The sequence below is a fragment of the Ranitomeya variabilis genome, chromosome 7 (genome assembly GCF_051348905.1).
Source record: "Ranitomeya variabilis isolate aRanVar5 chromosome 7, aRanVar5.hap1, whole genome shotgun sequence".
Lineage (NCBI taxonomy): Eukaryota > Metazoa > Chordata > Amphibia > Anura > Dendrobatidae > Ranitomeya > Ranitomeya variabilis.
In genome coordinates, this window is record NC_135238.1 from 189431077 (window position 1) to 189560630 (window position 129554).

The window sequence follows — 129554 nt, forward strand, 5'->3', positions numbered from 1 at the left end:
ATTGGCGGGAAAAAAAACGGATTCGGCAAAAAAAAAACGGATCTGCGGAAAAAAAACGAATCCGGCGGAAAAAAAACGGATCCGGCGGAAAAACGGATCGGCGGAAAAATACGGATCCGGCGAAAAAAACCGGATCTGGTGTAAAAAAACGGATCTGGCGCAAAAACAAACCGACTGGTGAAAAAACGACGGATTCGGCAAAAAAAACCGGATCGGCGGAAAAAAACGGACCCGGCGGAAAAAACGGATCCGGCAGAAAGATAAAACCAATCCGGCGGAAAAAAAAAAGGATCCGGCCGACAAAAAATGGATCCTGCGTCTAGAGACTACAGCCGTCGGCCTTACCATTGCACCACAAGGTCAAGTGATCCCAGGTACTAATTTTTGCTAATTTTACTAATTTTACTAATTTCCTGTATCAGAGTCAAGTATCAGACTCCGGTATCAGACAGAGTATTTCTGAGGTTTGACTTTCATTTGTGACTTTGATATGTGAAAGTCAGGTATCAGAATCAAGTATCAGACTCCGGTGTCAGAGTATTTCTGAGGTTATTTCTGATGTTACTGTGATTTGTGACCATGTTGCAGCGGTATACTGACTTATGTTACTGACTTTATGGCAGGTTCATCCTGCAGACACTAGATGGCGCTGTGGCTCCCGATGACGTCACGGCTCCTTGCAGCCTCTAGTCAGTAATAGCAGCACTAGACAATCGCCGGGCGCGGTGGCGTGCGCCTGTAATCCTAGTTACCAGGGAGGCTGAGTGCTGGAGCGCTTGAGTCCAGGTGTTCTGGGCTGCCCTGTGCTATGCCGATTGGGGTGTCAACATCAGGTCGGTATTTGTGACCCTGGGGGACCTCAGAACTAACCAGTGGTCCTGAAGTGGGAGGAGGCCGGACGCGGCCTAGGAGACCCCATGCCGATCAGCGGTGCGGATCGCCCCGTCCATAGCCCTCGTTGTAGAGTCTACAATGGGGAGCAGGCTGGACAACACAGCGTGACAACCACTTTTTATACACACAGAAAATATTCATTTTAGATCGGGAAATCATTATTAATGTAGAAAAAGATCCAATTTCTTAAAATTGTGATGTTTATTAGAAAATTCAATGCAAACATTCAAGACTGTCTATGTAAATACTATGCATTGAACTTTGTACTTAGTTCTCTAATAAACATCGACATTTTAAGACGCTGAATTGTTTCTACATTTGATCCCTTGGCTTCCGTGCTACAATGCCCCTAGAGTCGGAGCTGTTTTTTCTTTTTTCACCAGATCATTATTAACCCTCAGTCACATCTGCAATAATTATTATTCGGTAAAAATAATGAACTATGCAAAATATGAAAATGTAAATATATATATATATATTCCTCCTGTACTTTCTCACTATCTCCCCAGATTCTGATATTACGTCTCCTTATCTCTCTGTGATGCGGTTACACTGAGCGCTACTGACACCTACTGGCGAAACCAATAAAATGCTTCCATCTGTTGTGCAGTACTAGGTGTTACCAGCAGAGGCCACTCCAGCTCTAAACCTTCAGGACGAAACATGAATCACCTGCAAATATCACATTATAATGAGGTTACGCTGAAGGCCTCATGAGAAAATGACCTATTGTTTATATCAGGTTTTTTTTCTTCAATGTATTTTTTTCCATATAACAATCTGTATTAAAAATATAGTAGTAATATAATATATCAAAAATTATTAACACAAATAAATATATTTTAAAAATTACCAATAATAAGTATAAAATAAACAGACCACAAATCAACCCCCTAAAAACACAAGAAGATCCTAAGGGTGCGTGTCCACGTTCAGGATGGCCGGCGCTTTGGACGGAGCGGAAAACTCGCTCTGCCCTAAGCCCCGCCCCCTTCTGGAGACACGATGATGCCGGATGTGTTCATTGCACACATCCGGCATCATCGCACCCCACACATAGGGCCCTGTGATTTACCTTCCAGCGGCGCAGCAAGGTAAACGGACATGCTGCGATCTAAAAAGACGCGCCGCATGTCCGGAATCGCAGGGCCGCCGGGTGCGTATTAGCTAGTCTCTGATGGGTGCAAATGGGTCTGGAAGAAACAAGGGAAAACGGGGCCAATGGCTGCAATCATTGAAGGAACTGTCAAGTTTTGGTAGAGGAAACCTGATCATATGGGGTTGTTTCAGGGTATGTACACACTTTCCGGATTTTTTGCGTTTTTTCGCTATAAAAACGCATACATATGCATCCCATCATTTAGAATGCATTCCGCAATTTTTGTGCATATGTCACTTTTTTTTCCCGCGAATAAAATGCATCGCGGTAAAAAACGCAGCATGTTCATTAATTTTGCTGATTTTTTGCAGATTTCCCACCATATTATTGCATTTGGAACCCCCGGAAAAATCTGCAAAAAAATCCACACAAAAAATGCGAGAAAAACATGAAAAAACGCACAGGATTTCTTGCAGAAAATGTCCGGTTTTGGTCAGGAAATTTCTGCAAGAAATCCTGACGTGTGCACATAGCCTCACAGCCAAAGATGTTGGATACTTGACCAGGATCGATGGTGGTCTCACGGCTGAGCTATATGTGTATTTTGATCTGACGTTTAGATCGGACTCGGACATCACTAAGATGACAGTTCTGTTCGATTTTTACACAGACCCATAGACTTGCATTGACAATTTTGTTCTGACGTTTGGATCAGTATGGAACATATCTCCATGATTTTGTATGGACTACAAACAATCCCGGACATGTGAACTGCCCCATTCACTATTTTAGGCACAAGTGTTATCTGTGAAAAGCACGGATAGCACATCCCACCCTATTTCCTTATAGATTGTAGCTTGCGAGCAGGACCCTCACTCCTCCTGTACCTGCTGATCTGTGTCACTTTGTGATATATTTATTGTCTGTTCATGTCCCTGCTTAATTGTAAAGTGGTCAGAAAATGTTGGCGCTATAGAAATAAAAATATCATCATCACTAGTATAAGAAAATATAACGTGTGAATGAGCCGTTGATAATTATCAATTGTATTAATTAATTTAGTTCCAAGTTTATTAAGCTAATTTATAGATTAATGGGAAAGTGTCTAATATTTCTAGGGAAGACCACAAATGTATTACATAGGGCAAAAATGTGACGGGTTTGGCAGAGGTTTTAGGACAGTTAGGCCGGCGTCACACTAGCGAGATTTACGGACGTATGAGCGCAAGAAAATACGTCCGTAAAATACGCATTACACACGGCCCAATGATTCTCTATGGCCCAGCTCCTATCAGCCGTATTTTACGGATCTGTATTATACGGCCGTAGAAAATCGCAGCATGCTGCGTTTGTCACCGTATTGCGCAAAAAAATCGCCAATGAAAGTCTATGGGGGCGAGAAAAATATGGATTACTCACGAACCAGCAGTGTGACTTGCAAGAAATACGCAGCGGTGTTATAGAGAAAAGCCGGCAATTCAATTGCCGGCTTTTGCTATCTCCTTCCCAAACCCGACAGGATATGAGACATGGTTTACATACAGTAAACCATCTCATATCCCTTTTTTTTTTGCATATTCCACACTAATAATGTTAGTAGTGTGTATGTGCAAAATTTGGGCCCCCTAGCTATTAAATTAAAGGGTTAAATCACGGAAAAAATTGGCGTGGGCTCCCGCACAATTTTCTCCACCAGAGTGGTAAAGCCAGTGACTGAGGGCAGGTATTAATAGCCTGGAGAGGGTCCATGGTTATTGGCCCCCCCTGGCTAAAAACATCTGCCCCCAGCCACCCCAGAAAAGGCACATCTGGAAGATGCGCCTATTCTGGCACTTGGCCACTCTCTTCCCACTCCCGTGTAGCGGTGGGATATGGGGTAATGAAGGGTTAATGTCACCTTGCTATTGTAAGGTGACATTAAGCCAGATTAATAACGGAGAGGCGTCAATTATGACACCTATCCATTATTAATCCAATAGTATGAAATGGTTAAGAAAACACACATTATTACAAAGTATTTTAATGAAATAAAGACAGATGTTGTTGTAATATTTTATTAGACTCTTAATCCACCTGAAGACCCTTGTCACCTGAAACAAAGTAAAAAAAAAACAAACAACAATATTCCATACCTTCTGTCGTTCTGTCCCACGTTGCAAATCCATCTGAAAGGGTTAACTAATTTTACAAGCAGAAGCCTGTTAATGCAGCCGCACCTGCCTGTAAAGACCAGGGGAATGAATGGAAAGCAGGGTGACCTGTAGTTACCTTGAGTTGCGGTGATGCGCCCTCTGCTGGATGTCCTCATGAACTGGAGCCTGTGAAAAGTTCCCACGCTCGAGTTCATATGAGGACATCCAGCAGAGGGCTAGGTAGTAGGTAGGGATGTGAACGCTGTGTTCTGGGATGGGTGGGCGCAGAGGAGTCTGCGGGATGTGCCGTGGTGCTGTGCCTGGATTTGCCATTGTGCCGCGTCGGGATGTGCCGTGATGCTTGGATGTGCCGTGATGCTTGGATGTGCTGTGGTGCCGGCATGTGCCGGTGCCTGCGCCGGGATGTGTTGGCGCCGAGATGTGCCGTGGTGCCGGCATCTGCCGGTGCCTGCGCCGGCATGTGTCGGCGCCGGGATGTGCTGTGGGGCTACGCCGGGCGGTGCGGTGGGTCCGCTGGCCGTGCTGGGGTCTGCTGCAGGCGTCATTGCTGTGTGTGTCTCTGTGTGCAGGCGTTGTCCGATGGGACTACAAGTCCTATCGGACGATGCCTGCTACAGTGACAGTGAGTGACACATTAGCCAATGATGGGACAGTAGTAGTCCCATCATCCAGCTAATGTGTTGAATGTAAAAAAAACCAACACACACACACACACACACGTACATACATACAGACATACAGTACATACAACATGCAGACACAGTACATACAGACATACAACATACACCATGTGACATGCAACATGTGGCGACATGAGAGGGAATGCGACATATGACATGCAAAATGTTACATGCAACATGCGACGACATGCAACATGCCACATGCAACATGCAACAACATGTGACGGCATGTGACATGCAACGACATGTGACATGCGTCAACATGCAACATGTGACAACATGCGACATGCGACATGTGACATGAGATGACATGCGAAATGCAACATGTGGCAGCATGCGACATATGACAACATGTGACATGCAACATGCGACGACATGCAGCATTCGACGACATGCAGCATTCAACGACATGCAACATGCGACGACATGCGACGACATGCGACATGTGACATGCGGCGACATGCAACATTCAACAACATACGACGACATGCAATGACATGCAACATGTGACATGCGACGACATGCGACGACATGCAACATGCGACAACATGCAACATGCGACGGCATGCAACAACATGCAACATGTGACATGCGACGAAATGCGACATACAACATGCGAGGGCATGCGACATGTGACAACATGTGACATGCGACAACATGCAACATGAGACATGTGATATGCGACATGCACCATGCGACAACATGCAACATGCGAGAACATGCAACATGTGACGACATGCAACATGTGACATGAAACATGCAACATGCGACGACATCCAACATACGACATGCAACATGCCACATACAGTACATACATACAGTACATACATACAACATACATACAGACGTACAGTACATAAAACATAGAGTACATACTCACTATCACTTGTCACTTTGTTCCTCGAAGCCAGTGTTACCTGTAAAAAATATTAAAATAATAAACAAACACTATACTCCCTGATCCGCAGAAATCCAATTAAAACGAGTGTCCCTCGCCGATCTCCCGTGGAGAGCAGGAGCATCAGCTGATGCGACCGCTCTCCAGGGGCTCCAGGAATACAATGATGGAAGGTATCCTTCCACAATGTTTTCCCCACAATGTATTCCTACGCCCCTGTGAGAAAATAGTCCCTAGTCTCACTTTTGGCATTGCTGTGTGAGAAAGTTCCCACGCAGCTTTTTGCCATAAAGTGAGACCAGTGAACTATAGTAACCTCTCAGTGATGCACTGCAGGAGCCATTGTCTCCTGTCAGTGTGTGTTGTGAATTTACCTTTTGGCTCCCTCTAGTGGCTTCTAGGGATTTGACTCTGGGTATGTCATTCATCCCTTGTATGCTCACCTGGGTCGTTAGGTCAGGGGTGTTGCTATATAAGCTCCCTGGACCTTCAGTTCAATGCCTGGCAACGTTGATATCAGAGCTAATCTGTAGTGCTCTGGTCTACTGATCCTGGTTCCTGCTTGATTAAGCTAAGTCTGTTTTCTTGCTTTTTGCTATTTGTTTTTGTTTGCATTTTTGTCCAGCTTGTATATAATCTGTATCCTGACCTTGCTGGAAGCTCTAGGGTGGCTGGTGTTCTCCCCCCGGGCCGTTAGACGGTTCGGGGGTTCTTGAATCTCCAGTGTGGATTTTTGATAGGGTTTTTGTTGACCATATAAGTTATCTTACTACATTCTGCTATTAGTAAGTGGGCCTCTCTTTGCTAAACCTAGTTCATCTCTGTGTTTGTCATTTCCTCTTACCTCACCGTTATTATTTGTGGGGGCCTTCTATCCTACTTTTGGGGTCTTTTCTCTGGAGGCAAGAGAGGTCTTTGTTTTCCTCTTCTAGGGGTAGTTAGCTCTCCGGCTGGCGCGAGACATCTAGCGACCAACGTAGGCATGTTCCCCGGCTACTTCTAGTGTTGGCGTTAGGAGTAGATATATGGTCAACCCAGTTACCACTGCCCTATGAGCTGGATTTTTGTACTTCGCAGACTTGCTGATATCTCTGAGACCCTCGCCATTGGGGTCATAACAGTTTGCCAGGCCAGTATTAAATGTTAAATGCATTGCAGAAGCGGGATTATAAGAAAGAAAGTTCTGAGGTTATTTTTTCCCTCTCTCATTTTTTTTTTTCTTTTTCCCTTTACCTCTGAGTGGCTTGTGATTGCTGCAGACATGAATGTCCAGACCTTGATTACAAGTGTGGACCAGCTTGCTGCTCGTGTGCAGGGCATACAAGATTATGTTACCAGAAATCCTATGTCAGAACCTAAGATACCGATTCCTGAACTGTTTTCCGGAGATCGATTTAAGTTTAGAAATTTCAGGAATAATTGTAAATTGTTTTTGTCCCTGAGACCCTGTTCCTCTGGAGACTCCGCTCAGCAAGTGAAAATTGTTATTTCTTTTTTACGGGGCGACCCTCAGGATTGGGCTTTCTCGCTAGCGCCAGGAGATCCGGCATTGGCTGATATTGATGCGTTTTTTCTGGCGCTCGGTTTGCTTTATGAGGAACCCAATCTTGAGATTCAGGCAGAAAAAGCCTTGCTGGCTATGTCTCAGGGTCTGGACGAGGCTGAAGTGTATTGCCAAAAATTTCGGAAATGGTCCGTGCTGACCCAGTGGAACGAATGTGCATTGGCTGCAAATTTTAGAAATGGCCTTTCTGAAGCCATTAAGAATGTGATGGTGGGTTTTCCCATTCCCACAGGTCTGAATGATTCCATGGCCCTGGCAATTCAAATTGACCGGCGGTTGCGGGAGCGCAAAACTGCAAATTCCCTCATGGTGTTATCTGAACAGGCACCTGATTTAATGCAATGTGATAGAATCCTGACTAGAAATGAGCGGAAAATTCATAGACGCCAGAATGGCTTGTGTTACTACTGTGGTGATTCTACACATGTTATCTCAGCATGCTCTAAGCGTCCTACTAAGGTTGTTAGTCCTGTCGCCATTGGTAATTTGCAACCTAAGTTTATTCTATCTGTAACTTTGATTTGCTCACTGTCATCGTATCCTGTCATGGCGTTTGTAGATTCAGGTGCTGCCCTGAGTCTTATGGATCTGTCGTTTGCCAGGTGCTGCGGTTTTGTTCTTGAGCCATTAGAAAATCCTATCTCTCTTAGGGGTATTGATGCTACACCATTGGCAGAAAATAAACCGCAGTTTTGGACACAGGTTACCATGTGCATGACTCCTGAACATCGGGAGGTGATACGTTTTCTTGTTCTGCATAAGATGCATGATTTGGTTGTTTTGGGTTTGCCATGGTTACAGACCCATAATCCAGTCTTGGACTGGAAGGCTATGTCAGTGTCAAGTTGGGGCTGTCATGGAATCCATGGAGATTCCCTGCCCGTGTCTATTGCTACTTCTACGCCTTCGGAAGTTCCGGCGTATTTGTCTGATTATCAGGATGTCTTCAGCGAGTCTAGGTCAAGTGCATTGCCTCCTCATCGGGAATGTGACTGTGCAATAGATTTGATTCCAGGCAGTAAGTTTCCTAAGGGAAGACTGTTTAATCTGTCGGTACCTGAACATACCGCAATGCGTTCATATATCAAGGAGTCTCTGGAGAAGGGGCATATCCGTCCTTCTTCTTCCCCTCTTGGTGCGGGATTCTTTTTTGTGGCCAAAAAGGACGGATCTTTGAGGCCTTGTATTGACTATCGGCTTTTAAATAAGATCACTGTCAAATTTCAGTATCCTTTGCCGCTGTTGTCAGACTTGTTTGCCCGGATTAAAGGTGCCAAGTGGTTCACCAAGATAGACCTTCGTGGTGCGTACAACCTTGTGCGCATTAAGCAAGGAGATGAATGGAAAACCGCATTCAATACGCCCGAAGGTCATTTTGAGTACTTGGTGATGCCATTTGGGCTCTCTAATGCACCTTCAGTTTTTCAGTCCTTTATGCATGACATTTTCCGGAAGTATCTGGATAAATTTTTGATCGTTTATCTGGATGATATTCTGGTTTTTTCTGATGATTGGGACTCGCATGTGGAGCAGGTCAGAATGGTTTTCAAGATTTTGCGTGAAAATTCTTTGTTTGTTAAAGGCTCAAAGTGTCTCTTTGGTGTACAGAAGGTTCCCTTTTTAGGGTTCATTTTTTCCCCTTCTGCTGTGGAGATGGACCCAGTCAAGGTCCGAGCTATTCATGATTGGACTCAACCCTCGTCAGTTAAGAGTCTTCAGAAGTTCTTGGGTTTTGCTAACTTCTACCGTCGTTTTATCGCTAATTTTTCTAGCGTTGTTAAACCGTTGACGGATATGACCAAGAAAGGCTCTGATGTGGCTAACTGGGCTCCTGCTGCCGTGGAGGCTTTCCAGGAGTTGAAACGCCGGTTTACTTCGGCGCCTGTTTTGTGCCAGCCTGACATCTCACTTCCCTTTCAAGTTGAGGTGGATGCTTCGGAGATTGGGGCAGGGGCCGTTTTGTCGCAGAGAGGCCCTGGTTGCTCTACTATGAGACCTTGTGCCTTTTTCTCTAGGAAGTTTTCGCCGGCAGAGCGAAATTATGATGTAGGCAATCGGGAGTTGTTGGCCATGAAGTGGGCATTTGAGGAGTGGCGTCATTGGCTCGAGGGTGCTAAGCATCGTGTGGTGGTCTTGACTGATCACAAAAATCTGATGTACCTCGAGTCTGCTAAACGCCTGAATCCTAGACAGGCCCGCTGGTCATTGTTTTTCTCCCGTTTTGACTTTGTGGTCTCGTATTTACCAGGGTCTAAGAATGTGAAGGCAGATGCTCTGTCTAGGAGCTTTGTGCCTGATGCTCCTGGAGTCGCTGAACCTGTGGGTATTCTTAAGGAAGGAGTTATCTTGTCAGCTATTTCTCCAGATCTGCGACGTGTGTTGCAGAGATTTCAGGCTGGTAGGCCTGACTCTTGTCCACCTGACAGATTGTTTGTGCCTGCTAAATGGACCAGCAGAGTCATTTCCGAGGTTCATTCCTCGGTGTTGGCAGGGCACCCGGGAATTTTTGGCACCAGGGATCTGGTGGCCAGGTCCTTTTGGTGGCCTTCCTTGTCAAGGGATGTGCGGTCATTTGTGCAGTCCTGTGGTACTTGTGCTCGAGCTAAGCCTTGCTGTTCTCGTGCCAGCGGGTTGCTCTTGCCCTTGCCTGTCCCGAAGAGACCTTGGACACACATCTCTATGGATTTCATTTCGGATCTTCCGGTGTCTCAGGGCATGTCTGTCATCTGGGTGATATGTGATCGTTTCTCCAAGATGGTCCATCTGGTTCCTTTGCCTAAGCTGCCTTCCTCTTCTGATCTGGTTCCTGTGTTCTTCCAGAACGTGGTTCGTTTGCACGGCATTCCTGAAAATATTGTGTCGGACAGAGGATCCCAGTTTGTTTCCAGGTTCTGGCGATCCTTTTGTGGTAGGATGGGCATTGATTTGTCGTTTTCGTCCGCTTTTCATCCACAGACTAACGGACAGACGGAACGAACTAATCAGACTCTGGAGGCGTATTTGAGGTGTTTTGTCTCTTCTGATCAGGATGATTGGGTGACCTTCTTGCCGTTGGCTGAATTTGCCCTTAATAATCGGGCTAGTTCTGCCACCTTGGTTTCGCCATTTTTCTGCAACTCTGGTTTCCATCCTCGTTTTTCCTCGGGGCAGGTGGAGCCTTCTGACTGTCCTGGGGTGGATTCTGTGGTGGATAGGTTGCAGCGGATCTGGAATCATGTGGTGGACAACTTGAAGTTGTCACAGGAGAAGGCTCAGCGTTTTGCCAACGGCCGCCGCGGTGTGGGTCCCCGACTTCGCGTTGGGGATTTGGTATGGCTGTCTTCTTGATTTGTTCCTATGAAGGTCTCCTCTCCCAAATTTAAGCCTCGCTTCATTGGTCCTTACAAGATATTGGAAATCATTAATCCTGTATCCTTTCGCCTGGATCTTCCGGTGTCGTTTGCCATTCACAACGTATTTCATAGGTCCTTGTTGCGGCGGTACGTTGTGCCTGTGCTTCCTTCTGCTGAGCCTCCTGCTCCGGTGTTGGTTGAGGGCGAGTTGGAGTACGTGGTGGAGAAGATCTTAGATTCTCGTCTCTCCAGGCGGAGGCTTCAGTACCTGGTCAAGTGGAAGGGCTATGGTCAGGAGGATAATTCCTGGGTGGTCGCCTCTGATGTGCATGCGGCCGATTTAGTTCGTGCCTTTCACGCCGCTCATCCTGATCGCCCTGGTGGTCTTGGTGAGGGTTCGGTGACCCCTCACTAAGGGGGGGGGTACTGTTGTGAATTTACCTTTTGGCTCCCTCTAGTGGCTTCTAGGGATTTGACTCTGGGTATGTCATTCATCCCTTGTATGCTCACCTGGGTCGTTAGGTCAGGGGTGTTGCTATATAAGCTCCCTGGACCTTCAGTTCAATGCCTGGCAACGTTGATATCAGAGCTAATCTGTAGTGCTCTGGTCTACTGATCCTGGTTCCTGCTTGATTAAGCTAAGTCTGTTTTCTTGCTTTTTGCTATTTGTTTTTGTTTGCATTTTTGTCCAGCTTGTATATAATCTGTATCCTGACCTTGCTGGAAGCTCTAGGGTGGCTGGTGTTCTCCCCCCGGGCCGTTAGACGGTTCGGGGGTTCTTGAATCTCCAGTGTGGATTTTTGATAGGGTTTTTGTGGACCATATAAGTTATCTTACTACATTCTGCTATTAGTAAGTGGGCCTCTCTTTGCTAAACCTAGTTCATCTCTGTGTTTGTCATTTCCTCTTACCTCACCGTTATTATTTGTGGGGGCCTTCTATCCTACTTTTGGGGTCTTTTCTCTGGAGGCAAGAGAGGTCTTTGTTTTCCTCTTCTAGGGGTAGTTAGCTCTCCGGCTGGCGCGAGACATCTAGCGACCAACGTAGGCATGTTCCCCGGCTACTTCTAGTGTTGGCGTTAGGAGTAGATATATGGTCAACCCAGTTACCACTGCCCTATGAGCTGGATTTTTGTACTTCGCAGACTTGCTGATATCTCTGAGACCCTCGCCATTGGGGTCATAACAGTGTGTCACATAGGGTCCTATAGAGCAGTGACATCACCCGATGTCACTGTTCTATAGGGGAGATCGTCATGGGACACTCGTTATTAATTGGACTACGGTGGACAGGTAGTATACGGTTTATTATTTTACATTTTTTGCAGGCGCCGAAGTATGGTAAGTATGCTTAAATGAAGAATATTAACCCCTTTCTGCCAGCTGACGGAATAGTACGTTAGCTGGCAGATCCCCTGCTTTAAGGTGGGCTCCGGCGGTGAGCCCACCTTAAAGCCGCAAAATGTCAGCTGTTTTGTACAGCTGACATGTGTGCGCAATGAGCGCGAGCGGAATCGCGATCCGCCCGCCCCCATTAACTAGTTAAATGCCGCCGTCAAGCGCTGACAGCGGCATTTAACTAGCGCTCCCGGCTGCACGGCCGGAAGTGCTCACACCGCTGACCCCGTCACATGATCAAGGGTCAGCGGTGCATTGCCATAACAACCAGAGGTCTCCTTGAGACCTCTATGGTTGTTGATGGCCGATTGCTTTGAGCGCCACCCTGTGGTCGGCGCTCAAAGTACACCACCATTTTTACTACATAGAGGTGATCTGTACTTCACCTCTATGTAGCAGAGCCGATCGTGTAGTGCATGCTTTTAGCCTCCTATGGAGGCTATTGAAGCATGCCAAAATAAAAAAAAAAAAGTGTTTAAAAATATAAAAAATATATAAAAGTTTAAATCACCCCCCTTTCGCCCCAATCAAAATAAAACAATTAAAAAAAAATCAAACCTACACATATTTGGTATCACCGCGTTCAGAATCGCCCGATCTATCAATAAAAACAAAGGATTAACCTGACCACTAAATGGCGTAGCGAGAAAAAAAATCAAAACGCCAAAATTACGGTTTTTTGGTCGCCGCGACATTGCATTAAAGTGCAATAACGGGCGATCAAAGAACGTATCTACACCAAAATGGTATCATTAAAAATGACAGCTTGGCATGCAAAAAAGAAGCGCTCACCTGACCCCAGATCACGAAAATTGGAGACGCTACGGGTATCGGAAAATCGCACACTTTCTTTTTTTTGCAAACTTTGGAATTTTTATCCACCACTTAGATAAAACATAAACTAGACATGTTAGGTGTCTATGAACTCGTAATGACCTGGAGAATCATAATGGCAGGTTAGTTTTAGCATTTAGTGAACCTAGCAAAAAAGCCAAACGAAAAACAAGTCTGAGATTGCACTTTTTTTTGCAATTTCATCACACTTGGAATTTTTTTCCCATTTTCTGTTACATGGCATGGTAAAACCAATGGTATCGTTCAAAAGTACATCTCGTCCCGCAAAAAATAAGCCCTCATATGGCCATATTGACTGAAAAATAAAAAAGTTATGGTTCTGGGAAGTAGGGGAGCGAAAAACAAAAACGAAAAAACGGAAAAAGCTCTGGGGGTGAAGGGGTTAAAATACTTTTTTCCTAATGTGTGTGTGTTTTATTAATCCTTTAATACTATTGGATTAATAACGGATAGGCGTCTTATTGACGCCTCTCCGTTATTAACCCGGCTTAATGTCACCTTACAATAGCAAGGTGACATTAACCCCTTATTACCCCATATCCCACCGCTACACCGGAGTGGGAAGATAGGGGCTAAGTGCCGGAATTGGCGCATCTTACAGATGCGCCATTTCTGGGGCGGCTGCGGACTGGTATTTGTAGCTGGTAGGAGGGCCAATATCCATGGCCCCTCTCTAGGCTATGAATATCAGCCCGCAGCTGTCTGCGTAGCCTTTCTGGCTATGAAATATAGGGGGACCCCACGTCATTTTTTTGGGGGGTCCCCCTATTTTAATAGCCAGTAAAGGCTACGCAGACAGCTGCGGGCTGATATTCATAGCAGGCTACAAATATTGGCCCTCGGCTGTCGGCTTTCCCCCTCTGGCGCAGAAAATTTCGCGGGAGCCCACGCCATATTTTTTTTTCTTCGTTTTTTTTTAACTGAAACATATTGTTCATTAACCCCTTTCTGCCAGCTGACGGAATAGTACATCAGCTGGCATTATCCCCACGCTTTGAGGTGGGCTTCGGCGGTGAGCAACATGTCAGTTGTTTTCATTACAACAAAAAAAATTATGTTTTTTTGGTCGCCGTGACATTGCATCAAAATGCAATAATGGGCAATCAAAAGAACGTATCTGCACAAAAGTGGTATCATTAAAAACGTCAGCTCGGCGAGCAAAAAATTAGCCCTCACCCGACCCAATATCTCAGAAAATATAGACGCTACGGGTATCGGAAAACGGCGCAATTATTTTATTTCTTTTTAGCAAAGTTTTGAATTTTTTTTTACCACTTAGATAAAAAATAATCTACACGTGTTTGGTGTCTATGAACTCGTAATGACCTGGAAAATCATAATGGCAGGTCAATTTTATGCTGTGTGCACACGTTGCAGATTTGGGTGCAGAATTTTCTGCACAAAATCTGCATCTCCTTGCTGAAAACGCAGCTGCGTTTTTTATGCATTTTTTTCACGTTTTTTTCATATTTTTTGCGTGGTTTTCATGCGGGTTTTTTGTGTGGTTTTGATGCAGTTCTTGGTGCGGTTTTTGCGTGGTTTTGATTCAGTTTTTGCTGCAGTATTTGGTGCGGTTTTTTGCGTGGTTTTGATTCAGGTTTTTGATGCTTTTTTATGCAGTTTTTGGTGAAGTTTTGATGCAGTTTTTGATTCAGTTTTGATGCAGTTTTTGGTGTGGTTATGATGCAGTTTTTGGTGCGGTTTTGATGCAGTTTTTGGTGCGGTTTTGATGCTGTTTTTGGTGCGGTTTTGATTCAGTTTTTGGTGCAGTTTTGATGCAGTATTTGGTGTGGTTTTGATGCAGTATTTGGTGCTGTTTTGATGCAGTTTTGGTGCGGTTATGATGCAGTATTTGGTGCGGTTTTGATGCTGTTGTTGGTGCGGTTTTGATGCTGTTTTTGGTGCCGTTTTGCTGCAGTTTTTGATACAGTTCTTGGTGAGGGTTTGATGCATTTTTGATGCAATATTTGGAGCAGTTTTGATGCCGTTTTTGGTGCGGTTTTTGCGCGGTTTTGATTCAGTTTTTGCTGCAGTATTTGGTGCTTTTTTGCGTGGTTTTGATTCAGGTTTTTGATGCTTTTTTATGCAGTTTTTGGCGAACTTTTGATGCAGTATTTGGTGCGGTTTTGATGCAGTATTTGGTGTGGTTTTGATGCAGTTTTTGGTGCGGTTTTGAAGCAGTTTTTTGTGCGTTTAGGCCATGTGCCCACGCTGCGGATTCCGCTGCGGAATTTTCTGCAGCGGATTTGATAAATCCGCAGTGCAAAACCGCTGTGGTTATTACTGCGGATTTATCGCGGTTTCTATAGCGGTTTCCGCTGCGGATTTACACCTGCAGTTTTCTATTGGAGCAGGTTTAAACCCGCAGCGCAATCCGCACAAAGAAATGACATGCTGCGGAATATAAACCGATGCGTTTCTGCTCATTTTTTTCCGCAGCATGTACACTGCGGAATTCATTTCCCATAGGTTTATATTGTACTGTAAACTCATGGGAAACCGCTGCGGACCCGCAGCTGCGGAAACGCTGCGGTTCCGCAGCAAAATCCGCAGCGTGTGCACATACCCTTATGATGCCGTTTTTGGTGCGGTTTTGATGCAGTTTTTGGTGCGGTTTTGATGCGGTTTTGATGCAGTTTTTGGTGCGGTTTTGATGCTGTTGTTGGTGGGGTTTTGATACAGTTTTTGGTGCAGTTTTGATGCTGTTGTTGGTGCGGTTTTGATGCAGTTTTTGCTGCAGTTTTGATGCAGTTTTTTGTGGAGTTTTTTCGCGCTTTTGATGCATTTTTTAATTTTTTTTGGTGCGGTTTTTGCGTGTTTTTTGTGCGTTTTTGTATGCATTTTTGAAAGCTAAATAAAGATGTATTATTGAACAAAAAAAAGATTTGTGATGTCATTATTGTCCAACCTCTTTTACATTTGTCCAACCCACACTCAATTACACACAGATAGATAGACATATAGATGATAGATGAAATGGATAGACAGAGCTACATATAGATAGATCTATAGATGCATACATCTATCTATTCCTATATCTATCTATAGATATATCTGGATAGATATATCTATTGATAGATGTATGGATAGTGTAGGGTGCGTGTCCACTGTCCAGATTACATCCAAATTAGCTGCAAATTGGATGCTGCGTACTTGTAGTCCCATCAGATGATGCCTGCACACACCCCAAAAGACCCCCCGCACAGCCCCGCACACACCCGAACAGTCCCGCACACACCCGAACAGTCCCGCAGACCCCGTCCGCACACACATACACGCACACCATCACCGCCCACACACTTCCCTCCTCCCGAACTGCAGCGTTTCTCGGACCCACATCCGCATCTAAACTGCAGCTCTTTTTTACATCTGCGGTTTTGCTGCAGATGTGCCCGACTCAATGAAAGTCTATGGGTACAGAAACGCTGCAGTTTGGCAAAAAAAGAAGTGATATGCTGCTGAAAAAAAAAAGCTGCGTTTCGGTGTGTCTTTTTCCGCAGCATGTGCACAACAAGTCTGCTGCTCCCATAGACTTACATTGGTTGAGCACTACACTGCGGATTTGATGCAACTCTGGGCAGCAAAAAACCCTGCGGATCTGCAATCAAATCCGCAACGTGTGCACAGCCTTAGCATTTAGTGAACCTAGCAAAAAAGCCAAGCAAAAAACAAGTGTGGGATTGCACTTTTTTTGCAATTTCATCGCACTTTGACTTTTTTTTCACATTTTCTGTTACACGACATGGTAAAACCAATGGTGTCGTTCAAAAGTAGAACTTGTCCCGCAAAAGATAAGCCCTCACATGGCCATATTGATGGAAACATTATGGCTCTGGAAAGAAGGGGAGAGATAAACGAAAAAAGCTCCAGGGGTGAAGGGGGTTTAGAAACATGGATATGGACATATCTATGGAAATAGACATAGATATATAGATATATCTGTATGTATCTATCTATCCATCCTATATCTCTGTATCTATCTATCTATCTATCTATCTATAATAATAATTTTTATTTATATAGCGCCAACATATTCCGCAGCGCTTTACAACTTATAGAGGGGACTTGTACAGACAATAGACATTACAGCATAACAGAAATCACAGTTCAAAACAGATACCAGGAGGAATGAGGGCCCTGCTCGCAAGCTTACAAACTATGAGGAAAAGGGGAGACACGAGAGGTGGATGGTAACAATTGCTTTAGTTGTTCGGACCAGCCATAGTGTAAGGCTCGGGTGTTCATGTAAAGCTGCATGAACCAGTTAACTGCCTAAGTATGTAGCAGTACAGACACAGAGGGCTATTAACTGCATAAAGTGTATGAGAACATGATGAGAGGAACCTGATAATGTTTATTTTTATTTATTTATTTTTTTTTTTATTTTTTTTAGGCCACACAGGAATAGTTAGGTTAATGCGTTGAGGCGGTAGGCCAGTCTGAACAAATGCGTTTTTAGGGCACGCTTAAAACTGTGGGGATTGGGGATTAATCGTATTAACCTGGGTAGTGCATTCCAAAGAATTGGCGCAGCACGTGTAAAGTCTTGGAGACGGGAATGGGAGGTTCTGATTATTGAGGATGCTAACCTGAGGTCATTAGCGGAGCGGAGGGCACGGGTAGGGTGGTAGACTGAGACCAGAGAGGAGATGTAGGGTGGTGCTGAGCCATGGAGTGCTTTGTGGATGAGGGTAGTAGTTTTGTACTGGATTCTGGAGTGGATGGGTAGCCAGTGTAATGACTGGCACAAGGTAGAGGCATCGGTGTAATGGTTGGTGAGGCATATGATCCTGGCAGCAGCATTCAGGACAGATTGGAGCGGGGAGAGTTTGGTAAGAGGGAGGCCGATTAGTAGAGATTTACAATAGTCCAGACGAGAATGAATAAGTGAGACAGTAAGAGTTTTTGCAGAGTCGAAAGTAAAAAAAGGGCGAATTCTAGAAATGTTTTTGAGATGCAGATAGGAAGAGCGAGCCAGTGATCGGATGTGGGGGATGAATGAAAGCTCGGAATCAAGGATGACCCCAAGGCAGCGGGCATGTTGCTTTGGAGTAATGGTGGAACCGCACACGGAGATGGCAATGTCAGGCAAAGGTAGGTTAGTAGAGGGAGAGAACACGAGGAGTTCAGTTTTTGACAGGTTCAGTTTCAGATAGAGGGAGGACATGATGTTAGAGAGAGACATCTGTGTGTAATGGAGTGTGCGTTGGACAAATGTAAAAGAGGAGGTTGGACAGAAATGACATCACAAATCTTTTTGAAGCTAGAGGAGGTTCCTGCTTAGTGGCAGTGCAATGCATCATGGAACTTGTAGTATTAGAGCACAATAACTCAGGAGAAAGGAAGTTGTCGATTAACCCCATGAGAGCTAGATCCAGCACTGAAGATGTGCTGTTACAGCATGATAAAAGGTAATATTGCTAAAATAAAGACAGTGGATGTTTTCAGTAGCACATAATTGCAAGATTTATGGAAAAAAAAAATTATTGTAGTGGACAACTTATTTAAGTCTGAAGTTCCAGCCTGGACTCACCGGACTCAAGTTAGTCTGCAGTTAGCTATTAGTTATTAGCTATTCGATTTTCATGTATGGCAGTTAGCTATTAGTTATTAGTTAGCTATTCGATTTTCATATATGGCAGTTAGCTATTTGTTATTAGTTAGCTATTCGATTTTCATGTATGGTTAATTATACATAGAGTGGATATTGTTTGGGTAAAATTTTGATCAGGACTTTGAGATGTTTATTTTGACTACTTGTGGTCCTGGGTTATTCACGTAAATCGCTTATGCCGCACATAATCAAACGCACTCAATCGTACGTAAATTCAATTTGAAAACAGGTACCCTTGACCACTAGTATTAAAAATGAACATATCAATGTCCTGAATAATATTTACCAAAAAAATTATCAACTCTGTGTAGTTCAGAAGTTATTCACGTAAATCGCTTATGTCGCGCATAATCAAACACACTCAATCATACGTAAGTTCAATTTGAAAACAGGTACTCTAGACCACTAGTACTCAAAATGACCAGCTCAATGTCCTGAACAATATTTGCCAAAAAAATGATCAACTCTATGTGTAGTTCAGAAGTTATTCACGTAAATCGCTTATTTTTGTATGTTAACAGAACCTTGGAAGAGTTTCACCAGTAACTTGCTAGAACTATCATCAAAATGTACTTCATGGCCAGAATGTTGTCAACTACATCCAGTAAGACATTAATTATTCACAGAATCAGCTTACCTTGAACCACAAGTAGTCAAATGAAACAAGTTCAAGTTCTGCACATAATCTGAAATAAAATATCAGAACTCTGTATAGTTCAGAAGCGAAAAGGAAAAATCACTTATTTCCATGTGTGAAAATAAACATGGTAAAATGTCGTTAATAATGTATTAGGTGTGTTTTCAAAATGTTTTATACCTTGTCAGTAAACAATGCAATCAGTTTGGGAGTTAGGCCGGAGTCACACACAACATATAAAAATACAGTCCGTTTTTGATGGCCGAGATAAGCAGAACATTTCCTGAACAGTGATCCGTATTCAATGCGAGGATGCAATTTTTTCTCCTACAATTATCCGTGTGCCATCCGTGTGGCATCCGTATGGCGAAATTTTCTCGACGGCTTGCAAAATGGACATAGAATGGTTCCATGGCCTCAAATATTCCTTATAACATATATACAGTCTATATATACACTGTGTTCCAAATTATTATGCAAATAATATTTCCTCATATTTTCTCTAAATTACCTATCTGAATTGCAGTCATTGTTATTTTCCAGTCATCTACTATTCTAGTATAATTGCAATGTTTTGGAAAAAACTGCCTATGAAAACAGTATCTTTTTTAAAAAAAATAAACACTCAAAATGCATGTTCCAAATTATTATGCACAGCAGAGTTTTCAACCTCTTTTTTTTATTTTGAACAAAAAAAGGTCAATTGTGAAGTTATCAGCATTATCAGCTTATTACAAAATGAAATCAAACAGTTTTCAAGTGAAAACTTTATTCTAGGTGATGTTACATTTGCACATAGGACCCCTTGTTCGAAAAAAGCTTCTGAACTCTCTCGTCCATTGAATTTGTCAGTTTTTGGATGGTTTCTGCTTCATTTGTTTTGCATGTGGACAGAATACCCTCCTAGAGCTGTTGCTTAGATGTGAACTGCCTCCCGCCATCATAGACACTCCTTTTGATGATGCTCCAGAGGTTCTCAATGGGGTTGAGGTCAGGGGAAGATGGTGGCCACACCATAAGTTTGTCCTCTTTTATGCCCATAGCAGCCAGAGATGCAGATGTGTTTTTTGCAGCATGAGATGGTGCATTATCATGCATGAAAATGATCTTGCTGCGGTTCTTCCTCTTGAACCATGGCAGGAAGTGTTGTTTTAGAAACTCCACATAGATTATGGAGTTCATCTTTACCCCTTCAGGGATCATAAAGGGGCCGACAATCTCTCTCCCCATGATTCCAGCCCAAAACATTACTCCACCTCCTTGTTGGCGCCTTAGCCGTGTTTTCATGGGGTGTCCATCAACCAGCCATCCTCCACTCCATCCATCTGGACCATCGAGCGTTGCGCGGCACTCATCGGTGAACAAAACAGTTTGGAAGTCAGTCTTCGTTTGTTTTAAGTTTCTTTTTATTAGTTTTACACAAATAACAGATAGGTAAATGGTAACATGTGGATTTGAGGTACATCAGTATGACATATAACCCAATCTCGGGAAGGCTAGTTCAATAATAACATGTAACATTAGTGATGAACATGTAGATAAACATGTGGATAAACATAAGATTACAGTAAGATGCAATCATTAAGAAAGTTCAGATTTGAAGTCTTGTGACTTCCCAAAGGCTAGATCAGAAACCAAAAACAACTCCACATTAATGCGACATTTAACCAATACACACATACTGTAAATAGAAAGAAAGAAAGAAGAGGAGAAAGGGGGTAGGTGATAGATTCACTAGAAGGGGAGGGTTCGGCTTATCGTAAAATAGGTGTAAGGGATTTAGAGGGGGGACATCGACACGTTCATTTCTGGATTAGGAAGAGATCCAAACCTCTAAAGAGATTTCTAATTGTTAATGAGAGCCAAATACTCATCACTAGATCTGAAAGATTTCCAGGGGACCTATGTTGTGTGGAATTTCTCTTGTGAGAAAAAAGTGAAAGCAGAAATTTCTTCTATATAGTATAACTGGTCCACTTTGTTGACCCAATCCGAAATGCTCGGGCAGTTTTTAGTCAACCAGTGGACTGGGATAAGAAGCTTAGCTGCTGATAGAAGGAAAGCCAACAGGGATTTATTTTTATATTTCGAGTTGTCCCCCTTCCAGTTTAAAAAAATGAGTGTCAGGGAGGGTGGATGTAGTAATTTGCATATTTTAGTTATATGTTTTAATACTTCTTTCCAAAAAGTTTGTAGTATTTCACAAGACCACCACATATGCAGAAAAGTACCAACGTCTTTAGTACATCTCCAACAGGTTGGTGAAGAATTAGGATACCAAAGATGAGATAGAGTTGGGGTAGTGTACCATCTAGTGACTATTTTATACGAATTTTCCTGTACTCTTATACAACTAGATGGGCCATGCGAATTTTTGTAAATTTGATCTACCTCCCAGTCCTGAAATTCAGTATCAAGGTCTTTTTCCCAGTTATGTATGTAAGCTCTGTGATATATGTGATGCAGTAACCCCTGTAACAGGTAGGGGGCGCTGCATGGTCTCCCTGGAATCTGCACGGAGTTGTATTGAGGCCGTGAGAATTGACCTGCAGTGATGTCAGGATCACGTGACCAGTCCATGTGATCCATTACTGTGGGTGTGGTTACAGGTACATAACGTGACCAGAGTGTGGGTCACATGTTCCTGTGTGGTTCCAGTGTTTGGACCTGAAGGGTCCAAGTGCAAAATCCCTGAGGGAGTTCCTGAGGGCTCGGTGTGTTCCTGTGTTGGAAGCCTGGGAGGAGGCTTCCTGGAAAGCACCTGCTGGCGTGGGAGGTCCTAGTAGGAGGACCGGATCCCGGAGCCGTGCACAGTGGAACTGGGGAAGCTGGAGTCCTTCGGTGAGGTCTGGACTGACTAGTGTGTGCCGGCCAGGCAAGTTGGTGATCCCTGTAAGGCAGCTTACCCGGAGGTGTGGACTGGCGAGGAGTCAGCAGGTGGAGCCGGAGCTCCCGTCAGGTATCGTACAGGCCGTAGTGCTTGTGAAGTCTATGAACTATGTGGTCTCCCTTGGGAACTGGTTAAGGGAGGACCAGCGTGTTAGTGTCCGTGAGGCAAAGCCGTACACTGAAGTGTTAGAAGCTGCAAGTAAATATTACCAGTTGGTGCCTGTTGTGTTTCATGTTATGAACTGTGCGTAACCCGGTTTATGAGGCTTAATAAACCGCATGGACTGCTTTGTTTTATAAACCCGTGCCCGTGTGCTTGAATATCGCGGCCAAGTGAGTGTCCCCCAACACTCTCAGTGAGAGAAACCTTACAATTGCTGGAGAATTTTGGCAACAATCCCGCTAGCACACGTGGAGTTAATTGCTGTGGCAGAGCCACGAAGGTGACAAGCGTCTAGCGGTAACTCGGCGGGGTTACGAAAGTGACAAGCGTCTGCTGTGACTCGGCGGGGTCACAAAGGTGACAAGCGGCAGCGGTGGAGCCGTGCAGATCCGTGTGGAGAGTAGCCGTGGTTGCAGCGAGAGGTTCCACAGCAGGCGGAGCTGTAGTGGCTTGTGGTTGGCAGCACCTGGAGGTGCCGGTTGTGTGTGACTGCAGCGGGAGCTGTGGCGGTACCAGCAGGAGCTGGTGAAAGTGACATAGAGAAAAAAAAAAAAAAATTTCTTTTTGTGCAGACTCTTAAAAGGCCAGTACAAGCCCAGAGACATTGGGGTGTACTGTGTGAACTGGGGCCTGAGTGCCGTGGGGGAGTCCACGGGGTGTATCCCAGGGAGGGGAGTATCCCTGATAGTGAGCGGTGGCCCAAACGGGGATGGTTGCCCAAAAGGGGGCGGAGACCCAAAAAGGGGCGGTAACCCGAATAGGGGTAATGGCCCAAAAAGGAGTGGAATCCCGAAGGGGGGCTGAATCTCGAACCGGGGTGGTATCAAAAAGCGGAGCACTTGCCCAGAAAGGGGGCGGAGCCAAAAAAGGGGCGGCAATCAGTGAGGTGTCACGACTGTGTCCTTTTTGGCTGGATGGAAAGTGTGTGCAAGGGTTGATAGACCCGGGGAGAGAAGCGTCCGGGGAGAGAACCCGTCCAGGAGATTCTGTGTCACCTGGCGACACTGAATATCTCCAGGTAGCCACTATCTACATTGTCGCAGCGGAGGTTTCCACATACCATGAGGTGGTTGTAGACCCGATCTTGCCGTATCCTATGGTAATAGGACAAGATTTGGTAGCACTGTGGGAAAAGGCTGAAGTGTTTGTGGATATAATGTGGATGTCAGTTAGTAATGTTGAGAAGGCAGGCCTGACCAGAGGGAAAGGTGCGACTGTCCAACTAACTGACCTGACGTCACCTGAAGTGTGCCACAATACGACTGATAGTGGTCTGCTGGATAAAACACGTGGAGCTGACACCCAGACAGAGAGTGACTTGCAGGGTCATCAGACTGTGGGGTGTGACACAGATTCTGGGGGTGACTGTGACAAATCATGGCCAGTAACAAGCGCATATGCCCTGGTGACGGGTGGAGGACGGGGTCCAGGACCTGTGGTAACGGGTGGAGGACGGGGTCCAGGACCTGTGGTAACAATAATTAATAACAATAATAATAATAATAATTAGTAACAATAACAATTCAATACAATTAAATGTCATAAGGACTTCAAAAATGGCGTTATTAGACGTAGGCGCCACGAGCTAAATTTCCAGCGCTTTGCCTTTTGCTGATTCGTCAGACCGCTCGCGGTCGGTGGCCAGTAGGAATCGCTGGGAGAATTTAGTTGTGATTTTTAAGAGTTTTAGACGTGTGTGAAAGAAATACTGCAAAGTTAGAATGCTTTAATAAATAGAAGTGTTGATACTTTATTATTATAAATGAACAAAATGCAAAGAGAATGAAAAAGAAGGAAATCAAATCAGGATTCGGCATCCTTCGAAATCGCATCAAAGAACGTATTCTTCTGTGTACACTCGCACAAAGTCATGGATGATGTAGGATTATAGCCGGGTGTATAAACCATTATACAAAACGGGGGGGAATGATCATCATTTACATAGGAAGGTTAAAATACAGTCGTTGACTGAAACAGAAACAGCTGTGTAGGAGGCTTAATACTGGGCGAAGAACAGCCGAACTCTATACAAAGGTGAGGTTGTGGAAGACAGTTTCATGTTATAGATCTTTCACCATTAAAGTAGAGAGGAGTGCAGTGGATCCCGGGCGCTGCTGCTACTAAGGTTAATCCTCAGGTATGCTTAAGGGAGGAGTAGGTTCTACGCAAACATTTTTATTTATCCTCTGTTCCGGGATCCACCTCACTGATCTTTCCTTTCCTTGTTGTGTCCTCTTTCCATTTGGTCTGCATACGGCGGATATTGGATAATATCTAACTCTTTACATAGTTGTGCCGCACACAACCTGTTCAGATGAGCGACCAACCCTCTGACTTGCCCTGACTAGTGATGAGCGAATATACTGGTTACTCGAGATTTCTCGAGCACGCTCAGGGGTCCTCTGAGTATTTTTTAGTGCTCGGAGATTTAGTTTTTCGTGCCGCAGCTGAATGATTTACATCTCTTAACCAGCTTGATTACATGTGGGGATTCCCTAGCAACCAGGCAACCCCCACATGTACTTATGCTGGCTAACAGATGTAAATCATTCAGCTGAGGTGAGGAAAACTAAATCTCCGAGCACTAAAAAATACTCGGAGGACCCCCGAGCATGCTCGGGAAATCTCGAGTAACGAGTATATTCGCTCATCACTAGCCCTGACCTGTTGCCCACAGTGTTACACAGGGAGCACCTCTTGTATTTTCTCTCTTCAGGTCTTTCACCATAGGCAGACCGAGCCATGGTCTTCAGCTGAGGACCATAGTTGGATGTGAGACTAGTCTGACTCTTCTTGGTATTTTGCAGCACTGCATCAGGTGATTCGCAGTCGTGGGACCCGTCAATCACCTGCTGTGGCACTTGGACTTTCTGGACTTGGTTTCTCTATTGCTATGGTCCACGGCCGGATCTTTAAAGTATATTATCTCTGAAAAAAATATCACTGGCTGTAATCAGGCAGCCAGGCTCTGATTAATGCTGCCTATTGTTTGGGCAGCATAAATCAAGCGACAGGTTTCTTTTAATGGTAACCCGAAGAAAGCCAGCAAGGATTACTATAAATAAAATGGCTCAGTGCTTTCCTAGCATTCTGTAGGGGTCCCAGTGACTTCACCTCCAGGCAATCGGCATAGGTGACATATCCTAGTTATATACCACCACTGTATAAGGCGGGCTGATTATGATACTAAAGATCACTCTCCTTCTTACTGGGCAGAAGTGTAAGTTTAAGGCTTTAAACATTCCAAAGATATTGCATTATTCCTTCCCATAGCATGCTGGTCTTTGGGGTTCTAGGATCCCTGGCGATCCTGAGGATGGGGCTCTTGATAAAGGGAACGAGGCTTGGCATAGTCCAATCTCGAAATGAGCGGTAGGTGCACATGCTCAACCTCCGCACCATTCATTGTGTATGGGACTGCTGGAAATAGCTGAGTGCTAAGCTTGGTTTATAAGCTCCAGTGTTCTTTTTTGGAGATTTTTTTGGGGTATGAGAAGTTGGGACTCCAGCAGCCAGTAAGTCAACCCTTATCTTTAGAAGAGGGGACGATTTACTAAACTAGAAATCACCCTTTAAACTCACCATGTAATTACATGGATGAAATGGGTCTGACACGTTCTCCACCCGATCATTCAAAGGGAGGGTAGGGTGCGATCTTCTTTGATGTCCTTATGCCTCAATAGGTTTGTTTTTATCACCAGATGCTAAAAAATGCTCTGGACAAATAACTTTAAGCTTCATATTCTAATATACAGGGGTGCATATGCTGGCATAAATGTCTATTCATATTATTATTTTTATACTATGTGGATAGGTAGATGCTGTCCTGCCGGTTGCATGGCCAGAAGGGTCACCAGACCTTACCCAGATTGACTTGATTTTTATTTGGGAAGTTATAAAAAATGAGGTTTGTTTAAGAAAATCATGCACAATTGATAACATTCAACTATTATTTAAACTGTACACCGACTTCTGCACCCCCTGTATACCAATACCATATAATAAGTATGTTAAAATGCTGATTGTATAATCTGTATGTGGAAAGAACACAGCCTTACATATAAGTTGTGGGTCCACTATTATTATTATTCCTTTTTTATCTCTTCCTTTACAGATGGCTTTAATCAAAGTGTCTTATCATATCTTGAAGTAACAAGATCTTCTCCGGAGAGAGGAATATCCACTTTCTAAGAAGATGTTGGAAGAAAAGACATAGAATATTTTTATTTCTCTAAGGTCCTAAGCCTTTCGTACAGTCCAGACATGTTCTGCTGGAGGAGGGCTTTGCCTCTTTCTCTGCGCTTCTTTCAGATGCGTAGTATCAGTTCGGATCCGCTCCTGGATCAGTTGATGACTAGCACAAACCAATTCCAGATTTTTCAACTCGTTGGCATCCATAAGTCTAAGCTTACAGTACATCATGTGGGTTGCGCCATCAATACATTATGGGAGCTTCAGAAGGGGAAGCCGAGTGCAAACGCAAATCATGAAACCGTCCGAAATCACCCGGAATTTATTGCTCTTCGGATCCTGGCAGAAAATAAAATTGACTTTATGAGCGACACCACCCTGGTGAATACGCTGTATGCCGTTATAAGGTACGAGCCACTTGCTCCATTGCTCGGTCCTTATGTTGCATCTCGTTTACCATTGTTGTATTCTGTATTTCAAGGTTTAATGTGGAAGCGCACGACTCTTTGGTGCAGCAGCTGCTAATGGAAGGCTGGAGAAGACTGGAAAAGTAAGGCTGGTGGAATGTTTGATTACCAATCCCAGCAGCCATTTTGCCATTTAGTTGCCCAGCATTAGCTCTTTGGCTCTTGAGGTTCGTCATGCTGTGTGTTGCCCAAAGGTTTTCCGCATTGTATCCCTCTTCTCCCACTAGTATACACGTCATAGCATTTCATTGTAGCATCGTAAACATGAGACAAGATGCACAGCCAGGACAGTGGAGTCCTGCACTTTTGCAACTGCGGACTGGAAAAACGAAACCTAAAAAGTTAGATCAATAAATTACTTTTTTATAAAGAAATCTTTTGGATTTTATCCTATATAACTGTATGGCGCATTGTTTGTTATTTTGTATTTATATGATTGATTGTATGTTTTTACCTGTTTCAGGTTTGAACCGGAGACGTTGTCGAAATTCTCAGTTTGTTTGGAAAAACTAGATCTGGGCAGCAGTCCGTTAATGGGAAAGGTAGCCAATGCCCTGAACACGGGCCTGGAGAACATACAAAATATTAGGTAAGCGGTCACCAGTATCTAAGACTACTGGAAGTGATTTAAAGGGATCCTGTCAGGTCACAGTGGCTCTCTCAGAGCTGAAATAATTGTCTTCACAGTCCTTATGTTTCCAAAGGTAATTTATTCCTATTTACTTATATCTACTACTTCCCTATTGTAGTATAACCTGATATGTTTGGTGATGGGTCGACTCCAAAGGGGAAAACTCCTCCTCAGGATGTGAGTTATCTCTGACCAGAGGTGTTGTTTTCATAGAACTATCCGGATAGTGAATGAGGGCAATACAAATGTGGAGGATATGCATAACTTTATGCTACAGGAAGGGCATGATTTTATTGCTGGATTATGGCAAGTAAATCATCATGTCAGCAGTTTGCGAGTCCTGAGTGACCTGACAGGTTTCCTTTAAGAAGCTAACGAGGAGTGGTCCCCATTGACCCCTTAAAGTGGACGCATCACTGTCAAACATATCAAGTTATTTTACAGCGGAGAGATAGCACATATAACTAAATATACAATAAATTACCTTTGGAAGCAATAGGACTGTTAAACAGTCATTTTAGTTCCGCCAAAGTCGTGGTAAATACAGCTCATGGGAGCAGCCATCTTGGCTCCGTCAGCTCTGCCTCTGGTGTTCTAATAGGACACGCCCCCAAATTCCAGCCTTGTTGTTATTTTTCTACTGAATCTTGCATATGTATATTTGTTTTAATTTCTTTTTCACCCATGGATTTCTATAGGCAGAGACTGGTGCAACTATCCTTCAATGTCATCACCCCACACACTAAATAAAAAAAAAAAAATAAAAATAAAACATCATTTTTTAAATGTAAGGGTATGTATCCACGTTCAGGAAACGCTGCGTTTTTGACGCAGCGCTGAGCCGCAGCATCAAAAACGCAGCGTCCAGATGTTCCAGCATAGTGGAGGGGATTTAATGAAATCCCGTCTCCACTGTGCATTAAAAAACGCATGCGTTTTTCCTGCGAAAACGCACATGCGGAGCGTTTTTTCAGAACGCAGCATGTTGCTACTATGAGCAAAACACGCAGGAACACCGCAGGTGACCTGCCAGTGACCTCAGGTGCATTTTTGGTCAGGATTTTACCTGCATAAAATCCTGACCAAAGCCTGAAGCAAACCTGACCGTGGACACATGCCCTAAGACTTCCATTTACTGTCTGATGTTAAAAATATTACTAATAAATGCGTAAGGCAAAATAGTACTTGTCTACAAAAATAAGACCATATTGACCTGTGGTGACACGCGAATGAAAACAATGAAAAAAAAATTCTAGAATGCTGAAAAGGGAAAAAAATTAACGTGCTTAACTGTTTTTTGTTTTTTGTTTTTTTTTTTTAAAAAGCCAAATCTGGAAATGCTGTAAAATAACAAAATAAGTATAACTTCCCTGCTGAAGCCAATGCCGATCCCGCGTTACCTCTCTGCTGATACTTAGAGCAGGGAGATTAATTTGATTAACTTGCTATTTGGGCTCGTGCATAAGACGTATTTTCTCAGATGAGTGCTATGTGTAGTTTTCACTTGTAGCGCTCGTAACTATGATATTCAATAGGGCTGTGCACATGTCCAAAATTTATTTAATCTTTTTATCGGACTCTGCGGGAAAAATGCGGGAAAAAATGTGGGTTATGTCTGATTTTGACCCATCTGAGTGCAGTATGATGGAGGGGCAGAGACTCTGATTCCAGCGATGTGTCACTTACTGGGCTGCTTGCTGTAGTTTTGATAAAGTTCCTGTTTTCTCTGCTGCAGATCTTGCAGTGCTCTAAATACTGAGCTCTGTATAACCCGGCCCACACCTCTGATTGGCTGCTTTCTGCGTAGGGTGTCAGGATAAGCTCACTGATGGACTCTCAGTTAACTCATTTTGCAAGCCACTCTCTATATCACACACTTCATATGTGCTATAGATCACATTCATGATCCTTTTTAATCCTTTTCCAGATACCTGTCCAGCCTTATGATGAAGACATTCCCGGTCACCTCTAAGCGGTTGCAGCACCGACTGATCAGCAAGGCAGAATCCTTAATGGAGGGGGATAACTACATAGATGTGCGCCGGGTCGTCCAGTTTCTGTGCCTTATGAAGTATGACTACCAGCCCCTCTTGGATAAATGCAATCAGATTTTTGTGCGGGACAAGAATAAAATGAGCACGGACACCATGTGCATCGTCAGCGGCCTCTACCGGCAAATGGCTTTCAAGCAGTACGAGTTTCAGGTGATGGCAAAATTGTCTCTGCTCGAAATATCAAACCTATGGAATAATGCGGATCATTTCGGAAAAATATTTTGTGCCTTATTTCCGATGGCTTCTCAAGAGATAAGAAATAGGTGAGTGGGCCCCTTAAAGGGATGTGATGTATCGGCCCCTTAAAGGGATACTACGTATCAGCCCTGAACCAACAGAAAAAATCCCATAATGCAATGATAATACTCAAATAGAACTCGTATTCCCTAATTAGAGGAAGCTCCTGATTATTTTGTAGTCTAATCTAGGAATTCAGTACTGGAAACAATTGCCAAATGTTGGATTTGTAAAGGTTTGAGCTCCTTTGTTCCCTCCAGGCTTGAAGACGACCTTGTCATACTGGCAGGTAAGATCCATCACATCAGTCTGGTGTACGTGCTGGAGACCATGGCGGAGGCCGAGTGCAAGAACCCAATCCTCATTCAGAAGTAAGTGGATTCTCTAAGCCGTGAATGGTTTGGAGCTGGATCCTTCCTGTCCAATCTGATATTGTCCATATTATCACGGTCCGGGTACGGGCTGCACCCCAGCGAGGGTCTGCTGACCCAACTATACATGTGTGAGGCCAGGAGATCCTCGGCCAATTCGGTCCATACCTGGATCATAATATATGGATGTCTGAATCCTGCCATATTTCCATTTACTGTTCAGATGGATGCAAGCTGTTGTTCCCTGTAATCAGCCATTTCAGGCTCTTAGTATTCTCCTCCTAGCAAATAAGTACTGAGAGGTTTTATTTTTTTTTTTTGCCTGATCCCTTTGATGTACAGACCGATGAGTCCGATGGTGGATTTCTCCACTCCTCAATGCATGAGCCACCCTACTGAGCATTCATGTCCATGGGGGGAATAGAGTGAGAGCGAGCTGATGGCCAGATGAACGCTTGGCCGACCCTCACGGTATATGGGGCCTTTACAAACCTATGAACCATTTTATATGGTGCACATTCTTGAAGCATCTTTACAGTGGAGCAAGGAGCGTCCACCACTTATTAGAGACTCTGTCGGCCGTTTCCTAACTTATTGATGACACTGGCGCAGTGTGTTGTGTCGTTTTTGCCATCAAAGTTACAAAAACCCATATGTACGTCAGTGGGGCTTGTGGTCCGGGTGAAATTTGTTCTGCCACACACGGCACACTGTGTGGGAGTGTCCCTTCTGGATGAGGACGTGGCACGGCTGTGGATGGAGTCTCGTTATGTTGCTTGATGATGTGTGATCTTTTCGTTTTTCTCTCCGTTCAGGATCTGCTCCGCCATCCAGGACAATCTGGATCATTACCATCGCCTGTATCTATGTAAGCTCACAGATGCCGTGGTTTGCCTGCCCTGCCAAAACTATCAACTGTTTGCGGATCTACAAAAACGTCTAACTGCGTAAGTGCAATTTCCATGCATGTGTGGCGAGTAATCGGGTTAAAGGGACATGTGGACGGCCCTATTAGAATGGCGCTGGGTTTACCATGTGGGTAAGACAAGGTCACTAATAAGAATACAAACATACGACTGGTATACCGTGAGGGCCAGGAGCGGACACAGACAGCAGAGGCCCCTGTGCAAGAACAATATATGGACCATTTGCAGCCGGAGAGCTCCTTATAATGCACAATGCCACCTGGTTTGGGGAAAGCAGTGGCCCCTGGACCTCTCGGGCCCCTGTGCGGCTGCACTGGTTGCACCAATGGTATGTCCGCTACTGGTCAAGGTGACATTGGGGAGTCCTCCAGCGTGCATGCGCACAGTGTAACTGCAGAGGCCTGTGCGCGCTCACCGACCGCGCTCACTGACCTCTCTCCTCTGCTGTGGCTGCTCGCTCCACGGAAAGATGCAGAAGTGTGGCGAGCAAGAAGCGTTAAAGAAAGAAGAGGGAGGAAAATCGCATGGCCGCAGCAGAGAGGAGAGAGATCTGTGAGCGCGTGCGCTGGCTCCTGCTGCTACATTGTGTGCTTTCTCCAAGCGAGCGCTGTCAATCAACACAGGAGGCAAAAAAATATCTTGGCCGTGCCAACAACGGGCACCCGGATTTTAACATAAATATGCTCAACAATAATAGTTTATTACTACAAACATATGGGTTGTATAAGGACTATTTTATAAGGCTTATTTTAATTAGTAATTTTGGAGTGACACTCATCACAAAGTGTTTTTTTTGTTTGTTTGTTTTTAATAAATACGTGACATTTTTGTTCTATGGACCTTTTATTTTATCTTTTGCCTGGGGAAACCACAAAAATAAAGCCCACATTAATGTGTTTTGAGGGTTTTGGTGGCTTCTTTTTGTTCCCTTTGTCACATGTATAAATGATTTGATTCTGAGATGGTGACTTGTTTTTGGTGCCTGAAATGTCCCTTCCCGTAGCTTTATGAAGACGTCTCATGTCCCATCTATGGTGGTTATGATGACCAGGTCACTGTCGCTGCTGACCCTTACTAGAGTGGATGAAGCCGTCCTTAGAAAGATTGACGACGTCATTCCCCAGTGTGACCTCAGCGACCTGAATAGCATCGCGAACAGCGTCATCCGGTGGTTACAGCCCGCCCAGCTGTCCAGGCAGAATAAATCCGGGATGTATGAGAAACTCCTCCATAAAGTGAGCCGATACGGACTGGAGAGAGTGAAGAATATGGACGACATTGATCATCTGTTGAATGAGCTGACGTACGTGATGAACGGGCAGTGGCTGCAGAATATGCTGATAGACGACATCCTGCTCACCTGCCAGCGCCTGCTGCACCAGGTCACCTGGAGGAACGCACCGTTTCTGGCGCTGGTTATTAGTTACTGTAATACTCTGTGTCCTCCGGTTCTGGACAAGATCGCAGAAGTCACCATGGAGAATGTCACAAAGGTAGAAGCCCCGTGGGTTCAGATTGGAAGGCCAGTCACTGGCCCAAACTAAACATCTGGTGGCCAAAGGTCTATTCAGTGCGTGCACCTGACAGCTGTCTATGGGCGGCTTAAAGAGCACCAGTCCTGTGTGTTACACTATGGTACCCCCATGTAATAATTATTCCGGAGCATCTTTTCATTGTTGTTCCTCTGTTATTCCTTCAGGAAATCCTTAAAGGGATTCTCTCATCATGTATCTTTGGTAGCACCCATCTCCCCTGCCTCCCGATTTTTCGCTTGCAATGGGGTAAGGGGACAGGGGACAGTGGTGCGCTCCTAAGGTCCAGATGGCCTGCAGAGGCAGATGTGCATGCTGCTTGTCTGGGAAACTGGACACTTCTGACAAGCTGCAGGAGTGGCTGGTAACCTAGACAATGAGCAGTAAACTATAGAATTAAAACTCCTTCCATTATTGCAAACGGAGAGGATTTTAAAGTAAGAAGTAAATTGTTTTTACAAGCACTTTTGGCCACTATAGATGAGACAATTCCTTTAAATGAAGGATTTGGTGTTGCTGTTCTACCAGTCAATACTTGTACTCTTAGGACACAGTCAGATGACCAAATAAATTGGACTGTGATCGGACCACAATGCACAGACTGGCCGGCGGCTCTCCCGACCTGAGCGTGACCGCTTCATGTTTTCCTGTACAGCCATCATGCTCAGGTCGGTAGAACCGCTGGACAGTCTTTGCATTGTGGTCCAATCACAGTCCAATTTATATGGTCGTCTGACTGCGCCCTTAGGTCTCAGACGTCTGGTTTTTTTCATACATGTTCTCAGTGTTTCTCACAGATCATGTACCTATTATAGTCTATGGGGCTGTTTACATGTATGTTTTGCTTTTTTGCAGTGCCTGCAAAAAACCAAACTGAGATATGGCCACTTTTGATCTGAATCATGGATCAAATTCTCTGATGCAAGTCTATAGAGGGGGGGCTGTATGGGGCGCAGCTAAAAGGAAGCCCCCACATGACTGCGTTGCCATGGGGAGCAGGGTAGTAATTTTCTTTTAAAAAGTTAGAATGGGAGGCTCAGGATTGGTGGATAGCAAATGGGGCGGGGAATTCTATGGGATTGGGAGGGGGGGACCTGGGAAAAGTGCGGGAAAGGGGGTCAGTCAGTTAGAGACAGCCAAAGTGAGTGGACCAGCTGCCGCAGCGTTACTCACCATGGCCGTGGTGGACAGCTTGGTCGCTCGGCTTCGCAGGGAGGCAAGATCCAGGAGGGCCGGATGGCTTGAAGAGCAGCTCACTGGGCTGCTAGGAGGCAGTGACAGCCAGGACAGCGGGAGCCGGGGCCGGAGTTCCAGGAGGTCGAGGCCGCCCGAGAGGCTGTCCCCGGATACCACACCGCACGGCAGGCGCAGGCCGCGGAGCCCCTCACGGGACCCTGCGGGGGCTGGGGGACGCGGCGCAGCCACACCGCCCGCCCCCCCCCTCCGGCAGGAATCCACTCGGCGGCCCTGCTGGCGCGAGACGACGAGGCGCTGCGGGAGCTGGGCAGGCGCGGCAGGACGCCGGCGCTTCACCGGATGTTATGGCCGCACTTCCGGTTCGGCCTGGCAGGGGGCGCGGGAGCGCTGCAGCGCCGACATCTGCACTCCAGACCCGCCGGGGAGCTGCTCCAGCGGCGGTGACTCCAGGGACGGTGCGCGGTAGGAGCGCAGCAGCGGCAGCAGCTGACAGGAGCCGGGACCCGGGAAGTACTGCGGCGGGTGCACCTAGACCTCTGCCGCACGGTGCACCTGGCTCTGGGACAGGACGGCGCAGCAGGATGGCGGCCAGGCCAGTGGCATCACCGCGGCAAGGAGCACGTGGTCGAGGCAGCGCAGGAGCGGCGCACAGAGCGGATGGTCCGGCTGCGGCACCCAGGGGACTTATGCAAGCTGCCAGATCCAGGTCCAGCAGGAGGTCGAGGGAGCGGTCGCCTTCGCCAGTCTCGGTCCCCCCTGGTGACGTGGAGGCCTGGGGCGCAAGCCTGGGGCAGAGGAGCAACAGCGACGACTCAGGGAGCGAGCATCGTGACGAAAGCGATCGGCAGGCTTCAGGAGGCACGGCTGGTGGGGACACAGCACCTGCGCAGCCCCGTGAGTATATGTCCAGTCCTTTTCCGGTAGCGGGTGTTTCGGGGTCTGTTGAGCGGAGTGGGGGTGGTGGTGAGGTTCCGGGTATTAGAGAACTTTTGGCGGGTATGTCACAGATCTTGAGAAGATTTGGATGGCGGGGTTGCGGATAGTGCCCGAGCGTCGCCCGCTGGGGCTTGGGTGTCGGTTGCCGGTTGTGGAGTTGGGGGTCCGAGCGAGACTGCAAGTTCCGTTAGCGGGCCGCTGTCCTCAGCGGCCGGTGTGTCGGTGTCGGTACAAACCGAAACGGGGAGGGGCGATACCGTCAAGTTAGATGATAGGGCAAAAGGTGAGGTTTTTGTGTGCTTTGAGGGCCCGCTGGGGGCCCATTTGAAGAAGGAGGTGAAGGAAAAGATTTGGAAAGACGAATACGTCGAGATTTTCTCTCTCCTTCCTTTAGAAAAATTTAATTTGGATAAAGGAAAGAAAGATGATAGTAAAAAGGAGGAGGAGGAAAAGAGGCGTTGGCGCCTTATTCCTCAGACATTTGTTAACTGGCAGCAGGCATTTAACATTCTGGTGAGCGTGATAGGGGAGAAAGCCCCAGAGAATTGCTCGGGCCTTTTCTGTTATTTGGAGTCTATTGGTGAAGCGCATCGTACCTATGGGGGCCAGGCTTGGCTGCGATACGATGAACAGTTCAGGCAGCGCAAGGCGGTGAGGCCCGAGATAAGATGGGATCAAAAGGACATTGGATTGTGGTTGAAGGTTATGGCACCGGTGCGTTACGGGCAGTCCTTTCAAGGGGGCGGAGGGGGTAGCGGTCAGCAGTCAGGACAAGGTGGAGGAGGTCAGGGGTCACAGGCTAAGGAAAAGACGGGGACATGCTGGCAGTTTAACGACGGCCAGTGTAAGTTTGGCGCAACCTGTAAGTTTAAACATGTGTGCTCCCACTGTAGCGGGGCCTCACATGGGGCCGCTAAATGTTTTAAGAAATCACGGGGCAAGCCATCCGTGGGTGGCGGTCAAGGGGGAGACTCCGGTGAGGCTTCAAAAGATGGCCCCCTATCTAAATAGATACCCGGATTCTCTCAAGGCAGAGGTTATTAGAGAAGGTTTTCTTGAGGGGTTTAAGATCCCTCACCCGACGCATGTTGTCCCTTTTTCTACGAAAAACTTGAGATCGGCTAGTTTGCATTCGGAGATTGTTTCGGCTAAGCTGGCAAAAGAGGTTGAATTGGGAAGAATGGCGGGGCCGTTTAGTTCGCTGCCTATGGCTGACGTAATTGTTTCCCCGCTTGGGGTGGTGCCTAAGAAGGAGCCGAATAAGTTCCGGCTGATTCAGCACCTGTCTTATCCCAAGGGTGCGTCGGTTAATGACGGGATTGCGGACGAGTTGTGTTCTGTTGTTTACACCTCTTTTGATGCGGCGGTAAAGTGGGTGCGCAGGTACGGGCCCGGGGCCTTGTTGGCAAAAACAGACATTGAGTCGGCCTTTCGGCTTCTGCCGGTGCACCCACAGAGCATTCCTTTGTTAGGTTGTTGTTGGGAAGGGGGTTTTTACTTGGATAGGTGTTTGCCCATGGGATGCTCGATTTCGTGTGCATTGTTTGAGACTTTCAGTACCTTTTTGGAATGGGTAGTGAGAGACGTTTCAGCCGTTCCTTCTGTCATCCACTACTTGGATGATTTTTTGTTTGTTGGTCCACCGGATTCTGCGGTGTGTGGTCATCTACTTGCCACCATGGAATGGGTGGCTGGACAGTTCGGTGTTCCTTTGGCGCAGGATAAAACGGAGGGCCCCTGCAAGGTTTTGAGTTTTCTCGGGATTCTCATTGATTCCGAAAAAATGGAATGTAGGTTGCCTGACGATAAATTGCTGTTGCTTAAGCAAGAAGTGGACAGGATCAGTAAAATGCGGAAGGCTACCTTGAAGGAGTTGCAGTCGTTGCTGGGCCGCCTGAATTTTGCTTGCCGTATTATGCCGATGGGCAGGATTTTTTGCCGCAGACTGTCCAGGGCGACTGCTGGTGTTCGGTCAGCCCACCATTTTATTCGTTTGGGTAGAGAGCATAAGGATGACCTTCTTGTTTGGCAACGTTTTTTGGTTAGCTATAACGGCAGGTCGCTTATTCAGTGGGAAGATGTCAATGCATTTGACTGTGAGATCTACACGGACGCAGCAGGTGGAGTTGGTTATGGTGCCTATTGTGGAGGAAAATGGAGTATGGGTGTGTGGCCTGAAGATTGGAAAAAGAGGGGGCTTACCAAGAATTTGACGTTGTTAGAACTGTTTCCAATTGTGGTGTCGGTGTTTATTTGGGGCGACAATTTTAGAGACCGGCGCGTCCGTTTTCATTGCGATAACTCAAGCGTGGTGTCTGTGATTAACAGCTTATCTTCTTCTTCCCTCCCAGTGATCAGGCTTGTCAGGGAGTTGGTGTTAAAATGCTTGGAGTTGAATGCATGGATTTCGGCGGTGCACGTGCCAGGCGTTCAGAACAACATAGCTGACGCGTTGTCTCGTTTGCAGTGGGACCGTTTCCGGGAATTGGCTCCAGATTCGGAGGCGACAGGAGCGGCATGTCCTTTGCAGCTGTGGCAGGTTGTTACGGAACGGGAGGCCGACTGATTCAAGCTTCAGTGTCAAATAGGACTTGGTTGGATTACACGGCATCCTGGGCTATGTGGGAAGGTTGGTTGGCTCAATGTGGCCCGACTGAGTCTGATGGCGATAGGACAATGGCGTTATTGGCCCTGATAGGTAAGGTGGTGGAATGGGGTTGGTCTGTGTCTAGGTTGAATAAGTTCATTGCAGGTTTGGTTTTCGGTTTTCAGCTTCAAGGGTTAAGGGACGTTACGAAAGACTTTGTGATACCGCAGGCGTTGAAGGGTTTTCGTAAGGGTAATGTAACTTTTGATAAGCGTAGGCCCATTTCTTTTGGAACGTTGCAGAGGTTAGGCGAGGCCTTGGTTTTCATTTGTTCTTCTCAGTTTGAGGTGGTACTGTTTCGTTTGGCTTTTTCTTTAGCGTTTTTTGGTGCCTTGCGTTTGGGGGAATTGGTTTCCCCGAGCAGGGACAGGTTAGGTGGTCTTTTGGCGGAAGATATGGGTTTTTGGGATGGTGGTATTGCTTTCTGGATACGGCAATCGAAGACGGACCAGCTGGGCAGGGGAAAGAAGGTAGTTTTAGGAAGGGTGGATGGTAGCGGTATGTGCCCGCAACACTGTTTGGAGGCTTATTGGAATTTGTGCCTGGTCAGGTCTGGTCCTTTGTTACAACACCAAGGAGGGGATTTTCTGTCACGTTTCCAGTTTGTAGCTATTTTGAAGAGAGGCTTGGAATATTTGGGTGTTAATCCGGAAAATTTCGGTTCGCACTCTTTTCGGATTGGGGCTGCGTCCGAGGCCGATGGTTTGGGCCTGGGGCTGGAGGTGATTAAGAAGATAGGCAGGTGGAGTTCTAATCGTTACCTGTCTTATGTGCGACATTGATTCGGCAAGTTGAGGTGTGTTTTTGGTGTTTTTTGTTAATTGTGGTTATGTTTTACAGGTCGGCCCCCCTCCTTGGCTTGGATTGTTGGACACACTTTCGTTTACTGGGGTGCCCTCCGGGCTGACGCTAGGTTGAATGGTAGGCAACTGGGTTTTGGTCGGGAGGCAGTGGTTATTCGTTGGATGGGTCGTCGTGGTATGTTGTGGCGTAGTTTTTTGTCGGAATTCTCCCGTGCCACACGCCTGGATCGCCCCCCGGACATCTTGGTGGTTCACTTGGGAGGTAACGATTTGGGGGCAAAACCAGTGAGGGAATTGATTCGGGATATCCGTTTCGATTTTCTGAGACTGTGGGTTTCTTTCCCTGGTATTCTGACGGTGTGGTCGGACATTGTGCCACGCCGGACGTGGCGGGAGGCCCGTTCCCAAAAAGGGATTAACAGGGCCAGGGTGAAATTGAACAGGTCGGTGGCGAGTTTTGTGTCGCGGAACGGTGGTATTGCCGTTAGACACTTTGAGCTGGAGGCCGGGGTTGGGAATTTCTGGCGAGATGATGGAGTGCACCTTAACGAGATAGGTATGGATTTATGGGCGCTCGGTCTGCAGGAAGGTGTAGAAAGAGCTTTGGCGATGGTGGGGCACTCACGAGCCTGAGGTGGTCAGGGCTGTTCGTGTGTGGCGGGGGGTGGGGTTCTTGGAGTTGGTGATGATGCTTAGAGGGTTGATCTGGCTTTTGTTACAGGCTCTGGACGGGGTGTTTACCTCGGGAGCTTTGGGGTTGGTTTGCCCGAAACGGGTTACATGGTGCCCTTGAGCTGGTGGTTACGGCTGAGGGTAAATACGTGTTTTTCAGTTAAATTTTGTGGTAGGCTTTCGGCCTATTATGAGCCAGATTTTTTGCTCCAAGAACCCTCCCCTCGAGGTTTTTATATTTACAATGTTTACATTTGTTATTAATGTATTTGTTTGTTAATAAAATGGCCGCTGTGGCCAAATTATCCAAAAGAAATTTATGTCTTTGTGTCAATTCATTGGGTAGGTAAAAGGGTATGGTTTTAATAGGGAGCAAGGTAGTTGGGGTTGAGGATTCATGTCTAACAGGATCCTGCATTGGCGATACGCGGTCATGGTCTGTGAAAAAAAAATACAAGAAAATAAAATGCCACAATGGAGGAAAAAGCAAAAAAACAACGGACTTACAGATTAAAAATGGATGAAAATCTGATCCAGCACATTAATGGCAAACAGACCATTTTCTCTGCGATCACTTTATCATTAGCTATCACTGATGACCCAGCAGTAGCAGATTGATGGGTGTAGTGCTCCCCTGAGCTGTGATTTGCACTGATGGGGTATCCTTAGGAAAGATCATCAATGCTGTGATTGCAGAAATCCCTCTCATTTACTGGACTATGTCATGTACACACTGTGTTAGTAAAGACTATTTGTCAGATTAATAATGTATTTTTTTGTTTGTTTTTTTAAGATCCATCCCACAGACTTGAACAGAGTTTTATTTGCCTTTGTCAATCTGGGCTATGATCCCCCGCGAGAAGAAGAATTCTTTACAATGTGTATTCAGCATATTCTCGCTAATTTAAGTAAGTATTCATTGTATTCTCAGTATAAGTGGAGATCTGGCCACGCTTCACCCCAGGAGTAATCACAGCCCTGGAAGATTAAAGAGACACATTTTTCTAAGGCCGGCCTCACACTGGCGAGTTTTACGGACGTAAGAGCGCAGAAATTACGTCCGTAAAACTCGCAAAATAAACGGCACAATTATTCTCAATGGGGCTGCTCCTATCAGCCGTATATTACGGATCCGTAATATACGGCTTTCTACGGCCGTACAAAATCGCAGCATGCTGCGTTTGTCAGCGTATTGCGCAAAAAAATCGCTAATGAAAGTCTATGGGGGCGAGAAAAATACGGATTCCACACGGACCTGCAGTGTGACTTGCGAGAAATACGCAGCGCTGTTAGTGAAAAGTCGGTAATTCAATTGCCGGCTTTTCATTTCTCCTGCACAAACCCGACATGATATGAGACATGGTTTACATACAGTAAACCATCTCATATCCCCCTTTTTTTTGCATATTCCACACTACTAATGTTAGTAGTGTGTATGTGCAAAATTTCAGCGCTGTAGCTGCTGAAATAAAGGGTTAAATGGCGGAAAAAATTGGCGTGGGCTCCCGCGCAATTTTCTCCGCCAGAATGGTAAAGCCAGTGACTGAGGGCAGATATTAATAGCCAGGAGAGGGTCCATGGTTATTGGCCCCCCCCTGGCTACAAACATCTGCCCCCAGCCACCCCAGAAAAGGCACATCTGGAAGATGCGCCTATTCTGGCACTTGGCCACTCTCTTCCCACTCCCTGTAGCGGTGGGATATGGGGTAATGAAGGGTTAATGCCACCTTGCTATTGTAAGGTGACATTAAGCCAGATTAATAATGGAGAGGCGTCAATTATGACACCTATCCATTATTAATCCAATTGTTGGAAAGGGTTAAAAAACACACACACACATGATTTAAAAGTATTTTAATGCAATAAACACAGCGGTTGTTGTAATAATTTATTGTTCTCTCAATCCATCAGGAACACCCTCGCTTGGAAAAATAATAAACGCACAAGATACATACCTTCTGGTGAACCGTCTCGTCCCACGAAGTAATCCATCTGAAGGGGTTAACTAATATTACAGGCACAGCCCTGCTAAATGCAGCGGTGCTCCGTGCCTGTAATCCCCGGCAAATGAATGAAATGTAGGTCATTGACCTACATTTCCTTCAGTCGCGGTGAGGCGCCCCTGCTGGATGTTCTCATGAACTGCAGCCTGGGAACTTTTTTCCACGCTCCAGGTCAGATGAGGGCATCCACCAGGGGGCGCATCACCGCGACTGAAGGAAATGTAGGTCAATGACCTACATTTCATTCATTTGCCGGGGTGTCATGATCTCTGCAGGCAGAGATCATAGCAAGCCTATAGAGGGACAAGCTCTCGGAAGATGGAACTATACTGACCATGAACTAAGCCTGCCGCACAACTAGAAATAGCCAGGTAGCATTTCCTATTTATCGCTAGATGCCCAGCTCTGGCCTAAGACCTAAATAGCTAGCAGAGGGAAATATAAGACCTGGCTCACCTCTAGAGAAATATTTCCAAAGAAGACAGTAGCCCCCCACATATAATGACGGTGAGTTCAGATGAAACAACAAACGCAGCAGGAAAATAGTCTTAGCAAATTTGAGGTCCGCTTACTAGATAGCAGAAGACAGATAGTATACTTTCATGGTCAGCAGAAAAACACTAACAAAACACCATCCAGAGATTACCTTAAACTCTGGCATTAACTCATAACGCCAGAGTAGCAATCCCTGATCAACGAGAGCTTTCCAGACACAGTAACAAAACTTCAGCTGTGAACTGGAACAAATAGGCAAAACAAAACAAGGACAAAAGTCCAACTTATCTAGTAGTAGTCTAGAAGCAGGAACAAGCACTGAGAGGCATCAGATAACATTGTTGACCGGCAAGAAACCACCAGAGAAATGAGCTTAAATAGCGACACCCACTACTGATGGAACCAGGTGAAACAGGAAAGAGGATGACAAGTCCAATTCCACAAGCGGCCACCGGGGGAGCCCAGAATCCAAATTCACAACAGTACCCCCCCCTCAAGGAGGGGGCACCGAACCCTCACCAGATCCACCAGGGCGACCAGGATGAGCCCTATGGAAGGCACGAACAAGATCAGAAGCATGAACATCAGATGCATTGACCCAAGAATTATCCTCCTGGCCGTAACCCTTCCAGTTAACCAGATACTGGAGTTTCCGTCTGGAAACACGAGAGTCCAAAATTTTCTCCACAACGTACTCCAACTCACCCTCAACCAACACCGGAGCAGGAGGCTCAACTGAAGGTACAACAGGTACCTCATACCTGCGCAATAACGACCGATGAAAAACGTTATGAATGGAAAAGGACGCAGGGAGGTCCAAACGGAAAGAAACAGGATTAAGAATCTCCAATATTCTATAAGGGCCGATGAACCGAGGTTTAAACTTAGGAGAAGAGACCCTCATAGGGACAAAACGAGAAGACAACCACACTAAATCTCCAACACAAAGCCGAGAACCAACACGACGATGACGGTTGGCAAAACGCTGAGTCTTCTCCTGGGACAACTTCAAATTGTCCATAACCTGCCCCCAGATGTGATGCAATCTCTCCACCACCGCATCCACTCCAGGACAATCCGAGGATTCCACCTGACCGGAGGAAAATCGAGGGTGAAACCCCGAATTACAGAAAAACGGGGACACCAAGGTGGAAGAACTGGCCCGATTATTGAGGGCGAACTCTGCCAATGGCAAAAAAGCAACCCAATCATCCTGGTCAGCAGAGACAAAACACCTCAGATATGTCTCAAGGGTCTGATTAGTCCGCTCGGTCTGGCCATTAGTCTGAGGGTGAAAAGCAGATGAAAAAGACAAATCTATGCCCATCCTAGCACAGAATGCCCGCCAAAATCTAGACACAAATTGGGTACCTCTGTCAGAAACAATATTCTCAGGAATACCGTGCAATCGGACAACATTCTGAAAAAACAGAGGAACCAACTCAGAAGAAGAAGGCAACTTGGGCAGAGGAACCAAATGGACCATTTTAGAGAAACGGTCACAGACCACCCAGATGACAGACATCTTCTGGGAAACAGGCAGATCTGAAATAAAATCCATCGAGATGTGTGTCCAAGGCCTCTTAGGAATAGGCAAGGGCAACAGCAGTCCGCTAGCCCGAGAACTACAAGACTTGGCCCGAGCACAAACGTCACATGACTGCACAAAGACTCGCACATCTCGTGACAGGGAAGGCCACCAGAAGGATCTTGCCACCAAATCCCTGGTACCAAAAATTCCGGGATGACCTGCCAATGCAGAAGAATGTACCTCAGAGATGACTCTGCTGGTCCAATCATCCGGAACAAACAGTCTATCAGGCGGACAACGATCCGGTCTATCCGCCTGAAACTCTTGCAAGGACCGCCGCAGATCAGGAGAAACGGCCGACAAAATTACTCCCTCCCTAAGGATACCTGTGGGTTCAGAATTACCAGGAGAGTCCGGGTCAAAACTCCTAGAAAGGGCATCTGCCTTAACATTCTTAGAACCCGGTAGGTATGACACCACAAAATTAAAGCGAGAAAAAAATAAAGACCAGCGCGCCTGTCTAGGATTCAGGCGTCTGGCAGTCTCAAGATAAATCAAATTTTTGTGGTCAGTCAATACCACCACCTGATGCCTAGCCCCCTCGAGCCAATGGCGCCACTCCTCAAACGCCCACTTCATGGCCAAAAGCTCCCGATTCCCAACATCATAATTCCGCTCTGCGGGCGAAAATTTGCGAGAAAAGAAGGCACAAGGCCTAATGACGGAGCAGTCGGAACCTTTCTGCGACAACACTGCCCCAGCTCCGATCTCCGAAGCGTCAACCTCAACCTGAAAAGGCAGATTCACATCAGGCTGACGCAACACAGGGGCAGAGGCAAAACGGCGCTTAAGCTCCTGAAAGGCCTCTACAGCATGAGGGGACCAATTAGCAACATCAGCGCCTTGTCTGGTCAAATCAGTCAGTGGTTTAACGACATCCGAAAAACCAGCAATAAATCGGCGGTAAAAGTTGGCAAAGCCCAAAAATCTCTGAAGACCCTTAAGAGAGGAGGGCTGAGTCCAGTCACAAATAGCTTGCACCTTGACGGGATCCATCTCAATGGAAGAGGGAGAAAAAATATACCCCAAAAAGGAAATTTTCTGGACCCCAAAAACGCACTTAGACCCCTTCACACATAAAGAATTAGACCGCAGAACCTGAAAAACTCTCCTGACCTGCTGGACATGAGAGTCCCAGTCATCAGAAAAAATCAGAATATCATCCAGATATATTATCATAAATTTATCCAGAAAATCGCGGAAAATATCATGCATAAAAGACTGGAAAACTGAAGGGGCATTAGAAAGACCAAAAGGCATGACCAAATACTCAAAGTGGCCCTCGGGCGTATTAAATGCGGTCTTCCACTCATCCCCCTGCCTGATCCGCACCAAATTATACGCCCCACGAAGATCAATTTTAGAGAACCACTTAGCACCCTCTATACGAGCAAACAAATCAGTAAGCAATGGCAATGGGTATTGATACTTAACAGTGATCTTATTCAGAAGCCGATAATCAATACATGGTCTCAAAGAGCCGTCTTTTTTTGAGACAAAGAAAAACCCAGCTCCCAAGGGAGAAGAAGATGGACGAATATGTCCCTTTTCCAAAGACTCCTTTATATATTCCCGCATAGCAGCATGTTCCGGCACAGACAAATTAAACAAACGACCCTTTGGATATTTACAACCCGGTATCAAATCTATGGCACAATCGCACTCACGGTGCGGAGGTAACGACCCAAGCTTGGGTTCGTCAAAGACGTCTTGATAATCAGAGAGGAACTCAGGGACTTCAGAGGGAATGGACGACGAAATAGAAACCAAAGGTACGTCCCCATGAATACCCTTACATCCCCAGCTCAACACAGACATTGCTCTCCAGTCCAAGACTGGGTTGTGAGACTGCAACCATGGCAATCCCAGTACCAAATCGTCATGTAAATTATACAGCACCAGGAAACGAATAATCTCCTGGTGATCCGGATTGATACGCATGGTTACTTGTGTCCAGTATTGTGGTTTATTATTAGCCAATGGGGTGGAGTCAATCCCCTTCAGAGGAATAAGAGTCTCCAAAGGCTCTAAATCAAAACCACAACGATTGGCAAAGGACCAATCCATAAGACTCAGAGCGGCGCCAGAGTCAACATAGGCGTCCGTGGCAATGGATGACAAAGAGCAAATCAGGGTTACAGACAAAATAAACTTAGACTGAATGGTGCCAATGGAAACAGACTTATCAAGCTTCTTTGTACGCCTAGAGCATGCCGATATAACATGAGTAGAATCCCCACAATAGAAACACAATCCATTCTTCCGTCTAAAATTCTGTCGCTCGCTCCTGGACAGAATTCTATCACACTGCATACTTTCTGGCGTCTTTTCCATAGACACCGCCAGATGGTGCACCGGTTTGCGCTCCCGCAGACGCCTATCAATCTGAATAGCCATTGTCATGGACTCATTCAGACCTGCAGGCAAAGGGAACCCCACCATAACATCCTTAATGGCATCAGAGAGACCTTCTCTGAAAGTTGCCGCCAAGGCGCACTCATTCCACTGAGTAAGCACAGACCATTTACGGAATTTTTGGCAGAAAACTTCAGCTTCGTCTTGCCCCTGAGATAGTGCCATCAAAGTTTTTTCTGCCTGAAGTTCCAAATGAGGTTCCTCATAAAGCAAGCCCAAGGCCAGAAAAAACGCATCCACATCGCGTAACGCAGGATCCCCTGCTGGCAATGAGAAGGCCCAATCTTGAGGGTCTCCCCTGAGCAAGGAAATCACAATCCTAACCTGCTGAGCAGGGTCTCCAGCTGAACGAGACTTCAGGGACAAATAAAGCTTACAATTATTTCGGAAATTCTGGAAGCTAGCTCTATTCCCTGTGAAGAACTCCGGCAAAGGAATTCTCGGCTCAGATACCGGAGCATGTACCACAAAATCTTGTAAATTTTGTACTTTCGTGATGAGATTATTCAAACCCGCAGTTACACTCTGGAGATCCATTATTGTCAGGTGCACACAGAGCATACAGAGATTAGGAGGAGAGAGAGAAAAAAGACTGCAGCAAGGCAGACTGGAGGAAAAAAAAAAAAAAAAAAAAAAAATTCCAGCAGACTTCTTATAACTCTCCTTTCTAAACCTGGGTCTTTAACACTTTATGGGCCGGTCAAACTGTCATGATCTCTGCAGGCAGAGATCATAGCAAGCCTATAGAGGGACAAGCTCTCGGAAGATGGAACTATACTGACCATGAACTAAGCCTGCCGCACAACTAGAAATAGCCAGGTAGCATTTCCTATTTATCGCTAGATGCCCAGCTCTGGCCTAAGACCTAAATAGCTAGCAGAGGGAAATATAAGACCTGGCTCACCTCTAGAGAAATATTTCCAAAGAAGACAGTAGCCCCCCACATATAATGACGGTGAGTTCAGATGAAACAACAAACGCAGCAGGAAAATAGTCTTAGCAAATTTGAGGTCCGCTTACTAGATAGCAGAAGACAGATAGTATACTTTCATGGTCAGCAGAAAAACACTAACAAAACACCATCCAGAGATTACCTTAAACTCTGGCATTAACTCATAACGCCAGAGTAGCAATCCCTGATCAACGAGAGCTTTCCAGACACAGTAACAAAACTTCAGCTGTGAACTGGAACAAATAGGCAAAACAAAACAAGGACAAAAGTCCAACTTATCTAGTAGTAGTCTAGAAGCAGGAACAAGCACTGAGAGGCATCAGATAACATTGTTGACCGGCAAGAAACCACCAGAGAAATGAGCTTAAATAGCGACACCCACTACTGATGGAACCAGGTGAAACAGGAAAGAGGATGACAAGTCCAATTCCACAAGCGGCCACCGGGGGAGCCCAGAATCCAAATTCACAACACCGGGGATTACAGGCACGGAGCACAGCTGCATTTAGCAGGGCTCGTGCCTGTAATATTAGTTAACCCCTTCAGATGGATTACTTCGTGGGACGAGACGGTTCACCAGAAGGTATGTATCTTGTGCGTTTATTATTTTTCCAAGCGAGGGTGTTCCTGATGGATTGAGAGAACAATAAATTATTACAACAACCGCTGTGTTTATTGCATTAAAATACTTTTAAATCATGTGTGTGTGTGTTTTTTAACCCTTTCCAACAATTGGATTAATAATGGATAGGTGTCATCATTGACGCCTCTCCATTATTAATCTGGCTTAATGTCCCCTTCCAATAGCAAGGTGGCATTAACCCTTCATTACCCCATATCCCACCGCTACAGGGAGTGGGAAGAGAGTGGCCAAGTGCCAGAATAGGCGCATCTTCCAGATGTGCCTTTTCTGGGGTGGCTGGGGGCAGATGTTTTTAGCCACGGGGGGGCCAATAACCATGGACCCTCTCCTGGCTATTAATATCTGCCCTAAGTCACTGGCTTTACCATTCTGGCGGAGAAAATTGCGCGGGAGCCCACGCCAATTTTTTCCGCCATTTAACCCTTTATTTCAGCAGCTACAGCGCTGAAATTTTGCACATACACACTACTAACATTAGTAGTGTGGAATATGCAAAAAAAAAAGGGGGATATGAGATGGTTTACTGTATGTAACCATGTCTCATATCATGTCGGGTTTGTGCAGGAGAAATGAAAAGCCGGCAATTGAATTACCGGCTGTTCACAGATATCGCGCTGAATGAAATCTAAATACAGAATATATATATATATATATATATATATATATGTGTCTCAATGATATATATATATATATATATATATATATATATATATATATACTGTATATATGTTTTCCCGAACATTTGAGCACATAAATCCATTAGATGTCGGTTTTGCAAGCCTGCGCGAAAATCTCGCAGTACGGATGCCATACGGATTACATACGGAGGATGCCATGCGCAAAATACGCTGAAACACCCTGACTACGGATCACTATTTTGGGAACATTTCTCTGTATTACGGCCGTAGTACGGACGTATAATACGTGGCGTATTGTCTTACGCCAAGTGTGAGGCCGGCCTTACTGTGATTTCCGCCTCCGCGTTGCAAAAAGTGAAAATATGCAAAAAAATCCACATTATCATTAACAAGCTGCAGATTAGAAAACCTAAACCCCACAACTTTTTATTTTTATTTTTAGTACATCGTGGTTATTGTGCAGATAATCACATCAGAATTTCAGTGATGAATTTCCCATATTATAGACTGTGGTCACACGGGCAAGTGAAGAAAAGAGAAAAAAAAAGAATTGTCCCGTTTTCATCTAAAAAATGTAGCCCTAATGTTATAATTTCCTTACCTTTATGGATTGGGCCCTTGTCTAAAATAATTTTAATAAAGTTGCTACGTCATCCCATATTATGATCCTGAGCTGCAGATTATTTCTTTTCCCTGCCGCTGTCCAACCTATCATCAGAATACAGGCCGCCACGTACAGCAGTCATTGCTCTACACCGCTTCCCCTTAAAAAAAACAAACAAAAAAAAACATGTTCTGCACAAGAATTCTACCATTTTCTAATCTATTTCTTCCTTTTTCACAAAGAAAATGAAGGTATTGTAGCTGAGTGACATCGCCGCATTTACGCATTTTAAGCCCTAGGAAACAGACACATTCCATAAGGCTCCGTTCACCTCTGTGTCATCTGATCCCAGCGGCGGCTGTCATTTCCCATTGGTTTCTGACAGCAGTATCTTTTCCATTAAAGACTCCGTAACCAGTAGCCGAGCCGCCGGTGCAGATGTGAACAGATCCGTAAAAATGAATGGAATTTGCCCAGAGGGGTCGGGCTGATTCCTCCTCCTGCTAACATACCTTATTCTTAAAGAGTGACTGGCGATTTTGTAATATATTCTATGAGAGAAATGTGCTACTTCCCCTCCTTTCAATCTCCATTCTCTATATAGACAGATTTTCCCATTACTGTGAGATAGGTTGGTGCTTATAAAATTCTATGGAGAGGAGGTGGAGACGGACACAGACTTTCCGCTGTAAGTTCTTCTGAATCGTCAGTTACACTTCTCCATGGAACTTTATGAGCACCAGCTGTCTCCTATCTCAGTAATGGAAGATTTTACTCATGAACTGAGCGTGAAAGATCAGTCCAGGAGGAGAGGAAAAAAAAAGCCGATTTGTCTGATAAGACTTATTTTTATGAGTGCTATTGATTTATGAAATAAAAATGAAAACTCTTTAATACTTCAGCTTCGTCTAATATCAGATCAGGAATGAAAAAAAAAAATGTATAAGATAGTGGTTGTGTTATTTTACCTTCCAGACTCCTTCCCTCCTCATCTCTTGGTTCTGGTGGGCTTCACTCTTGCTGTTGCACAGTATTTCCCAGAAGATCTGATTAAAGCCATTTTCAATATTCGTTTCCTAACTAAACTGGATTCCGAACTGGACAGTAAGTGTCATGTGAGCGAATGCTCCACCTTTATCCATTTAGGTTCTATATTGCTCATGTTGCCCCTAGGACTTAGGCTGGCCGTACATATGGGAGGCTTTGTCTTCTCTGATCTCCCAGCACCATGTATGCTCGTGTCTTCTGAGCGTGCATCTTTATTTTAATGGGGTAAGGGATCACTTTGCAAATATGCCCCATCCTCATTTCCCCAACATCTGTCATCAGGGTCGGCTAATATAAATCGAATATTTCTTTGCAGCTTTACCTGCATTACCCATCCTGGTGCGAGACCCGGCACAAAAAGCCTAATACCCTATAAAATTTAATAAAGCTTTTATTTAACCCTTACACAACTGGGCAATTTTTTATTGTTTTGTTTTTAATTATTATTTATTTTCTGTTATTTTTTTTATCATTCTACTTTCAATTTTCAATATTAATTTGTTATTTTTGCACAAGACAAATTGTAATGAATTCAGTTAACCGTATAATGCACAGACAAAATTCCAAGAGCAGTGAAATGGTGAAAAAAAGACGCAATTCTGCCATTGTTGTTGTTTGGTTTTTTTTAAACAATAACCCAGCAGTGTGACTCTTCAAGTCGGAACGTTTATAGTTGTCTTGTTTGTTTTAGTTCCTTTTTCTTTTTTTTTCACCAATGGTGGGGGTTAGGTTCTTTATATTTCAGTGGCAACAAGAAAATCAGAACTTTTTGTGCATGAACATTTTTAAGTTTGTGACTTTTTCTGAGATCTGGAAGTTTTTTGTTTTGTTTTTCCCATTGTTCCATTATTGGAACCAATGTATTAGGCCTTGTTTTTTTTTATCAAATGTTTGGGAAATGAGGATCTTTGATATCAACCAACCTGATCCTTTGCTCCATTGAAATAAAGATGCACGATCAGTTGACAAGGTCATACATGGTTCTGGGAGGTCAAACAAGATTGTCACCATTTTGGGGTACTTAAAACCTTTTATATAGAAGGGTTCACATATGTAAGAAAAAATATATATATAAAATGTAATGTAATTTTTATTTTGGGATTTTTTTGTATTTTAAAACTGGATAGTAGTACAAAGTAAAAATCTCAGTCTCCTATGATGCCTAAAACTTTACAGGAGTACTAATCTGATGACAATAATAGCCTTTAATAGACCCCCACTGCACTAATAACCCATGGCCACCCCATGGTCTCTTGGGGGGTGGGGTACAGTGGGCAATCGAGGCTAGCGCCAGTCATAGTGTTACAGGCGGGTGCTGGCTGTGTAACGCCGCTGGCACCCGCTATGTACGGCGCAGGCTCAGTATCACATGTTGGGAACGCTTTTGATTTCTGTGTGTTGTAGATTTTCTCTTTCTTCACTAATTATATTATTTTTTAGCTTTTCTGCCTGACAAAAGTGCCAAGATACGAATGCGCCTGATGCAATTAAATCGGGCGGTTTGTCTCGAGTGCCCGGAATACCAAGTCCCATGGTTTCATGAAGAATACTGTCGACAGATGAAGCATAGAGGTGCGGGGCTCGTTTTATTCATTTAGTTGTTAGTTTGTTTTTGTATGCTTAAGAAAAAAAAAAAAAAAAATTGAGTGACACATGATAAAAAAAAAAAAAATCAGCGCTCAAATTCCAGTGCCGGCTCCCAGCTGAGGCTCTGGTCTCAGTGTTTTAACAGTGATGTTGCGTTGACAGTGCTCAGCACCACTGCAGCTAATCACTGAGCACAGAGGCTCTGCCGCCTACCTCGTTGAGCTTAGGCTGGTTTCACACTTGCGTTTTGATCTGCAGCATTTTAGCGCTAAAAAACGCATGCGTTTTTTTTTCTGTACTTAACATTAAAAAAATGCATGCGTTTTTTAGCGTGCGTTTTGACGCGTTTTCGGCAACGCATGCGTTTTTTGACGCGTGCGTTCATTTGCAGAAATGCAACCTGCAGTAATTTCTAGCTGCGTTTTTTTCCCGCAAAAAACGCATGCGTTTATTCGCGGCAAAAAAATGCATTGCTGTCTACGCATGCGTTTTTAAGCACATGCGTTTGCTTGCGTTAACAACGCATGCGTTTTTATAGAAAAACACAAGAAAAAACAAGAAAACCCTAAACACAAGAAAAAACAAGAAAACCCTAACCCTAGGGTTACTAGGGATCCTAACCCTTAGGTTAGGATCCCTAGTAACCCTAGGGATCCTAACCCTAGGGATCCTAACCCTAACCCTAGGGATCCTAACCCTAACCCTTAGGGTTAGGGTTACGATCCTAACCCTTAGGGTTAGGATCCCTAGGGTTAGGGTTAGGATCCCTAGGGTTAGGGTTAGGATCCCTAGGGTTACTAGGGATCCTAACCCTAACCCTAGCTATTTCTGTTTTTAGTGGGTTTTCTAGTTGATTTTGATGATTGGCAGCTGTCACACACTTCTCAGCCTGCGTTTAAAAAACGCAAACGCAGGAAAAAACGCATGTAAATGCCGCAAAACACCGCGTTTTTTTTTCTGCATGCAAAAACGCATGCGTCTAAAAAACGTGGTGTTTTGCCGCGTTTACATGCGTTTTTTCACCACACGCGTTTTTTTTTAAAACGCTGCAGATCAAAACGCAAGTGTGAAACCAGCCTTAGGCCGGTTTCACACGTCAGTGGCTCCGGTACGTGAGGTGACAGTTTCCTCACGTACCGGAGACACTGACACACGTAGACCCATAAAAATCAATGCATCTGTTCAGATGTCATTGATTTTTTGCGGACCGTGTCTCCGTGTGCCAAACACGGAGACATGTCAGTGTTCGTGGGAGCGCACGTTTTACACGGACCCAATAGAGTCAATGGGTCCGCGTAAAACACGGACCTCACACGGACATTCTCCGTCTGGGGTCCGTGTGCGTGCAGGAGACAGCGCTACAGTAAGCGCTGTCCCCCCCCACATGGTGCTGAAGCCGCCATTCATATCTTCCCTGTAGCAGCGTTTGCGGCAGAGAAAATATGAATAATAGTGTTTAAAATAAAGATTTAGGTGTCCGCCGCCCCCCCGCCCCCTGTGCGCCCCCCCGCTGTCCTGAAAATACTCACCCGCTCCCACGTTGGCTGTCACTCCTTCCTCTCTGCCCCGCGCCTCCTACTGTATGCGGTCACGTGGGGCCGATCATTTACAATCATGAATAGTCGGCTCCGCCCCTATGGGAGGTGGAGCCACATATTCATGACTGTAAATGATCGGCCCCACGTGACCGCATACACTAGAAGCCGCGGCCAGACCAGGAAGCAGCGAGGGAGCGGGTAAGTATTTTCTGAAGAGCGGGGGGGGGCACACAGGGGGTGGGGGGCCTGCGGACAGATAGATCTTTATTTTAAACACTATTATTCATATCTTCTCTGCCGCAAACGATGCGGCAGGGAACATATGAATCGCAGCTTCAGCACCAGATGCTCCTACGTGTGGTACCCAGCACGGTGCGTGTGGTACCCAGTGGGAACACGGGCGGCACACGTGTGCCGCAAGTGTGACACACTGATGTACACAAGAAACGTAGGGGCACACGGACACGGATAACTCCGGTACCGAATTTTCCGGTACCGGAATTATCTGGACGTGTGGGACAGCCCTTAGTGATTGACTACAGCGGTGATTTGGGCTGTCGGACATAACGTCATCTCTGCAGCCCAAACTGAGACCGGAGCAGCGAGAGGGAACCGGCACTGAAACCGGGGAGGACATGTACCTGCTCTGTTTGTTATTTTAGAGTGTTTGGGGTCCACTTTTCTGAAAGTGAACAATCCCTTTAATATTCTCCACTGCAAAAGTATATTGTGCGATTTATGGATATGCAATAAGGAATAATCCTTAGAATATTAAAAAGTTGTTTTTTGTTTGTTTTCTTTTTTTGCTCAGAAGGTAACAGTAAGAGATCCATATACCATCAAATCCACTTATTTCTCGGAGATCTCTTTGGGGGAGTTAATTATGCCAAGATGTTTGTGACTACTCCATATTATTACACAGTAGGTAAGATTGTGAAATGTAAAAAAATATATATTTTGCTGCACTAAGAAATCACAAACGCCGCTCTGCTCTGGAAAGAAATGTTATAATTTAAAGATATGTCAAAATTCATCAAATATTGTGACTGTTTAATAACTTTTGTGCAAATAAAAGCAACACAGCCACAAGCAAAACACTGACATATGAGGCAATGGGAGATCCTGGGGGGATGTAATTCAGGGTGGGGACAGTTTGAGTTGCATTTTAGTATATGATATCACAGGATGACTTCCACACACATCTACTTCATATTATATCACGTTTCTTAGCGGAGGACCCACTGGTGATCGTTGTCTAAAAGCCCGCAGTTCCTTTATTTGTTTAGTTCTTCATACGGTTGTTGCCATAAAAAAAATTAAAACAAAAGTCTATACAGTCAATCAATATTCTGCACAGAATCGTAATTGAGCAGGGGTCGCCCACTCCTTTTATTCTTTACCGGACTGCTTGAAATGGCTGAGTGCGGTCAGACACCCCCAAGAGATCAGTAACTTGCCTCCTGTTTTATAGAAAGGGGATAACTTTTAAAAACCCTTTTAAGCTGTGTGCACACGTTCCAGATTATTCGCAGATTTTTTGCACGTTTTTTCGCAACCAAAACGCTTAAACGCATACATATGCATTCCATCATTTATAATGGTTTCCACAATTTTTGTGCACATGTTGCGTATTTTTCCGCGAAAAACGCATGCGGAAAAATACGCAGCATGTTCATTAATTTTGCGGATTTTAAGCGGATTTCCCACTATATTATTACATTGGGAACCTCCGGAAAAAAAGCGAAAAATCCGCGCAAAATACGCGATAAAAACGCGTGCAGAATTCCTGCGGAAAACCTCAGGATTTTCTCAGGAAATTTCTGCATACTTTCCGGATGTGTGCACATACCCTTAAAGTGTTTTTCCGGCTTTTGAAAACAAGTGTCCAATTGATTGTAGTTGTGCTGCCACGCAGTGGCAGATTCAAATGTATTTACATTATTATTTTGTCTGGTTTTCCCTAGTTGTTTTGTAACCCATTCAGTTTGTATTGTGTTCTTACTTGTTATGATTTGCTGCCACCCAGTGGTCATCTTGGTGTTCAACATGTATATGTGTATATGTTAATGACCTGGGTGGAGACCTTGCTTTCCCGGTTAGAACCAGTTCTTCTTCCTGTCTGCATTCTGTAATTGTGGAACATTAAGGAAGTCATACTTTCTGACCTGGCAAAGGAATTGTCTTTTTACCTAGCGGACCGTGATTTGCTTCAAGGCAAAATAAACTGCCAAGTAATCTACTCCCTGACTCCTTGTCTTGTGGATACAGATGTACTAGAAGAATCAGGTACGACTCGAGTAATATCTGCATGCAGTTTTCCCACACATGGCAACGTTCTCATGAGGCTGAGCATAGGACAGTCCATACGTGAGGGACGCGTGACAGAATGGTAAAAAGACATTTCAGTATATTCAGGAGGAAAGCTTTGTGAGAAGATTCTCAGCACCGCATAGTGTGTGTGTCATAAGCCGCCTGAAGCCTCAGCAGCCCAGCGCAAATCAGAGACTGTAATATGTAATACGACACCTGCCTGTGTGTGCCTCATCCAGCAGCCGCATGGTGCCCACAACTGTTCAAGACACAATCCGAACCCATCTGCCCTCTATTAAGTGATAATCCGATCCGATTTGTCATACTATCTGCTTATCTATGAGTGACTGTGACTTATCATCCACCATTTGTGAGAGCACATGTTGAAATCACAGCTTGCTGCCATCTACAGTCCGCGCCATCCGCCACGCGCTCAAAGAGATCTTGATTAATCATAGACTGTATTCCTTTCTTGCATCATCTAAAGCCCTGCTTTCTGCCTCAAAAAAGATTTAAAGTGACAGTACATCTTTATTGCAAAGTGAAGTAAAATGTCTGATATAAGCTCGCTTGCCGATGCAGTGACAGTGATGGACATTCCTGTGTGCACAGAAGTCACAGAGAGTGCAGATGCAGCCACAAAACCTAAAAGGGCACTCCACCCATCCACAAAGGCAGTGGAAAGTTACATGTACACAAAAAGTGAATATGAAAGCAACTTAAGTGAACTGTGGGAAAGAGTCTCCCAATGCATCTCAGCTTTCCCTCACGGTGATGATACAGCAGAATTAACAGCGTTCATTAACCGTTTATCTGCCAAGCAGGAATCTTATGAGAGGCTTCTTACCAAGTATACCACCTTTCTGAAAAGTAGTAATGTTCCAGATGCCTCACTAACCCTTGCCCAAATAGAAGAACTGAGCCAGCAGAGGCAGGGGACAGTGGAAAACACCAAGGTTAAAGCAGACCTCCGCATCGCCCATTTACAGGAGACCAGATCACACCGATCTGCTGCATCCAAGCAAACCATCAGGACAGCCAGATCATTACGGTCATGCAGAACTACTAGTTCCAGGAGGTCAGTCTTAAGTGACCAACTCATCCAAGCGCAAATAGCCGCTGCAGACTTAGGTGAGGAGTGCCTTCTCAAAGAAAGAAGCAGAAGCAGAGGCTGAAGCCAAACAAGCACAAGCAGAGGCCCAAGCCAAACAGGCAAAAGCAGATGCCCTATTGAAAATCCTCCATACAGAAAAGGAAAAGGCCGCTGCCTTCGCTAAAGTAAAAGTCCTGGAACAAGCGTTGGGCCAGTGCACTAATACAGACTGTTTTCTCCCCACAGAGGAGGTTAGCCCGGCTGATCGCACTGCTGAGTACGTGCTGAACCAATCAGCCTCCATGCCTCCTACCAGCGATCTCATGCAACCGCCTAAACCGGATGTCGCAGTGCCGCAGACACTGGCGCCACCTCCAATCCAATCTTTAAATGTGCCTACACATCAGCAGATCTCATCTGCAGCAGACCACAAGGTGAACACCAGCGCACCGCCACAGTTCAAGCTACAGCCACCAGTCACCACAGAGGTTAAACCGCAGCTCAACCCTTATGCTACGTCATTCCACCCTGTTACAGCTCAGCCTTACACGCCAAACGACTTACCCGTCCAAGAGGGACTACAAGTTTCAGCGGCAACAAGGAACGAGAGGTCAGATCTGTCTGACTTTGCCAGGTACATGATACGCAGGGAGCTGATCAAGGTTAGCCTCTCCAAGTTTGATGACTGTCCAGAGAACTTTAGGGCCTGGAAATCAACTTTCAAGGCTGCAATCGCAGATTTAAGCCTCACCGCCAAGGAAGAACTTGATCTACTCATCAACTGGCTTGGCCCAGAGTCTACCAATCGCATCAAACCGCTAAGGTCAGTGCACATGGATAACCCAGCTCCGGGTCTCGCTGCCGCCTGGAAAAGGCTTGAGGAGTCGTATGGCAGCTCGGAGGTCATTGAGCGTGCCTTGCTCGACAGACTTAAGAACTTTCCTAGGATCCAGATGAGGGAAACTCGCAAGCTTCAGGATCTCAGCGATTTACTGACGGAACTCGAGTTTGCTAAGGCTGACCCACACCTAACTGGACTGAGATATCTCGACAGTGCTCTTGGTGTGAACCCCATAGTATCGAAACTACCACATGGCATACAGGAGAGATGGACAATACAAGGCTTCAAGTACAAGGAAGATTATGGTGTGTCTTTTCCCCCTTTCTCTTACCTTTGCAGGTTTGTCCAGAATCAAGCGCGGGTGAGAAATGACCCCAGTTTCGTCTACACCGATCCTGACATGTCAATGCCACCATCTGCTGCTAAGAGGTATGACAACACCACACCAAAACGCAGAGACATTAGAAGGACTGTATCCGTCAAGAAAACTGACATCCCTTCTGCCATGCCCCCTCCTGCTACATCAGTTCTCCCTGCCCAGAGGGAAAGGGATCCCAATAGAGAGTGCCCACTCCATGGCAAGTCTCACTCTCTTCATCACTGTAGGGGGTTTAAGGCAATGCCTCTGAGAGAGCGCAGAGAGTTGTTAAAGAAACATAGAATATGTTACAGGTGCTGCGCATCTACCAACCATATTGCCAAAGACTGTACGGTAGAAGTCAAATGTGCTGAGTGCAGTAGCAATAGACATGTAACAGCCATGCACCTTGCCTTAGCTCCTGGAATTGCCCAGCATACCCCTGCCTCCAGTCCTGTACCAGTCCATGGCGGGGAGGGTGAGGGGCCAGTAGCTGCTAAAGCAACAGTCTCATCCTCTTGCACTGAAGTCTGTGGGGAGGGATCCGGTCCCAAATGCTGTGCCAAAATATGCTTAGCCAGTGTTTACCCAGAGGGGAAGCCAGAGGGGGCTGTCCGCATGTACGTTATGTTAGATGAACAAAGCAACAGGTCTCTAGCAAAACCCAAGTTCTTTGACATCTTTGGTATAAAGACACTGGCCACTCCCTACACTCTCAGGACCTGTTCCGGCCTGGTAGACACCACGGGCAGAAGGGCCAGCGGGTACATGATCTCTCCAATTAAGGGCACAAAGAGCTTTCCCTTACCTGCATTGATTGAGTGCAATGATATGCCAGATGAGAGAGAGGAAATACCCACGCCTGAGGCCGCTTATCATCATCCCCACTTAAGGCACCTGGCCAGTGAGATCCCTCCCATGGACATGAATGCAGAAATACTAATCCTTCTTGGGAGAGACGTCCTTAGGATGCACAAGGTGCGCCAGCAGTGCAACGGTCCCGATAATGCCCCATACGCGCAGAGACTTGATTTAGGCTGGGTAATCGTAGGAGATGTGTGCCTGGATAGGATGCATCACGCAGACTGTGTGAGTTCCTTTAAGACTTATGTTCTAAGTAATGGCCGTCCTACTTGCTTCAGACCCTGTCCCTGTCATTACCAAGTGAAAGAGGGGCCTTCTGACATAGTGCAGAGACCCGATGTCATTCCCACCCCTTATGATGACAGTTTGGGGGGACAGGTTTTCCGCACAACTCACGATGACAACAAGATAGCCTCATCAGTAGAAGACGAGGAGTTTGTCAATATTATGGACAGTGGGTTTGTCAAGGACAAGACCAGTCATTGGGTCGCACCCTTACCCTTTAAACTCAACAGGGCCAAACTCCCAAGCAACCGGGAACAAGCCTTATCCAGACTCAACCCCTTACAGCGCACTTTAAGCCACAAACCTCAGATGAAGGAACACTTTGTCACCTTTATGGGTAGGATATTCAGCAACAACCATGCCGAATCAGCCCCTCCACTACAAGTCTACGAGGAGTGCTGGTACCTGCCTTTCTTTGGGGTATACCACCCACGTAAGCCAAACCAAATAAGAGTAGTGTTTGACTCTAGCGCAAAGCACCACGGTACATCCCTTAATGACGTGCTCCTTACAGGTCCCAACCTCACCAATAACCTAGTGGGGGTGCTATTGAGGTTCAGAAAAGAGCGTGTAGCCATCACTGCTGACATTGAACAAATGTTTCATTGCTTTATTGTGCAAGAGGATCATAGGAACTTCCTCAGGTTTCTGTGGCATCGTGACAATGACACCAGTAAGGAGGTAATCGAGTACCGTATGAGAGTACATGTGTTTGGTAACAGCCCTTCACCTGCCGTAGCTACCTATGGGTTGCGCAGGACTGCATCTGAAGGAGGGGCAGAATACGGGGCAGATGCTCAGCGCTTTGTGGAGAGAGACTTTTATGTTGATGATGCACTGAAGTCCCTGCCCACTGAAGGGGAAGCCATTGATCTGTTAAAAAGAACCCAGAGTATGCTGTCCAAGGCTTGTTTAAGACTGCACAAAATTGCCTCCAATAGCGCAGAGGTCATGAAAGCCTTTCAACCTAGTGACCATGCTCCAGGTTTTAAAGACTTAAACCTAGGGTCAGATTTGCCACCTGTGCAGATGAGCCTAGGCCTGAAATGGGACTTGTCAACAGACTCCTTTGGGTTTCAGGTCAGCTGTGCCAACAAGTCATTTACAAAAAGAGGTGTCCTTTCAGTAGTCAATAGCCTCTATGATCCCATGGGATTTGTTGCCCCCATCACCATTCGGGGTAAATTCCTATTAAGGCAGCTTTCAGAGACTGTGAAAGATTGGGATGAACCGCTGCCTGACAGTAAGCTTAAAAAATGGGAATCCTGGAAGCAGTCCCTTCAAACCTTAGAAGGGGTTAATGTGTTAAGACGCTATGTACCAATACCTCTTGCCTCAAGTAAAAGAACTGAGATACATGTGTTTTCTGACGCATCCACTGAGGCCATAGCAGCAGTTGCTTATCTAAGGATTACAGATTCTTCAGACAAAAACCATATTGGGTTCCTGTTCGGCAAGGCTAAGCTAGCCCCCAAACCCGATCATACAATTCCTAGACTTGAACTTTGTGGGGCAGTGCTGGCCGTGGAGATGGCAGACTTTGTGCAGCAGGAGCTAGATGTCAATGTGGACAATGTTAAGTTTTATACAGACAGCAAGGTCGTCCTTGGTTACATTTACAATCAAACCAAGCGCTTCTATGTGTATGTACATAACCGTGTGACAAGAATCAGGAAATCTTCTAAGCCTGAACATTGGAGCTATGTTTCGTCTGATCTTAATCCTGCTGATCTCGCTACCAGGGCAATATCTGCCAGTGCCCTAGTGAAATCTGCCTGGTTAACAGGCCCATCATTCTTGCTGGACAAGGAGGAAGAGTCAACTCAGGACAACTTCTTCAGTCTCCAGAATCCCAACAGCGATCCTGAGATCCATCAGGAAGTCAAGACTTATAAAACCAGAGCAGGACAGGACCGCCAGCACTTTGAATGCTTCTCGAGCTGGACGAGGCTTGTACGAGCTATTGCAAGTTTCTACAGACCCAGAATCTCCAACTATATTAACCCCAGCCATCCTGTTAACACAAAAGTTAGGAGGCATACCCAGCCCTCCTGTTGACCCATCAGACAATATATATAAGAGCCAATGGAAGCGTGTGCAACATCTAGCCAACTATTTCTGGAACAGATGGAAAAGGGAGTATCTTGTTCTGCTACAAGAACGAAGAAAGTGGCAAAATAAAAGTCCAAATTTGCAAGAAGGGAACATTGTCTTAGTAAAGGACCAGGACCTTACTTGTCCTTACTGGCCTATGGGACGGATTGATAAGCTCATTCCCAGTGATGACGGCAGCATTAGAAAAGTAGAAGTTATACTCATTAAAGATGGTGAACCAAAATCATTTTTGAGGCCCATTCACCAAGTGATTTTGCTTTTGCCTACTGAGAAATAGCCCCTTGTTAACTTCATCAGTTCACGGCGGGAGTTATCCTGTGGTCGCTGGGAACTCTTGGATTTGCAACCATGTGGATTACAGTTACACTTTGGATTACAGTTTGCTGTTCTTTTTCCTTGAGGCCTTGGCCAGTAGGCAGCCTCCCACCTTCATTACAATTTGTTCCTGTTTTACATTTTTGCCCTTTTTTTTTTTATGAACAAAGACTACAACTGTTGTTTTTGCATATTGTGTCTATTAAAAGTGCATCTATTCATGCCTTTCCCTTGCAGCTATTCCATGGACTTTGGGCATTTTCCAATGTAGTTAATAAAGGAGTAAAATCCCTTGGATTTTAGGCGAGGAGTGTGCTGCCACGCAGTGGCAGATTCAAATGTATTTACATTATTATTTTGTCTGGTTTTCCCTAGTTGTTTTGTAACCCATTCAGTTTGTATTGTGTTCTTACTTGTTATGATTTGCTGCCACCCAGTGGTCATCTTGGTGTTCAACATGTATATGTGTATATGTTAATGACCTGGGTGGAGACCTTGCTTTCCCGGTTAGAACCAGTTCTTCTTCCTGTCTGCATTCTGTAATTGTGGAACATTAAGGAAGTCATACTTTCTGACCTGGCAAAGGAATTGTCTTTTTACCTAGCGGACCGTGATTTGCTTCAAGGCAAAATAAACTGCCAAGTAATCTACTCCCTGACTCCTTGTCTTGTGGATACAGATGTACTAGAAGAATCAGGTACGACTCGAGTAATATCTGCATGCAGTTTTCCCACACATGGCAACGTTCTCATGAGGCTGAGCATAGGACAGTCCATACGTGAGGGACGCGTGACAGAATAGTAGTTTGTTTTAAAAACAAACAAAGTGTGCCTGGCTCACCCTCCCCAGGTCCAGCATTGAGCCTCTGCCGCTGTTGCCATTATGTTGACCATAAGTGAGCTCAGCGGCTCTGGTCAAGTTGATGACACTAATTGGCTGTTGATGTGACCTGAGCACTGCACACACCAGGAGCTCGCTGAGTGGACCCAGGGAGGGTTTTTGGAAGGTGTTGGACTGTGATTCTCCTAACATTTGATGCTTGCTTTCTATAGACTTCGAGTGCATCCTGAGCAAAAATAAAAAGCCTATTGCCTACATAGAGGAGAACAAGCTGTCCGCCAATGTGGCCGAAGTCCAGTGGGGCCAGGACAGTCAGATGTGTGATAACAAGTCTCTACCTCAAGGAGCCCAGAGGTCGGTGATTCTGTGTGTAGACACGTGGTGCTAGATCACGACGCAGCCTCATTCTCTTAAAAAATAGCCTTCATTTTAAGTTTTCTTACATAAATCCATAGAAGACATGCAAATAAGAAACTTTGTAATATGTCTGATCATAGAAATCTGCTTCTTTCTCCTCCTGAACTGATCGTTCATTCTCAAAATTCTCAACTTCCAAGTAAAATCTGTTTTCCGTGAATACAGATTTTCCCGTTACTGAGATAGGAGATGACAGTTAGTGCTCACAAAGTTCTATGGAGACTGATATAGCAGAATGTCTGTGTTCCGCTAGCTCCTCTCCCCCCCTCCATAGAATTTTAAAAGCACCAACTGTCATCTCCTATCTTAATCGAGGAGGAGAAAAGGGCGGTTTCTCCATTGAGGAACAGAGGAGCTAGAGAGATGAGCAGTAAAATCAGTATAATTTTTTTTTTTTTTACAAATGAATGGCTTTTTCCGGTTCAGAAAAATAGCGGTTTGGGCAAATGGATGTTTTTTTGGAAAAATTTGAGTAGAATTCAATTCCTCTTGATTTTGTTTGTTGGACTCTAACATATTATTTCTTTCATCTTTATAGAGTTGCCATTGACTTTCTTAATCCAGTGGCATTTTGCAGAAACTCTTCCAAGATTAAAGGCTTAAATGCCATGAAGAAGAGACATTTGGAGATCCTGGGGTACTATGTAGTTCAGGTTGGTTACAATTCGAGTTGTGTTTTAGGATATTATATCATGATGGGTTCCTCATGTCTGTATAATAGTATCTTCTCCTATGTCAGTCTGTGTGTTATATATATATATATATATATATATATATATATATATATATATATATATATAGGTCCTTCTCAAAAAATTAGCATATAGTGTTAAATTTCATTATTTACCATAATGTAATGATTACAATTAAACTTTCATATATTATAGATTCATTATCCACCAACTGAAATTTGTCAGGTCTTTTATTGTTTTAATACTGATGATTTTGGCCTACAACTCCTGATAACCCAAAAAACCTGTCTCAATAAATTAGCATATCAAGAAAAGGTTCTCTAAATGACCTATTACCCTAATCTTCTGAATCAACTAATTAACTCTAAACACATGCAAAAGATACCTGAGGCTTTTAAAAACTCCCTGCCTGGTTCATTACTCAAAACCCCCATCATGGGTAAGACTAGCGACCTGAGAGATGTCAAGAAGGTCATCATTGACACTCTCAAGCAAGAGGGTAAGACCCAGAAAGAAATTTCTCAACAAATAGGCTGTTCCCAGAGTGCTGTATCAAGGCACCTCAATGGTAAGTCTGTTGGAAGGAAACAATGTGGCAGAAAACGCTGTACAACGAGAAGAGGTGACCGGACCCTGAGGAAGATTGTGGGGAAGGACCGATTCCAGACCTTGGGGAACCTGAGGAAGCAGTGGACTGAGTCTGGTGTGGAAACATCCAGAGCCACCGTGCACAGGCGTGTGCAGGAAATGGGCTACAGGTGCCGCATTCCCCAGGTAAAGCCACTTTTGAACCATAAACAGCGGCAGAAGCGCCTGACCTGGGCTACAGAGAAGCAGCACTGGACTGTTGCTAAGTGGTCCCAAGTACTTTTTTCTGATGAAAGCAAATTTTGCATGTCATTCGGAAATCAAGGTGCCAGAGTCTGGAGGAAGACTGGGGAGAAGGAAATGCCAAAATGCCTGAAGTCCAGTGTCAAGTACCCACAGTCAGTGATGGTGTGGGGTGCCATGTCAGCTGCTGGTGTTGGTCCACTGTGTTTCATCAAGGGCAGGGTCAATGCAGCTAGCTATCAGGAGATTTTGGAGCACTTCATGCTTCCATCGGCTGAAATGCTTTATGGAGATGAAGATTTCATTTTTCAGCATGACCTGGCACCTGCTCACAGTGCCAAAACCACTGGTAAATGGTTTACTGACCATGGTATTACTGTGCTCAATTGGCCATCCAACTCTCCTGACCTGAACCCCATAGAGAATCTGTGGGATATTGTGAAGAGAAAGTTGAGAGACGCAAGACCCAACACTCTGGATGAGCTTAAGGCCGCTATTGAAGCATCCTGGGCCTCCTTAACATCTCAGCAGTGTCACAGGCTGATTGGCTCCATGCCACGCCGCATTGAAGCAGTCATTTCTGCCAAAGGATTCCCGACAAAGTATTGAGTGCATAACTGAACATTATTATTTGATGGTTTTTTGTTTGTTATTAAAAAACACTTTTATTTGATTGGACGGGTGAAATATGCTAATTTATTGAGACAGGTTTTTTGGGTTATCAGGAGTTGTAGGCCAAAATCATCAGTATTAAAACAATAAAAGACCTGACAAATTTCAGTTGGTGGATAATGAATCTATAATATATGAAAGTTTAATTGTAATCATTACATTATGGTAAATAATGAAATTTAACACTATATGCTAATTTTTTGAGAAGGACCTGTATATATATAGTGCCTTGCGAAAGTATTCAGGCCCCTTTTCAACCTTTTCCCACATATGCTTCAAATCATGTTTGAAGCATGATATGTGGGAAAAGGTTGAAAAGTTCCAGGGGGCCGAATACTTTAGCAAGGCACTATATATATATATATATATATAATTTTCTCTGAGACAATTTCTATAGATGACTTCCCGCAGTTACATGTTAGTTCTCTATTACAGATCCCTAGTTTTGAATGGAATTCAATGGACCTTGGAACAAAGGAAACGTGGATTAACTACCTCCGGAAGAAGATTTTTGCTAGTGAACTGTGAAATGTTTTGTGCCACCCTGTAAATAAAGTATATTTTTTATTCATTCATATATGTGTGTTCTCTTACAAAGGAGCAGTACTTGCACAACATGATTTTTGGCGAAAGGTCAATAAACATAGCTGTATAACGTAAGAAAAACATGGCTGGCATCTGGCACCAAGATATTATCAGCAGATTGGGTTCGTTCTGCTCCGTTCACTGTCGAATTGAGAAGCAAGCAGAGCAGGTGACGTCACATCTGGAGATCGGGGCACGTGTTCCAGCAGGTGGCTAATCTGATGTCAACTACCCCTACCCTTAAAGTTGTGAGGTTCGGGCTCCATGGATCAGACTCGTTTTTTCCTGCACGTCCCAAACACCCAATCTGATTGACATCCGGGAAGTTTGGAGCCCAAGTCATCACTTTGAACTTTTGTCATGTACCTGTCAAGTCCTCCTGGGAGATTTAGGGTTAGAAGATCACTACGTATTGTGAATCGCAGATCTTCCATTTAGCCTGTGTATTTGTGTCCCATGTTAAATTAATTTGGTGCTGAAGAGGTTAACAACTTTTTCTATGTTGGTCAGAAACTTGCAAGCTCCATTTTCAGCTGCTTCTGATCTGGTCATTGCCTCTCCCTGTTAAACCTGGCCAGACCTTCTCTGCATTGCCAGTGAAATCTTTCCTTCCTAGCTCCTTGGAGACTCTGTGCTGAGTTGTAGATCGTTGTTGCTGCTGGAGATTGTTGCATGCTGTTTTTGGGTGTATGCTTTCCTCATTGTCCTATTCCCATTTGGTTGGTACATTCCTATTCTTCCCTATATGCCTCTTTACCTTTGGTGAGTGTTTGTATTTCTGTTGCTTAGGCTAGGTTCCCATTGCGTTAATGGGAGAGCGCTAACGGACAGCGTTGCACGGCGAAATTAACGCCGTGCACCGCGTCCGTTAGCGCTCCCATTGCCGGCAATGTTAAAGCGCATTGCTAGCGCGTGTCATTTTCGGCACGCGCTAGCGATGTGCCGGTCTTTTGTAGCGCGCCTCGGACGCTGCTTGCAGCGTTCGCGGCGCGCCAGAGGTCCGTTCCCCGCTCTCGCAGATCGGGGATCTGCGAGAGCGGGGACGTTAACGCGACCCCTAAACGCGGCCCCGAAAAAGACATTGCGTTAGCGCAATCCGCTAGCGCTAAACGGATTGCACTAACGCAATCTGAACCTAGCCTAACTGTTATCCCTGTTTGGTCTTTGTGTCCTGTTTACCTTACATTTCTGTCCCAGAGTGGAGGAGGAGACAGAACAGAGTTTAACAGGAGCATAGTAAGGTTGGAGACTTCTACCTTCAAGAGTACCTCCGGGACAGGGAAAGTTAGGGTCCCAGTTACAGGGACAGTTTTAGGCCCCCCCTTCCTTACTGAAGACGTCACAACGTGACATGAAGTTTTTGCAGCGTGGTACGGGCATTATCCTGCTGAAAGAGGCCACTACTATTAGGAAATTCCATCACTGCAAAGGGGGCTACTTACTTTTGCTGTATAATGTTTAGTTTCATGGTACCTGTCACATCCACATCATATCATTGCTGGGATCTGAGGTTTCCCAGCTGAATGTTGCACATCACTCTGCCGGCCTGTCTTCTTACCATAGTGCATCCTGCACCATCCCTAGTAAGTGACGCTTGAGCCCGGCAGTCCACATAAGATATAAGAAAACATGAACCCTCAAACCAGGGCCCCTTCTTCCATTGCCTCATTGTATGGGTCTGATGCTGACATAACATGCCCAGTACTGATGCTTGCAGCAAAGGACGGGTGAGCTCGGGCACCATGACCTGTCTGTAGCCCCATACATACAGCTGTGCTGACTTAATCACAGCCGGAATTTACTTTTTTTTAGCAATTTTATCATTTTTGATCTTCTTGTGCACAACCATACCCCACGCCCCCCAAAAAACAAACCAAAACAAAACACCGACAAGTGTTTTCTTAAAGGTAATCTGTCATCAGAATTTTACTACCAATTTATATCCTCCTGTTTCGGGACGACCATAATGGTAAAATGTTGTGCTAGAGGTGTCACTAGTGAGCCTTTATCAAGTCTGATATTTTTTTTTTTTTCCCCTGATTTTGGTTAAATTAACCCCTTCACCTCGAAGCCTGTTTTCACCTAAGTGACAGAGCCAATTTTTACAATTCTGACCACTGTCACTTTATGAGGTCATAACTCTGAAACGCTTCAACGGATCCTGGTGATTCTGACATTGTTTTCTCGTGACATATTGTATTTTATGATAGTGGTAAAACTTCTTCGATATGACTTGCATTTAATTGTGAAAAAAACTGAAATTTGTCAAATTATGAAAATTTAGCAATTTTCAAATTTTTCATTTTTCTGCCCTCAAATTAGAGAGATATATATCACATAATATAGTTAATAAACAACATTTCCCACATGTCTGCTTTACATCAGCACAATTTTGGAAACATAATTTTTTTTTTGTTAGGGAGTTATAAGGGTTAAAAGTTGACCAGCGATTTTTCATTTTTGCAACAAAATTTGCAAAACCATTTTTTTTAGGGACCACCTCACACTTGAAGTGACTTTGAGGGGTCTATATGACAGAAAATGCCCAAAAGTGACACCATTCTAAAAACTGCACCCCTCAAGGCACTCAAAACCACATTCAAAAAGTTTATTAACCCTTCAGGTGCTTCAGAGGAATTTTTGGAATGTTTAAAAAAAAATTGAACATTAAACTTTTTTTTTACAAAATTTTTACTTCAGATCCAATTTGTTTTATCTTACCAAGGGTAACAGGAGAAATTGGACCACAAAAGTCGTTGTACAATTTGTCCTGAGTACGCCGATACCCCACATGTTGGGGTAAACCAATGTTTGGGCACATGGCAGAGCTCGGAAGGGAAGGAGCGCCATTTGACTTTTCAATGCAAAATTGGCTGGAATTGAGATCGGAACCCATGTCGCGTTTGGAGAGCCCCTGACGTGCCTAAACAGTAGAAACCCCCCACAAGTGACCCCATTTTGGAAAGAAGACCCCCTAAGGATCTTATCTAGATGTGTGGTGAGCACTTTTAACCCCCAATTGTTTCACTAAAGTTTAGAATGTAGCGCCGTGAAAATTAAAAAATCATTTTTTCTTTCCACAAAATGATGTTTTAGCCCGCAATTTTTTTTTCCCCAAGGGTAACAGGAGAAATTGGACCACAAAAGTTATTGTGCAATTTGTCCTGAGTACGCTGATACCCCATACATGGGGGGAAACCACTGTTTGGGCGCACGGCAGAGCTCGGAAGATAAGGAGCGCCGTTTGAAATGCAGATTTAGATGGATTGGTCTGCAGGCATCATGTTGCATTTGCAGAGTCCCTGATGTACCTAAACAGTAGAACCCCCCCACAAGTGACCCCATATTGGAAACTAGACCCCCCAAGGAACTTATCTAGATGTGTTGTGAGAACTTTGAACCAACAAGTGTTTCACTACAGTTTATAACGCGGAGCTGTGAAAATAAAAAATAATTTTTTTCCACGAAAATGATATTTTAGCCCCCACATTTTTTTTTCCCAAGGGAAACAGGAGAAATTGGACCACAAAAGTTGTTGTCCAATTTGAGCTGAGTACGCTGATACCCCATATATGGGGGGGGGACCTGTTATGGTCTGGTGATTAAGGAGCGACATGCGACTAGCTCTGAGCAGGTGGTAACTATACCGACCGCAGTTCCTGATCTTAACACAGACACTAGCAGTAGCCGTGGGATGTTCCTGTCACTCCCTGGACACCTCGTCACAGCCGGAGAACTAGCTACCCCTAAAGGTAGCAGCAGGAAAGCTATCTTGCCTCAGAGAAAATACCCAAAGGATAGGACAGCCCCCCACAAATAATGACTGTGAGAGGAGAAGGAAATGACATACGTAGTATGAAACAAGATTTAGCAAAGGAGGCCACTACTAGCTAGAAAGAATTAGTACAGGACAGAACACTGTGCGGTCAGTAATAAAAACTAGAAAAAGTCCACCGCAGAGAAATGCAAAAATCTCCACACCTGACTAAAGGTGTGGAGGGCAAACTCTGCTGCCCAGAGCTTCCAGCTTAGCTGACTAGATACATACTGATAAGCTGGACAAATGAGCAAAACATAGAAAGTGCAAAACAACAAAGTCCACAACAAGTGAACTGCAAAAAGACAAGCAAGGACTTAGCTTTGCTGAAATGGTCAGAGTGACAGGGAAATCCTCAGAGAGCCATGACTCCAAGCTCAACAATTGACAACTGGCATTGAATTAGGGAAAAGGCCAGACTAATATAGCAGAGCCAGAAAGACGATCAGTGAAAACAGCTGCTGATGCTAAATCCAAGAAGCAGCCATACCACTCAAAACCACAGGAGGGAGCCCAAGAGCAGAACTCACAAAAATGCTACTTATAACCACCGGAGGGAGCCCAAGAGCGGAATTCACAACAGGGACCACTGTTTGGGCGCACGGCAGAGCTCGAAAGGGAAGGAGCGCTGTTTGAAATGTAGACTTAGATGGATTGGTCTGCAGGCGTTATGTTGCATTTGCAGAGTCCCTGATGTACCTAAACAGTAGAAACCCCCCACAAGTGACCCCATATTGGAAACTAGACCCCCCAAGGAACTTATCTAGATGTTTTGTGAGAACTTTGAACCAACAAGTGTTTCACTACAGTTTATAACGCAGAGCCGTGAAAATAAAAAATATTTTTTTTTTCACGAAAATGATTTTTCATGTTTTTATTTTCCCAAGGGCATCAGGAGAAATTGGACCACAAAAGTTGTTGTCCAACTTGTCCTGAGAACGTTGATACCCCATATGTTCGGGGGGACCACTGTTTGGGCGCACAGGAGAACTCGGAAGGGAAGGAGCACTGTTTTAGTTTTTCAAAGCAGAATTGGCTGGAATTGAGATCGGACACCATGTCGCGTATGGAAAGCCCCCTGATGTGCCTAAACAGTGGAAACCCCCAATCATAACTGAAACCCTAACCACAGCCCTAACCCTAGCCCTAACCCCGACCTTAACCCCAGCCCTAACCCTAGCCCTAACCCCAACCCTAACCCTAGCCCTAACTCTAGCCCTAACCCTAGCCCTAACCCTAATCCTAATGGGAAAATGGAAATACATACATTTTTTAAAATTTTATTATTTTTCCCTAACTAAGGGGGTGATGAAGGGGGGTTTGATTTACTTTTATAGCGTTTTTTTGGCGGATTTTTATGGTTGGCAGCCATCACACACTAAAAGACGCTTTTTATTGCAAAAAATAATTTTTGCATCACCACATTTTGAGAGCTATAATTTTTCCATATTTTGGTCCACAGAGTCATGTGAGGTCTTGTTTTTTGTGGGACGAGTTGACGTTTTTATTGGTACCATTTTCGGGCACATGACATTTTTTGATCGCTTTTTATTACGATTTTTGGGAGGCGGAATGAACAAAAACCAGCAATTCCTGAAATTCTTTTAGGGGGGGGGGCGTTTATACCATTCCACGTGTGGTAAAATTGATAAAGCAGCTTTATTCTTCATGTCAGTACGATTACAGCGATACCTCATTTATGTAATTTTTTTATGTTTTGGCGCTTTTACACAATAAAAACTATTTTATATAAAAAAATAATTGTTTTTGCATCGCTTTATTCTGAGAGCTATAACTTTTTTATTTTTCTGCTGATGATGCTGTATGGCGGCTTTTTTTTTGCAAGACAAGATGACGTTTTCAGCGGTACCATGGTTATTTATATCCGTCTTTTTGATCGCGTGTTATTTCACTTTTTGTTTGGCGGTATGAGAATAAAGCGTTTTTTGCCTTTTTTTTTTTTTACGGTGTTCACTGAAGGGGTTAACTAGTGATATAGTTTTATAGGTGGGGTCGTTACGGACGCGGCGATACTAAATATGTGTACTTTTATTGTGATTTTTTTTTTTAATTTAGATAAAGAAATGTATTTATGGGAATATTTTTTTTTTTTTAATTTATTTAGGATTTTTTTTTTAATTTTTTTTTTACACATGTGGACTTTTTTTTTTTTTTACTTTTTTACTTTGCCCCGGGGGGGACATCACAGATCGGTGATCTGACAGTGTGCACAGCACTCTGTCAGATCACCGATCTCACAGACAAGGGCAGAGGCTTGCCGGCGCCTGCTCTCAGCAGCTCTTGCAGGCGCCGGCAAGCCAGGTCAGTAAATGACCCGGAAGGAGTCCCGCAGCCATCTTGGATCCGGGGACTCCTTCCAGGTCACCGGAGCAGCGCGATCTCATCGCGTTGCTCCGGTGGGAGAGCGCAGGGAGCCCCCGTCCCTGCGCGATCCCCCTCTATGCCGCTGTCACTATTGACAGCGGCATCAGAGGGGTTAAATGCCCGTGATCGGCGATAGCGCCGATTGTGGGCATTGCTGCGGGGTGTCAGCTGTCATATACAGCTGACACCCGCACCCGATCACCGCGGCGCTCAGCGTGAGACCGCGGTGATCGGTCCGCCGTACTAGTACTGCGGCTGGCACAAATGCAGTGCCGGCAGCGCAGTACTAGTACGGCGGATGTCGCGAAGGGGTTAATATCTGACATTCTTATCCCCCTGCCTTGTTAGCAAATAGTTTCAGACATGCTGTGTATTTACATCACATGGCCAAAGAAATTGGGTGGGAGCCACTGATTTACTATATATCTAATTCCAAGTGACTGTACATTTACTTAAAGTCATAGGAAAGGGTCTAATGCTCAAATGACTTTATACAATTGTTTTCTTTGCATCCACCCAAGAACTGGTTGCAAATTCATGACCACTAGGGGTCTCACTAATCCACTGTCCACAGTCTGCGAGGCGTGGTCCTTCTGGGCAGCAAAAACAGGAACTATGGGAGTGTCCTACACGATCTGATTCTGCAGGGGAAGTGCATGTCTTCAGTGCCATCTCACAGATCTGCGGAGCATCATTTCTCTCTGTACGATATACCTTGATTCAACTTGTCCAAGTGTTTTTGCAGTACCATTATATCTCCATCCATGATTTATCAAGCACTTTTCCAAAATTGTGTAGTCAAGCTAAGTGAATTCACTATATACCTTTCTGTTATTTCATAAGCAGTTGCGATGATCGGCATCTTCTCTGAAGTACTGATGAAAACAGAATCATTTTACTTCTTTTCAAGAACAGTTTAGTGCTTCTATTGGTTTCTGTTCTAACTTGGCTTGTCCCATGACTTCTATCTCACTAAGGCCAGTCTCACACGTCCAGATAATTCCGGCACTGGAAAAATCGGTACCGGAGTTATCCGTGTCCGTGTGTCCATGAGCTCACGTGGCACATCAGTGTGGCACACGTGCGGCAGCCGTGTGCCGCCCGTGTGCCAACTGGGTACCACACGAACCGTGCAGGAGACAGCGCTACAGTAAGCGCTGTCCCCTGCTTTGGGTGCTGAAGCCGCTATTCATTTCTTCTCTCCAGCAGCGTTCGCTGGAGAGAAAGAATGAAAAATCATTGTTTTTTAATTTTTTTTTTCCGGTTAAAATAAAGTACCCTGTAACCAACCCCCTCCCACCTACTGTGCGCCCGCCCGCTGGAAATAAAATACTCACCCAGCTCCCTCGATGCGTCCTCTCAGCGCCGCAGCTTGTCCTGTATGAGCGGTCACATAGTGCTGCTCATTACAGTGATGAATATGCGGCTCCACCTCCCATAGGGACACACAGATGGCATACGGACAGCATCCGTGTGCGGTACGTGTTTTACACGGACCCATTGACTTTAATGATGTGTGATACGTGCGCTCCCACGAACACTGACATGTCTCCGTGTTTTTCAAACGGACACACGGTCCGTGAAAACACACTGACATGTGCAGAGACACATTGATTTTAATGTGTCTACGTGAGTCAGTGTCTCCGGTACGTGAGAAAGCTGTCACCACACGTACCGGAGCCACTGACGTGTGAAACCGGCCTAATGATACAAGGAGTTTTCCATTCTCTACCAATGATGTAGCAGCATGTCTCCCCAGTGTCAGACTGGGGTGTTTAGAGCCCAATAGACGAATGCGAAGGGTCACCCCACAGCTGCAAGAAAAGATTTTCTTTTTGATCTTATGCTCAAGGACCAAGTGTTCTACCATTCAGTACATGTGCAAAACAGGACCCTAATGTACATGCTCCAAGTTAAAAATTAGGTGTCCATCAAGCAATTAAAACCCTTTTTTAACAACTTCCACTGCCAATAATAATAATAATAATAATCTTTATTTATATAGCGCCAACATATTCCGCAGAGCTTTACAGTTTAACAGTTTCAAACACAGCAGTCATAGGTAACAACGTTAACAATACAGTAATAAAGCACAATAAGACGACCCTGCTCGTGAGAGCTTACAATCTACAATGAGGTGGGGAGATACAACGTACAGAAGCTTATTTACAATGATGGTCCAGCCATCTTCAGGGGGTGGGGGGTAGATGGAGATAGTGAATGGGCTACACACACACACAAACATAAAATGAGTTTGATTAGGGAACGTGACAGGCCGCTCTGAACAAATTTGTTTTGAGCGAGCGCTTAAAACTATGCAAGTTGTGGCTGGTCCTAATATCTTGGGGTAGAGCATTCCAGAGGATTGGCGCAGCACGGGAGAAGTCTTGGAGTCGGGAGTGGGAGGTACGGATTAGTGCAGAGGTTAGTCGAAAGTCATTTTGCAGAGCGCAGCGGTCGGTTAGGCCGATAATGGCAGGGAGTGCTGCTGTGTGCTGGAAAAAATCAAGGTAAAGTTTATTGTTACTGTTGTACAAATATGTATAAACCTAGATTTGCTATTTCTTTTAAAATCTTTGCATACCCTTTCCACCTTTTTCATAACTCATCACAGTTTTCTCCTGTTAATTGTAATGTAGGCCAGCCTCTTGTCTCCGTACATTTCATAATACACTGTTGGGGGAACATTTATCAGGACCGTCATGTCATATGACGGTCTTGATATCTCCCTTGCAGGTGCAGGATGTCCCATAGGGTCACATGACTGATATTTTTGGTTCATGTTTTGGCAGTGTAGTGCGCAAGCTTCCTCCCTCCTTATTTTCTTCCTGACTTCTCGATGTATACATCCTGAATGCGCCCAGTGGCATGAGGTACTGCACTATGTGTGTCTTACAACACAATGAGTGTTATAAAGAGTAAAAATACGCGTGGAAAATAAAATTGAGTTGAAAATATTGTTTGCATGCAGTTTCAGATCTATCCAATATATTTTTTTGCTGTGTTACACAAAAGCATTCCACCTCAAGCCACAAATATTAATTACTTTTAATAACATATTGTAAAGTAATATCTTATAAAATTAAAAAATGTATGTCTGTCTATCACCCTACCTGTTCCCTCTGTTCTGCTAATGACCTAAGGCCGACGTCACACTGGCATATTGCATCGGATGCGAGAGCACAGTCCTCTGCACAGTCAAAACACATGTTATTGGGTTTTAGTAACGTCAGCTGATCCCCAGCTGTGTATGCGGCAATGTGTCCTGCAACCGCCACGCTGACACAACAACTGAAATTTAAGGGAACCTGTCCCCCCCCAAGCGTTTGTTACTGAAAGAGCCACCTTGTGCAGCAGTAATGCTGCACAAGGTACAGGTAGCTCTTTTAGTTTTGCTCCTTGCTCATGCTGAACTTAACACTTATACAATGTGTCCCCTGATGCCGTAAAACTGTCCCGGAGGTGGGACTTTCCTTCGTAACGGGACTTTCCCAGCCGTCATCCCTACCCCCTTGGCGCTGTGCGCCACCTCCTTAGCGTTGTTTGAATCTGTCTAGTAGCCTGTGCTGTTTTGTTCAACCTTGGCCATGCGCAGTCTGCGCTGCCCGTCTTCTGACATCATTTGGTGTCAGGCAGACTGGGCCTGTGAGGCCGCGCTGCCCGAGATCCCTCCTCGCAGTCTCTTCTGATTTAATCATACTGCGGGCCTGGGATCCATGGGCATGCGCAGTGCATATCTTCACCTCAGGCTCTCACTCATCTCCCTCTGCCTTCTTCAGACTGGGCCACTGCCGTGACGCGCGGTGCATATATTCGCCTCTCACTCATCTCCTTCCGCCTTCTTCAGACTGTGCGGCTTCACGGCCGTGGCATGTGATTAGGGATCAGCTACCGCCGCACAGTCTAAAGCAGGCGAAAGGACGTGAGTGAGAGGCGAACATATTTACTGCGCAAGGCCATGAATCCCAGCCCCACAGTGTGAATAAATCACAAGACACTGCGGGGCTGGGATTCATGGGCAGCGCGACCGCACAGGCTGACATCAAATGATGTCAGAAGACAGGCAGCGCTAACAGCGCATGGCCAAGGGATAACATAACAGCGCAGACTCCGGTGCACAAAAAAGCAGCGCTCAGGAGGCTGCGCCCAGCGCCAAGGGGGTATTTTTAACAGCTGTGCTGCGTGTCATTAAGAAGGAAAGTCCCGCCTCCATGACGGTTTCACGGTATGAGTGGCACAATTTTAAAAGTGTTTCGTTCAGCGTGTGCAAGGAGCATAATTAAAAGAGCAACCTTTTCCTTGTGCAGCATTACTGTTGCACAAGCTGGCTCTTCTAGTTACTAACGCCTGGGGGTTTAAAGGTTCACTTTCAATTTGCTCCAATTAGGCCTCAGCCTTTACTCTGCTCCTCCTGCTGACCCTGGGCTCCAACACCGCTAGTTGCTGCCTGGAAGTGCTGAGAAAAACAATTGCTCCTGTGTTAGTGGGGTTCAGTAACGTCAGCTGCTCCCCTGCTGTGTAACCGACAATGTGTCCTGCGACCGCCACGCTGACACTCCATCAGATATTAAAGTGCCTCCAGTGCAGGCTTCGGCCTGCACTCTGCTCCTCCTGCTGACCCTGGGCTCCAACACCGCTAGGGGCTGTAGGATGACAATCTTGAATAGGCCCCCATCCTGGTTCCAGTACTGTCAGCTGGTTCCAGGCAGAGCCTTTGGCTTAGGTGCCTCCTTCTGGGTATCCGAGTTCCACCAACGTCAGGTGGTCCTTGGTAGTGCTTTCTGGCACGGGTACATCCTGCTTACTAACCGGGTTCCAGTAACGTCAGCTGGTCCTCGGTAGTTCCATTGGCTCTTGGACCTTTGGGTAGCCATCCGGGTTCCAGTTCCATCAGCTGGTTCTCGGCATTTTCTCAGCCTTCATGTACCTTCTGCTACATTTCCAAGTTCAAGACCCTAAAGACGACGACCCTGAAGACCACCCCTAAGATGACAACGACACCAGAGACAACAACCCCTGAGATGACGACCCTGGAGACGACGACCCTGAAGACCACCCCGATGACAACGACGACCCCGGAGACGACGACCCTGGAGACGACGACACGGAAGACCGAGAAGCAGAAGAACAAGACGCTGCAGAACAAAGAGCAGAAGAACATTAAGCATAAGACTAAACATCAGAGCAAAAGATATTATCTAAATTATAAGCAGAAGAAGACTAAGCAGTGTATGGGGGTGAGTCCGTTCCTCCTCGTGGTGCCCCTGGATAAAGCCTGATGCTGCAGGCCTAACTGAACGCAGACAAATGTAACTCTTTTGTGACAGGCAGAACGGAAGGTGTAATCTTCAAACTTTTATAGACAACAACTACAGGAATGCCTGTCACAAATAAGAATATGATGAAGAAGTAGAATATGAAGAAGAATAATAGTTTAATAAAAAGAATATGAAGAATGTAACAAAAAAAATAATAGGTAGAAGATGAAGAAGAAGATGAATAAGGTGAAGAAGAAGTTGATGTCAAAGATGCTGCTGAGGATGATGAAGAACAAAGTGTGGGAGAAGTAAAAAAGAAGGTGAAGGGCATGGAAGTAGTGAAAGATCAATATCTGACAAATAAAAAAAAAATCTTAACATGGTCAATATCTTTGTAACTCCGAACGTCTTAAATTTTTTTTTAAATTCCTGCTATTCTATTTGATTGGGCTAAACCTCTGTGCCTTTAATGTCTCCGCCACCTCCCCCAATACATCCTACATTATTCTTAGCTGTTTTCCTTCATGTAGAATGAACCTACAAGGAAAGAAAGGGTTTATTTTAATTCCGATATTTTGGTCCCATTGACTTGCATTGGTATCGGGTATCGGTATCGGCGATATCCGATATTTTTTGATTATCGGCCGATCCAATCCGATACTGATACTTTCCGATATTGGAAGGTATCGCTCAACACTAATTGCGACGTATTGCCACACGTCGCAACCGTCGTGCGACGGTTGCGTCGTGTTTTGGGGACCGCCGCAACAAAAAAATGTTACATGTAACATTTTTTTGTGCATCTAGTCCGCCATTTCCAACCGCGCATGCGCGGCCGAAACGCCGTGCCCTCCTCCCCGGACCTTGCAATGGGGCAGCGGAAGCGTCGTAAGACTGCTTCCGCTGCCACGTCGGGCATTTTTTTCACAGTATGCGTCGGTACGTCGGGCCGACGCAGTGCGACGACCCTGTACCGACGCTAGTGTGAAAGCAGCCTAATGCAACTGTTGCTGTATTGCAGGGTAGTCTGTAACCATGGAAATGAGAAGTGTATACTGCAATAGAAAGATGAGTCAACCCAACAAAGGAGGCAATGTGGACAATTACAAAATACTAGTAAGTGCCATAGATTTACTTTCTGTACACAGTCAATATCATTTATTAATGTGAAGCAGCCCGTTTAAGAAGCAAAAAAGGGACAAAGGAAGTTTGAGAAAAAAAGGGGAAAATAACAAAAGTTTATATTTTTGGTTTATCGCTTTCCACTCCCGCCATTCTCGCAGCCATAGCTTTATATATTCATATAGTTTTATGACCAGCTTATCTTTTTGCAGGACAATTTGTAAGTTCTAATGGCTGCACTTAATATTAGGTTCAAGTGGAAAGCAGAAAAAAAGCAAAATGGGGTGCAATTTGAAAATTCAATTTTGTCACAATTTTATGGCTTTTATTTTAATGCCGTTCCCCACGTGCTCTGAGGAACCTGTCAGCAGGATTGTGTTCAGCAAACTACACACAGTGTCAGGTCGGCGCCGTTATACTGATTACAGTGAGACCTGGTGCTGAAATCCGTCTTGTGGTTGTTGTTTAATCTTTATTTTCAGTATTGAGTTAATGATATGCTTGTGCTTCGGGGCGGCCTGTGGGGGTCTTCATGTGATGCTCTGATTAGCTATTCATAACGCAAAATGCTGACAGGTCACTGATCCCTCACTGACCCGCCCCCTAGTTTCCATAATGAATACAATCACATAGTGAATAAAAAAAAGAAACGCTTTTGCAGGCAGATGCCAGCCTTGGCCCCTGCACTGCAGCATAATCGCATGGTTACTGTGCACTTAATCCCTTTTGCAGATTTCCTTGAGCAAAAATAAAATATCAATTTTGTCAGTGGCACTTGGGGCACCTGTGCAATAGCAGCTATCGGTTTGTATAGAGATCCGATAGCTGCAACTGCGCATGCGCCAGCGTCACCATCTTACTAGAGAAGATTTTAAAAATCCTCATCAAATATGGCGCCGCTTGCGCAGTAGCAGCTGTCGGGGATCGCCAAGGGATCAGTGACCTGTCAGCAGTCTGCATTATGAATACCTAATCAGAGCACCACATACATGAACCCCGTGTTAGGACTCGAGCATATCAGCACCACAAAACTGAGAATAAAGATTAAGAAACAACAAGATAGATTTCATCACCAGGTATCATTGTAATCAGTATGACGCCGCCGACCTGACACTGTGTGTCGGTTACTGTGCACAATCCTGCCGACAGGTTCCCTTTGACGTCCTTCTCCAGGTCAGTATGACTACAGCAGCACAGCAATAAGTAGAGCTTTACTTGTGTTTACTAGAAAAAAACTAAACGTGGGAACATTTTTATTCTGCTTGTTTCATTGCCATATTCTAATATATTTTTTTTATATTTCCGGATCTGTGTGAGAGCTCATTTTTTGGTGTCACAGCCTTTACTTTTTAATTATATGATTATATAGTGTGTATCACTTTTTGAATAATTTTGATTCGATATTTTCACAGATGTGACGTCACTAACCAAAAGGAGAATCAGCCATTTAGATTTCTTTTCTATTATGCTGTTTGCCGTATGGAATCCAAAAATATATTGTAATAGTGCAGGCAACTTCAGATGGTAGAACACTTGGTCCTTGAGCATAAGAGCAAAAAGAAAATCTTTTCTTGCAGCTGTGAGGTGACCCTTCGCATTCGTCTATTGGGCTCTAAACACCCCGGTCTGACACTGGGGAGACATGCTGCTACATCATTGGGAGAGAATGGAAAACCCCTTGTAGCATTAGTGAGATAGAAGTCATGGGACAAGCCAAGTTAGAACAGAAATCAAGAGAAGCACTAACCTGTTCTTGAAAAGAAGTAAAATGATTGTGTTTTCATCAGTACTTCAGAGAAGATGCCGATCATCGCAACTGCTTATGAAATAACAGAAAGGTAGATAGTGAATTCACTTAGCTTGACTACACAATTTTGGAAAAGTGCTTGAGAAATCATGGATGGAGATATAATGGTACTGCAAAAACACTTGGCCAAGTTGAATCAAGGTATAACTTACAGAGAGAAATGATGCTCCGCAGATCTGTGAGATGGCACTGAAGACATGCACATCCCCGGCGAAAAAAAACGGATCCGGCGGAAAAAAACGGATCCGGCGGGAAAAAAACGGATCCGGCACAAAAAAAACAGATCAGCAGGAAAAAACGGATCCGTCGGAAAAAACGGATCCGTTGGAAAAAAAACTGATCTGGAGCAAAAAAAACCCGATCGGCGGGAACAAAACGGATTCGGCAAAAAAAAAAACGGATCGGCGTAAAAAAAACCCGGATCCGGCACAAAAAAAACGGATTGGCGGGATAAAAACAAAGTCGGCAAAAAAAACGGATCAGAAAAATAAAACGGATCCGGCGAAAAAAAAAACTGATCTGGCTTGTAATAAAATGGATCCGGGGCAAAAAAAACCCGATCGGCGGAAAAACACGGATCCGGCGAAAAAAAAACGGATCTGGGGTAAAAAAAAAACGGATCCGGCGCAAAAACAAACCGATTGGCGGAAAAAAAAAGGATTCGGCAAAAAAAACAGATCGGCGGAAAAGAACGGATCCGGCGGAAAAACAAACAGATTGGCGGAAAAAAAAACGGATTCGGCAAAAAAAAACCGGATCTGCGGAAAAAACCCGAATCCGGCGGAAAAAAAACGGATCCGGCGGAAAAACGGATCGGCGGAAAAATACGGATCCGGCGAAAAAATACGGATCCGGCGAAAAAAAACGGATCTGGTGTAAAAAAACGGATCCGGCGCAAAAACAAACCGATTGGCGGAAAAAAACTGATTCGGCAAAAAAACACGGATCGGCGGGAAAAAAACGGATCCAGCGGAAAAACAAACAGATTGGCGGGAAAAAAACGGATTCGGCAAAAAAAAAACGGATCTGCGGAAAAAAAACGAATCCGGCGGAAAAAAACGGATCCGGCGGAAAAACGGATCGGTGGAAAAATACGGATCCGGCGGAAAAACGGATCGGCGGAAAAATACGGATCCGGCGAAAAAAAACGGATCTGGCGTAAAAAAACGGATCCGGCGCAAAAACAAACCGACTGGCGAAAAAACGACGGATTCGGCAAAAAAAAAACAGATCGGCGGAAAAAAACGGACCCGGCGGAAAAAACGGATCCGGCAGAAAGATAAAACCAATCCGGCGGAAAAAAAAAAGGATCCGGCCGACAAAAAAATGGATCCTGCGTCTAGAGACTACAGCCGTCGGCCTTACCATTGCACCACAAGGTCAAGTGATCCCAGGTACTAATTTTTGCTAATTTTACTAATTTTACTAATTTCCTGTATCAGAGTCAAGTATCAGACTCCGGTATCAGACAGAGTATTTCTGAGGTTTGACTTTCATTTGTGACTTTGATATGTGAAAGTCAGGTATCAGAATCAAGTATCAGACTCCGGTGTCAGAGTATTTCTGAGGTTATTTCTGATGTTACTGTGATTTGTGACCATGTTGCAGCGGTATACTGACTTATGTTACTGACTTTATGGCAGGTTCATCCTGCAGACACTAGATGGCGCTGTGGCTCCCGATGACGTCACGGCTCCTTGCAGCCTCTAGTCAGTAATAGCAGCACTAGACAATCGCCGGGCGCGGTGGCGTGCGCCTGTAATCCTAGTTACCAGGGAGGCTGAGTGCTGGAGCGCTTGAGTCCAGGTGTTCTGGGCTGCCCTGTGCTATGCCGATTGGGGTGTCAACATCAGGTCGGTATTTGTGACCCTGGGGGACCTCAGAACTAACCAGTGGTCCTGAAGTGGGAGGAGGCCGGACGCGGCCTAAGAGACCCCATGCCGATCAGCGGTGCGGATCGCCCCGTCCATAGCCCTCGTTGTAGAGTCTACAATGGGGAGCAGGCTGGACAACACAGCGTGACAACCACTTTTTATACACACAGAAAATATTCATTTTAGATCGGGAAATCATTATTAATGTAGAAAAAGATCCAATTTCTTAAAATTGTGATGTTTATTAGAAAATTCAATGCAAACATTCAAGACTGTCTATGTAAATACTATGCATTGAACTTTGTACTTAGTTCTCTAATAAACATCGACATTTTAAGACGCTGAATTGTTTCTACATTTGATCCCTTGGCTTCCGTGCTACAATGCCCCTAGAGTCGGAGCTGTTTTTTCTTTTTTCACCAGATCATTATTAACCCTCAGTCACATCTGCAATAATTATTATTCGGTAAAAATAATGAACTATGCAAAATATGAAAATGTAAATATATATATATATATTCCTCCTGTACTTTCTCACTATCTCCCCAGATTCTGATATTACGTCTCCTTATCTCTCTGTGATGCCGTTACACTGAGCGCTACTGACACCTACTGGCGAAACCAATAAAATGCTTCCATCTGTTGTGCAGTACTAGGTGTTACCAGCAGAGGCCACTCCAGCTCTAAACCTTCAGGACGAAACATGAATCACCTGCAAATATCACATTATAATGAGGTTACGCTGAAGGCCTCATGAGAAAATGACCTATTGTTTATATCAGGTTTTTTTTCTTCAATGTATTTTTTTCCATATAACAATCTGTATTAAAAATATAGTAGTAATATAATATATCAAAAATTATTAACACAAATAAATATATTTAAAAAATTACCAATAATAAGTATAAAATAAACAGACCACAAATCAACCCCCTAAAAACACAAGAAGATCCTAAGGGTGCGTGTCCACGTTCAGGATGGCCGGCGCTTTGGACGGAGCGGAAAACTCGCTCTGCCCTAAGCCCCGCCCCCTTCTGGAGACACGATGATGCCGGATGTGTTCATTGCACACATCCGGCATCATCGCACCCCACACATAGGGCCCTGTGATTTACCTTGCAGCGGCGCAGCAAGGTAAACGGACATGCTGCGATCTAAAAAGACGCGCCGCATGTCCGGAATCGCAGGGCCGCCGGGTGCGTATTAGGCCGGGGACACACTTAACGTATAAAAAAAACGGTCCGTTTTTCACGGCCGAGAATCGCACAAATGTTTCAAAAACAGTGATCCGTGTGCAGTGCGAGGATGCGATTTCCTCGCATCAAATGATCCGTGTGACATCCGTATGGCATCCGTATGCCGAGATTTTCTCGCAAGCTTGCAAAACCGACATCTAATGGATTTATGTGCTCAAATGTTCGGGAAAACATATATACAGTATATATCATTGAGACACATATATATATATATTCTGTATTTAGATTTCATTCAGCGCGATATCTGTGAAAAGCCGGTAATTCAATTACCGGCTTTTCATTTCTCCTGCCTAAACCCGACATGATATGAGACATGGTTACATACAGTAAACCATCTCATATCCCCATTTTTTTGCATATTCCACACTACTAATGTTAGTAGTGTGTATGTGCAAAATTTCAGCGCTGTAGCTGCTGAAATAAAGGGTTAAATGGCAGAAAAAATTGGCGTGGGCTCCCGCGCAATTTTCTCCGCCAGAATGGTAAAGCCAGTGACTGAGGGCAGATATTAATAGCCAGGAGAGGGTCCATGGTTATTGGCCCCCCAGTGGCTAAAAACATCTGCCCCCAGCCACCCCAGCAAAGGCACATCTGGAAGATGCGCCTATTCTGGCACTTGGCCACTCTCTTCCCACTCCCTGTAGCGGTGGGCTATGGGGTAATGAAGGGTTAATGCCACCTTGCTATTGGAAGGTGACATTAAGCCAGATTAATAATGGAGAGGCGTCAATTATGACACCTATCCATTATTAATCCAATTGTTGGAAAGGGTTAAAAAACACACACACACATGATTTAAAAGTATTTTAATGAAATAAACACAGCGGTTGTTGTAATAATTTATTGTTCTCTCAATCCATCAGGAACACCCTCGCTTGGAAAAATAATAAACGCACAAGATACATACCTTCTGGTGAACCGTCTCGTCCCACGAAGTAATCCATCTGAAGGGGTTAACTAATATTACAGGCACGAGCCCTGCTAAATGCAGCTGTGCTCCGTGCCTGTAATCCCCGGCGAATGAATGAAATGTAGGTCATTGACCTACATTCCCTTCAGTCGCGGTGATGCGCCCCCTGGTGGATGTCCTCATATGACCTGGAGCGTGGGAAAAAGTTCCCAGGCTGCAGTTCATGAGAACATCCACCAGAGGGCGCCTCACCGCGAATGAATGAAATGTAGGTCAATGACCTACATTTCATTCATTCGCAGGGGAATTACAAGCACGGAGCACAGCTGCATTATAGCAGGGCTCCTGCTTGTAATATTAGTTAACCCCTTCAGATGGATTACATCGTTGGACCTGACAGTACATCAGAAGGTATGTATCTTGTGCGTTTATTATGTTGCCAAGCGAGGGACTGCAAATTGCAAATGGATTTGAGAGAACAATAAATTATTACAACAACCGCTGTGTTTATTTCATTAAAATACTTTTTAATCATGTGTGTGTGTTTTTTAACCCTTTCCTACAATTGGATTAATAATGGATAGGTGTCATAATTGACGCCTCTCCATCATTAATCTGGCTTAATGTCACCTTACAATAGCAAGGTGACATTAACCCTTCATTACCCCATATCCCACCGCTACAGGGAGTGGGAAGAGAGTGGCCAAGTGCCAGAATAGGCGCATCTTCCAGATGTGCCTTTTCTGGGGTGGCTGGGGGCAGATGTTTTTAGCCACGGGGGGGCCAATAACCATGGACCCTCTCCTGGCTATTAATATCTGCCCTCAGTCACTGGCTTTACCGCTCTGGCGGAGAAAATTGCGCGGGAGCCCACGCCAATTTTTTCCGCCATTTAACCCTTTATTTAAGCAGCTACAGCGCTAAAATTTTGCACATACACACTACTAACATTAGTAGTGTGGAATATGCAAAAAAAAGGGGGATATGAGATGGTTTACTGTATGTAAACCATGTCTCATATCCTGTCGGGTTTGTGCAGGAGAAATGAAAAGCCGGCAATTGAATTACCGACTTTTCACTAACAGCGCTGCGTATTTCTCGCAAGTCACACTGCTGGTCCGTGTGGAATCCGCATTTTTCTCGCCCCCATAGACTTTCATTGGCGATTTTTTTGCGCAATACGCTGACAAACGCAGCATGCTGCGATTTTGTACGGCCGTAGAAAGCCGTATAATACTGAACCGTAATATACGGCTAATAGGAGCAGCCCCATTGAGAATAATTGTGCCGTATGTTATGCGAGTTTTACGGACGTAGTTTCTGCGCTCTTACGTCCGTAAAACTCGCCAGTGTGACGCCGGCCTAAGGGTCCCTTTCCACTTGCGAGGAAAACGGACACGTGCAATCCGATAAAAAATCGGATTGCACTCGGACCAATGTTAGTTAATAGGTGTCTTTTGATTTGCGATTTTTTTCTCAGCCGAAATCGGACTGAGAAAAATCTGGATCGGCTGAGAAAAAAATCGCAGCATGCTGCGTATTGCTGCGATTCTCGGACGAGACTCGCCAATGCAAGTCAATGGGTGCGAGAAAAAAATCGCACAGCACTCGCACCATGCGAGTTCTGTCCGATTTTTACGCACCGGTGTCCTTTGAAAAGCCGGTAATTCAGCGCGGTGTACAGTAAAATCACACTGACAGGTTAGAATAGACTAGATATATACACATAGAATGTGTCTATATACATATATATATGTCAGTGAGACACCTATATATGTATATTTATATTTAATGCAGCGATAGATAGCATAAAAGGCGCTAATTCAATTGCCGGCTTTTGCTCTCTCCTTCACAAACCCGACAGGATATGAGACATGGTTTACATACAGTAAACCATCTCATATCCCCCTTTTTTTTGCATATTCCACACTACTAATGTTAGTAGTGTGTATGTGCAAAATTTCAGCGCTGTAGCTGCTGAAATAAAGGGTTAAATGGCGGAAAAAATTGGCGTGGGCTCCCGCGCAATTTTCTCCGCCAGAATGGTAAAGCCAGTGACTGAGGGCAGATATTAATAGCCAGGAGAGGGTCCATGGTTATTGGCCCCCCCGTGGCTAAAAACATCTGCCCCCAGCCACCCCAGAAAAGGCACATCTGGAAGATGCGCCTATTCTGGCACTTGGCCACTCTCTTCCCACTCCCTGTAGCGGTGGGATATGGGGTAATGAAGGGTTAATGTCACCTTGCTATTGTAAGGTGACATTAAGCCAGATTAATAATGGAGAGGCGTCAATTATGACACCTATCCATTATTAATCCAATTGTTTGAAAGGGTTAAAAAAACACACACACACATGATTTAAAAGTAGTTTAATGAAATAAACACAGCGGTTGGTGTAATAATTTATTGTTCTCTCAATCCATCAGGAAACCCTCGCTTGGCAAAATAATAACCGCACAAGATACATACCTTCTGATGTCAGATCACGTCCAACGAGGTAATCCATCTGAAGGGGTTAACTAATATTACAGGCACGAGCTGTAATAAACCACTCGCTCGTGCCTGTAATCCCCCGGGTGCTGAAAGGAAAGCAGGATCTGTACTTACATTGAGTCGCGGTGAGGCGCCCTCTGGTGGATGTTCTCATGAACTGCAGCCTGGGAACTTTTTCCCACGCTCCAGGTCATATGAGGACATCCACCAGGGGGCGCATCACCGCGACTGAAGGAAATGTAGGTCAATGACCTACATTTCATTCATTCGCCGGGGAATTACAGGCACGAGCACACCGCTGCATTAGCAGGGCTCCTGCCTGTAATATTAGTTAACCCCTTCAGATGGATTACATCGTGGGACGTGACGGTTCAGCTGAGGGTATGTATCTTGTGCGTTTATTATGTTGCCAAGCGAGGGTGTTCCTGATGGATTGAGAGAGCAATAAATTATTACAACAACCGCTGTGTTTATTTCATTAAACTACTTTTAAATCATGTGTGTGTGTTTTTTAACCCTTTCAAACAATTGGATTAATAATGGATAGGTGTCATAATTGACGCCTCTCCGTTATTAATCTGGCTTAATGTCACCTTACAATAGCAAGGTGACATTAACCCTTCATTACCCCATATCCCACCGCTACAGGGAGTGGGAAGAGAGTGGCCAAGTGCCAGAATAGGCGCATCTTCCAGATGTGCCTTTTCTGGGGTGGCTGGGGGCAGATGTTTTTAGCCACGGGGGGGGGGCAATAACCGTGGACCCTCTCCTGGCTATTAATATCTGCCCTCAGTCACTGGCTTTACCGCTCTGGCGGAGAAAATTGCGCGGGAGCCCACGCCAATTTTTTCCGCCATTTAACCCTTTATTTCAGCAGCTACAGCGCTGAAATTTTGCACATACACACTACTAACATTAGTAGTGTGGAATATGCAAAAAAAAATGGATATGAGATGGTTTACTGTATGTAATCATGTCTCATATCCTGTCGGGTTTGTGAAGGAGAGAGCAAAAGCCGGTAATTAAATTAGCGGCTTTAATGCTATCTAGTGCTGCATTAAATATAAATATACATATATAGGTGTCTCACTGACATATATATATGTATATATACACATTCTATGTGTATATATCTACTCTATTCTAACCTGTCAGTGTGATTTTACTGTACACCGCGCTGAATTACCGGCTTTTCTATAGAACACCGGTGCGTATTTCTCGCAATGCACACGCATGGTCCGTGTGGAATCCGATTTTTTCTCGCACCCATAGACTTTCATTGGCGAGTCTCGGCCGAGATACGCTGACAATCGCAGCCTGCTGCGAGTTCCCTCGGATCCGAAATACGGTGGAGAAAATATGGGATGATGGGAGCTGCACCATAGATTAACATTGGGCCGAGTGCTATGCGATTTTATATCGCATAGCACTCGTCCGTATTACGGTCTAGTGTGACGCCGGCCTTAGGGTATGTGTCCACCGGCCGTTTTACATCCGGAATAGCAGCGGATTGAACGCTGAGCAGAGCCGCAGCATTCAATCTGCCGCGTCCAGATGTTACAGCATAGTGGAGGGGATTTTATGAAATCCCGTCTCCACTATGCGTGCTAATACGCACCCGGCGGCCCTGCGATTCCGGACATGCGGCGCGTCTTTTTAGATCGCAGCATGTCCGTTTACCTTGCTGCGCCGCTGCAAGGTAAATCACAGGGCCCTATGTGTGGGGTGCGATGATGCCGGATGTGTGCAATGAACACATCCGGCATCATCGTGTCTCCAGAAGGGGGCGGGGCTTAGGGCAGAGCGAGTTTTCCGCTCCGTCCAAAGCGCTGGCCATCCTGAACGTGGACACGCACCCTTAGGATCTTCTTGTGTTTTTAGGGGGTTGATTTGTGGTCTGTTTATTTTATACTTATTATTGGTAATTTTTTAAATATATTTATTTGTGTTAATAATTTTTGATATATTATATTACTACTATATTTTTAATACAGATTGTTATATGGAAAAAAATACATTGAAGAAAAAAAACCTGATATAAACAATAGGTCATTTTCTCATGAGGCCTTCAGCGTAACCTCATTATAATGTGATATTTGCAGGTGATTCATGTTTCGTCCTGAAGGTTTAGACTAAGCTGGAGTGGCCTCTGCTGGTAACACCTAGTACTGCACAACAGATGGAAGCATTTTATTGGTTTCGCCAGTAGGTGTCAGTAGCGCTCAGTGTAACGGCATCACAGAGAGATAAGGAGACGTAATATCAGAATCTGGGGAGATAGTGAGAAAGTACAGGAGGAATATATATATATATATTTACATTTTCATATTTTGCATAGTTCATTATTTTTACCGAATAATAATTATTGCAGATGTGACTGAGGGTTAATAATGATCTGGTGAAAAAAGAAAAAACAGCTCCGACTCTAGGGGCATTGTAGCACGGAAGCCAAGGGATCAAATGTAGAAACAATTCAGCGTCTTAAAATGTCGATGTTTATTAGAGAACTAAGTACAAAGTTCAATGCATAGTATTTACATAGACAGTCTTGAATGTTTGCATTGAATTTTCTAATAAACATCACAATTTTAAGAAATTGGATCTTTTTCTACATTAATAATGATTTCCCGATCTAAAATGAATATTTTCTGTGTGTATAAAAAGTGGTTGTCACGCTGTGTTGTCCAGCCTGCTCCCCATTGTAGACTCTACAACGAGGGCTATGGACGGGGCGATCCGCACCGCTGATCGGCATGGGGTCTCCTAGGCCGCGTCCGGCCTCCTCCCACTTCAGGACCACTGGTTAGTTCTGAGGTCCCCCAGGGTCACAAATACCGACCTGATGTTGACACCCCAATCGGCATAGCACAGGGCAGCCCAGAACACCTGGACTCAAGCGCTCCAGCACTCAGCCTCCCTGGTAACTAGGATTACAGGCGCACGCCACCGCGCCCGGCGATTGTCTAGTGCTGCTATTACTGACTAGAGGCTGCAAGGAGCCGTGACGTCATCGGGAGCCACAGCGCCATCTAGTGTCTGCAGGATGAACCTGCCATAAAGTCAGTAACATAAGTCAGTATACCGCTGCAACATGGTCACAAATCACAGTAACATCAGAAATAACCTCAGAAATACTCTGACACCGGAGTCTGATACTTGATTCTGATACCTGACTTTCACATATCAAAGTCACAAATGAAAGTCAAACCTCAGAAATACTCTGTCTGATACCGGAGTCTGATACTTGACTCTGATACAGGAAATTAGTAAAATTAGTAAAATTAGCAAAAATTAGTACCTGGGATCACTTGACCTTGTGGTGCAATGGTAAGGCCGACGGCTGTAGTCTCTAGACGCAGGATCCATTTTTTGTCGGCCGGATCCTTTTTTTTTTCCGCCGGATTGGTTTTATCTTTCTGCCGGATCCGTTTTTTCCGCCGGGTCCGTTTTTTTCCGCCGATCTGTTTTTTTTTTGCCGAATCCGTCGTTTTTTCGCCAGTCGGTTTGTTTTTGCGCCGGATCCGTTTTTTTACGCCAGATCCGTTTTTTTTCGCCGGATCCGTATTTTTCCGCCGATCCGTTTTTCCGCCGGATCCGTATTTTTCCGCCGATCCGTTTTTCCGCCGGATCCGTTTTTTTTCCGCCGGATTCGTTTTTTTTCCGCAGATCCGGTTTTTTTTTGCCGAATCCGTTTTTTTTCCCGCCAATCTGTTCGTTTTTCCGCTGGATCCGTTTTTTTCCCGCCGATCCGTGTTTTTTTGCCGAATCTGTTTTTTTCCGCCAATTGGTTTGTTTTTGCGCCGGATCCGTTTTTTTACACCAGATCCGTTTTTTTTCGCCGGATCCGTATTTTTCCGCCGATCCGTTTTTCCGCCGGATCCATTTTTTTTCCGCCGGATTCGTTTTTTTTCCGCAGATCCGGGTTTTTTTGCCGAATCCGTTTTTTTTTCCGCCAATCTGTTTGTTTTTCCGCCGGATCCGTTCTTTTCCGCCGATCTGTGTTTTTTTGCCGAATCCGGTTTTTTTCCGCCAATCGGTTTGTTTTTGCGCCGGATCCGTTTTTATTTACCCCAGATCCGTTTTTTTTTCGCCGGATCTGTGTTTTTCCGCTGATCGGGTTTTTTTTGCCCCGGATCCATTTTATTACAAGCCAGATCCGTTTTTTTTTCCGCCGGATCCGTTTTATTTTTCTGATCCGTTTTTTTTGCCGACTTTGTTTTTATCCCGCCAATCCGTTTTTTTTGTGCCTGATCCGGTTTTTTTTTACGCCGATCCGTTTTTTTTTTTGCCGAATCCGTTTTGTTCCCGCCGATCGGGTTTTTTTTGCGCCGGATCCGTTTTTTTACAAGCCAGATCCGTTTTTTTTTCGCCGATCCATTTTTTTTTACCTAATCCGTTTTTTTTTCGCCGATCCGTTTTTTTCCACCTAATCCGTTTTTTTTACGCCAGATCCGTTTTTTTCCGCCAGATCCGTTTTTTTCCGCCGATCCGTTTTTTCTTTTTGCCGAATCCGTTTTGTTCCCGCCAATCGGGGTTTTTTTTGCGCCGGATCTGTTTTTTTGACAAGCCAGATCCGTGTTTTTTCCGACGGATCCGTTTTTTCCTGCTGATCTGTTTTTTTTTGTGCCGGATCCGTTTTTTTCCCGCCGGATCCGTTTTTTTCCGCCGGATCCGTTTTTTTTCGCCGGGGATGTGCATGTCTTCAGTGCCATCTCACAGATCTGCGGAGCATCATTTCTCTCTGTAAGTTATACCTTGATTCAACTTGGCCAAGTGTTTTTGCAGTACCGTTATATCTCCATCCATGATTTCTCAAGCACTTTTCCAAAATTGTGTAGTCAAGCTAAGTGAATTCACTATCTACCTTTCTGTTATTTCATAAGCAGTTGCGATGATCGGCATCTTCTCTGAAGTACTGATGAAAACACAATCATTTTACTTCTTTTCAAGAACAGGTTAGTGCTTCTCTTGATTTCTGTTCTAACTTGGCTTGTCCCATGACTTCTATCTCACTAATGCTACAAGGGGTTTTCCATTCTCTCCCAATGATGTAGCAGCATGTCTCCCCAGTGTCAGACCGGGGTGTTTAGAGCCCAATAGACGAATGCGAAGGGTCACCTCACAGCTGCAAGAAAAGATTTTCTTTTTGCTCTTATGCTCAAGGACCAAGTGTTCTACCATCTGAAGTTGCCTGCACTATTACAATATATTTTTGGATTCCATACGGCAAACAGCATAATAGAAAAGAAATCTAAATGGCTGATTCTCCTTTTGGTTAGTGACGTCACATCTGTGAAAATATCGAATCAAAATTATTCAAAAAGTGATACACACTATATAATCATATAATTAAAAAGTAAAGGCTGTGACACCAAAAAATGAGCTCTCACACAGATCCGGAAATATAAAAAAAATATATTAGAATATGGCAATGAAACAAGCAGAATAAAAATGTTCCCACGTTTAGTTTTTTTCTAGTAAACACAAGTAAAGCTCTACTTATTGTTGTGCTGCTGTAGTCATACTGACCTGGAGAAGGACGTCAAAGGGAACCTGTCGGCAGGATTGTGCACAGTAACCGACACACAGTGTCAGGTCGGCGGCGTCATACTGATTACAATGATACCTGGTGATGAAATCTATCTTGTTGTTTCTTAATCTTTATTCTCAGTTTTGTGGTGCTGATATGCTCGAGTCCTAACACGGGGTTCATGTATGTGGTGCTCTGATTAGGTATTCATAATGCAGACTGCTGACAGGTCACTGATCCCTTGGCGATCCCCGACAGCTGCTACTGCGCAAGCGGCGCCATATTTGATGAGGATTTTTAAAATCTTCTCTAGTAAGATGGTGACGCTGGCGCATGCGCAGTTGCAGCTATCGGATCTCTATACAAACCGATAGCTGCTATTGCACAGGTGCCCCAAGTGCCACTGACAAAATTGATATTTTATTTTTGCTCAAGGAAATCTGCAAAAGGGATTAAGTGCACAGTAACCATGCGATTATGCTGCAGTGCAGGGGCCACGGCTGGCATCTGCCTGCAAAAGCGTTTCTTTTTTTTATTCACTATGTGATTGTATTCATTATGGAAACTAGGGGGCGGGTCAGTGAGGGATCAGTGACCTGTCAGCATTTTGCGTTATGAATAGCTAATCAGAGCATCACATGAAGACCCCCACAGGCCGCCCCGAAGCACAAGCATATCATTAACTCAATACTGAAAATAAAGATTAAACAACAACCACAAGACGGATTTCAGCACCAGGTCTCATTGTAATCAGTATAACGGCGCCGACCTGACACTGTGTGTAGTTTGCTGAACACAATCCTGCTGACAGGTTCCTCAGAGCACGTGGGGAACGGCATTAAAATAAAAGCCATAAAACTGTGACAAAATTGAATTTTCTTTTCAAATTGCACCCCATTTTGCTTTTTTTCTGCTTTCCACTTGAACCTAATATTAAGTGCAGCCATTAGAACTTACAAATTGTCCTGCAAAAAGATAAGCTGGTCATAAAACTATATGAATATATAAAGCTATGGCTGCGAGAATGGCGGGAGTGGAAAGCGATAAACCAAAAATATAAACTTTTGTTATTTTCCCCTTTTTTTCTCAAACTTCCTTTGTCCCTTTTTTGCTTCTTAAACGGGCTGCTTCACATTAATAAATTATATTGACTGTGTACAGAAAGTAAATCTATGGCACTTACTAGTATTTTGTAATTGTCCACATTGCCTCCTTTGTTGGGTTGACTCATCTTTCTATTGCAGTATACACTTCTCATTTCCATGGTTACAGACTACCCTGCAATACAGCAACAGTTGCATTAGGCTGCTTTCACACTAGCGTCGGTACAGGGTCGTCGCACTGCGTCGGCCCGACGTACCGACGCATACTGTGAAAAAAATGCCCGACGTGGCAGCGGAAGCAGTCTTACGACGCTTCCGCTGCCCCATTGCAAGGTCCGGGGAGGAGGGCACGGCGTTTCGGCCGCGCATGCGCGGTTGGAAATGGCGGACTAGATGCACAAAAAAATGTTACATGTAACATTTTTTTGTTGCGGCGGTCCCCAAAACACGACGCAACCGTCGCACGACGGTTGCGACGTGTGGCAATATGTCGCAATTAGTGTTTAGCGATACCTTCCGATATCGGAAAGTATCAGTATCGGATTGGATCGGCCGATAATCAAAAAATATCGGATATCACCGATACCGATACCCGATACCAATGCAAGTCAATGGGACCAAAATATCGGAATTAAAATAAACCCTTTCTTTCCTTGTAGGTTCATTCTACATGAAGGAAAACAGCTAAGAATAATGTAGGATGTATTGGGGGAGGTGGCGGAGACATTAAAGGCATTAAAGCTGATAGTCCTACTGAATAGACTGTTAGAATTTGTATTATGGCAAGAAAAAAGCAGCTAAGTAAAGAAAAACGAGTGGCCATCATTACTTTAAGAAATGAAGGTCAGTCAGTCCGAAAAATTGGGAAAACTTTGAAAGTGTCCCCAAGTGCAGTTGCAAAAACCATCAAGCGCTACAAATAAACTGGCTCACATGAGGATCGCCCCAGGAAAGGAAGACCAAGAGTCACCTCTACTTCTGAGGATAAGTTAATCCGAGTCACCAGCCTCAGAAATCGCAGGTGAACAGTAGCTCAGATTAGAGACCAGGTCAATGCCACACTGAGTTCTAGCAGCATACACATCTCTACAACAACTGTTAAGAGGAGACTTTGTGCAGCAGGCCTTCATGGTAAAATAGCTGCTAGGAAACCACTGCTAAGGACAGGCAACAAGCAGAAGAGACTTGTTTGGGCTAAAGAACACAAGGAATGGACATTAGACCAGTGGAAATCTGTGATTTGGTCTGATGAGTCCAAATTTGAGATCTTTGGTTCCAACCACCGTGTCTTTGTGCGACGCAGAAAAGGTGAACGGATGGACTCTACATGCCTGGTTCCCACCGTGAAGCATGGAGGAGGAGGTGTGATGGTGTGGGGGAGTTTTGCTGGTGACCCTGTTGGGGATTTATTCAAAATTGAAGGCATACTGGACCAGCATGGCTACCACAGCATCTTGCAGCGGCATGCTATTCCATCCAGTTTGCTTTAGTTGGATCACCATTTAGTTTTCAACAGGACAATGACCCCAAACACACCTCCAGGCTGTGTAAGGGCTATTTGACCAAGAAGGAGAGTGATGGGGTGCTACGCCAGATGACCTGGCCTCCACAGTCACCAGACCTGAACCCAATCAAGACCGCAGAGCGAAGGCAAAAGGGCCAACAAGTGCTAAGCATCTTGGTGGTGCAAAGCTTTCCAAACCAATGGTCCAATGGCTTCAATCATAAGAATAAAAAGGAAAACAGCACACAAAAAATAGAAAAAAGTGGGCTTTTAATGCCTGAGTGGCGTGGCAACGTTTCAGATATGGTATCCTTTTTCAAGCTTTCTATTTTTTGTGTGCTGTTTTCCTTTTTATTTATATATATATATATATATATATATATATATATATATATATATCACCAGAAAAAATGCAGAGATGCTTACCTGCCCAGGCCTCCAAACAAATACATTATCAGGGAGCAGTGGATCCGATTAAAGATGGCAGCAACACAGGTGCAGCAATACCAGGGCGGGTAAGTATTTGTTTGTAGGCTTGGGCAGGTAAGCATCTCTACCTTTTTTCTAGTGTTTTTTGAAAAAATTTTTGGAGGACTTTTAAGTCCTCTTTTTGTGTCGGTGAGCTCTGTTATGATGTTTAGTGATAGGACTCGCAAACATGGGGACCCTTAACGTGGTTTGCGAGCTTCCATATTTTGGCCATAACATCAACTAATACCTCACATATCAATATATGTGGTTTTTGCACTTTATTTATTTTTCAGGGTGCAGTTTGGCCCAGATGGGTCTGTGAACTGTGGTCTCTGTTCACACAGAATGCATTTTGCTTAGCACTGGGCAGCCCGCCTGATCTAATAGTATGGGCATCACTAATAGGCTGTAAGCCAGATGCTCTGCATCACTTGTATGTGAACAGCACCACATACAGATTAGTATCTTTTGTGCTTTAATATACCAAACAGCCACCCCTCCATGAATTGGTAGGGTGAGAGTGGCTGTTTCATTGGTATTGCTGCATCTGTGTTGCTGCCATCTTTAATCGGGTCTACTGCACCATGATAATGTATTTGTTTGGAGGCCTGGGCAGGTAAGGTTACTTTCACACATCCGTCCCGCGCCGTCAGGCATAATCAGGCGGTGGGACGGATTGCTGGATCCGGCGCAATTAGTGTAAAAACTCATGCACCGGATCAGCTTTTGTTATTGATCCGGGATAAAGATATAATGTAAAAAATAATTAAAAAAATTAAAAAATCATGATATTCTCACCTTCCGGAGGCCCCGGCAGCCTTCCCGCTCCTCGCGATGATCCCGTTCCCAGTAATGCCTTGCGGCAATGACCTGTGATGACGTAGCGGTCTCGCTTATTTAGTGGAGTGCACCGTATGCAGAATCCAATATGTAAGTTGTACAATAGGTCAGTTAAAAACCCAGATCCACAGACGCCTGTCAGATGCGGTCAACCCCGCAGCAGTTAATTGTTCTGTGGTATCTAAGCATTTTTCGAGGGTCCATGGTAGACACATCTCAGGCTTGAGATTCTCAGGGATTGAAAAAAGTTTACAAACCTTTTAGTGGGGGAGATCACAAAAGGAAACTGCTCAATAGAGAATCCTTCAGGATCTTTATGCTGGAAACGAGATCTTCCACTGGTTTAAATCTGAGACAGGATCTTATTCTCCATTATTAAGAATTCTTCTACATTTATGTGAGCTTGTCACTATTTGTAATACTGGCTATCTGATTTTAACATATATGTTGTAAAAAAAAGAAATAAATCCGTTTTCTTTTTCTGTTTTTATTTTGTTTTGTTTGTTCCTTTATTGGATACCATACTACGGTAATGGCAACACCCATCATGTGATATGCACTTGCTTAAATGCCGGACTGTTAAGACAGCAAATAAATCATGAATAGGATTCTTTGATCTGAGACCTCCATCATATTGCCAGTCAGTCCTTTATGGAGCATTTTTTATATGGCTAAAATAAAAGCTATGTCTTAAATTTAAAAAAAAAAATTGTTTTTCCTCGCTGAATTCCTCTTTTTCCAATGTGTTTGCACTACAGCTGCTCTGACTCCCTTCGTGCAAGGAATTGAAAGCTCCACATCCGAAAAGTGAGTGGACTATATGTCCCCCTATTTTCTATAGGTGTTATACCCACAGTGATCGTAGCACTGTCTAAACGGATAAACATACTTAATAGAGTACACGTCTTAGAACTATGGTAATCAGGGCAATGAAAACCAACAAATTTGAGATGAATAAATCATAGAACACTAAAGCAAACAAATAACCAAATCAATAAATGATTCAATAAAATCTTGAAGATAACACAATAAACCCATGAATGGTGTGATAAAATATTGCCTGTAGCCCATCATGATCATCCACATTGACCACATTTACTTGTCATGGTGGCATAACTTTGGTGTATGATCAATGTGGGCCCTATCCTGCATTACAATCTTACACAAAAAAAGAGAGTAGCTAAATACAATGAATGATCAAGAATTAGGGCTTGTGCCCACGTTGTGTATTTCCAGCAGATTTTTCTGCACAAAATAACAAATGTTGGCAGGAAAAATGCTGTTTAAAGTGCATTATTGAATGGGTGAAAAACGCTGCAAAAATGCTGAAAAAAATTGCCGTTCTACAGATTTGAAAAATGCTTTGATGGTTCTAATCTGCAAAGAAAAAAATAAGCAGCATGTACATGAGATTTGAGAAATTTAATTCACTTTGCTGGCACGGCTGTTTTTACTCTTGAAACCCCCCATAAAAAAAAGAAATGACAAAAACGCAGCGTGTGAATAAGCCCTTATTTGCCCTGGTATCTTTCGTAAACAAGATAAAATATTGTATTATTTATGATTATGAGAAAATAGTATTGTAATGGCAGAAAAATAAATGGCCTATAATTTATGTGTATTTTGAGGAACGTGTTTGTGATATGACCTACTATGATAACATTGTTTCTGGCATAAAGTCAATAAACATTGAATTGTCCTTTGTTTCTGTTTTATCCTCATGCTTGTGATTGGCTCCTAACTCTGTTCTTACACTAGTATATATATCAGTAGTAGACGTCTTGAGAATCACAAGATCTTGAGTACTTTGTCCTGTGAAAGGTATGTGCATTATCTGACATAAATAGTATATATGATATTGATACTGAGCAGCATACACATAAACTTTAGGCATTACAGCAGTGGGTATTTATATAGTATTTTTCCTGCATGCTAGTAAGTTGTATCACTTTATACAGTTGTTATTGTTATGGATAATGCGTTCTTAGCAAAAAAAAGTTTAAAAAAAATAAAAAAGTTCTCAGCTTTCAGATATTTTATTTCATCCTGGAAAATATCAGTATAATTAGCAGAGTAGGTAACAATAACTTACAGGGATAAACAGTAATTCTGTGTATGATATCAATCCTAATTAGACACTTCCAGCCCTCTGTGGCTGCAGGTCAGGATTTATTACATGAACTCAAACATATAAAATGCTTCAGTAATTTAGTGCATTACAGAAAATGTGTCAAATTCTGATTAGAACGAGGACACTAATCGCAAATCAAGTCTACATTTTGTTAGGTTATTTATTGTTTTATTCAACATTTTTAAGAGATTTTCCACTACTTAGAAAATGATGAACTCTCCTTGGGATTAGTAAAAAATATCATCTTCATGGGGGTCTAACACATGAAACCCCCATTGATCAGCTGTCTGCAGTGCTACCATCAGCCCCTGAACAGTGTACAGAGCCAGGACGAGTTGTGTAGTGTAGGGTCTCAGGTATTGTAGCTCGGATCCCACTCACTTCCACTGCAGCTGAGCTGCAGTACACGAGAACGGCCACTACACGCAGTATTGAGCTGTGAGGTTCTGATTGGTTGCGACAGTGTACCCTGCTAATCATTGGGGGTGGCGGGTGTCAGAACCCCTCCAATCTGTAACTGATGCCCTATCGGAAGGAGAGTTCACCAGTATCTAAGTAATGAACAACTCTTTTAAGAGAATTTCATGTCATCCACACAATACTAAATTAATGTTTGTTGCTGTATATTCATGTATGTATGGATTAAATATTTATCTAATTATTGCAATGTTGCTTTTAATCAGATCACCTATATTTACATTTATAATGAAGAATTACATGTTGAATGAATAGCCGAACATTGGTTGCCTGGTCATGTACAGTCTGTCGGAGCTTGAGCTATTTGCCATGGCTTTGTTATGGTCTGGACCTAAATGGAGCTTTTCGAGCTAGGGACCTGCCTATTTTTGATGACCATATGCCCTAACGTCTTTAATATCTGCATGTAAATATTAAGAAAATATGAGCCGTTGCAAACAAGAAATAATGCTTTAATTAAATTAAAAAAAAAACTAAAAACCAAGGAAATATTACTATTCTAAATATTGATGGCACAGATATAGCAGTTAATATATGTAATTTAACATTTTATACATGCTGTATACATTATAGGACTATGTTACACAGTATGGAGTTCAAATGTAGCAAATGTGCAGAATATCACAATCTGTGGTTTCTGATATCAATGCTAATTTATAATATTTGTCAGATATTGAGGGGTATAAAAGAAGCCACTAGATTTAGAAGTTAACCCCCCCAAAAAAACAAAAACAAAAAACAAAATGAGCATATACATTACAGCAAGTAAATAATGATAGTACATGTAAATAGCGCAGGGTACTTTGCTAATGCTATTTTCATTAAAAAAAAACATATAAAAACCATCCCACCACGACATGGTGTACCCATTGGGACGATCATAACCTGTCTCTAGTATTTAAACCTCACCATGTGTCAAAACAACCTCAATGTGGACAGGGGCAGAGCAGGACAGGGGATAGACTGAGACCCCCATCAATGGGAAGCATTGCAATCTGCATCTGTAATTTGCAAAAACAATGTAATAGTGTTAATTACCCTATTTTGCTGCCTTTATGCAGAAAACATATGCAGCAACCTTTTAGATCCAGCCACCTTATCTGGCGTACAGATCCACCAACTATGAGTATGGGGGGCGCATAGTGTGAGTTCTGACTCCTAGCAGCCATAGTGAGAGGAGAGCACATAAGACGGTGTATTGGATATCTCACAGTGTGCTCTGCCTCCTTTATAGCAGTCATACTCCTGGTAGTGTAGTGTGGTGCGGGAAGATAGCCATAGGCGAAATACTCGTCTTCCACACCCCGGGGGTTCTATCTGGATGTGCGGACTTGTGTTACATTGGCGATACACCTCACCAGACCATATGGTGCCGCTGGATTCAGCTGGCCAGGTCCAGGTGTTAAGGAGTTAAATGAGGAAGAACACAGTTCAAAAATAAACTATTTTTTTGGTGAAGATTAACGTGGTAGAACTATGTACAGGAGGTAGTAGGTATGAATCTTCATGGACGTTTCTTTTGTAACACACAATATCATACACGTTTCCTTCCTTGCCAAAATTTCTCTGCTCTTCTCAGTGCCTCTCTCTAATACCAGAAAAGCCCAAAAAGCTAACTTGTGAGCTTCCATCTTCCTCAGCAACATCACTAAAGTGCAGTCAGCAAGAGTCATTTACTCCATTCCGTTCTCCATAGGAGTGTGTGTGTCCCAATATGTAAACCACTTGGTATAGAAGCTTCATAATTATAGCACGGTGTAAATTGTCTGCACTATAGCCTCCCATTACCTCTCAGCTCTAAGACGTCCACACTGTCCTGTTGAGCTTTCTGCTCTAGCCCTCAGTCTGTATACTTTTTTCCATTTATATTTTATCTCCTGCCTGTAATCCGACCTCTCACTGTGCCATTATTCTACTCGGAATCTTACTATCTGTCTCTCAGGTCTCCCTCTTGCCACACGAACACCCATTGAAAGCGTATCTGCCAACTTTCAGACCTGAGGTCTGCTACAGCTGCAAGCTGGGCCCTACATAACTAGCTACCATGTCCTGTGTGCCCGTGTAGCTCTTACCATCAAGGGCTAGTCCCAACTCTTTAACCCTATCTACCAACTAACTGTTGCTGGGCAGAACACAACATTATCACATAACAATACAAATCATAAGGCATACAAGAAAGTACATGAGAAAAACAACAGAATGCATCATATCAGCTCTATTTCCTCAAGTGGGGTTGTGGGCAACACCTCCACTTGCTTACAGTAGCGTCACTACTGTCACAGTGAGAGCGCTGTGTAGACTCCGCTCCTGTTTTAACTTTTGCTGCAGTCAGAGCACACGCAATCACCTGGTTTTTGTCCAGTTTTGTGCCGTTTTTTTGGTTTGCACTCAATTCATTATTCTGTTTGCGTATTTTTGAAGTCTATTTTATATGTGCTCACCTGTTTGTTTTTGCGTTCCACTTTGTGGACAGAGTCTAGTGATTCCAGATATTTTAGCTTGATTCCTCAATTGAAACTTTTTGAAAAGTCGCTCAACTCCACTCCAGTTGCCCCCTCAGGCGTATTTGAGAGTACACATATTTTTTGTGACTTTTGGCGCCAACGTGAAACTTTTGGAGCCAAAATTCGCAAAAATAATTCAAGACAGGAATAAAAGCCAATTTGTGCCAAATGCATGAATCACATGCACAAATGATGAATTGGGCCATGGTGTATGTTTCTAAATAGTTGTTACTGCACGGTTCAGCATCTGTTTTCTGCAGGTTGTCAGCAAATGGATGAATTAATCATATTACAATATTTTAGCAAATTATATATCCAGCATTAAAATAAAGAAAAAAAATTAGTTACTCTTTAAATATTTACACTTCATAATAAATGAAAAATCTCTGACAATCAGCAAAATGGAGGTCATGAAGGGTCTAACAAATACAGTATTAAATACATTACACACAAGCTATTCAAATAAATGACTGTCGAAGTAAAACAGTATCTGCTACATGAGCATCTCCACTCTACTCTCAAGATCGCATCTCACCAACTGTGCACTTGACCAGATCCCATCCCACTTCATCCCAAACCTCGCCACAGTCTTCATCCCAACCCTAACCCATCTCTTCAAGCTATCACTAACAACTGGTGTTTTCCCCTCAAGCTTTAAACATGCCTCAATCACACCTATCCTAAAAAAGCCCTCTCTTGACCCATCCTCTGTATCTGTCTTCCTGCTCCCTCTTCGACCGCTTACAATCAGGCTTCCGGTCACACCACTCCACTGAAACTGCCCTAACTAAGGTCACCAATGACCTATTAACCACCAAGAGCAAGCGACACTACTCTATCCTCCTCCTCCTGGACTTGTCCTCTGCCTTTGACACAGTGGACCATTCCCTGTTGCTGCGGACCCTCTCATCCCTTGGCATCACAGACTTGGCCCTATCCTGGATCTCGCCATACCTAACTGATCGGACATTCAGCGTCTCCCACTCACACACCACCTCCTCACCTCGCCCCCTCTCTGTCGGAGTCCCGCAAGGTTCAGTTCTAGGGCCCCTGCTCTTCTCCATCTACACCTTTGGCCTGGGACAGCTCATAGAATCTCACGGGTTTCAGTATCATCTCTATGCTGACGACACATAGATTTACATCTCTGGACCAGATATCACCACCCTACTAACCAGAATCCCTCAGTGTCTGTCCTTCTTCTCTGCTAGATTTCTAAAACTTAACATGGACAAAACAGAATTCATCATCTTTCCCCCATCTCACGCGACCCCCCCAACGAACCTATCAATTACAGTAAACGGCTGCCCACTCTCCCCAGTCCCACAAGCTCGCTGTCTTGGGGTAATCCTTGACACTGATCTCTCCTTCAAACCGCATATCCAAGCCCTTTCCACTTCTTGCTGCCTTCAACTCAAAAGTATTTCATGGATCCGTACATTCCTAAACCAAGAATCTGCAAAAACCCTAGTCCATGCCCTCATCATCTCCCGCCTCGACTACTGTAACCTCCTGCTCTGTGGCCTCCCCTCTAACACTCTTGCATCCCTCCAATCTATTCTAAACTCTGCTGCCCGACTAATCCACCTGTCCCCCCCCCCCGCTATTTCCTGGCCTCTCCCCTCTGTCAATCCCTTCACTGGCTCCCCATTACCCATAGACTCCAGTACAAAAGCCTAATCATGACATGCAAAGCCATCCACAACCTGTCTCCTCCATACATCTGTGACCTCGTCTCCCAGTACTTTCCTGCACGCAACCTCTGATCCTCACAAGATCTCCTTCTCTACTCCCCTCTTACCTCCTCTTCCCACAATCGCATACAAGATTTCTCTCACGCATCACCCCTACTCTGGAACCCTCTACCACAACACATCAGACTCTCGCCTACCATCGAAACCTTCAAAAAGAGCCTGAAGACCCACCTCTTCCGACAAGCCTACAACCTGCAGTAACCACCGATTGACCAAACCGCTGCACGACCAGCTCTATCCTCACCTACTGTATTCTCACCCATCCCTTGTAGATTGCGAGCCCTCGCGGGCAGGGTCCTCTCTCCTCCTGTACCAGCTGTGACTTGTATTGTTCAAGATTATTGTACTTGTTTTTATTAAGTATACCCCTCCTCACATGTAAAGCACCATGGAATAAATGGCGCTATAATAATAATAATAATAATAATGAGCCAATATTATAGATATTTTATTATGCAAACTAACGCTAAATCTGGTAATTATAATGAATATACTATACTGTTGATTAAGTCAAAATATGCAAACTATATGGATATGACAATAAAACATAGTCTTCTGCAGTTGGTTTATTCATTTTTTTTTCTCTTTTCCCAGGAAAAGCCATCATGCACCGTCCTAATCAAGGTAATGAGCTCATCATCATCACATCCTATGCCTTCATCTACAGGAGTTGGCAGCTTCATCTTTGACCTAAATGTGTCCACTCTGCAGGATTTCTGCACATTTTAAGTGTATTTTCACATTGTTATAAATATTGTAAATATTACTTGAAGCATATCGCTCTCTCTTTGATATAAATCCTTGTTTTTCTATAAAAAAAAAATTATTATACACAGGGGTGAATTAAAGTAATTATCGGTGACTTTTTTTAAATTCCCTACAGGGCTAAGCACTTATTAGCAGGTACAGTAGTTGCTAACTACCTGCTTGTTCTGCTCTGCCCTGATCTCTGAGACTGAATGATCAGATCAGGAGGAGAAAGAAGTGGATTTCTCCCATAAGATATATTGCAACGTTTCCTATTTTCATGTGCACTATTGATTTACATAAGGTTACACCTTATGGTATTGCAAAAGGATAAGAGTTTGGAAATGGAAGAATAAAGTTTGGTGAAGGATTTGACAGAGAGGACAAATTATTTGAGTTGCTGGCTATTTTTCCGTCTTATTACACCAATTTGTTTTTTTTACATAAGCCCATCTGGCTAATTTAAAGATGTAGTCTGGTCTAAATCAACAAGTCTGCAGTCACTTTATGTGATAAACACTTGAGAAAAGGAGGGGATAAACCACCACCACAGAGTATAATCCTTAAAATGCAATTTTTGTTAAATAAATCAGATAAAATGGGTATAGTAAGAAATAAATAATCACCAAATTCAGGGGCACAGGTTTCCATATAAAGTGCAAAGTGCACATCAATGTACAACCAACAAGTAAGTAGAAAGTGAAAAATTTCATGAATATAAATCCTATATTTATGGAGTCCTGGGTTCTAATCCCACCTTGGACAACATCTGCAAAGAGTTTGTATATTCTCTCCGTGTTTGCGTGGGTTTCCTTCGGGTACTCCGGTTTCCTCCCACATTCCAAAGACATACTGATAGGGAATTTAGATTGTGAGCCCCATCGGGGACAGCGATGATAATGTGTACAAACTATAAAGCGCTGCGTAATATGTTAGCGCTATATAAAAATAAAGATTATTATTATTATCCTAAGCCATTTGATTCTAATGACTGGAGTAACATGTAACAAATAAACATATTTTTGACGATTGCTAAATCTTATAATTAATGTTGAGCGATACCGTCCGATACTTGAAAGTATCGGTATCGGAAAGCATCGGCCGATACCGGCAAAGTATCGGATCTAATCCGATACCGATACCCGATACCAATACAAGTCAATGGGACTCAAGAATCGGACGGTATCCCTGATGGTTCCCAGGGTCTGAAGGAGAGGAAACTCTCCTTCAGGCCCTGGGAACAACATTAATGTGTAAAATAAAGAATTAAAATAAAAAATATTGCTATACTCACCTCTCCGACGCAGCCTGGACTTCAGCGAGGGAACCGGTAGCGTTGTTTGCTTAAAATTCGCGCTTTAACTTCCTTACTTGAAGTCCCGGCTTGTGATTGGTCGCGCGCCGCCCATGTGACCGCGACGCGACCAATCACAGCAAGCCGTGACGTAATTTTAGGTCCTTCAGGATTTTAAAATTACGTTCCGGCGTTGTGATTGGTTGCGTCGCGGTCACATGGGCGACGCGACCAATCACAAGCCGTGACGTCACGGGAGGCAGGAGACGCGCGCATTTTAAAATGCTGAAGTCCAGGCTGCGTCGGAGAGGTGAGTATAGCAATATTTTTTATTTTAATTCTTTATTTTACACATTAATGTTGTTTCGATACCGATACCCGATACCACAAAAGTATCGGATCTCGGTATCGGAATTCCGATACAGCAAATATCGGCCGATACCCGATACTTGCGGTATCGGAATGCTCAACACTACTTATAAGATTAAAAGAACAGTACAAGTGACACATATGGAAAGTGCAATGTGCAAAGAAGATGAACCAAAGTAACAGTACAGCAATAGGAACAAGCGGTAGCAAAAAATGCCTAACCACAATATAGGCACAAGGCAAATAGGAAAGTAACTTACCGTTCCCGTCACTGACACTGGAGAAACCTCACAGCGTGCAGTGTGTGCGATGTCAGGATTCACATGTCTGCAGTCATATAGCGTGACTGCAGACTTGTAGTTTAAGACCGGACGATCCCTATGAAAGATTTTTATTTGCGATGCAAATAATGTACTTTTTAAAAAACTTTAGTTTTCTTATAAATCCTAGGCAGCAATAGAATGGCAGCTTGACTTCGATGAGGGTATTGCAGGTCCACAGAACCCCTCTGACATGGACATCCAAGTAGACCATGCTGTTAAATTTGGAAACTACACTAGATAGGTTAATCTTGCACTTAATAATAAATTAATTATTTGCCAGAAAAGTACATCTATAGGCAACATTTCCGATGAGTAGAAGTCCTTCGTCATGAATCTCTGATATAATATAAATATATTCTGGATTTGACTGTTGCAGAGTTCAGTGGTTGTGGTGTTAGTAGGTTGAGGCACAGGCTGTCAAATGAGAGATGATCAGATCACATTCCTGCACGATCAGACACAGCTATGACAAAGGCCATAACAGGGGTTAATTTATAAGATTATCTCAGCACGGGAGCATTTTTTTTAAACACATCCGATTGTTGAACTGACTATTATTCAAATACAGTATCTATTGATTAAAATGTTGATGAAAATTAACTTTGTGTACAAACCTCTTTAGAAGAGAGGCTGCCCTATTAAACAAAAGTATCTATAAAATCAAGTGAAAAAAGTAAATCCTAAAAAGTAAAGAAATGAGTTTATATATTCCCTTTAGTGCAGTGAACACTATTTTTATTACCTATACATTGCTCTTATACTTTACAATATGTTAGTCGAGCTATGTTATCACTGAACTCTTGTGTTGACAGGAAAAAGTCATGATCCACATCACCCACCTCATACACAGCCAAATCCTCACCACCCAGGACCTCAAGGAGGCCACCCTCCCGCCCATGGGCACAGTGGTCCACCCCAAGGGCATGGACCTCATAACCAGCAGGGTCCTCATAACCAGCATGGATCTCATGGCCAACATGGACCTCATGGTCAACCTGGACCACATGGAAAGCACTAGTACTGTCTCTACAACTTGAGGGTTGAGGATCATCAGAAATAGGCTTAATCTATGTCCTTTTGTACTACCTTCTCTTACCATAGAGCAATACAACGCTGTCTGATTCATGTCCAAAATGTTGATTTTTTTTTCCCAATTAATATGAAAACATTTCTGATTGCGCGGTCATTGTTTTATCACACTTTTACTCACATTTCAGCTTGAGCACTTGAAGAGGAGTAATAATAATAAAGCTATGAGCATTTACCAAAAGATATACTGTACTGGTTTTGTCTCTGAATTACTTCCACCTCATAAATAACAAATCTAAAATTCTTTTGGTGTACAATCTATGAGCATATTTATAGTTTTTGAATAAAATCGTAACTTCTATCACACCTTTTAGCAAAATTCTATTATTCAATGTAATTCTACAATTAATAACACCATTGTGAGTGTCATCATTTTTGACCAGTTCACATTCTTTTTAGGATAGGAAGTGATATTAATACCTGACACAAAATGTGGATTATAAAGTGTAATCTAATATGAGACGCCAAAAGAGAAACAATAGGTCTTTAAAGACTTCCATAGGTAAAATATTAATATTAATATTAGCCCAACAAGTGCTTATACATAGCAAGGGATATTGCTAAGGTCCTAAAAATTCAGCTCCAAAAGCTCCAAGGAATGTGCCGCCCTCCACTCCATATATACAAGTGCTTCTCACTAGGGTTGAGCGAAACGGGTCGTTCATTTTCATAAGTCGCCGACTTTTGGCAAAGTCGGCGTCTCATGAAACCAGACCCGATCCCTGTGTGGGGTCAGCCATGCGGTACGCGATCTAGGCGCGAAAGTCGCGTTTCGTATGACGCGTTTAGCGCCATTTTTGCAGCCAATGAAGGAGCAGTAGAGTGCTGACGTAGGTGTTGGGGGCGTACACAACAACAGGCATTTTTTTTCGCGTGCATTACAGCGATGTGCAAAGTGTAAAATGAGCGTTCTGGGAGCGATGTGGAAAATCAGCGTTTAGGGGGAGAGAGAGAGAGAGAGAGATTTAAAAAATAATATTAAAAAAATGTCTTCATTGGGTTTCGTGTTTCGGCCGAAACCCGACTTTTCACGGTGGTCGGCCGATTACACTCGACTCGACTTTTAAGACAGTCGGGTTTCACAAAACCCGACTCGACCCTAAAAAACTAAAGGTCGCTCAACCCTACTTCTCACTAAATTAGAATATCATCAAAAATTTAATTTATTTCAGTTCTTCAATACAAAAAGCAAAACTCATATATTATATAGAGTCATTACAAACAGAGTGATCTATTTCAAGTGTTTATTTCTGTTAATGTTGATGATTATGGCTTTCAGCCAATGAAATACCAAAAGTCATTATCTAAGTAAATTAGAATACTTTATAACACCAGCTTGAAAAATGATTTTAATATCCAAAATGTTGGCCTACTGAAATGTATGCTCAGCCTTCAGCTCGTCTGCATTGTTGGGTCTGGTGTCTTTCATATTCCCCTTGACAATACCCCATAGATTCTCTATGGGGTTAAGGTCAGGCGAGTTTGCTGGCAAATCAAGCACAGTGATACTGTTGTTTTTAAACCAGGTATTGGTACTTTTGGCAGTGTGGACAGGTGCCAAGTCCTGCTGGAGAATTAAATTTCTATCTCCAAAAATCTTGTCGGCAGAGGGAAGCATGAAGTGCTCTAAAATTTCCTTGTAGACGGCTGCGCTGACTTTGGTCTTGATAAAACACAGTGGGCCTACACCAGCAGATGACATGGCTTCCCAAACCATCACTGATTCTGGAAACTTCACATTAGACCTCAAACAGCTTGGATTGTGGCCTCTCCACTCTTCTGCCAGACTCTGGGACCTTGATTTCCAAATGAAACGCAAAATTTACTTTCATCTGAAAACAATACCTTGGAACACTGAGCAACAGTCTGGTTCTTTTTCTCCTTGGCCAAGGTAAGACGCTTCTGGCATGGTCTATTGGTCATGAGTGGCTTGACAAAAGGAATGCGACACTTGTAGCTCATGTCCTTGATACATCTGTGTGTGGGGGCTCTTGAAGCAATGACTCCAGCAGCAGTCCACTCCTTGTGAATCTCCCCCAAATTTTTGAATGGCCTTTTCTTAACAATCCTTTCAAGGCTGCTGTTATCACAGTTGCTTGGGCACCTTTTTCTACCACACTTTTTCCTTCCACTTAACTCTCCATTCATATGCTTGGATACAGCACTCTGTGAACAGCCAGCTTCTTAAGCAATGACCTTTTGTGGCTTACCCTTTTTGTGGAGGGTGTCAATGACTGCCTTCTGGAAATCTGTTAAGTCAGCAGTCTTCCCCATGATTGTGGCGCCTACTGAAACAGACTAAGGGACCTTTTAAATGCTTAGGAATCCTTTGCAGGTGTTTTTGTTAATTATTCTAATTTACTGAAATAACAACTTTTGGGTTATCTTTAGCTGAAAGCCATAATCATCAACATTAACAGACGTAAACGCTTGTTTGTAATGACTCTATATAATATATGAGTTTCACTTTTTGCATTGAAGAACTAAAATAAATTAACTTTTTGATGATATTCTAATTTAGTGAGAAGCACTTCTACTGTATATAACATTATTGTGTCATTTAACACTGATTCTGCTGTAGCAGAAATAGATAATACCTAAATACTGTCATGAACAAAACTCATTATGTAAAAAACATTATTACCAATACTGCCACTATACCAGGTTGAAATAATAATGACACACCATGACTACTACCATTCCCACTACATGGTGAATACATAATACTTCCATAAACCAAAACACATAATTCAAAAAACTTTATTACCACCATATACTATGTAACGTATTTTACGGCATATAACATGACTTTTTAACCCCTGAAAATCTTCTCAAAAGTCGGGGGTCTTCTTATACGCCGGGTACGGCGTGTGCAGGGAGCGGTCCTTGATGGTTCCCAGGGTCTGTCCTTCGCGCAATGCATCCTTGGGAACGGAGGCCGCTGCTTGCACTGCTGAGAGTCGGGGGCCGTCAGAAGGTAAGTATATCCATATATTTTATTTTTATTCTTTTTTTTACATGAACATGGATCCCCGGGGCTGAAGGAGAGTCTCCTCTCCTCCAGACACTGGGAACCATCCGGACCGCACACGCTGTATAAGATGGCACACGGCGTATAAGATGACCCCCGTCTTATACGGCGAGTATATCCCAAACTCCATATTTTATATGGAAAAGTTGGGGGTTGTCTTATATGCCCAGTCGTCTTATACACCTGAACATGCGGTAATACAGAGTGACTGAACTGCACAACCAAACTATTAAACAAAAAATATTATAAAAAGATACCAGTTCTGCAAACAAAATAAGAGCTTACAGATATTTAACCCCTTCCCGTTCCCTCAAACAGCAGTACCAGTACGGCGCACTGATCGCGCGGCCTCACGCTGAGTGATGTTTTGGGCCTGTCGCTCGGCAACACGGACTTTCAACTCCCTCCAAAGGTTTTCTATGGGGTTGAGATCTGGAGACTGGCTAGGCCACTCCAGGACCGTCATATGCTTTTTACAAAGCCACTCCTTCGTTGCCCTGGTGGTGTAATTGGGATCATTATCATGCTGAAAGACCCATCCATGACATTCTCCCAATACTCTTCTGGATAATCCAAATGCTCTCTAGTAAACTTCAGATGGGCCTGGACATGTACTTGTTGAAGCAAGGGGACAAATCTGGCACTGCAGGATCTGAGTCCCTGGTGGCGTAGTGTGTTACTTATGGTAGGCCTTTGTTACAGTGGTCTCAGCTCTATGCAGGTCATTCACTAGGTCCCCCCGTGTGGTACTGGAATTTTTGCTCACCATTCTTGTGATCATTTTGACCCCATGGAGTTAGATCTTGCGTAGAGCCTCAGATCGAGGGAGATTATCAGTGGTCTTGTATGTCTTACATTTTCTAATTATTGCTCCCACAGTTGATTCACACCACGCTGCTTGCCTATTGCAGATTCAGTCTTCCCAGCCTGGTGCAGGGCTACAATTTTGTTTCTGGTGTCCTTCGACAGCTCTTTGGTCTTCACCATAGTGGAGTTTGGAGTGTGACTGTTTGAGGTTATGGACAGGTGTCTTTTATACTGATAACAAGTTCAAACAGGTGCCATTACTACAGGTAATTAAGTTACATGTCTGTGAGAGGCAGAAACCTTGCATGTTTTTAGGTGACCAAATACTTATTTTCCACCATAATTTGCAAACTAAATCTTGCCAAATCAGAGAAGGTGATTTTCTGGATTTGTTTTCTCATTTTGACTCTCATAGTTGTGATATACCTATAATGTCAATTACAGGCCTCTCTCATCTTTTTAAGTGGGAGAACTTGCACAAATGGTCGCTGACTAAATACTTTTTTCCCCACTGTATAAATAAATAGCAAAGTATAGGTGCAGCACCAGAGAAGGCAAAAGATTATAAGAGGGTTCAAAGCCTACGAGGCAAAACCAAACCTCAAAACACATCCAAAAAAAGATGAAGGCAGCACTCCAAAAGTCCAAAATATAGTGGTTTACTGACCCATCATACCAGGGTGACGTTTCGTTCCAAGAATGGAACTTTTTCAAGCCCCTTGAGAAAGTTCCACACTTGGAACAAAACGTCCCTGCTGCCGTCATCTTTTTTGGATGAAGATAAATAGCTGCCAGTGCTGTGTGGTTACACAGGAGTACACGGCAGGGAAAATGTTCTTGTGTATAGGGAAGACAGGTCACAGAGACGGACGTACCGAATGTGAATCATGTTCAGTTGCATAGAATCCCATGGAGGAGGGTGGCACAGTCACTTTGAAAGTTTCAGTCAGGGTGCTGCTATGATCATTCTTTTTTCTTCCAGTGTAGATTTTCCTCCCCTGTCTTAGGGCGATGGGTGAAGGGCCACAGTCTGTGCTAATTAGATGCCTTCAAATATAGTTAATTACTTGCTGTTCTTGGAGAATTGTCTTTCCCATAATTCAAACTCACAACCACTGTCACGATTCCTCTGTTCAATGAGTGATTGTTATTCTGTCCTAAGGAAACTGGGTCATGCGGAGTTGTCGGTGTTTTAATTGACAGCTCGGCTGAGTGTTTGCCTGATTCTGTTGTTCTGAGTGCTGATACTCTGCTGCCTAACCCTTTGGACTGTGTTCTGACTATCCCTTTGTCTTGTCCTTTTGCTTAGATCTACTATCTCCTGGTATTTCAACCCTTGAAGTGACCTGACTTACAACTTTGTCTTTTCCCTTGGTTATCTACGTGCTCCCTTAGTACTGACCCTGGAACCTCTGACTTCTCTGCCTGGCGTTCTATCCATGAGTAGTGACTAGTGTCACAACCTGCAGCATGGCAGTCAGAAGGGGCAAAGCCCTTACACACCGTATGATGCCCCCGACACAGTATGATACCCCTATATCTACCCATACGGTACGATGCCCCCTTAACACCACCACAGTAAGAAGTCCCACAATCTCCACACTGTCTGATGCCCTCACAATTTCTACACAGTATCATGATGCCTAAATCCCCACACAGTATGATGCCCAACACAAGATGATTAACCTCACATAGTATGATGCACCCACTGCCCCCACACAGTATAATTCCATTACAGCCCCAACATAGTATCATGATCCCAATATAGTATGATGCCTTCAGTTTCCACCACAAAGTATGATGTCCCACAGCCCCCTACACACAGTAAGATGATCTCCACATAGTATGATGCTTCCTGTGTCCCACGCACACAGTACAATCCTCCCCGAATGTCCCACAGAACCTTCAGTCTCTGCATAGACTGAATGGAAGAGAAATGATTTGTTGTATTTTTGCTCCACTGTTATATTTAATTGTATCTGTTTGCTTAGGACACAGATGCAATTTTATTTGTGACATATCTCTGACCTCCCGGGACAGTGGGACTGCTCCCCAAATTCAGAGACTGTCTCACAGAATTCGAGACAGTTGGGAGGTGTATTTATATCATAGCATGCAATGCTGTAAACCAGTATTTTGGAATTCATGACAAAAAAGCATTCATAAACACCATATTCAGGATTTGCGTGCTAGCTAAGGAAAGACTTACTTCCGTGCTTCAAACCAAACTGACAGAAACTGGATTTTTACAGGTTTGTCACCAGATGATCCAGTCATGTAAACGGAATATGTGATAAGAGTTTACTAGACTGTTGTATTATTGTGCAATAAATGACTTTTTTTATGATTATTGCACAATGTGTTGGGGCACTTTAACCCACTATGCATTATGTCACGGAGTTCACCAGCAAATATACTTTTATTGGAATGATTTATTGTCTCCTTTTGTATGTTTTATAACCGGGCAGTGAAAGTTAAATCATTGACAGTATGACAGTCACGTCACTAACCAAACATGACAACACCAAGGATACCATTAACCATGTAGGAAGGGACTCCCCATACTACTGATGGTAACCTAAGCTATCACATGTTAATCTACATTCATACAGTACAACAATCACTGTGAATATTATTTTCTGAGGAACAGGTTTGTCTTTGGGTTAATGATGTATCAAATTGATACATTTGCGTTCTCATACTCCATATCTGCATATTGTTTTGATAAATAGATTTATTGATAGAGATGAATGGATGGATATATAATAGATAGTAGATAGATCGATAGATAGATAGATAGATAGATAGATAGATAGATAGATCGATAGATAGATAGATAGATAGATAGATAGATAGATAGATAGATAGATAGATCGATAGATCGATACATAGATAGATAGATAGTGCAGAGCTAGACTAGGAAATGTTTGGGATACTTTGACATAGGCGTCAATCGCTAAACACCTACTCCTCCCTTTTGATTCCTCACTTACCAACGCCAAAGATATGATGAGAAGAGGAGGAGAAGAAGAAGAAAATAATGTGGAAGATGAAAAATTGGCCAAAGTATTCTTGTTTCAAGCACTTGCGCAGCTCTAAACAGACGTAATTGAGCAACTTACAGCTCCTCATCATGGAGGGAGCAAATGAGCAGCTAAGCATTAGCAAGTGGTAAGGGACCCTTTTGTAAAAGACTGGATCACTGGGTCTTATGGGTTTTGTGAGTGAATGAATAATAAATAAGAAAGTCCAGTATCCTATATATTTTCCCTAAATATAAATGAAGCATTACTAAGTCTAGATCAAGCCAGATTTGTACATTAGTTTGCACTAAATCATAATGTTATGCAATATGTAAATCAAAGATCACACGTATGTCTATTTGGAAGGCTCCCATCAGAAAATTTAGCCAAACTTTAAAATTCATATGTTCTAGAGACTGATAAGTAAACTTACAGGGAACCTGTCAGGCCCCCCATGCCCTCCAACCCCGCAGCATTCACCTATGCAGGACTAAATTCCCTGCCTAACCAGCCCTGAACAACATTATTCAGTCAAAACCTGGTTTAAAAAAAGCATTTATAAGGTCCCCTTATCCAATGTTAATTAGAGCTTTGACTAGTCGATGGGGTGTTAATTTCCCCAGACTATTCAGCCCTCTTTCTATGTTATCACTCCCCGGTGGGCGTGACGACATAATTTACAGGAGCTGACGTCATTGCTAGCTTCTGCAAATCTCGTGCATGTGTGTGCATTTTTCACTCATCTCATTATGCCAGTTGAGTCTTGTTCCTGCTGAGTCCGACAATTTTTGGCTCCTCCATGGACGTGAGCCGTCTTCTATACTTCCGGTCATGTGCACTGCCCCTCTGAAGTCGGGAAGTGTACACCTGGTTACAGAGGCTCAGTGACACTTCGTGAGATTCACAGGAGCTGGTGATGACAGAAACTAATGCCCCATCGAATAGTGAAAGCCCTAATTAGCATGGCAAACGGGGACCTTGTAAATCATTTTTTTTAAACCTCATTTTCAGTGGATAAAGTTATTAAGGGCTGGTTAGGCAGGGAATTTAGTCTTACATAGGAGTATACTGATGGTTTGGAGGCAGGGCCGGTGTCAGCTTCCGGTGCACCCAGGCAAGTGCCAAGGCTGTGAGCAGATGGTGGACCCACTCGCCGTCAGGGACACCGGCATGCTATGGGGGCCTGGTGCCTGTGCCTGTGACGGCACTACTTGCAATACTTACCTCTCTCCATTTCACCACTGCGGCGTCTTCCGTGTTCTATGACTGTGACATTTTGGGTCAGATGGCGTGATGACTGCACGTCTGTGCACCCTCTGTCTGAGCAGTCACAGTGCAGAGAGCTGGAAGACGGCGACACTGAGGAGTCCGGAAGCAGAGCAGCAGCCAGTGAGGAGAGGTGAGTATTTCATTTCTTTATGTTTGGAGCAATATATGGGGACCATCATACACTGGAGCATCATATAAGGGGTCCATTATATATGGATCATTATATGAGGCCCATCATACACTGGAGCATCATATATGGGGTCCATTATATATGGAACATTATATGGGGCCCATCATTTATTGGAGCATCATATATGGGCCCCATTATGTATGGAGCATTACATGGGGCCCATCATATAATGGAGCATCATATATAGGGCCCATTATATATGGAGCATCATATGGGGTTCATTATATATGGAGCATTATATGGGGCTCATTATTCTGTATGGAGCACTATGTGGTGCCCATAATACTGTATGGAACAATATATGGGGCTCATTATTCTGTGTGGAGCACTATGTGGTGCCCATAATACTGTATGGAACAATATATGGGGCTCATTATTCTGTGTGGAGCACTATGTGGTGCCCATAATACTGTATGGAACAATATATAGGGCTCATTATTCTGTTTAGAGCATTGTATGGGGTGTCCATAATACTGTATAGAGCAATATATGAGGCTCATTATTCTGTATGGAGCAATAGATGGGGCTTATTATACTGTAAGGAGCTATATGTGGAGCTCCTCATTATTCTGTATGAAGCAATATATGGGGCTCATTACTCTGTATGGAGGACTATGTGGTGCCCATAATAATGTATGGAGGACTATACTGTCCAGTTTCTGAGCTATTGTAGAATTTACAATAGATAATTCTCATGAAGTGAAATCTGTGGCATTGTACTATACTTATATTTCTCTTGCATATCTGTGCATCATTAGTTGTGGTATGTTTTAAAGGGGCCCACTGAGACTCTTTCGCCTGAGGCCCACGAAAACCTGGAGCTGGGCCTGTTTGTCATGGGGGACCTGACGAGAGGATTTTTCATCAGCTTGAGCATGTTAAACTGGCCATATCATGGAATAGTGGTTGCAGGGCTGAAAAAAAAAGTAGTTTTTTATTTTAATTTCTCAACTCTGTTGTGGATATATTAACTTATAAATGTTTAAGTTTATAATTTATGATAAGCCAACTAGAGGTTACCAGGGATTCTCATCTGGGTACACCCGCTGTGTGTGCTTCTTTCCCTGTATGACATTGACCAATGATAAGCAGGAGGCATCATGCAAGGTACTGGTAGACAGTGACTGAAGAAGGCCTCTGTACCAGAGCATTATAAGGGTCCTTTTCAGTCCATTAGCTCATTACAATGCACAATTCAACCTGCTTCAGAGGTGATAGTGGGCCCCTTACCTCTTGGACCCCTGTGCGTCTGCACAGATTGCTCCAATGGTATGTCCACCCCTGATGCAAGGGTAAAAAGAACATACCACAAGATCAGAAGAACATGCTTGCTCCAAAAATGATAGCCAGGGCTTCTTTCCTATGCGATCTCTGCAGCTTCTGTGTGGTTTTAGGCAGAACTGAGCGTCATTACAAACACCTTCAGCTTTCATCTCGTGGCAGAACTTCCCTTAAGGCCCCGTCTCACACAGCGACGCTGCAGCGATACAGACAACGATGCTGATCGCTGCAGCGTCGCTGTTTTGTCGCTGTGTGGTCGCTGGGGAGCTGTCACACAGACAGCTCTCTCCAGCGACCAACGATCAGGGGAACGACTTTGGCATCGTTGAAACTGTCATCAACGATGCCGAAGTCCCCCTGCAGCACCCGGTAACCAGGGTAAACATCGGGTTACTAAGCGCAGGGCCGCGCTTAGTAACCCGATGTTTACCCTGGTTACCAAAAAAAACAAACAGTACATACTCGCCTTTCGGTGTCCAGGTCCCTTGCCGTCTGCTTCCTGCTCTGACAGTGCCGCTGTACACTGAGAGCAGAGCGCAGCGGTGATGTCACTGCTGTGATCTGGTCTCACTTTCCGGCCGGCAGTCAGAGCAGGAAGCGGACGGCAAGGGACCTGGACACCGAAAGGCGAGTATGTACTGTTTGTTTTTTTTGGTAACCAGGGTAAACATCGGGTTACTAAGCGCGGCCCTGCGCTTAGTAACCCGATGTTTACCCTGGTTACCAGTGAAGACATCGCTGGATCGGTGTCACACACACCGATTCAGCGATGTCAGCGGGACCTCAACGACCAAAAAAAGGTCCAGGCCATTCCGACACGACCAGCGATCTCGCAGCAGGGGCCTGATCGCTGGTACGTGTCACACATAGCGAGATCGCTACTGAGGTCGCTGTTGCGTCACAAAACTTGTGACTCAGCAGCGATCTCGCTAGCGATCTCGCTATGTGAGACGGGGCCTTTACTCTTCCTCACTCCTTTGAAGTCTTGCACTAGCTACTAGTAGAAATGTTTTCTGCTAAATGTACAGAAGATGAATATGTGACCTCTAGTGGCAACGTGGCCAAATACCAAGATGTATTATTTTATGTTGCATCTCTTCATTTTGTATACCAGTTATTATTTTATATAATAAAATAAAGTCCTGTGGATATGTCCTGCAGTTGTTTCTGTTTTTTTGGGTCCGGATTTTTCCAGTACAAGACCTCTTCATTAGAATGGGAATGGAAGTTTTTAAAAAAGTCTTCCATTTGCCTCTTTCCCAACTGGAATCCATTTTTTAGCTGGAAAAAAAATCCAGTCCATCCAAAAAGCAGATAGTAAATCGATAAATTGACTTAAAACTTTAAAGTCTTTGGGAAATGAATCATAATAGATGGTCGTCTGTTATACCTGCTGCTAATGGGTCCATATTTTAGCATTGCACATTCCCAGAATGCTGATCTGTTCAGACACCTCTAAGTAAAAATGGGCTTGCTAAGAACAGAACAAAACCAGATGCAAAATGGAAACCAAAGTGTCTCTTTTTAAAGTCATTTGTTTTATTTTTAAAAGATGGATCTATGCAAAAACAGAAATTTTGTTTTTCATTTAATATTCATTTATGCTCATTTCTTGTAATGGATTTTTTTTTTTTTAATACTGTACCTGCTACAAAAGGAGGATGACAATTGGACATACAGTACGAAAAGAGCATAAAACCTGCAATTTTTTTTTCCTTAAAGGGAACCTGTCAGCAGGATTGTGCTCACTAACTTACAGATAGTGATGGGCGACCCCCCCAATGTTTGGGATCGGCGGGTTCGCCCGAGTTTTTCTGTAAAGTTCGAGTTCGGGCCGGAGATGACGCGAACTTGCGTCCAAACCCTGAAATTGGACTTTACAGATATGCTATGGGGCTGGGAGATGTAAAAGAAAGCATAAATTTAATAATAAACATTATAATTATACTTACCTGTCCAGCAACACATCCTCCCGTTCCGCTGTCTCCTGGCCGCATCTGCTTCCGGGGCCGCTCATTACCTTCCGGCGGTGTTCACTGCACTTGGCAGGCTTCGGCTTTTTCCAGCAGTGTTCATGCGGTGACAGCGGGACAGGAGGATGCGTCGCTGAACAGGTAAGTATAATATTTATGTTTATTATTAATTTTCTGTTTTCTTTAACAGCCACCCTGGACCCAAACTGTACCTGAACTGTACATGTCCCGTGTTGGGTTACAGTTCGGGTTCGCTCATCCCTACCTATAGACAGTGTCAGGTCGGTAACGTTATGCTAACTACAATGATACCTGGGTTGATGAAATCGGTCTTGTGGTTGTTGTTTAATCTTTATTTTCAGGTAATGAGATTCCCGTGCTCCGAGGCGGCCTGTGGGGGGTCTTCATGTGGTGCTCTGATTAGGCATTCATCTGTATGGCTTCTGACAGGTCACTGATCCCTCAATAACCTGCCCACTATTTTACATAATGAGTATCATATATATATATATATATTTTTTTTAAACACCTTCTGCGGTCAGGCAGGCAGGCTGGGCTCAATCTGTACCTTCTATTGGCACGCACCCCTGCACCGGCATGGTGAGTACGGTATGCAAAGCAAGGCCACCACAGTTTCTGAGGGTATGACCACTTTGCCGAGGAACTTTTAGGTGTCAGGTAATTTTTGGACCTAACATATCTAGATGAGTTGTTGGAACAGTCTTTAACTGGCATGGGATCTGGTCACACGCTTCCAATCACTCCCTTGCCATCCGTCAGAGAGAAACTCCCCTACTTCCTTGAGGATGGTGCTCAGTGTCTGCTGGATGACAGGCTGTATGGTTGCATCATGCAACCATGCAGCCTGCCATCTAGCTGTAGCAGAGCTAGACCCGTCATGGGACAAATGGATTAGCAGCATCTCTGCGGAAAGGTGAGTAATATTGTTGTTTGTTTTTTTAACTCTTTTGCAGATGACTATTTGCATGAATATTTCCTTTGAAAACGATGTGTAAATAACATAGAGAATTGGTCTATATAAAAGCTCAAAATCGCATTGTAATCGGATAGCAATCGCACTGCATTTACATGTAAATTGGATACTACGGTAGGTGTGAAAAATCGGATTGTACTGGCAGGACACTCGCATTACACTCGTGCGACTCTTGGCACGGAGATTCGGACTGATTTTTCATTTGTTTAGTGTGACTCCGGCCTAACACTGATTATGGTGTCATCACCGCTCACCATCTTGGTTGATTTCTCAAAATTTTGTAGAACATCACATATGCCAGACATCCATGTTTACTCATTCGTTGTTTTGTGCAGAGGCTGACCGGAAAAAGCAACGGGCTTGATGTAGCTGGTATTCAACTACTTCCCTCTGCTGCTCACAAAGCCTTGCCAACATATGTAATGTGGAGTGTCATCAAATGGTCACGTCACAGACCAGTCGGTAAACTGGAACTTGCAAGCACTGCTGCAGCACTGTAAATCGGCGGTAGCTGTAGGTGGCTTGTAAAAATGGGTGCACATGTGGCGTACCTTCACAAGTAGCTCAGACAAATTTGGGTAGGTTTCAGAGAGCGCTGAACCGCTAATTTGAGCATGTGGGCCAGGCATGGTACGTGTGTGAGATTGTCAAACTTCAGAACTACAACCAGGTTACAACCATTATCACACATGACCATGCCTGGTTGTAGGTTCAGCGGCGAGAGCCACAGATCTGTCTGGTCTGTTATAACTTTCCACAACTTTGCGGCAGTGTGCTGTTTAACACCTAAACAAATTAGTTTCACCAAAGCCTTTTGCCTCTTCACTAAAGGTACCTTCACACGAAACGACTTTACAACGAGAACGACAACGAGCTGATCGCTGCAGCGTCGCTGTTTACATCGCTGTAGAGATGTCAAACACAGCAGCTCCAGAACGACGCAGGAGCGATCCTGTGACGTAGCGGTGACGCACTTATCGTTCTCACAGGTCGTTAGCTCCATGTTTAACATTGCTGGCATCGTTGCTTTTGCTGTCAAACACGACGATACACGGCGATCTGACGACCAAATAAAGTTCTGGCCTTCTAGCTCCGACCAGCGATATCACAGCAGGATCCAGATCGCTGCTGAGTGTCAAACACAACGATATCGCTATCCAGGACGCTGCAACGTCACGGATCGTTGTCGTTCTCGTTGTAAAGTCGTTTCGTGTGAAGGTACCTTAAGGCAGTGCTGCAGTGCTTCCAGCTTGATACTAATATTGACGAAGTGCTATGAGATGACAATTCGGAGATATAGGAGGAGGAGGGGGGTGCAGGAACTAGTGTAGAAGGTGGGGGAAACCCTAATGGAATTAGGTCCCGCAATCCTCAGCGCCCTGAAAAGGACTTGTCTTTTAATGGTGCAGCAATGGTATACAAAGTATACAAACCCTGATCTCAACATCACGTTCAGATTCAGATTACGTGACGAAACAGTTGGATTTTCACAGCCTACACCCATAGAAGATCTGTGGTCAATTCTCCAAGATGTTTGGAACAACTTCACTGCCGAGTTCCTTCAAAAACTATGTGCAAGTGACAAGTGTACTTAGAAGAATTGATACTTTGATTCTGTTTTGAATGCAAAAGGTCGCCACGCCAAATATTGATTTGATGTAGATATCTCTTTTGTACATTCACTTTACAATTTGTTAATTGATTAAAGTAAAATATTAACACTTCGATTTTTTAAAAACTTTTTTACTTTCCAGCATTTTTTCCACATTTGTCAAACATTTTTAAGGCATAGTGCTGTATGCGAAATTAAACAGAATATAACTTAACAGTGATCCAAAGGCTTTGGCTTTATTCAGGTTTTGAATAGCAGATTTGGGTTTATCATGGTGGTGACAGATCTAGGTCTGTTAAAGCCTCAGACCAAAAGTTTTGGCCTGGATTGTGAGCTTATGTGGCCTGAGACAGCAAGGAGATAAGTTGGTCTTCACTGGGAGAACTGAGCAAAGATTGAGAGTGTCTCCAAAACCAGTTCTTTCCTGCATCAGTAAGACAGTAACGTGACAGTGACACAGAACTCCAGACTAGCGGGGCTGTTTCCTAGATAACATTACCACAATGGAACTCTTGAAGGTTTGGAGAAAAAACAAACATTATTGCACAATTTATCATTTGGAATATAGCTATTACACATGATTTATTCAGAGAATATATCTAAAACTTGAAGCTCCTGAGAATCAATTCAAAACCGGTAATAGAGACTGTCAACATGGGAACTATTCATAATTATACCAGGAGAAATTAAACACTAAAGTGGGCAATCTAGCATAGTATTACATGTGTGCCACTTGCATAGCAATAAATGTGAACAGAATATTATTGTTTGGATTACATAGCAATGTCATCCAGTTAATTTAGCTGTTGCCGCCAATAGGTTATTGATTAGTGATGAGCGAATATACTCGTTACTCGAAATTTCCCGAGCACGCTTGGGGGTCCTCCGAGTATTTTTTAGTGCCCGGAAATTTAGTTTTTATTGCCGCAGCTGAATGATTTACATCTGCTAGCCAGCATAAGTACATGTGGGGGTTGCCTGGTTGCTAGGGAATCCCCACATGTACTTATGCTGGCTAACAGATGTAAATCATTCAGCTGCGTGCTCGGGAAATCTCGAGTAACGAGTATATTCACTCATCACTAGTATTGATACAATGTAAATCGTTATTCCAATGTGGGATTATGGTTACATTAGTCATTATACTATTTTCTGTGTGCAATTATTAACATGCTTGATGTGGCTTTTCAGCTGAATGTGGTGGCGCATCATGGGACCTACACTAATAGTGTTAATGGAAGGCACACCTTGCTTTGGAATGGATCATAGAGGACAAGTCTTTGATCTTTGCAACAATGTTTGTAAATTGTTAAGGAACTGTACTGATTGGCTACTAAAGTATATTGGAGGTGCTCCGGGGAAGTCTAGGTCTTGAGGCTTCCACTGATCACTCACAACAACACTGTCCCAAAGCACTCAGTTCAGGATGCGCAGGTCCTCATCTCCTGCATGAGTATATGCAAAGAGCAGGTATGGGGTCAATAGAAAAATCTGAGTGCCCTACTGCACACTCTGTCTATAGATTATTACAGCACAGTAAAGAGAAAAAAGTGATGCTCCACTTCTGGGGAAGCTGGCGGCTGGTATTTTTAAGCTGGGAAGGGCCCAATAATCATTGATCTTCCCAGCCTGATGATATAAGCCCACAGCTGTCTGCTTTACCTTTTCTGGTTACCAAAATTGTGGGGGACCCCACATAATATTTTTCATTTATTTATTTAAGTTAATGCATGTACAGTAAACTACACATGCAAGGCACTAACTATATATCTCATGGATATTTGTCTATCTATCTATCTATCTATCTATCTATCTATCTATCTATCTATCCAAAAACGTTGAGGCAGCACACCAAATCCAAAGTTATAAAGAGCTTATTAATAGCGACATGGGCTATTAAAAAGCACTTTATAACTTTGGATTTGGTGTGCTGCCTCAACTTTTTGGGGTAAGTATTTACTAGGACTGGTATGTACCTGTGAGGCGTCTGCACCCTACCCCTTAACTGTGCTGATTTTTCTATTTTTTGTTTATCTGTCTGTCTGTCTGTCTATCTATCTACTCTGTCTGTCTGATTATCTATCTATCTATCTATCTATCTATCTATCTATCTATCTATCTATCTATCTATCTATTATAAATGTACCCCATATTGGTCTGTCTATCTATCTATTTATCTATCTACAGTATCTATCTCTATCTTTGCACAAGTTTAACACCTAAAAATCTTTCATTTCTATTCTGCATCCTATTCCAGCACGTCAGCACCCAGCTCACCTGGGCAAATCCCGAGGCCCTGAGCAGGCAAGGGGTTCCACTTGCCGTCAGGGACACCGACGTGGTATGGGGGCCCGATGACAGCACCTGTGAGTGGCTCCCCGCCCGCTTGTTCAGTGCCCTTGTTCTTGCAATACTTACGGCTAGAGTTGAGCGACTTTCATTTTTTTAAGATCGAGTCGGGTTTTGTGAAACCCGATTTTGTCCAGAGTCGAGTCGAGTGCAGTCGGCCGATTATCGCTAAAAGTCGGGGATCGACCGAAACACGAAACCCAATGCAAGTCAATGGGGAAGCATAGTCGGCAGTGAGTGGAGGCCAGGAAAACACCTACAGTGCACATTTTAATGCCAAAAACATCCATTCTTGTTTCTGAAGCTTGTCAATCTTAATTAACTTTATAATAATAGTTGGGCATAGGGAATTGGGGGTCATTTGGCAAAAGTTGTGGGGGGAGTAGGGCCGGCTCAAGTTTTTCGTGGGCCCAGGAAATGCGGACTACGTCACGGCGGTGTTGCAGGGAAAGGTAAGTATTTCAACGTTGCAAGTGCTGTGATCCTGAGCAAGCAGGGGGGGCCCACTCGTTCGCATTGGCACTGGCACAGGGCCCCTCAAAGTACAGCGATGTGTGTTTGCATGGCGGGGGCGCCTCCCACCAGCAGCGACACTTTTGCGTACTCTGAGGGGCCCTGTGCCAGTGACGTCGCCAACGAGTATGCCCCCCCACCTGATGAAGGAACCTGCACTTTCATCTGCACCTTCCTCTCTGTCCCTGTGTAAGGTGGTATAACATGCGGGAAGGGGAACCTTACTTTCAGCAGGGTCAGATTCTGGCTGTGTAGAGTATAAGGGGAATGTAGTGGTCTAGGTCAATGTACCAGCAGACTCATCTAGCAGTGGCTGGGCAATGGGCAGGATGAGGAGGAAACAGATATAGGGCCAAAGAATAAAGTAGGCTAAATGCAGTTCAAAATTGTTAACAGGACTAAACAGGCGGCATTGCTTTGTTCAGTGGAGTAGCAAACCCAAGAGCAGCAGACACTGTTTCAAGGGCATAACCACACTAGTAGGCCAAATGCAGTTTAATATCTGATAGTATAGGGCGAAAGCCAGAATGTGGAAGCTCAGCTTTGTTCAGTTGAGGACAACACCAGGCAGGGGCAGACAGACACCTTTAGTAGGCCGGAACAGCCAATGGCATTTTTAGAAATGGTAATTTGGAACAGAAGGTTGAAGCTCAGCTTTATTCAGTTGAGGACAACACCAGGCAGGGGCAGACAGACACCTTTAGTAGGCCGGAACAGCCAATGGCATTTTTAAAAATGGTAATTTGGAACAGAAGGTTGAAGCTCAGCTTTATTCAGTTGAGGACAACACCAGGCAGGGGCAGACAGACACCTTTAGTAGGCCGGAACAGCCAATTGCATTTTTAAAAATGGTAATTTGGAACTGAAGGTTGAAGCTCAGCTTTATTCAGTTGAGGACAACACCAGGCAGGGGCAGACAGACACCTTTAGTAGGCCGGAACAGCCAATTTTTTTAAAAAACAGCAGTTAGTAAGAGGCAGAAGGTAGAAGCTCAGCTTTATTCAGTTGAGGACAACACCAGGCAGGGGCAGACAGACACCTTTAGTAGGCCGGAACAGCCAATGGCATTTTTAGAAATGGTAATTTGGAACTGAAGGTTGAAGCTCAGCTTTATTCAGTTGAGGACAACACCAGGCAGGGGCAGACAGACACCTTTAGTAGGCCGGAACAGCCATTTTTTTAAAAAAACAGCAGTTAGTAAGAGGCAGAAGGTAGAAGCTCAGCTTTATTCAGTTGAGGACAACACCAGGCAGGGGCAGACAGACACCTTTAGTAGGCCGGAACAGCCAATGGCATTTTTAGAAATGGTAATTTGGAACAGAAGGTTGAAGCTCAGCTTTATTCAGTTGAGGACAACACCAGGCAGGGGCAGACAGACACCTTTAGTAGGCCGGAACAGCCAATGGCATTTTTAAAAATGGTAATTTGGAACAGAAGGTAGAAGCTCAGCTTTATTCAGTTGAGGACAACACCAGGCAGGGGCAGACAGACACCTTTAGTAGGCCGGAACAGCCAATTTTATAAAAAAAAAAGCAGTTAATAAGAGGCAGAAGGTAGAAGCTCAGCTTTATTCAGTTGCAGCTTCTTGGCAATAATATAAAGAAGACGCGACAGGACAACACTCGGTGGATGCCATATCTGTGTTTTCAATGGAAAAAAACCTTTCAGTTAACTACTTGCAGGAGCAATTTTTTGTAGCTGGTGGACAATTTTTTTTAAAAAAAGCAGTTAATAAGAGGCAGAAGGTAGAAGCTCAGCTTTATTCAGTTGCAGCTTCTTGGCAATAATATAAAGAAGACGCGACAGGACAACACTCGGTGGATGCCATATCTGTGTTTTCAATGGAAAAAAACCTTTCAGTTAACTACTTGCAGGAGAAAGTTTTTGTAGCTGGTGGACAATTTTTGTACTGTACCAGTTTTTTGTTGTATGTGTTTTTGTTTTTAATGTTAAAATGTCTGCATTTGATATCTTTCCAGTATTTTCTTTTTTATAAGCAAAATACTGCAGTTTTACATCGGTTACATGGATACACAGGCAGCTTGGTGGTGAGTGGAGGAGTATTTAAAGTAGGGACCGCAGACAGGCTATCAAAGGCCTAAAATAACAAACAATAGGCTCATGGCAGCTTTACAGCGGTTACATGGATACACGGGCAGGCAGCTTGGTGGTCAGTGGAGGAGTATTTAAAGTAGGGACCGCAGACAGGCTATCAAAGGCCTAAAATAACAAACAATAGGCTCATGGCAGTTTTACATCGGTTACATGGATACACGGGCAGGCAGCTTGGTGGTGAGTGGAGGAGTATTTAAAGTAGGGACCGCAGACAGGCTATCAAAGGCCTAAAATAACAAACAATAGGCTCATGGCAGCTTTACAGCGGTTACATGGATACACAGGCAGCTTGGTGGTGAGTGGAGGAGTATTTAAAGTAGGGACCGCAGACAGGCTATCAAAGGCCTAAAATAACAAACAATAGGCTCATGGCAGCTTTACAGCGGTTACATGGATACACAGGCAGCTTGGTGGTGAGTGGAGGAGTAGTGCAAGGAGTGTCTGTCCCAGTACTCCCAAAATATAAATAGATGTTAATGTCTCGCAAAACAACCAAAACAAAAAAAAAGGTGGCATACTTAGGTACAGGGGTGGGCTCATCTACTGAGTTTCTGACATAGTAATTTGGCAGTAACTATTTAATGGTGCCAATATAGGACACAGACACAGACTACTTTAAGTTGCATCATAGATGTCTACAAATTTGTATTGTCAGTGCCAGACATTGAATGATGTCAGCGAATAGACTAAAGATTGGTGGAGCTGTGCGACATAATTTTGCACGTGGTAGAGCACATTTTGAGCTGGGGTAGGGGGGAACTCTCTTGAGGCCGGCGGGACCGCCCCAGGGCCCCTCATGTTACAACGGTGTGTCTGACGTTGGGTGCGCACCACCACCTCCAGAGACACTACATTGTACTATGAGGGACCCAGTAGCAATGCCGTCAACCAAAAGCGAGCACACCCACCTCTTCAGACAAACAGCAGTCTCACGGGTGCTTGCGCCAAGTCGCGATACCACGGCCCCGTGTGGGGAGTTTTGCCATTTAGGGAGGTGTAAACATGTCGTATGCTGTACAATCAGCTGCAGCAAATTAGACATTAGAAAAGTAATTCACAGGCAAGAGCTTTTCATAGGAAAGCTAGGTGTCGGCCGGGCAAGGTGGGGCAAAAGATTTCGAAATCCAGTTGTGGTTCATTTTAATGAATGTTAGATCGTCAACATTTTGGGTAGCCAGACGAGTCCTTTTTTCGGTTAATATTGAACCTGCAGCACTGAATACTCTTTCTGATAGGACACTTGCTGCCGGGCAAGCAAGCTCCTGCAATGCATATTCTGCCAATTCTGGCCAGGTGTCTAATTTGGAGGCCCAGTAATCAAATGGGAATGACGGTTGAGGGAGAACATCGATAAGGGATGAAAAATAGTTAGTAACCATACTGGACAAATGTTGTCTCCTGTCACTTTCAATTGATGCAGCAGTACCTGTCCTGTCTGCGGTCATAGCAAAATCACTCCACAACCTGGTCAGAAAACCCCTCTGTCCAACGCCACTTCTGATGTGTGCACCCCTAACACTCCTAGTCTGCTGCCCCCTGGAGCTCGTGTGAGAACGATCACGTGCGCTGTGTGCTGGGAATGCCTGAAGCAAACGGTCAACAAGAGTTGATTGTTTGGTTGCTAATATTAGTTCCAAGTTCTCATGTGGCATAATATTTTGCAATTTGCCTTTATAGCGTGGATCAAGGAGGCAGGCCAACCAGTAATCGTCATCGTTCATCATTTTCGTTATGCGTGTGTCCCTTTTTAGGATACGTAATGCATAATCCGCCATGTGGGCCAAAGTTCCAGTTGTCAAATCTCCGGTTGTGATTGGTTGAGGGGCAGTTGCAGGCAAATCTACGTCACTTGTGTCCCTCAAAAAACCAGAACCCGGCCGTGACACGCAACCAATTTCCTGTGCCCCCGGGAAAGGTTCGGCATTAAAAATATACTCATCCCCATCATCCTCCTCGTCCTCCACCTCCTCTTCGCCCGCTACCTCGTCCTGTACACTGCCCTGACCAGACAATGGCTGACTGTCATCAAGGCTTTCCTCTTCCTCTGGTGCAGACGCCTGCTCCTTTATGTGCGTCAAACTTTGCATCAGCAGACGCATTAGGGGGATGCTCATGCTTATTACGGCGTTGTCTGCACTAACCAGCCGTGTGCATTCCTCAAAACACTGAAGGACTTGACACATGTCTTGTATCTTAGACCACTGCACACCTGACAACTCCATGTCTGCCATCCTACTGCCTGCCCGTGTATCCTCCCACAAATAAATAACAGCACGCCTCTGTTCGCACAGTCTCTGAAGCATGTGCAGTGTTGAGTTCCACCTTGTTGCAACGTCTATGATTAGGCGATGCTGGGGAAGGTTCAAAGACCGCTGATAGGTCTGCATACGGCTGGCGTGTACAGGCGAACGTCGGATATGTGAGCAAAGTGCACGCACTTTGAGGAGCAGGTCGGAGAACCCAGGATAAGTTTTCAATAAGCACTGCACCACCAGGTTTAAGGTGTGAGCCAGGCAAGGAATGTGTTTCAGTTGGGAAAGGGAGATGGCAGCCATGAAATTCCTTCCGTTATCACTCACTACCTTGCCTGCCTCAAGATCTACTGTGCCCAGCCACGACTGCGTTTCTTGTTGCAAGAACTCGGACAGAACTTCCGCGGTGTGTCTGTTGTCGCTCAAACACTTCATAGCCAATACAGCCTGCTGACGCTTGGCAGTAGCTGGCCCATAATGGGACAACTGGTGTGCAACAGTGTCATCTGCCGATGGAGTGGTTGGCAGACTGCGTTCTGTGGAAGAGCTGTAGCTTCTGCAGGAGGACGAGGAGGAGGAGGAGGGGGTGCGAACGCCTACAGCCAACTGTTTCCTAGACCGTGGGCTAGGCACAACTGTCCCTAAATTGATGTCGCCTGTGGACCCTGCATCCACCACATTCACCCAGTGTGCCGTGATGGACACATAACGTCCCTGGCCATGCCTACTGGTCCATGCATCTGTAGTCAGGTGCACCTTTGTACTCACAGATTGCCTGAGTGCATGGACGATGCGCTGTTTAACATGCTGGTGCAGGGCTGGGATGGCTTTTCTGGAAAAAAAGTGTCGACTGGGTAGCTCGTATCGTGGTTCAGCGTACTCCATCAGGGCTTTGAAAGCTTCGCTTTCAACTAACCGGTAGGGCATCATCTCTAACGAGATTAGTCTAGCTATGTGGGCGTTAAAACCCTGTGTACGCGGATGCGAGGATAAGTACTTCCTTTTTCTAACCAGAGTCTCATGTAGGGTGAGCTGGACTGGAGAGCTGGAGATCGTGGAACTTTCGGGTGTGCCGGTGTACATGGCAGACTGAGAGACGGTTGGAGACGGTATTGTTTCCGCCGGTGCCCTAGATGCAATATTTCCTCCTACAAAACTGGTGGTTCCCTGACCCTGACTGCTTTTGGCTGGCAAAGAAACCTGCACAGATACTGCCGGTGGTGCGGAAAATGGTGGCCTTACAGTGACGGAAGGGATGTTGCGTTGCTGACTAGCTTCATTGGCCGAGGGTGCTACAACCTTAAGGGACGTTTGGTAGTTAGTCCAGGCTTGAAAATGCATGGTGGTTAAGTGTCTATGCATGCAACTAGTATTTAGACTTTTCAGATTCTGACCTCTGCTTAAGCTAGTTGAACATTTTTGACAGATGACTTTGCGCTGATCAGTTGGATGTTGTTTAAAAAAATGCCAGACTGCACTCTTCCTAGACTCGGATCCCTTTTCAGGGATTGCAGACTGAGCTGTAACCGGATGGCCACGCTGTCCTCCAATAGGTTTTGGCTTTGACACGCGTTTTGGGCCAGATACGGGCCCGGCAGATGGAACCTGTTGCGATGTTGATGCCTGCTGCGGCCCCTCCTCCACCTCCGCTTCTGAACTACTGCCGCCTGCACCCTGTTCCCCCAATGGCTGCCAATCGGGGTCAATAACTGGGTCATCTATTACCTCCTCTTCGAGCTCGTGTGCAACTTCGTCTGTGTCACTGTGTCGGTCGGTGGTATAGCGTTCGTGGCGGGGCAACATAGTCTCATCAGGGTCTGATTGTGGATCTGTACCCTGAGAGGGCAATGTGGTGGTCTGAGTCAAAGGAGCAGCATAGTACTCTGGCTGTGGCTGTGCATCAGTGCACTCCATGTCAGAATATACTTGTAATGGGCATGGCCTGTTAAATGTTTCACTTTCTAAGCCAGGGACGGTATGTGTAAAGAGCTCCATGGAGTGACCCGTTGTGTCGCCTGCTGCATCCTTCTCTCTTGTTGTAGTTTTTGCTGAGGAGGACAAGGAAGCGACTTGTCCCTGACCGTGAACATCCACAAGCGACGCGCTGCTTTTACATGTACCAGTTTCGGAAGAGGAGGCAAAAGAGCTAGAGGCTGAGTCTGCAATGTAAGCCAAAACTTGCTGTTGCTGCTCCGCCTTTAAAAGCGGTTTTCCTACTCCCAGAAAAGAGAGCGTTCGAGGCCTTGTGTAGCCTGACGACGAAACTGGCTCCACAGCTCCAGACTTAGGTGGAATATTTTTATCCCCACGACCACCTGATGCTCCGCTACCACTACCATCATTACCAGCTGACAATGAACGCCCACGACGACCTCTTGCACCAGACTTCCTCATTGTTTTAAAATCTTAACCAAAGTAACTTTATTTGTTGCTGTCAAACAACTTACACGGTGAGCTATAACTTCAGTATGATTTCAATATCCCTTAACAGGTTGGTGAGACCACAAGGAAAATCA

General features: G+C 44.3%; 1 protein-coding gene and 1 long non-coding RNA gene across 2 annotated transcripts; both read left to right on the forward strand.

The window, feature by feature from the left end:
• Window positions 1-19010: 19010 nt before the first annotated feature.
• Window positions 19011-64560, forward strand: LOC143784359 (FAST kinase domain-containing protein 1, mitochondrial-like). The gene is made up of 15 exons (XM_077272554.1): window positions 19011-19090; window positions 26290-26773; window positions 26848-26916; window positions 27297-27422; window positions 29392-29781; window positions 30016-30126; window positions 30942-31073; window positions 32056-32545; window positions 39633-39747; window positions 49156-49284; window positions 50668-50799; window positions 53164-53277; window positions 61586-61727; window positions 62329-62443; window positions 64421-64560. Exons 2-15 carry the CDS (start codon window positions 26439-26441, stop codon window positions 64511-64513), a joined length of 2493 nt encoding a protein of 830 aa, XP_077128669.1. The 5' UTR covers window positions 19011-19090; window positions 26290-26438; the 3' UTR covers window positions 64514-64560.
• A 32118-nt stretch (window positions 64561-96678) lies between these two features.
• LOC143784360 (uncharacterized) lies at window positions 96679-105812 on the forward strand. Its single transcript, XR_013217768.1, has 3 exons — window positions 96679-96762; window positions 102402-102431; window positions 105353-105812. It is a non-coding gene; the product is annotated as an uncharacterized LOC143784360 (long non-coding RNA).
• The last annotated feature ends 23742 nt before the right edge of the window (window positions 105813-129554 follow it).

Bases quoted from the DNA above. Each gene is read 5' to 3' on its own strand.
- LOC143784359 (XM_077272554.1), top strand. From the start codon at position 26,439: ATGTTCTGCTGGAGGAGGGCTTTGCCTCTTTCTCTGCGCTTCTTTCAG. The intron at 27,423-29,391 runs GTAAGCGGTCAC...ATCCTTTTCCAG, and splicing joins GAGAACATACAAAATATTAG to ATACCTGTCCAGCCTTATGA. The intron at 50,800-53,163 runs GTGCGGGGCTCG...TTTTTTGCTCAG, and splicing joins TCGACAGATGAAGCATAGAG to AAGGTAACAGTAAGAGATCC.